The sequence below is a fragment of the Lactuca saligna genome, chromosome 9 (assembly GCF_052625555.1).
Source record: "Lactuca saligna cultivar CGN05327 chromosome 9, ASM5262555v1, whole genome shotgun sequence".
In the NCBI taxonomy this organism is placed as follows: domain Eukaryota; kingdom Viridiplantae; phylum Streptophyta; class Magnoliopsida; order Asterales; family Asteraceae; genus Lactuca; species Lactuca saligna.
The window spans coordinates 78257560-78401738 of NC_136425.1; positions in this window are offsets into that span (position 1 = coordinate 78257560).

The following is a 144179-nucleotide window of genomic DNA, read 5'->3' on the forward strand; positions in this document are numbered from 1 at the left end:
AACAAGCATCTCGCAGCTGGAATCTTTGCTTCCATGAGAGAGTAAAAGAGTTTGGTTTCTCTAGAAGTGAAGATGAGTTTTGTGTGTATATCAAGGCTAGTGGGAGTATAGTAACTTTTCTGGTGTTATATGTCGATGACATATTACTCATTGGTAACGACGTTCCAACCTTGAATGAAGTTAAGTCTTGGCTTGGAAAGTGTTTTGCAATGAAAGACCTAGGAGAAGCTGCCTATATTCTTGGGATTAGAATATTGAGAGATAGAAAGAAGAGACTAATTGGACTTAGTCAGAGCACATACTTGGATAAGGTACTAAAGAGGTTTAGTATGGAAAATTCCAAGAAGGGAGAGCTACCTATCCAGAGCAATACCAAATTGAGTAAGACTCAATGCCCGGGTACAGATGAGGAAATAGATGACATGAGTTGTGTACCTTATGCTTCCGTTGTTGGATCGATCATGTACGCTATGACATGTACTCGTCCTGATGTGGCATTTGCTTTGAGCATGGTCAGTTGCTATCAAGGAAACCCATGTAGAGCTCATTGGATAGCCGTGAAGAATATACTCAAGTATTTGCGAAGAACAAAGGACTGGGTCCTTGTACTTGGCGGCAATGATACTTTGAGAGTAGATGGTTACAGTGATGCCAGCTTTCAGACGGATAGAGATAACTTCCGTTCTCAGTCAGGCTGGGTATTCTTATTAAATGGAGGAGCAGTTACTTGGAAGAGTTCCATGCAAGATACGGTGGCTGATTCTACATGTGAATCAGAGTACATAGCAGCAAGTGAAGCGTCGAAAGAAGCAGCTTGGTTGAGGAACTTCATCGGGGATCTCGGAGTTGTACCAACCATCCAGGAGCCTATGGAATTGTTCTGCGATAATGAAGGAGCGGTTGCCTTGACAAAGGAACCGAGAGATCATGGTAAAACCAGACATATCGACAGAAAGTACCATTTCATCAGACATAGAGTAGAAGAATGCCATCTTATAGTGAAGAGGGTGTCATCTGAAGATAACCCAGCAGATCCCCTCACAAAGGGTCTGAGTAGGGCTAAGCATATTCAGCATGCTCGGAGCATAGGACTGAAAGATGATATTAGTTTTAGTAGTTAGATTAGTTTTGTTCTGAAACTTGTAACAAAGTAAATGTAATTGACTTTTGGTGATTAAATAATAAAGTATTAGTTATAAGTTTGGGTTCTACCTTTTGTCAATTGTTTATTATTGTGTTTCATTTTTGCATGTTTTACTTCCCGAATAATAAGATTATTCAAACTCCACAGTCGCTCGTACTTTTGGAAGTAAGTAGTGAATCAAGACTGTCATGAACTGGATTGTAGATTGTCTAAGGATAGACATGGCAATAGATTTTGCTGCAACGTTCATGAGTACTCAGAAATTGAGATTTGAGTATTGGATAAACCCTCGCTCAGAGTATTACTTCATGGAATTCATCACGAGTAATACTGAGACGATAATATCTTATAATCTTGAAACAGAGATATATGAATTGTAATTTGCAAGTCGGTTATGCATTGGTAATACGAAAACGCATCAGTAACTTGGTGTTATAAAACATATTATCATGTATGATTTGATGAGTAAAAGATACAAGCATATGAGTCAATGTTTATTCGTTCCTTTTTCCTTAATGGGGAAAAGCGATATCTGTGGGCCCCTCGATGATTTGGTGTTGACTTATGTGTTGGGCCCAACCAGGACTAAATTGATGTGTTCAATTAGAAGCCCTACATCATCACTAATCAGGAATCGGGAAACATAGATTCTGGACAAAGAGGTTGATTGCATTCCATGTCTTTTGTCTAGGGATATCTAGCGGAACGAAGGATTATATGATCACTTATCTTAGGACACGTAACTGACTGGGTCAGAGTTCGGCAGCAGCTTTTTGGAAGCTACAATTTGCTGGTCAAATTTAGAAGGCATACTAGCAATTATAGTTATAGACTTATCCAAGTGGGCGACTGTTGGATTAGATGTCTAAGCCCATAACTATAATTGGTATGTACTTGAATTGATAGCAGCACAGTCCTTTTGGGTTGCCCTCAAACCTAGCAACCGGACAAGGAAATTATGAAAGGAGAGATATTAATTTATTATAAGATTAATAAATTAATATAAATGAGTTTATTAATATGTTAAAAGATTAATATATTAATAAGAAATCATTTGGTTTAATTAGTTGTTAGCCAGAAATTAATTAGAATTAATTTCGGGGTTAAAAGAATTAATTATAAGGTGCAGGGACTAGTTTGCAATTATCTAATAGTTGAGTGGAAGGCTCTAGAAACCCCTTGGATAAGGGTGGACGAAATCTTTAGGGGAAACCCTAATAATTTCGTCCATAGGGGCTTGGATAAGGCCCTTGGGTTTGCTTAGGCCCTAAGCAAAGGATAACTAGGGTTTCCACTAAACCCTAGATCCCTCAGCTATATAAGGAGCCTCCTGGTTCATGTTTTGGTCACTCTTTTCTTTTGAAGAAACCCTAAGGGCCGAAATTTTGTATACTCACTCTTCCCTCTCTCTCTAATTTCCTTCTTGCTAGTTTGGGTGTGATTCCATTAGAGGCATTACACTTGTGGTGCTAAGCTTCCAAGAAGATCAAGATCAAGATCAAGGGAATCATCAATTGTTTACTGTAACAATTGAAAGGTATGTAATTACTAAACCCAGTTTGTATATTTCGATTATAGCCTCTCTCCTCTAGGGTTCTTGTTTTGCAATTCAAAGTTGTATGTTCAATAGATAAAACAAAGATCCAAAGTAGGTTGCATGTGAACTTAGGAATTGTTTTCTAGTTTATTTGTTTTACCTAAAACCCATCAGAAATAATATAAAACCTTTGTTTTATTATCTGATGTGTTAAGTTGTTGTATGGTTTTCTTGTATGGTGACTTGGAAAAACTGCGGGACAATACTTGGGACGAGTATGAGTAGGTGTGAATGGTAGTAGAGGCTTATACTACCGGAAGCACAGGACTCACACTTGGATCAGGGAAAGTCACAAGGTTACCAAGAAGCTAGTAATTGATTTCGTTTTATTCAAGTGTGTTGTTACCATTGTTTCGGTAATGACTAAGAAGATTGCTGATATTCTGACCCTAGTGGTCATATCCCATTGAGTCCGACTACGATGAATAGGTTACATGGCTTAGAGAACCAAGTTCGATGTAGCATCCGACTTAAACCAAATGGTTGAAATCAAAGCGATCAATAGAAGTATCGCACTCGTTGTTAAAGAAGTTGGTAGCTAGAAATGCCAAATGTTAAAGTGTGATTATATCACATTAGAACATGAAGGAAGGCATAGCTTGTTTAACTCTAAGAGACCTAAGTCTAAGTGTTGCAACATACGATGATAGGTCATTAGAATATGACACATCGATCCATAGTAGTAATAAAAGAAATCATCTCAAGTTCGTATCCAGTAAGGATTGAGATTGTGACTTCAAGGTCATAATTGGGAATCTAGCCTGTGGTAGAGAGCAGGTGCACGATCGAATACTCTTACAGTCAATGAGATTAAGAGATAGACTTGAAGGAATGTAGAAGTTATAATTCTTACCTAGGATGAAGAGATGACGCATGGAGTCATTATATGACCCTGTTTCGTTGATGATTCCGGGACATAATCATCCTAAGGGGGAGACAATTTTAACGCCCGCAAATCCGGGCTAGTTAAATTAGAGGTAATAGGGGTCAAAAAACGACTTTTCGACAAAAGATTATTTAGAATAAACAATCTTAACCAAGTTGTATTATATGTCACGAGGTTTCCGTACATATAAAGTACACCAAAATCCGAGTTATAACGAAGAAGTTATGACCCGTTGAAGTTTCGCGACGGTACCGGCACGATACGGGAAGCGTAAATAGTGAATTTACGATAGAGCGAGATTTATCCTTAGTGATCTAAATGAAAGGCGTAGAATATGTTAAACTAAGAACATCGATAAAAAGAACGCTCAAATCTGACTTCGTATGAAGAAGTTATGATTTTTCGAAGTTTCGGAATAGCGATGTACAACCCGAAATTCGAATATTGGATCGAGTGATTTTTAGCTAACACGACCTAAACAAGAATCGAGGATCTCGTTGATAGTAGCGTAATGAGAAAAAGATGGGAGAAAACGGATGTCTGATGAAGAAGTTATGAGGATTTAACGGACCAATTGTGTCCCGGCCCGTTAATAATATAAAATTTAAAATCTAGCCAAAATTAGCCGACGGAGTCTAAACGAAAGTTGTAGAGTACGTTCCCCCCTTCGCGTGGATATAAAGAACATCGAAAAAGGAGGTCATACGCGAAAGTTACGAATTTTTAAAGATGAGCATGCAAGTTGCGACATCTGATGCGAGATAGATGACGTGGCCTCATCGCAGCCGTCCATCGTCGATCAACAGAGCGCCCTTCGGATCTCGCCATGTCGCCTCGCTTTGCCTTACGCCCCGCGTCGGAGTTCAGTACGCCCAGCATACCCTTCGGTCTAATCCCTTCCGAGTGCGAGACAGCTGGAATCGATGTGGCAGCCTTATCCGAAGAACGTCCAGCGTAGCCAAGGACTACGCCCAACGTAATCCGAGGCCTCGCTGGGTATAAAAAGGGGCGAGGGTCTCCGGGTTTTTCACACTTTTTCACCCCATTTCCTTTCTCTCTGTAAAATGCTTTCTCTCTCTAGGGTTTTGAACCCTCCCTAAAGTCTAGGTGAACCCCTAGCACCCTAAGGAAGCCCCGAGGCTCCCGGAGTCCCGAGAAAAAGGAGTTTTTCGGTTTCGAAACGCTGCTCCAGTTAAGTTCCGGTTTTCGATAAAATTCGCTGTAAGTATGCTACGCTTACGTAATTTTTAATATAGCTTTCAAATAATTATAGAAATGTTATTAGGTCCTTAAAATAATTATTTGGGCTATTATTATGAGTTGTATTGAGCGTTATTAACGCTTAATAATGGTCAGGCTAATTAATTTGTCGCGGTTATCATTAGACTAAACCCTAGTGGTATTGGTACTAGGTTTTATCGAAGAAATATCGTTTTGAGAGTATCGAAGCGCTGTCCGAGTGCTGAGTCATCACCTACTCAGGTGAGTGCATAGTCCCTTTCATGAACATGATTTTAATACAAGTATTGATTGAAGTATTAATTATATGTTTATGTGCGAGTTAATTGATGTTGTTTGAAATTTTTGTTTAAGAACATACCTGATTGTATTTGATAATTTAGGATAAAGAGTAGACCTAAATTAAATATGAGGAATATTGGGTAGTATATTCTGACGAGTACAAGTGAGTTAAACTCAGAGAATAGAAGTTAGTATATGTCACTTATCCGGGAGTATGGATTAGACATAGTCATTGTCCCTAGTCCGAGAATATGGATTAGGCATAATCATTCGTCATTAATCCGAGAGTATGGATTAGTCATTGTCCCTAGTCCGAGAGTATGGATTAGGCATAATCATTCATCATTAATCCGAGAGTATGGATTAGTCATTGTCCCTAGTCCGAGAGTATGGATTAGGCATAATCATTCATCATTAATCCGAGAGTATGGATTAGTCATTTGTCCCTAGTCCGAGAGTATGGATTTGGTAAATTCGTTCATTTCTGATCCGGGAGTATGGAGTAGGTAAAACGACTAATCTTAGGTCTGAGAGTATGGATAGCCTCGTTGCGAGGATCGACGGGGTGGTTGTTTATATATATGGTGAAATTGTATATTTTGTGGGTTTTAAACTATATTAATGGTATAACATTGTGGGATTGAAATCCCTATGTACTCACCAGGTTTTCCAACCTGACCCACTCAGTTTATTTACATCACAGGTGGCGATATGAAGTGACATTACACTGAGAGATTTAAAGAGATGTAGATCACTAGTGTAAATAATTGTAAGTTCTGTTTAAGCTTATGTTTCTTTATTAACGATGACATCCCAAATGTTTTAAGATGAATAAAAATACGTTTCTTCGAAAAAATTTTAATAATGTATTTATCGTGTTTTTCTGGGAACAAATTCCGCAACCTTTTTATAAAATGAAGTACTCTGATTTTTATAAAGCATAAACAAAATCGGTCTTTTCTGGCCGTGATTTTGCGGATGTCACAAATCAACCAGAGGATTTTGCCAATGTGAAGCATCCAAATAGAGTGTGTAAGCTTAAGAAATCCATTTAGGATTAAAACAAGCGTTTCGTAGATGGAATCTTTGTTTTGACGAGAAGGTCAAAGAGTTTGGTATTCTGCGAAGCGAAGATTAGTCATGTGTGTATGTCAAGGCCAGTGGGAGTATAATGAGCTTCCTCGTATTGTATGTTGATGACATAACACTCATAGTAAACAACGTCCCAACCTTGCAGGAGGTCAAGTCCTAGCTTGGGAAGTGTTTCGCTATGAAGACCTCGGAGAGGCTGCATATATTCTGGGAATAAGGATAGTAAGAGACTGATAGGACTCAGTCAAGATACATACTAGGATAAGGTACTAAAGCGTTTTAATATGGAAAATTCCAAGAAAGGGGAGTTGCCAATCCAAAGCAATACCAAGTTGAGTAAGACTCAAAGTCCGAGTATAGAGGCAGAGATAACTGATATGAGCTGAGTACCTTACGCTCCCGCAGTTGGCTCGATCATGTATGCTTTGACTAGACTCTCCCTGATGAGGCCTTTTCTTTGAGCATGGTGAGCAAATATCAGGGAAACCCTAGTAGAGCTCATTGGACTGCAGTTAAGAATATTCTTAAGTACCTTCAGAGGACCAAGGAATGGTTTCTAGTCCTCGGTGCGAGTGATGAATTAAGGGTACGAGGGTACAGTGACGCTAGTTTCCAGACGGATCAGGATGATTACCGTTTGCAGTTAGGCTAGCTCTTTACCCTTAACGGTGGAGCAATGACTTGGAAGAGTTCCAAGAAGGAGACTATGGCTGATTCAACGTGTGAATCAGAGTACATTGCAGCAAGTGAAGCGTCAAAAGAGGCAATATGGTTGAAGAAATTCATTGGTGTCCTTGGAGTTGTGCCATCCATAAAGGAGCCCATGGAGATTTTTTGTGATAATGAAGGAGTGGTTTCCTTAACCAAGGAACCAAGGGATCACAGTAGATCCAGGGATATCGACATAAAATACCATTTTGTTAGACATCGGGTAGAAGAGGGACGCCTCATAGTGAAGAGGGTATCGTTAGAAGATAACCCAACAGATCCCCTTACAAAGGGACTGAGCTGGGTTAAGCACTTGCAGCATGCTAGGAGCATTAGGCTGAAGGACGATATGAATTTTGATTAGATAGATAGGAAACATGTAATAGATAATTTGTACTTGATATTTGATATAAATAAAGGTGTTTTATTTAAGAGTAAAGTTACTATCTTGTGTTGGTTATTTATCTATTGTTTCAGTTTTGCATGTTTTGACTTCCTGGATAATAAGATTATTCAAACGATCCACAGTCGTTCATATGTTAGAAGTAGATATGAAAGAAGACTGTCATGAATCTATTTATAGATTGTCTAAAAGGTTTTAGACATAGCAATAGTTTGTTACAAAGTTCATGAGTGCTTATGAATTCTGATTTGAGCATTGGAATAAACCTGTGTTTGCAGGTATCACTTCATGGAATTTTACCTCGGGTGATCGTAAAGCGATAATATCTTATAGTCTTAAAACATAGAGATGTGGTTATTGTTTGTTGGTTGGTTGTGCATTGATTATATGTAAACGCATTAGTAACTTGATGTTATAAAACACATTATTGTGCATTATTTAATTAGTAAATAGTAAATGCATATGAGTCAAAGTTAATATGTTCCTTTTATTCTAAGAGAATAAAGGTGATGTCTTGGCCACTCGATGATTTGGTTTGACTTATGTGTCGGGCCCGGTCAGAACAAAGTTAGTGTGTTCAACTAAGTTCTATATCAAACGAATTAGAGATCAAGAAACAAATGTAAGCATGATATCTAGAACAGACGATTATACAATCCCTTATCTGAAGGACACGTTACTGATCAGAGTTGACGGCGGCGTATAAGAGCTACGATTGCTAATCGGATTCTGAAGTCATATGTGAGATATAGTTACTAGACTTATCCAAGTGGGAGACTATTGGATTAGTGTCTAGGCCCATAACTATATTTGGTATGTACTTGACCCGACTGTGCATGGTCCTTTTAGGTTGCTTTCACGAAAGCAACTTGACACGGTTATTTAGGAGAGAGAGAAGATATTATGATTTATTAATATATTATAAGAATAATATATTAAAGGCGAAATCATATTATTTGATTAATATTAGTCATAAATTAGTTTGGTGACTAAAAGAGATTAATTGAATAAAGGGGCTTAAACTGTCAAATGTGTGATAGTTGAGTTTTGGGCTGGGAAGCCGAATGGACTAAGGGGGAACGAAATTATGATGAGGATCCATCATATTTTCATCTAACGCCCTATTCCAGAAGGTTCCATGGGTTGCTTGGTGACTAAGCTATCCATTAGGGTTTATACTAAAACCCTAGCAGCCTACAGTATAAATATAGGCCCTTGCTTGCAATTTTCAGTTACCCTTGACTCCAAGAGAAACCCTAGGTCGATTTTAGGATCCTCCCTCCTCTCTCATAATAGACTTCTGGATTGTTTGGTGTTTGTGAACCATTAGAGGAGTTACAATTGTGACTCTAAGCTCAAGACCAAGAAGTTTCAAAGTATTTCAAGCCAATTGAAAGAGGTAATCACTTAGATCTGTTCTTATAGTATTAATTTGGAATTATGCATGCTAGATCTAGGGTTACAAGTCTTGGATGAATTACATGTAAAATAAAGACTCCTAGATCCAAGCTTTAGGGTTTTTCATGAGCACATAGGATGTTCTTTTGCATTAAAACCATCAATATTTGCATGAAAGACCATGGGGAGCCCATGGCACTTGGATTAAGACCATGTGGGGGAGCCCGTGGCTTTTCAGGTAAAGACCTTGGGAGAGCCCATGAAACTTGGATGTAAGAACATGTAGGGGAGCCCATGGCTATCCAATAGGGAAAGACCATGGGGGAGGCCATGACACTTAGGTGTAAGACCATGTGGGGGAGCCCGTGGCATCCTTATACATGGATATGTGGTAGAGATAGCTTTTATAGCTAATGTTATGTGGTAGAGATAGATGGTATAGCTAATATGATATGTGGTATGTGGTAGAGATAGCTTTTACAGCTAATATGATATGTGGTATGTGGTAGAGATAGCTTTTATAGCTAACATGATATGTGGTATGTGGTAGAGATAGCTTGTATAGCTAATATGATATGTGTTATGTGGTAGAGATAGATTTTATAGCTAATATGATATGTGGATTGTGTGTGGGATATGCTTTGGGGAACTCACTAAGCTTTGTGCTTACATTTTTGTTTGTTGTTTTAGTTATCATCAGTTTGGAAAGGAAGGGCCCGGATTGATCGCAGTGCACACACCTGTGAATTCCACAATGAGTGATTTTGGGATAAACTCTTATAAATGTTTCACTTAATGATGATTTGAAATGTTTGAAATAAATGGTATCAATGTTTTAGCTATATTAAAAATGAAATTTTTACCCTTGATTTTCGGCTCGTTACAATATGAAGAGGACTCGATACCATAACATGTTGAGACCAAATATCAGGAAGTTTGTTAGCTACTCGGTGTGCCCGATACTTGATGACATGATAGCCAGGAATGCGAGTGGGAGACTGATATGGATCATATAGGGAAGGCGAAGGCAGAGTATGGGCCGATGAGTGGGGTTTCTGTGAAGAAACCCAAGGGATTCGATGCGAGGTCGAAGGGCCATTAGAGCCGGAGCCGCTGTCGGAAATACGACAAGCCACATGAGGGAGCTTGTAGGTCGGGGAGCTCAGGCTACTATAAGTATGGCAAGACCGAGCACTTTAGCAAGCATTGTACTACCCCCACTCCTACCATTCAAACATCTGATGTAATTTTATTTCATTGCAATCAGAGGAGCCACCAAAAGGCCCTTTTCCAGAGTCTAGCATCGGGAGCACCAGTGGTGGTGCCAGCTCAAGTAACCCTTTGCATCACAGATGGCTATCAGGGTAAGACGGATGCTCCAGTGGTCAGGAGTCGAGCCTTTCAGCTAACTGCCAAGGACGCGCGGCCTGCACCAGATGTGTTGATGGGTACGTTTCTTTCCTTTAAATCTTATTTTATTCTGTTAATGTTGGTACTTATATTTTATATATCTTGTTTTAGGATCGTTCCTCGTCAATAATATTCCTGTTTTGGTGTTATTTGATTTGGGGGCCACCCGATCTTTCGTATCTCTTACGCTCAACAAGAAGTTTGATGAGTCTCCAAGCATGATAGAATACCCACTAGAGGTTAAGATTGCAGATGAGAGGTCCATCCAGGCATCAAGGGTTCATCGAGATTGTGTTTTGAGGATGTACAAGGAGTGCTACTCTATTGACTTGGTTCCCATTCCTCTGCGTGGGAACAAAGTCATTATATGGATGGACTGGTAGAGCACCAATAGGGTAGTGGTTGATTGTGAGCACCAGGTTCTACGGGTGTGGAGCCCAAGTGGGGGAGAGTTATTGGTACAAGGGGAGGGGCTCAGTACAACCCCATATTAAGTTCAGCTGCTATTGTCAGGCGCTATCTCCACCAGGGTTGCTCGGGGTCTGTCGCTTATGTTTTGGATACTCGAGAGCCGGAGAGGGAAACAGATAATGTAGTTCCCGTTGTTCGTGAGTACCCGGACATGTTTCCAAAGGATTACCCGGAGTGCCTCTTGAGAGGCAGGTGGAGTTCCAGATCGATCTGGTTCGTGGTGCAGCCCCTATAGCCAAGGCAACATATCAACTGGCGCCACCAGAGATGCAGGAGTTGTCTACATAACTACAGGAGCTGCTAGACAAAAGATTTATTAGGCCAAGTAGTTTACCCTGGGGTGCACCGATCTAGTTTGTGAATAACAAGGGTGGGTTGACCAGATGTGAATTGACTATTGGGAGTTGAACAAGCTAACGGTGAAGAACCGTTATCCACTCCCAAGGATCGACGATTTGTTTGATCAGCTTCAGGGGGCATCTTGGTTCTCCAAAATTGATCTATGCTCAAGATACCACTAGATGAGGGTCACATGAGGGTCATGGAGGACGATGTGCAGAAGAAATCCTTTTGAAATCGACATGGACATTACGATTTCGTGGTGATGCCTTTTGAACTCACCAATGCCCTTGTCGCATTCATGGGTCTCATGAACCGCATATACAGACCGATGTTGGATCGGTCGGTGATAGTAATTATTAATGAGTTACTGGTCTATTTCAAGAACCAAGAGCAGCATGAGGAGCATTTTTGAGAATGTTGGGTATCCTTAGGAGGGAGAGGTTGTACGCGAAGTTCTCCAAGTGCGAGTTCTGGTTGCATGAGGTGCAGTTCCTGGGGCAACTTGTCAATCAAGACGGTATTCTGGTCGATCTGGAAAAAGTGGAGTCCGTAATGAGATGGGAGGTCCTAAAGTCTCCATCTGAGATTCAGAGCTTCCTTAGACTAGCTGGATATTATCATAGATTTATCCAGGACTTCTCCAAGATAGTAGTACCCTTACTCGATTGACAACGAAGACTGCCATTTTCCTTTGGGGACCTGAGCAGCAGGCATCATTTAAGACTTTGAGGCAGAGTTTATGTGAGGCACCGATTTTGACTCTACCTGAGGGTGGCAAGGATTCCGTATTCTATTGTGACTCACTGAAACCGTCCCTGCTGGCCTTTCGTCCGATGCTCAAAAGTCATGGGTCTCTTCCCGGAACCATCTACTATACACACCTGGCACGACCCTCTCTCTTCCCAAGGCGCTCCAAACCAATCTCACATCTACAAACTCTTGGAAGTCATATTCTTCAGGGTCTGACACCCTGTCACACTCACTAGCTCAGTTGCCAATGGCTAAGCTGCAACAACTGGAACGTCTTCTGTCCCTAAACCGGGTCACAAACTCCTCTTCGAAGCTTCTCAGATTCTCCCAGACTCTCACTGATTCGAGTATGCATCCTGTGCTTTCAGTAGTATGGGTCCAATACTATATTCCATGCCTATCTATACTTTCCTCAGCAATCCTCCCGAATCATCCAAGTCAATTCCTCAAACTGGTACACCCAAGTCTCACTGAACCTCACTACTAACACACTAAAACATATCCTAGGATTTACTAGGTTCCCGAACTTACTCGGTCCTCAGCTGCTGAAAGGTTCCATTAATGCAAACTAGCTTCCTCATGAATATAGACACATGCAACAAAGATCATATAATCCTTCGAGTAAGAGGCCCATACCTAAAATGGTTGGACTTAGACAAGATCTGCACAATAGGGTCAAGCCCATCACTCTGAGATTATCCCGCCTGTGTCCCATGTGACTTAGCATATTCACTTAGTAGCCAGCTCATATCAAACAGAGTCCCACAAAGCACAAAGCAAACAACATTCAAATAATGGAAAATCTAACCATCATAATCCAATCAAACTGTTCTATCCTCTAATCAAGAATCTATAGATGCAGTTCAAAGGCTCATACAATCAGGCATAACCTAAATAGGCTATCCTATCACTGACTAATCAGTACTAGCAAGCAAGTCTACAAGTACATACAATAGGCATATAAGGAATCCTCCTAGATCCTCATCCCTAATCTAGCATGCGGTCTTATAATCAGATCATAACATAACATATAATAACATGTATGGGTGTCTTAGGGAAAATTCACTTGAGCTTGGCTAATTGCATGCATCACACACATTTTTCTTTTCAAAGTTCTTTTCTATTTTCAAACTTCATTTTATAAACTGATTTTACTTTTGAAAAATTTTCATACCAAGCCCTTAGTTTGAGTCCAGACACACCTAAAAGTATATCCAAATCCCTTACACCAAGGCTCTGATACCAACTTGTAACATCCCAATATTTATGGCTGAAAATTTCATTTTTCATTAAGTTATTATAAAACCATAAGTAATAACACATCCATAATAACGTCTCATGTCCAAAAACCATAGTAGAAATAATCAAAACATGTTATCATAAAACAATATCATAGTGTAATCCTCAATATCTCATGTGCGGAAATATAGTGTGATGCGTTGCGATCGAGCCGACTCCTTTCCTTTGAAAACGAAGTACCTGAAACCAAAACTGAAAACCATAAGAACAAAGCTTAGTGAGTTCCCCCATCATACCAAAAACCATACATAACACATACTGCCAGGCATATCTGGGTGTCGGCCTCCCCTTCGGTCTATATCAACCGAATATCTACCTAGCGTATCTGGGTGCTGGCCTCCCCTTCATTCTATTTCAACCGGATAACTGGCTAGCATATCTGGGTGCTGGCCTCCCTTTCAGTCTATTTCAACCGGACAACTGCCTAGCATATTTGGGTATTGGCCTCCCCTTCGGTACGTTTAAATCGAACAATGTGGACTATTTCACCCCTACCACTACCACATAATAAAATAACATAAACATATTGCTAGGCATGCATGGGTTCAGACGAACCCTTCAATATCTTTCAACTAGTATCTGGGGACTATTTCACCCCTAATACTACTAACATGTATCACATAGCATCCTAGCATACAAACATAACATACAAGAGAATACGAGATAATTATCACAAAGAATATTATCTAACAAACAACTCCTACTAGTGGGCCAACATTGTGGCCTTAGACCCACTTCTTCTGGAAGGTAACTCACCTCACACTACTGAAGTCCCGTAGGCCCAACCTAACTGCTAGATGATAGGTTCCTGAACTCTCAACATCAAAATCACACCTAATTAATAATTAGGTTCCAATACATAACCATAACTCCATGCTTCGGGTAAAAGACTGCTCTACCCCAATCTTAGCTTGATCCAAGACCAAGGCCTAATCCAAAGGCCCAACAGTCAACTATGAGTCAAAGCCCAACATATAGCTCAATTTTCCAAATTGGGGCTAAACCTTTACATGGTCTCACTCTAAGGCCCAACCATTTAGTCCAGTCCAACATTCGACATTCTAATGGCCCAATATTATATAATCATTAAGGCCCAAACTATGGCCCATCTACATCCCAATTTTCCAAATTGGGACCAAACCCTCACATGGGCCTTACCTTAAGCCCATCAATATATTCTAGTGCATAAGATTATTCATTGATGGCCCATTAATAATCCAATTACCAAAGCCCAATGGAAAGGCACAACTAAAGGCCCAAGTGAAATTAAGGTGTTCACATAAAATAATGATTAGGGTTAAGTTTTGCTACTTAACCCATTAAGGACTTATTCCATTAAGTCTAATATTGACTTAGGTTGATTGCAATGATTATTAATTAATATATTGAGTTTAGTGAATAAATCAAGTGCGGGTCCTGATTAAATTCCCAAAATTTGGGTTTCACATAAAATGACAATTAAGGTTAAGTGTTTCCCACTTAACCTATTAAAGACTTAATCCATTAAGTCCATGGCACTTCTAAATAAATCATATGGTGAGATTGGGATTTATACACAATTCCCATTCCAATGGCCCAAATGTGGGTCCCGATAAGTCTAAGCCCCTAAATCCAAAATTAGGGTTTTCTAAACCCTAATTAGGGTTTCCAATCCCATCTTAGCCCAATAGGCCCAATAGCAAGGTCTTTTAATCATTTAGGGTTCATTAGGCCCAATAGTCACCTGTTTGGGCTTTTAGGTCATTTAGGGCTTCATTGGGCCCATTAGGGTTTCATTGGGCCCATTAGGGTTTTAGTCCATTTGTCCAAACATCCAAACTAATCAAACACAAGAAGCACAGGAGGCAGCTGGTGGTGGCAACATGGCGGCTGGTGGCGGCAGGAGGCGGCAGCCACCACCCTATGATGTTGGTTAAGAGTTTCCTTTTCATTATGCTAGCCTCTATTGCAATTTTATAATGAAATAATCCAAATTAAGCACACACACTAAAAATAATCACACACACCACCACCACCCTTGTGGTGGCTGGTGGTGGTAGTTGGCAACAAGGACGCTGGCAGCTAACGACTCAAACTAATGGCGCCGATGTCGGCTGGGAATGGCAGCAACACCTGCCCCGATATCGGACTTCAATACCCTCAGCTCCTCCGGTACCAACTTGAGGTGGCGCAAAACCGGCGATAGCGGTAGCAGCAGGTTTGTGATGGCGGCTTCAGTGGTCGACGGTCTCAGTGGTGGTGGTGCGGCGCCAAAAGGTGAAATAGGAATATGGTCGTCGGTGGTGGGAGGCATAAAGATGGAGGTGACGGCTGGGTTATAAGTTAGGGTTAGGGTTCCTTAGGTTTATATACCCGCCTCCATGAAACTGATTGCCATAATGACACTTATGGCCCCTCCATTCAGAATTATTTTCTAAACAAAGCCCATATTTACACCTTTAAACCCATCTTCTGAAATCCTTACAAATAAGGTCTGGAATTTACAAACCATCCCCTAAGCTTCCAAAATCTCTTTAATTGAGTCCAAATAATTGACTAATTAGTCCCTGCCTTCATAAATATTTATGAAACTAACCCAAAACTTACATTTTAACCCCCGACTTCTAAAAATCTTTACAAAATAAATTCCGGATAATCCAATTTATAACATTTGGCTCCTAGAACCAACATCTCACTGAACATTATGAAATTTAGGGCTACAACTATTTCATAAATTTTATCTATTTATCTAATAAATAAACAAGGTGTTACAGATTAGACTGTGGTCGCGCTATGAGAGAAGATCACTTATTAGTGGAACAAGCAATGAGACTACGATAGGGATATGAAAACTAGGAGCTTATTCCAAAAAGAGAGAGAAAGAGAGAGAGTGAGAGAGAGAAAGAGAGAGAGAGAGAGAGAGAGAGAGAGAGAGAGAGAGAGTTACAAGTCACACTAGTAGAGCCAGGTTAGGCTTTGATCGGTTGTGAGTAGCAATATGTGAGGGATCTAACCTAAGTGGGAGAGAACCAACCATTAATACAAAAGTGTGAAAGGAAACTCGACTTCAGTATTGACATCAAGATCCAGCAGAGGTGCAACATAGGAAGCCAAGAGAGAGTTATTAGCTTTGATATTAGTTATATAAATAATAGAATGGGTGTTCTGGTTGGAAAGTAAGAAAACAAAACCAAATATCGTGAGGGAAATTGAAACCTTTACCTATACCTATGAGTAAAATGGAAGATCTTATCTTGAATATTATCATAAAATGTCCCAGGATTGTAAGTGGGAAGTAATTGTAACACCTACAAATTTGGGCTAGATGTTTAAATTATAATAATAATAATTACACATTTTATCGAACAAAATAAAATCCATATACAGGAAAATTATTCTCCGTACTAGTTACGAGTTATATAAATACTTATTTATTGTATACATTTTATGTGGACAAATATTATAATATATGATATTTGTAGAAAACTTTTATAATCAATGAACGATAAAATAACACATATAACTAAAAAAATTATTTTTGATAAATAATCTATATGAGAGTTGTAGTAATCATGATGACGTTCGCATGAGTATAAAGAATACTGAAATTTGACTACGTATTAGAAAGTTATGATTTTTCGAAGTGTCGCATTCAACCCGATACATTAATGTGTGTCATAAAAAGTGAAATAGAGAGCGGTTGCTTTTTACCCAAAGTAATGAAAAGAAGTATCAGAGGGATCATAAATACGAATCCATCGGTATAAAGAACGACGATAATGAAGTTCGTATAAAGAAGTTATGATTTATAAAAGGATATTTACGAGTAAAATAAAGTATAAATTATATATATATATATATATATATATATATATATATATATATATATATATATATATATGAAAGACTATATTATTGTGGTTTGGGCTAGGCATTCTTCCTGTATAGATCTTGGTAGGGTGGTAGTGCATGTAGTGTAGTGGTGTTTTGGCTTAGACATTGTGTGTTTGTGTGTGTGTGTGTGTGCAGCCACACACGTGTGTACGGCCGCACATGTATGTACGGCTGCACTCATGTGTGCTAGTGTGGGTAGTATTTAAAGGGGCTGTCAGTGTGGCATATGTACTAATGAACAATGACGTATGTGTGTGTACTTTCAAGGTGTACCTGAAATTTATGAGCAATAGATGTGTGCATGCTTGATGCTATTTCTCTTCTACTCCTTCTACACTCTAATTTTATTGTTATTACTTCACTGATTACTGATTTGGATCTATAGCTTGGGGACTAACAATTGGTATAAGAGCTAATTTGGTATCAATTGAAGTATTTTAGAGTGTGAGGTAGTAAAATTTTACTGTTTTTGAAGTACATTTGATCAAGGAACGACTATTTGTTAGTGTTTTCAATAGTTTGAAATAAAAATTCCATCAAAAAATATGAGATTTTTGCATGTGCGGTTGATTCATTGAAGGTGTGTGGTTGAGAAACTTTGAAGGAGTGCAGTTGAGTGTGTGCGGTTAAGTTTGTTGTTGTGTGTGCGGTTAAGCTTGCTGTTGTGTGTGCAGTTAAGCTTGTTGTTGTGTGTGCGGTTACGTTTGCTGCTGTGTGTGCGGTTACGTTTGTTGTTGTGTGTGCGGTTAAGTGTGAAGCTGCTTATACGATTGTGTGTGTGGTTAAGTCTGTTCCTTTGTGTGCAGTTGGAAGTGAAGTTACGTGTACGGTTTAAGTGTACGGGTATAATTTGTAATTGTGTGTGCGGTAGTAGTGTGTGGTTTCAATCATCTAAGTTGTTTAAATTTTTAAACATGGAATCTCAAAGCATGATAGTACATCAAGAACTTGACTCCATCATGGGAACAACTTCTTGGATTCCCCGATTCTTGAATGCTGAAGGCTTTCCAGAATGGAAATACCGAATCGAAAAGTATACTAAAATGAAAGATTTCAAGATTTGGCGCAACATACTTAGAGGACCAATTCGAATTGCTACTGTAGTGGATGAATTCATTGTCGACAAACAAATTGAAAACTATACGGATGAGGCTTTCAAAAGGGTTGAAGAACATGACAAAGCCCTTACTACGCTTACAATGGCATTATCTCCAGAAATTGCTTAGGGTTTCCATGAGTATACATCTACGAAGGCACTTTGGGAAGCTTTAATCGAAGTATATGAGGGTAATGAGGATATGAAGCAGAGTCGTCAGGACATGCTTCGACAAAAGTTCAACATGTTCAACTATGTCCTGGGCGAAACTCTTGAGAATCAGCTCCATAGGTTCATTACTCTCACTGTAGAAATGAGTATTGCAGGTGTTTCAGTAACAAGATCAGAAATCAACAAGAAATTGTTAAACTCTCTTCCAAAATCCTAGGACATGAATGTCTCAGTGATTAAGAAAACAGAAGACTTGAACAGGCTGAGTCTAGCAGAAACTATGGCTATCATCAAGGCTTGTAATCTTGATGACAAGCAGAGGGAGATTAATCATGTTAATTCTTATTCCACTACAAATCTAGGGATCTAAACCACAAACAATAATGCTTTTTCAAGCTTCATAGTTGCACAAGCTCCTCAAGTTACCCCAACTACACATGTTTCACAAGTTCAACCCTTCATGACTCATCAATCAATTCAACCTACATCCTATGTTCCCCTTTCCATGCAACAAGCTCAAGTCTCTCAACCTCAGATCATACCTCAACAAGTTAATCTCAATGCTGGATCATCTAATGTTGTACCTTCTCAGTCACATGCTTTCAGCTTTCAGATGTCAAACGTGAAAGAAAAGGAAGAAAATATGGCTCTTGCAGCAGGTTTGGTAAACCGCTACGATGCTTTTATGACTGGAGAACTCTCTCCACAACTTTCGTTTGCCAATCTTGATCATATTCATCTTGAAGATATAAAGGAGATGGATATAACCTGGCACATAGCCATGGCTGTGTTCAGGGCAAAGCAGTTCTCTAAGAAAACTGGTAAAAAGAACTGAAGTGTGAATTCTAACAAAAAGGTTGGGTTTAACAAAGGAAACCTTTGCTGCCACGATTGCCATGAGCCAGGGCATTTTTCTAGGGAGTGTCCAAAGCCTGACAAAAGCGAAAATGCCGACCGAAAAGTGGTGCCAGTTACCTTTGTACACAGCAACAACAAAGGATCCTCATCTACCAACCAACCTGCGAATCTGGAGATGGTGGCTCAATCCTTTGATTGGGAAGATCAAATTCAAGCCCTGAATATCTCAGGACCTGAAAATACCTTTCTGGCCCAAATTGAGGATTGCAAGGAGAAAGAGACGGAGGCAGATCCCGAAGAAGAAATGATGAATCTCCAGTTTGCCTTTATAGTGCAGACTACTTCTGAGCCATCCAAGCCCGAGGTAAGTGAATCTGGTTGCTCTCTATCTTGTGTTAAAAATATTAAATATTTGCGATAATCAATAGAAATAATAAAGAGAGAGAACGAGGACTTAAAATATGAGGGATACACACATAGGAAAAATGAAAAGCCCTTAAAAACTCAACTAGAAAATAAAACAAAAGATTTTAGGAAATTGCAAGAGGATTACAGCAACAAATGTGAGAACTATGACCATCTCAAACGAAAATTTGAAGTTGTGTCCGCTGAACTTGACTCATTGAAAACACATTTTAAAAATGTTGAATTTAATTTTAAAAAATATGATGGATCAAGTGAAAAAATTGTAAAAATGATTGAGCAACAAATGCACTGGAGAGATATCACTCATGGAAATCAGATAAAAGTTGGATTAGGATTTGAGAGTGTCCCCCTCCCTTCAATCATAATTACACTGCTATTCCTCTGTCTGAAGAAGAAATTGACAGAGAATCTTACATGATATATGGAAAGACAGCTTCTGAGCAAGTAATACAGTCAAATGATAAAGTTTTGAATACTAACGTTTCAAATTTGAGTGCAGATAAGTCAATAGCTTAGGGGGAGCAGAGAGATGAAAATTTTGATATTCTTGAGTCTAGTAATGATGATGTGTCAAAATTTGGTGTCAGTTTGTGTAATAAGTCCACATTAAATTCGAAATTAGACAACTTTGTGCCTGGTGTTATTGTTTACTTTGATGATAAGACTGCAACTGATAATGATGTATCTGCTAATGCTTCTATGTCTGATTCAAATGTTTCTACTCCTTCCACATCAGCTTCAAAATCCTGTGATGGTTCTTGCAAATGTGAAAGTGTTAGAAATAACAATAAAAGGAAGAAATCTATCAACAGCAGTGCCAAAATCATTGATAATAAACAAATCTCTTTTAACTGTGGCACTGCTGGACACATTGCAAGAAAATTTTTGAACCAGATGTTTGTATCTCACACATTAAAAAGAGGAGAGAATGAATTTCGGGGACGATCTTTATCTAGAAAATCCTCCGGAACACGTTCTCGAAATGGTGACTTGAACACAAATCCAAACAAGAAAAAGGTCAATTTTTAAAAGAATAAACAGGTTTTCCATAAATTAAACGATAGTTTGCCAAAATCAACTCAAACTAAGCCTAAGTCGATTTCATCAAAAAGTAGGACCGGATCTTCAAACTCTTCGAGTAGAAAATCCACCGGCTCGAAGCAAACTAATAAATTTTCAAAACCTAACTTTTAGTGGATACCAAAACTGAACTCAGATCAGTTACCATTTACCTCTAAATCTCATGAAAAGAAAAAATCAAATGAGAAATCTGTGAAAGTGAAGGGTCAACCCAGGACTGTGATGACCTGGGTTCCCAAAATCTAAATAATTCCGCTCATCGTGTAGGGACAGTTGCGGAGGAATATCGTCAGACCTTGGTAAGTCGATAGTGGCTGCTCCCGACACATGACTGGAGATATATCCCAATTGCACAACATTCATACATTTAATGGGGCGTATGTCTCTTTTGCGGGTGGCGAAGGCGAAAAGATAACTCAAAAGGGAACAGTTTTAAATGGAGTGCTAAATTTTGAGAATGTTAAGTATGCTCCTGATTTAAAACATAGGTTGTTGAGCGTGTCCCACATCTACGACAAGGGCTATTCAACTCATTTCACATATAAATAATATATGATCTTAAAGCCAGGCGTTGTCATTCCGGAAGAGTGGATTCTTGTAAAATCTAAGCGGGATGGGAATGCCTACATCATAGACATGAACATCAATATCCCCGACAAAGTCACTTGCCTATTCTCCGAAGTCTCATAACAAAATGTGATGTTGTGGCGTCGACGTCTTGGTCATGCTAATGCAAAGAACCTGAATCGGCTTGCAAAGAACGAATTGGTCCGAGGTCTACCTGTCAGAGATTTCATTACATTTGAAAAATGTGTTCCCTGTGCTAAAGGAAAACATCATCGGAAACCACACCTTACAAAGAACATCAACTCCATTAGTCAAGTGCTTGAGCTATTACATTTGGATTTACTTGATCCGGTTAACGTTCTCAGCATCAATCGCAATTCATACTGCGTCGTTGTGACAGACGACTACTCTCGGTTCACTTGGGATTTCTTTCTGTCCAACAATGCTGGGATTGCTGACCTCATCAAAAGGTTCATTGTGATGATCGAGAATCAAACCAACAACCGAGTGAAGGTGCTACATACTGATAATCGAACAGAGTTCAAGAATGCTATTCTTGACCATTTTTGCGTTGAGAAAGGGATTGTGCATCAATTCAGTTTTGTTCGCACACCACAACAAAATGGTTCTACTGAACGCAGGAATCGAACTCTTAAAGACGCCGCAAAGATGATGCTTTGTGACTCCAAACTTCCTATGATATTTTGGGCGGAGGCGATTAACACGGCGTGCTACGTTCAGAATCGCGTGATGATCAACAAAGCCAAAATGAAGACATCGTACGAAATTCTATATAGACACAAGCCATCTGTCAGCCATTTCCGAGTGTTTGGATGCCCTTGCACCCTTCTCCACTTGGAATCCAACCCTAAATTCAATGCAAAAGCTGATGATTTTTATTTTGTTGGATATGCTGCTCGAACTGCATACAAGGTTTATAATAAGAAGACAAAACAGATTGTGGAGTCTTTCGATGTTCGTTGGCTTGAAGATAATGAGACAGACGCTAGAGTGGGTCCAAATTGGCTATTTGATTACACATCTCTTTTTAAATCCTTCAATGTGTCGTCGGATAATCAACTAGGGTCTATGTCTAGTTCGAAGATCATTATTGAAGATGAAGAGGAAGAAGTTGTCTACAGACCACCACTGGTTTCTTCTGATCCTCCAATGATGCCCTCTGTTCACATTGATTCTTCAGAGTCCTCTCCTCAACAACCTTCTCCTGATGCTGTTACTACTCCTCTAACTCCGGTGGAAAGAGAGTCCATGAATCAAGAGACTTCCACTGTAACTTCAAATCTGATGGAACTTGTCTTTCTGAATGAATTGCTGAAGAGTTTATAGCAGATATGAAAAACGAACCTAGTTCATACACCATGGATCATACAACAAATGATGGATCAGTCAACATCCACAATCTTCCAGTATGTATCAATAACATCAGCTACGAGATCCTTGCACGCATTCAGCGCGACCATCCAATAGAGAACGTCATTGGCCAGCTGGGCGATGGTGTTCAAACGCGAAGTCAAAGTGGAGAAGATGAATACATGTCTCTACTCTTGCTTCATCTCTTAGATAGAGCCCAAAAATGTCGAAATGGCTCTGAATGAGCCCAATTGGGTTGATGCCATGCATGATGAACTCAATCAGTTCGAGAAGCTCGGGGTTTGGAAGTTGGTGGAGTCGCCAAAAGGAAAGAAATCTCTTGATACCAAATGGGTATTTCGGAACAAGCAATACGATTCAGGTGTTATTGTGCGTAACAAGGCGAGATTAGTGGTTCGCGGGTTTCGCCAAATTAAGGGTCTTGATTATACGGAGGTTTATGCTCCGGTGGCGCGCTTGGAAGCTATTCGTATCTTCCTTGCATGTTCTTCCTATATGAACTTTGCTGTATACCAAATGGACGTCAAGATGGATTTCTTATACAGCAAGGTCAACGAGAAGATTTATGTTGACCAACCACCCGGTTTCATTAACTCAAAGCTTCCCAACCATGTCTACAAGTTAGAAAATGCTTTGTATGGGCTGCATCAAGCTCCTAGAGCTTGGTATGCTACCCTAACTCAGCATTTGCTCAAACACGGCTATTCCTGAGGCACTATTGATAAAACCTTTTTTATCAAACATGTCGGTCTGGATCAAATTCTTGTTCAAATCTATGTGGACGACATTATATTCAGGTCGACAAGCCAACAACTTTGCAAAGAGTTCGAAGACGTGATGAAGAAGCGGTTCCAAATGAGTTCGCTTGCGGAAATGACCACGTTTTTGGGGCTTCAGGTCCAATAATCTTCAACCGGAATCCTTATTCACCAAGAAAAGTATGTGGATGATGTGCTGGAGAAGTTCGGGTTCCGAGATGCGAAACCTGCTCTTACACCCATGGCGGAGAGACCTTTACTGGCTCATGATCTTGAAGGTGAATCCGTAGATCAGACGTAGTATCGATCAATGATCGGATCACTCATGTATCTGACTGCTAGTCACCCATATGTAATGTTTGTGGTCTGTCAATGCACTCGCTACCAGGCTAATCCTAAACTTTCTCATCTCATTGCTGTTAAACAGATTTTTCGGTACCTGAAAGGTTGCCCAAAACTAGGTCTTTGGTATCCGAAAAATATAGAATTTGGCATTTATGCTTTTGCAGACAGCAACTATGGAGGGTGCGAGGTTGATAAAAAATCGACTTCAGGAGGATGCCAATTTCTGGGAGATAGATTGGTCTCATGGCTCTGCAAGAAGCAACATACCGTCTCAACCTCAACAGCAGAAGTGAAGTACGCCGTTGCATCTACCTGTTGTTCTAAAGTGATATGGATCCAACATCAACTGTTGGACTATGGTTTGAATTTTCAAGAAACCCCTATATTCTTTGATAATGAGGTTGCGATCCAAATTGTCAAAAATCTGGACCAGCACTAAAAAACCAAGCACATCGACATCAAAATTCATTTCATCAGAGAATGCTATGAGCGCTTGCTCATTCGGCTAGAACATGTCCGCTTTGATAATAATGTAGCGGATCTGTTCACCAAGCCATTTAACAAAGCTCGATTCGATGTGCTGGTTAATTTTCTGAAAATGATTCGCTTTGAGGATTAATTTTTTTTGTTGTTTAGTTTAGTTTAAATTTGCGCATATTTTTTTCTCTCTATTCTATGCACAAATTTAGGGGGAGAAAAATCCAAAAACATTAAAAAGAATTAAAAATCCAAAAACATTCAAAAATCACAAATACAAAAACATTAGAAAAAAAATCAAAATATTTGTGTTCGATAATATGTTTTGGGAGGTGATATCGACAAGTGATAACGGGCAATCTGAGTCTGTGTAAAGTACCAAAGCTGAATTGTCTAGGCTCTATGTTCGATGCGCTAGTAGGCATGAAGGACTTAAATGGACTTGACTAGGGAAAGATGAACTTAAGAAATCAAATGACTTAACAAATCTTGACCTAGATAGATCCGTTTAGCCTGACAATACGATGCTTGGATAGTTTGAGCAGGGAGATATACATGAGAATCCACCAGTCACACTAAAGAACCCGTATCTAGCACTGTAGTTTTACTTCTCCTCGATGTACGGATTCTGTCCTTAATTCCGGTATTGATGGAGCGACTGGGGAATTCCGATAAAGTAGGTCTGTAGAAAATTATTTTCTTTCTTTCTTACTGTTAGTCATATGTTGCCTCCTTTACGTGATTGGAAGAGATCCGACCTAGACTACAACATATGCAAATCTATTTCTCTGTATATTATATCTATGAAAATCTTCTTATTTGTTAGCCATATGTTGTCTCCTTTGTGTGATTAACAATCCGACCTGGTACACAGCATATGCAACCTTCTACTTCTCAATTCCTCTAAAAACTATAATTAATAATAATCTGAATCTATCTTTTCTATGAATAATAGTCTGTTCACCTAAAGTAAGGAGTATCTCAGAAGTTCTTGATTATTGGGGTACATCAGGAAGTGGGAAACATGTTCTAGTACATCTAAAATTGAACAATTATTGATTGTCTGTAGATCTCGCTGCTCAATTTAGGTGGACAACAATATTCTTGGTCATCGTCAAATGAATGGTCCTTAGGAAATTTTATCTAAGAACTTAGGATCAACTAGTCTTGTCACTTATAGCGTGTCCAAAATTTGTCACAATTCTTCATGTTTAAGTGGACCACAATACCCACGATCGACCATATCTATTCATGAAGGGGAAGGAACTGACAAATGGATTACGATTGTCCAACAACTTTGAGCCCACATCACAAAAGGATAAATAATTTAGAGGATTAAAATTAGAATTATTTTTTATTATTATTAGAATTTTCATTTTATTTTATTTTTATTTTTATCTTATTTTATTTTATTTTATGTTAAAATTTTTAGGAATAATAAATTTTAAATTTTTTAATCCTCAAAATGATTTATTTTTTGAAAAGGTTTGAGTATTGGGCTTGAATTTTGAATATTAAAAGAAAAAGAGGGGAAAGCCCATTTAAAAGGAGAGTATATATATGTGTGTGCAGTTCTTTTGTTGCCACTGTTTACCATTTTGAAATTGTTCAACCGGACACGGCTTCTTTCTCTCTAAAAATCGTCAATATGCATTGTTCTTCTTGAAATTGAAGCTTCATATCGGTAATAATTGCAAAAACGACTCCCATAATACATCTTTAATGCAAAATCGATCAAAAACTGGTGTTTAATCGAGGATTTTGTTTTTCGACTGTGTGTGCGACCGCACACGCTGTGTGCGGTTGGACCGTGTGTGGCTACACAAACTGGTGTGTGGCTAGTGACATGTGCGGCTCCACACACTTCTTGTGTAATGAATCTCGTGCGCGGCTGCACACATCCACGTGTGCGGTTGCATGATTTCTCATGTGAGGCTGCACACTTCATTGTGTGTGACCAATCATGAACAATTAAAATAAGTATGGTACGTTAAAATTATTTTTACCTTAATATGTGCATGTGTTTCGTTTCAGATTAAGAATGGGAGTTCTAGAATTCGCAAAAGTTCACAACTCAGCTATCTTTCTTGAAAATCCTCTAGCAGCTCACAATGATCTAAAATTCATTGTTGAAGGACTGAAGAAATGTTGTCTGGTTCATCCATTAACAACCAGCCCGACAATTTATCAGAATATGATCAAAGATTTCTGGAGAAGTGCAGTCGTGAAGAAATATGACAAAAAAGAAAAGTACCTTGAAGCCACTATACAAGGAAAGAAGATTCAAGTTTCAGAAATTATTATTCGAGAATCACTTCAAATTGATGACAGACTAGAATATTCAATGGAAATTGATGTGCATCAAACTCAAAATGTTCTAGACCACATGGGGTATGAGGGAACATTTCCTCCTACCATCAAGAAACTGCTTCCTCCCTGCTGGAAATATTTAGCTCATGTATTTGTGAGCTGTATTTCTAGTAGGAGATCTGGTCCGAACGAAATCTCTCTAGTAAACACAGGAGCCATCACAACTTTGGCTTCGGGATTTGAGTTTAATTTTTCAAGTTTATCCTGCACGAAGTGGTTCTGAATATTGAGGGAAACAAGAGAGACAAAATTTTGATGTACCTAAGATTTCTTCAGATTATTTTCAATGCCATGCATCCTAAGTTTCGAAGAGGAAATGAAACACTAGATCTTAAATCTGTCGGTCCAAGTGCATTTGGTTTAATGAAGCAGAAAAGAGGAGGTAAGTTTGTTTTTGAAGGGAAATTTCCCTTAATAAAATTTGGAATTTTTGCTGAAGATAGTAATTAGTTAGACTCGGAAGATCAATCTATTCCTACAGAGACTAAAGACGTTGTGATTTCAACTTCTAAGACGGAAATTGAAGGGGTTCATGTTTCTCCTATAGTTGTAGTGGTTGAGGATCATGATCAGCTACATCATGTGGAAGTTGAAACACAATCTATCCATGAAGAAGATGATGAAGATCTTAATGATGATGTGGAGTTTTTGAAAGAGATAGATTTTACCGGGATCAATGATGATATCCCTACAAACATTGAACTCGATCTTGACGATGACGAGTTTGGTCCATTTCCGGGGTTTGACAGTGACTGTTTTAGAAAGGTCAATGAAGATGCTTCTTCAGCAATCAAGACTGGGGAAGACAGTAATGTTCTCAAGATTTTGCTCTCCTCTTCCAAGCCTTTGGAGATTTCTTCAGGTCAAAGAGATGTGAATTCAAAGATTCTTCCCCGTGTTTCAACTGTCTCTACTTCTGCTCCGCTTGTTGTTGAATCATCTCAGCCCCAAACCTCCCAGTCTTCCTTGGAAAGAAGTCAATCAAATACGAGTTTGGAGGTGCCCATTGTCATCCATGCACCTCAGAATATTCTCCTAATAGAACCTCACTGGATGAAGCCTCAATCAGATTGGCTAAGCACCTTGCTCAACACAGTCCAACCTCTTCCTCTCGTGGCAAAGGTATATCTTTCAGAGAAGGACATTCAGGTGATGACAAGTCTACTATGTTAGAACTTTGAGAAGAGATTGTTGTTCTCAGGAAAGAACTTATTGAAAAGAACATTCAACTAGAGCAACTCGCTTCTCACGTAGAAGAGCTTAAAGAAAGGGATGAAGAGAAGTCAAAACAGATTAAGGATCTGTAGAAGAATCTTGGCTCTGTGACTGCTTTCTACTTTAATTTGAAGAACGTTCTGTATGATGCTTTCAGGGATAAAGTTAATGCGTTATTTCAGCATCCGCACAGAATTGAGGATCCTCCCATAGCCCCCACACAATCTACTTCTGTCAACCTTCCAGTTGATCCACATCCTCCTAGAACAACTACAGTTGTCAATAGATTTGAGAAAGAACCCGAAGGCAGCAGAGCCCGCATCACAATCAAACAGGGAAAGAGGACTATTATGGCTAACAAAAGAGAAGGGTTACTCTTCATGAAAAATTCAAACGAGAATCACAAAGCCAAAGACCCTATGCTAATAGTGACTGATCTCAAAAAGAGAAAATTTGGTGATGAGTTCGGAGATAGATCTGGAATTCGAATGTGGGCCTTTGATCCCGAGTCAGGCATGTGGGTTTTGAAAAGGAATTCAGGAATTCCTGAGTACTACAAGAGCACACATGATTTTAACTCGTGGACCCAAGTGGATGTTGTTGAACCTTTGAGAGCCTTATTCCATAATCCCTCTGAAGATCCCAGCACGACAAACTTCAAAAGATTTCTTGATAGACAGGTCAAAGAAAACTTTCCAAAAATGAAGACTACAAGAGCTTTATATAGAAAAGATAAAGATATTCTAGATCCTGAATCAGGCGAGCCTATGAAGATTATTCTTTGGCTTGCGACTAAACAGTAGAAGGAAATTCCTATTCCTCAACACTTCTGTGAGGGATACCTTGATAATATGGAATTCTGGGCTAACGATGATGAAACTGCCACTACTGCAAAAAATTCAAGGATAGAGAACAAGTCTTGAGGCTGATAAGTGCTAAAGAACTTCTAAGGTTCGGGGAACGGGATATCCGCACTCTTTCTCGTCACCAGATTATATGTAGAAGGGATTTCATGGAGGCGGCTTCAAAAGAGTTCACTGGAATGGTCATCACCATCATAAATGGAAGACTGTGGATGGGTTCCTTGGGAAAGTCCGATTTGAAGCTGTTTGAAAAGCCAACAGATTAAAAATCAAGTCTATGCTAGCCTCAAACCAAGGGGGAGATTGAAAGACTATATTATTGTGGTTTGGGCTAGGCATTCTTCCTGTATAGATCTTGGTAGGGTGGTAGTGCATGTAGTATAGTGGTGTTTTGGCTTAGACTTTGTATATGTGCAGCCACACACGTGTGTGCGGCTGTACACAATGTATGCAGCCACACATGTGTGTACAGCTACACTCATGTGTGCTGGTGTGGGTAGTATTTAAAGGGGCTGTCAGTGTGTCAGATGTACTAATGGACAGTGACGTATGTGTGTGTACTTTCAAGGTGTACCTAACATTTATGAGCAATAGATGTGTGCATGCTTGATGTTATTTCTCTTCTACTCCTTCTACACTCTATTTTCATTGTTATTACTTCACTGATTACTGATTTGGATCTATAGTTTGGGGACTGACAATATATATATATATATATATATATATATATATATATATATATATATGTGTGTGTGTGTGTGTGTGTGTGTGTCTATATATATACATATATATACACACACACACACATACACATAAGTGCTCCTCGTGTTGCACCTTTGTCTTAGAGAAGACCAAAATATCACTATAAACACGATTACATAATTGAGCATGGCTCTACACACTTATTTCATGAAATCCATGAACACGACATGTGCATTACTAAGCCCAAATTGCATCACTATGAACATATAATGGACATACCTCGTCCGAAAGGCCATCTTGTTCACATCCTTCTCTCTGGCCCTCATCTGATGACAACCCAAACGAAGATCAATCATGGACAACCATGATACTCCATATAACTATTCAAAGATGTTGTTGATCCTTGGCAACAAAAAATTGTTCCTTGCCGTCAGATTAATAAGCTCTCTATAATCAATGCACATCATGTAGAAACCATCTTTCTTCTTGATGAAAAATTTGTCGCTTACATGGTGAACTACTCCTTAGAATGTACTCATTGTACAACAAATCTTAATGTTGTGTGGAAAAATACTATATTTTTGATGGTTCAAGATGATATGGTGCCTTGGCTATCAAAGTCTCACTAGGGATCAAAATAGTCATGAACTCAACCTACCTCTCTATAGGAACACCCTACAAACTTATTGAAACATATTGGGGAACTAATGAACTACAATCACCTCAACAAGGAATTCATCTTTTCATCCCGAGTGTCGACTACATATGCTATGAATCCCATGCAACCACGCCGCAAATATTTCGAAGCCCTCACGACGAATAAGAAAGTCATAATACCTCTATCACCATCTGCATGGATAGATAGCTCTCCCTCACTTGGAGTTTGAACTACCACATGTTGTCTGCCACAATTAATGATAATTTCTAACATCCCAATCTTTAACCCCAAATTTTCAATTTTAAAACATACATAGATTAACTCCAAAATCTCTTTTTCATTAAAAGGTCACAATCCTACATTCATTAAACATAAAATATAGTGTACTAGAAGTCTAAAACATACTTATTTCTTCGATGTGAGTATAGTCATGTTGGAGCTTTCCTACGATCAGAGAAAGAACTTGAAAAACATTTAATCCACAATTGTAATCCAAGGCTTATTGAGTTCCTAAAAATACCACATACCACAATATACATACAATGAACACCACAAATAGCCTTTAGCACAACCTGGTCCGTCCCCTTAGCCTTCAACATAAAGCTGGTCTGAACCTTTGACTTTCATCATAAAGATGGTATGCCCGAGTATGTTGGCATTCATCACAACATTGGATCTCCCTCAACTCACAAGATGATATGTCGACAAATATAACCGAAAAACAAACAAACAGTTCAATAAAACAGGCAACTGCTTAGCTAGTCTACTTCTTAACAACACTATACAACATTAAAACATCGTGACTTACACATGATACATACTGTAATATATAGTATAATGAGAAAACTCACTTGATCACTCTTTAAGGAGCTAAGTAGGTTGTTTGAAAAGGACTCAACAAGAACATAACATCCTATAATATATTATTTTGGTTACTGACGATTTGAGAATAATAGCTAAATATTTAGTTCCTTCACTAATCCAAAAAATATACTTTCATGGCTATAAAATAAGGATCAACCAGTCAAGACAATCAGGAGATAGGATCATTTCAGCATATAGCTTTTCTGAATTCCAAAAACCATGTGAACGTATCTATCATAGATTCCTCTCCTGTAAGCAGACCAATCAGTACCTTTAACTGGAATCTGTGATGTATCTCGCACTATAGGATTATCTCAACGACTATGAATATTATAGATAAGAATAAGTGTAGGTTACTTGATTTTTCAAAATATGAACATTCGCGAGTAAAAACATTGACTCCTACTTCCTTTTATAGTGTGCAAAATCTGAGGCCGCACCACGCCAATTAGAGGGTTGCGCCCCATCTGTCCGTTGGATCTTCCTCTTTCATCCATACAAGCTTAAAAATGTGGATTTAGGTGCATTTCATGCACCATTTCGTGACACATAAGTGACCGCACCATGGTGATTTTAATAAATTCTTCAAAACGTATAAAACCATAACTACTTCATATTAACTCTTTTTTCAATGTTCTTTATAACCACGTATTCGTATCGATGTCTACTGTGACTTTTATGTTAAGCACTTTGGATAAAGATTAATATATTTTCACTTTAATTTTTATAAACAAATACTTATATTTATGAACTATTATAAGTGAAAATGGACGTTACAACTCTCCCCTAATTATAAGAATTTCGTCTTTAAAATCTAACTAAATAACTCTATGTAGTTGCTTCTCATTTTTTTCTAGTTCCTAGGTCCATTCTAACCACTTATGATGCTGCCATTGCACTTTTACCAACCTAACCACCTTGTTTCGTAAGGTCTTTGTCTCATTATGTAAGACCACAACTAGTCTCTATATATAATTCAGGTGTTATGCACTTTCGTAATACTAAGAAATGTGCGTACAACTGCGTTCTTATCTAATCCTTTCTAATTTTTTTTTCTAGTTCCCAGGTCCATTCTAATCCTTTAAAGGTATAACCGTGCAGTCATCTGCTATGCACTTTCTTAACTGAGAAATCTGGAAAGTGTTATGGATCTAACTAAGCTCCTTCATCAGATCCAAACAGTAGGAAACCTTACCTACCTGAGAAATAAACTGAAAAGGATCCCATACATCTGGGGCCTAACTTGCCCCCCCCCCCCCCATCCAGAACATTATGACATTCTTCCAAGGTGATACCTTTAGCAGTACAAAGTCTACAACCAAAAATGGATGATCGGACCGATGTCGCTCTACAAAACTCTTCTTCCGCCTCCGATCGGTCTACACTCTCCCATGCACCCGCTAAATAAGTTCAATAACTTTGATCACAACATAATTGCTTCCCATAATGACCTCTACCCAACAAATTAGCGTCCAACATTTCATCCCATAAAGCATCTCAAAAGGAGGCCTACCAATGCTGGCACGAGAACTATTGTCGTAGGAGAACTATGACCATGGTAGATATAAATCTGTTGGGATTTATAGATTGCGTCTTTTGGGCTCGTCTACTTATATTGTTTTGTATTACGGTTTGGGCCTGTCCAACCGTGTGTCTTTTATGTTTTGTATATAAGCTTATGCTTGCATGCATATTAGGTTAAGGTTTTAGAGATCTGAGAATACAATTTTTCCAGACGTCTAAAGGTTTCTTTGATCATTCTTGTAACCTTCCAATCCTCTACAGTTGATGTTCTTAATCGAGCTCTTCTGAGGATTTTGTTTTAATCATTCGACACGTTAGATTCAATCTTGTTCTGTTATTTTACTGTGTTTGTATCGTCGTTATTTACTTACTTGTTCAAGATCTAATCGATCTTCACAGATTAAAAGAATCTTTAATCTCATCAATTGGTATCAGAGCAGGAGGCTGTGTAATTGATACACATCTTTTCTGTGAAAAAGATTTTCATTAGGGTTTTTCCGCAATCATTAACATTTATTGAGCCGTCATCTCTTTATTGACGTATCTTGATAATTATTATTTTGCCCTAATCTGCTTTATTACAAGTCTGATCTTTGAACAGGTTTTTCGTTCATAATGGACGCAACACAATCAAACGTCATTAATATTTCCAACAGCATTGGTTCGACGACAAAGATTCCGATCTTATATACCCACGATTATGAAGTATGGGCACATCATTTCGAAGACTATGTTATTGGATCGGAGGAAAATGGGTATTTGATTTGGGAAGCCATCACAAACGGACCGTTTTCTCATTCTGCAACGTCCAGAATCATTAAAACTCAAAAAGAATACAATGATCTGCTCAAGGACGTGAAAGATATTGCACAAGATGAAAAGGATAAGTTCCAATGCAATATCAAAGCACTAAGATTGATCCGGTTCGCCCTTCAGTCCGATACATTCAGATTGGTTAGCTCGTGCACGACGGCGAAGGATGTTTGGGACAGACTTCGCGAACTGTACTCTACAGACGAAGATCTTGAACATTCAATTCAAACTCTGCTTCTATCTGAGTTTGGAGAATTCAGACAAGGGGCTGAAGAATCTGTGACCCAGACGTTCGATCGCTTCAATCATCTTCTAAGCAAGATGATCAAACATGATATCGAAAGGAAGCTCATCGAACAGAAGGTTACATTCCTGAATGGTCTAAGGTCTGAATGGAGAGCAGTAGTTTCCACGGTTAAAGCCCATGTGCAATTTAAATCATACTCTTTGGCGAAACTGGTGGGAATTCTCAAGTCTCAAGAGAAAAACGTGGTGCAAGAGAAGAATGTCGTTTCCGGTCTCGGTTCATTGGCTCTCTTGTCAAAAAGTAAAGCCGTTATGGAGGATGAAGACCTCAGCCTGGAAGAACATGATCTCACATCAGAAGATTATGCTTTGATGGTATCCAATCCCAAAAGGTTCATAAAGAAGAAATTTCCCAGCAACAAAAACCAAAACTGGCAGGGGAGTTATAGCTCTGAAAAGGTGGTTAATGAACCGAAAGCTGAGGAGCACAAGAAGGAACAGAAGGTTGACGGAGACTCTGGGGTGAGCTGTTTCTACTGTGGTGGGAAAAATCATTATGCTAAGGACTGTGTCCTCAAGAAAATGGCTAAAAAAGATGATGGGAACGATGAGGAAGCTGTGTTGCAGAAAAGATTGGATGAGTTGAGAAAGAAGAAGTCTGCTGCTAACCCTCCTAGTAATGCTCTTATTGTGCAGGGTTCTGTTCCAGGTGATGAGTTCGGTAGCACGGAAGTTTGGTCTACCGACTCAGAAGACGAGGAAGTGAGGCAGCCTACTCATGGAAAGGCGTTCATGTCTAAGGAAGAAGGCAGTGGTGGTAAATGCCTTATGGTTTCTAACGTATCTCAATTGAGGGGATACAACACCGATGGAGGCAATGATGGACAGAATGCAAAGGAGGACATGTGCTTCACAGCCAAACCACTCAGCCAACAGTTCAATGAGCTTGATGAACTGATAAAGAAGGTACAATCTGTTTTCATTTCATGTAAAGTACCATCATCCTCTTATGAGAAAGAACTAAAAAATGTCAATACAAGAATATCTCATCTAGATAGTAGCTTAACTCAAACTCGGGTCACAAATTCTAACCTAACTGATCAATTGAGTAGGGCAGCGTCGAAGAGTGAGGAGCGGAGAATGTGGATAGAGTTAAAGGAATCGGAATTAGTCAAAGTTAAAGATGAAAACATTTATTTGCAAAGAGACAATTTGAAATTGTTAAAACAACGAAATGTTTTTTGTTTAATTGCTAAACGTCTGTATTCTAATATTACTCAGCTTCACTTGGATTGTGAAATAGGCCAAAGGATTCACCGCATGATCTTGCCCTTCCTAGAATTTAAGGAAGATGAAATCGATGCCGAAGCCTATAATTGTGAAAGTGTGATATCGTCTGATGACATTCATCCCACCTACATGTATGGACTGGACAAAATTGAGTCCTTCATTAAATCCAAAGACCACAAGCTCATGCTTAAAAATCTTTTGGATGAAAATGACAGACTTAAACTGAGGACCGAAACCATGCAAAAATTTGACTCTTTAAACGCCAACGTAAGCTCAGAAAACAAAATTGATGTTGAAAATGCATCTGAGCTTAACGAGGACGACAATATGAGTGAAATTTCTGTAGAGGACACGGTAGACTGCTCAGAATTTATTAAAACCGAGCCAGAAAATCACAAGAATCTAATTTCTGAAAATTCTGTAGAATTCGCTCGGTTGTCCCATCATAAGTCCCCGAAATTAGTTGAGAAAGTTGTTGTGTATCAAAAGGTCAGGACTACTCCAAATCAAGTATACAAGGTAACAGGAGTTACCGAACATCAAACAGTTGAACTTACAGCCATTGTAAACAAAGACAATGCTGATGGCTGTGATGAGTACTTCTGGGAAGCTCCTATTGATAATGCAGACGAAACCATTGGTTTATCTGAAAGAACTTCATGGAAGAGCAAAGGAAGATACATACCCGAACCGTTGAACAAGCCTAATAACTTCAATGAGTCAAGCACCAGTGATACACAAGATACTCCTCAGAAGAATGTTCACTCACCAAAAGAAGATATTCCTCCGGCTTCTTCAGCTCAAAGTAAAACCACTGCAGTTCAAAAGGAACCAACCAAGGTGTCAACAAAAACGAAAGCAAATGTTCATCATCAACCTTCTCAGATGAGGAATAGGAAGATAGAAAGGAACAATAGATACAGGAAAAACCTTTCTGAAAGGAAACAATTCTGGCGTTCCCAGAATGCATACTTCACTTATCAAGACAAGAATCTAAAGTATGAAAACATTCCTGCAGGAAAGCCTGAAAGTCACAAAAACCGAAAGCCAAGGTTCGGTTCACAAGAAGATATCAACCGAAGGCAGAAGTTCGGTTCTGAAAAAGATATCAACCAGAACCAAAGGTTCGGTTCCAAAGGCAGCTCCAACCGAACGCAAAGGTTCGGTTCTGAAGACAAAAGAAAACAAAACTCTAAGGTTGTTTCCTCCAATAATAAAAAACAAAAGGGTCACCTAGAGTCTCCTTTCAAGTCTATTTCCTCTCATTCTTCTAATTCTTCCTCACCCTCAGTTTCATCTCGATCTCGTTCTAAATCTGATTCTTTTTGTTCTCAAAAATCTCCTTCATCAACTGAGCAAAAGTGGAAGCAGAAGGTCAATAAATCCACATCAGAGACCGAATCTAACTCTAGTAATCTTAACAAAATAAAAGTTTACACCATTAAAAGGAAAGATAAAACAACTCTCGTAAAAAGAACTTATCTTGTTGATATCTCTCTCATTGCTCCTGTTTCAATGCAAAGCTCACGTGGACCCAAGAAACTTTGGGTTCCTAAATCTGTCTAAATTTTGCAGGTTATAAGTGACGAGTAGTTCGACGAAGAATGGTACATTGATAGTGGCTGCTCGCGTCACATGATAGGGAGGAAAGAGGAGCTTAGGGAATACAGATCTCTTGCAGATGGTGGCAACGTCAAGTTTGGAAATAATTCATTCGGCACCATAAAGGGATACGGGATGATAACCAATGGAGACTTCTCTATAAGGAAGGTGGCTTATGTGGAAGGTCTCCAACACAACCTCATTAGTGTATCTCAGCTTGTTGGAGGTACAGGTTTCAAAGTTTCATTCGATGATGAAGGTTCCGAAATCATAGAGAAAAAGTCAAATAAAGTGATTCTCAAGTCAGAACGAAAGGGTGAAATGTTTCCCTGAAACATAAAACCCATCAAAGGAAACCCAGCTATATGCCTGTTGTCAAAAGCGCAATCCGATGAAAGCTGGTTGTGGCACCGAAGATTATCTCATCTTAACTTTAAAGATATCAACCGTCTTGTTACAGGAGGTCATGTAAGGGGCCTTCCACTACTCAAGTTCGACAGGGATCATCTGTGTGCTGCATGCGAAATGGGAAAGCAGAGTCGTCAAAGTCATCCATCTATAATCAACACAAAAGTTGTTGAACCACTAGAATTAATTCATATTGATTTGTGTGGTCCTTCATCTATCGAAAGCATCGGTGGTAGCAAGTATATTCTTGTTATCATTGATGACTTTTCACGATTTACATGGGTATTCTTTCTAAAGCTCAAATCTGAAGCGACTCAAAAGCTGAAAGTGTTTATTAAGCAAATTGAAGTACAGCTCAAGAAGGTTGTTCGCAACATCAGAAGCGACAATGGTCTCGAATTCAAGAACAGGGAGTTTGAAGAGTTTCTTGCAGAAAAGGGAATCAGTCATAATTTCTCAGCTCCTTACACACCACAACAGAACGGAATAGTCGAAAGACGAAACCGATCCTTGTGTGAAGCTGCCCGAACTATGCTAAGTTTCGCTTCTTTACCTCTTTATTTTTGGGCTGATGCTATTTCTGCTACTTGTTTTACACAGAACAGGTCATATCTCAACAAAAGGTTCGCTCTCACCCCATATGAGATATTGAACAACAGGAAGCCAAATGTGAAATTTTTCCATGTGTTCGGCTCAAGATGTTTCATCTTCAACTCTAAAGAACACCGCAACAAGTTTGATGTCAAAGCTGACGAAGGAATATTTCTGGGTTACTCGCTCACATCCAAGGCATACAGGGTCCTAAATAAACGTTCAAGAAAAATTGAAGAGACGTATTATGTGACCTTTGACGACAACTATGTCAAGAAGCTGCAGGCTAAAGAAAACATCACTGGGGAAATCTTTCCTCTAAATGGCATGGTTACAGTCTCGGTTGCTAATTTATTCGAGACATTTCTGGAGCTCTTTGACGAACCGGAGAATGCTTCACTTTCTGAAGTAGGTGCAGCAGATAACAAGGTTGATCACATGGAGCAGATTGTCGAAGATGCTGCAAGGAGAATGTATGAAGAAGTATCAATCTCTAACGACTCTCCTTCCAACGAAGCTCAAATCGAGGGGGAGCCAAGTGCTCAAGTCGAGGGGGAGCCAAACGCTCAAGTCCAGGGGGAGCCAAATTCCGCAACTTCAACCGAAGAGGTCTCAACATCAGGAAGTTCAGGCCCACTAGAATCACACGAACCTCATATCTTCCAAAGTACACCAACTGAGGTGGAACATGATGATGTGACACTCGGTTATGACAGCCAATCTGAGCTAGACGAAATAATCAATGCTGAATTAGACCCAACCTTTTATCCAAATTACCCTCCTCTTATCAAATGGACCAGAGATCATCCTGTCTCTCAAGTAGTTGGGGATGTATCTAAAAAGGTTCTGACCCGATCACAACTGAAGGCAAAACAAACTTCCTTATTTTCAAAGGTAGAGTTTTGCATGTTCAATTCATTCGTATCAAAAGTTGAACCAAAGACAGTTAACACTGCTCTCGATCATTCTGATTGGGTTCAAGCAATGCAAGACGAGTTGAACGAATTTGAAAGGAACAAAGTCTGGCGCCTAATTCCAACTCCTCCAGAAGCTTCGGTTGTTGGTCTCAAATGGGTTTTTAGGAACAAAATGGACAAGGAAGGTAATGTTATACAGAACAAGGCCCGTCTGGTGGTAAAGGGATATTGTTAGGAGGAAGGGATAGACTATGAAGAGACTTTCGCTCCAGTAGCTCGGCTAGAATCTGTTAGAATATTTTTGGCTTATGCTGCCCACAAGAACTTTGAAGTTTTCCAAATGGACGTCAAGTGTGCATTTCTCAATGGAGAACTTGAAGAAACGGTGTACGTGGAGCAACCTCCTGGGTTCGTGAACGAAAAGCATCCAAATCATTGCTATATTCTGGATAAAGCTGTGTACGGCCTTAAACAAGCTCCGAGAGCCTGGTATGAAACGCTTACAAAATTTTTAAAGATGTCTAAATTCAAACAAGGTTCGGTTGACCCAACCTTCTTTCGCAAAAAGGAAGGTAACCACCTTATGATAGTTCAAATTTATGTCGATGACATCATCTTTGGCTCCACGAATCCAAGCTTAACGGCTGAATTCAGAAAGCTGATGGAGACTAAGTTTGAAATGAGCTCAATGGGTCCAATTAACTTTTTCCTTGGTTTAAACATAAGACAGGGACCCGAAGGCATCTTTATTAATCAGGAAGCTTACACGAAGACTCTCCTAGCAAAGTTCGGTATGATGGGAGACTCGAAAGTTAAAGTCCCAATGGCATTCGGCACTAAGCTTACCCCATCTCTAGACAAACCAGCTGTCGATATCACGCTCTATCGTCAAATGATTGGATCGTTAATGTATCTAACTGCTAGCAGACCTGATATCATGTTTTCTTTGTGTTATTGTGCTCGATTTCAGGCAAATCCTCGTGAACCTTACATGCTTGCAGTGAAGAACATCTTACGATATCTCAAGCGAACCACCTCCTTAGGTCTATGGTATCCATCCAACTCAGGCTTCTTCGTTCAAGCCTATTCTGATGCTGACCTTGGAGGATGTGGACTAGACCGAAAAAGCACAACTGGTGGATGTCAATTTCTTGATGGGAAGTTAGTCAGCTGGCAATCCAAGAAACAGACATGCGTGTCACTGTCTACTGCCGAAGCGGAATATATTGCAGCTGCATCCTGCACATCACAAGTGATTTGGATCCAAAGCCAACTTCGAGACTACGGACTCAATATGAAGAAGATCCCACTATATTGTGACTCTGAAAGTGCAATTAGGATCTGTCATAACCCAGTGCAGCACTCCAAAACCAAGCACATAGCACTAAGGTATCACTTCATCAAAGATCACGTGGAAGATGGAAACGTCGAAGTTCACTTCGTAAGAACCACTGATCAACTGGCTGACGTCTTTACAAAAGCTCTTCCTGAAACATCATTCAATAAAATATTGCAAGGACTTGGTATGATGGAATCTGAATCAGTACCTCACGCTACCTCTCAAACATAAACATAACAACCGAACGTTAGGGTTCGTTTCAACTATCTAACCAACTCATTTCTTCAAAGATAGTTTCTCAATGTTGTGTATTGTATGTACAATTCTGTTTTTACTAGTTTGATTAAAAAAAAATCTCTCTTAACTGAAACCACCCAAAGGTTCAGGTTCGGTTTTTCAAAATTTTCTAGAACCAAAACCAACCGAAGGTCCGGGTTCGGTTTTTCAAAATTTTGTAGAACCGAAACCAACCGAAGGTTCGGGTTCGGTTTTTCAAAATTTTCTAGAACCAAAACCAACCGAAGGTCCGGGTTCGGTTTTTCAAAATTTTGTAGAACCGAAACCAACCGAAGGTTCGGGTTCGGTTTTTCAAAATTTTCCAGAACCGAAACCAACCAAAGGTTCGGGTTCGGTTTTCCAAAATTTTGTAGAACCGAAACCAACCGAAGGTTCGGGTTCGGTTTTTCAAAACTTTTCTCAACCGAAACCAACCGAAGGTTCGGGTTCGGTTTACCTCAAAAATTCCAAATTTTTTTTTATTATTCGTTTATGTGGATACATTTTATGAACTTCCTTCATGTCCCTAGAAGCATGCTGCTGTATGTGTCTCAAGCCTCATAAGATTTTGAATAAAGGCCTTCATGACCTGGTATACACAAACCTTGTCTTCCCAATAAGGCCACTTCATTTATTCTAATCGTGAGCTACCTCACTCTTTTCTCATATGAGTTAAGAACTTCCTGCTTGGTCCTTCTTCTCGCAGTCGAGGTACTTTTGTTATCTTACACCATCTCTTATTTCTTCTCCACTTCACTCATTCCATCATGGTAACCCTTGAGACTCTCAGCACTTACCACTGAGGTTTATGGTTGCACAACATCTGTGTTTATGATCTTAGTTTTGTGACACTACGAACTAAGTGAAACCCAAAATTCAACACCTAACGGATTGACGGTGAACAATTATATTGTTCAAGCTTTTACTAAAGAATTGATGAAAGTACCATATTAAAATCTCCAGTTTTATGTGATTCCTATGAAAATGTTATTAACCCATAACTTTTCTTCCCCTGGGATCTTGTCCTTATCTTTCTTTCTGAGATTTTATTTTTTTTAAACCAGTCATTTTTAGCCTAATTAAAAGAAGCCTTTCAACATTTCTCTATAAATGGTTGATCGTAATATTAACGGACATTCCTTTTAAAATCCTAAGTTTTTCTTTGTCTTGTGGCATTTAATGCGCGTGGTTAAACAGTAACGGCTTGTCCCTATGAAACGGCGCTTATTGGGCGGCGTGGTCCTAGGAATCTGACACTCTCTCTCCTACGTGATCATCGCCCGTCCCAACTGTCATCCATACGAGATTTGAAACGATCTTTCTCTCTCTTCCCACCCACTATAAATAGCCCGTTATACCTCCTTTTACCTCTTTACCACTCTCAAAATTTCCAAAACACAAACTCTCCCATACAGTTTCCTGTTCATCATCTTCTTCTCACTTGCATCCATGGCTGACTCCTCTTCAGTTCATGCTACATCCCAAATCCTTCCCATTCGCCCACAGCAATGCTTGGTAATTGATCTTAACCCAAAGGCATATGATCCTTACATGTCGCCGGTCATAGAGTGCTTAAAATATTCACAACTCGAACCAGCACTATCCAGAATCGCATCGGTGCCAATGACGGCCCTATCGCAGGTCTACGCGACTGCATATTACGACAGGGCTGTCGACCGAGTATTTTTCGAGATTGGAGACCACAAAACCTCCGTTTCTCGCCCTCGTTTCTGCTCTCTGCTCGGATTTGCTTCTGACTCATCCAGGGTCCATCCGGAGTCCATACAAATTGGTCATATGTATAACATGTTTTACAACATGGGATACACGGAGGTTCTTACATCCGTTGCCAGATTCAAAAAGTCTTGCTTACCGCCTCAATGGAACGGTTTATTTACAGTCCTGTTCAAGGGACTGTCGGAGAGAAGTTCAGGTTCCGACGGTGCCAGTCGTCTGTTCCTTACCATTCTGTATGGAGTTTATAATGGGATCAACCTGGATTACGGGTTTGTTCTATGGCAACAACTTATTCAGAGCCTCTCATCTTCATCCAGACACTCTGAAGTTTCATTGGCCCGATTCTGGATTCTGATCACTAAATGGGCCATGGACAGATTCGACGTTCCCACTGCTGAAGGTGCATCGATGACTTCCATTGGTACTTTCCACACCAAGAAGATCATCATCTCAGATGCCTCCAAATTCTCCTTTATTGGCTCTATTCCGGAGTCCATGTATGGTAATGTACCTTCGGATAGCAGGTTGATTCGAAAGCTCAAGGAGCTAACACCTTCTGGTCCAAGGGATCTGACCCCGGACATGCTCAGATCTATCCATGATGCAGATAAACCACTGAGCAAAGGTAAAAAGGCGTACAAAGGAAAGCAAGCAACAAAACCTTCAAAGGGGCCTTCTCCTAAGAAGAGGAAACAGACAAAAGCTGCACCTTCCCCCCCACCAAAGAAGAGGAAGACTCAACCAAAGCGAAAGCTTATTATACCCTCATCTTCGAGTGACTCTGAGGGTGAGAGTTCGGATTCTGACGACTCTCAAGGGGATGCATCTCCTCCACGAGGCAATACACCACCTCGATCCCCTACCCCAGAGATTGAAATACCCAATTCCCCAATTCCTTCTCCTCCACAAATCTTCACCACTACCACTGAATCACCCCATGTAGCCGAACCTCCTCAACCCAAAACCCACACAACCGAAACTACCCATACACAACCACCAACCGAAACTACCCATACAGAACCACCAACCGAAACTACACCTTTACCCACTCAACCTTCTCCTACTAAACCCTCCACACCCCCAACCTCTCCACCCTCTTCATCTCATGACAATGCCTCTGAGGGTGAAAACCCTTATCTCGGGGGAGACAACATGATCTTTGATTTGGTCTACTATAGTCTGTTTCAAGTTCAGAGTGACGAGGAGGATGATGCACCAGTCACTAAGAAACATCTCAAACAGCTCAACGAGAAGATTGATCTCCTTCTCGCCTCCTCGTCCAACCAACAATCAATCCTGTCTGAAGCTGCACTTCAGAAGATTGTTGATGCCTTCACCAGGGCTCAACATGATTCAGCAGCCTCAGTAACTGCTGCTATTCAGGCATCTACCCGAGCTTGTGAGGTAGCGACCGAAAGAGTCGATAAACTATTTTCTGATGCCTCCGTTCTACTGCAGTCCATGCAAGAAAGTGCAGCTGCTACAAAGGCATCTTTGGAACCGATTGTCCAACAATTGGTCTCCTTTGTCTCATCGGAGTTGCCTTCGTTCGCCAATCTACGTAAAAACATAAGTGACGACAACTCGGCTTTTACAGCCTCCATTGATGCTCGTCTCGTCAAGCTACAAGAAGATCTGACATCCGAGCGTTCTTTAATGGACGATCTGGCTTTAAAAACAACTACACTTGAGGTCAAGACTACTCAACTCTCTCAATCTCAACAAGAGCTAGAAGATCTTCGCTCTGAACGGGAGGTGGTTAAGACGTGTGTTTCGGATGTCCACGTTGTCATCTCAAACATCCTGGAAGCACACGATCCAATTTTAAACTTTTCGGTGAGGCGATCCCTTGCTGAAAAGCTCTCTCCAGCCATCGATCTACTTAACAAAGTCGAAGGCCTCCCAAGTTTTGTGTCCATTCCGAAACAAGGGGGAGATGAGAAGACAAGTTCAAAACCACCTCCTTCCTCCAAAGCTACTCACACAACTGAACCATCTTCAACTCATCAAATTTTAAGTTCGGGTGTGAAGAACAAAGGTAAAAATATAGCTGAGGACGTAGATGAAGAAGGTGACAAGGAGACTATTGCCGACATTTTGAAACGAAAGAACAGTCGCAAGGTTGGTGATGATGCCAGTCGTGAGGCGCGTGAGGCTGCCGAAGCCGAACGCAAGCAAAAAGAAGCCCACGATCTCCTTGAGAGCCGAAAGACTCTCTTCCCTGCCTGGACCAGGGAACGCTTAATTAAAGAGGCCATCGAAACACCCAGCATCTTATGGCTCGAGCCGGTCATATCGTTCGACTGCAGCAACACTGTCGATTCGCAGTTCAATATGCCGCTGACTCGAAAGGCGTTTATCTTTCACATCTTCTCTAATATCTTTGAGGTCCCTCACCCGAACGCTGAGCTTGACAGGGAGCTCATTGACTTTTATCTGACGGCTGCTCGTCCTCAATTCCTTACATGGAGCGCTCAGAAGATTGTCAACGTTCGGGTGCTAAAACCTTACACTGAGGGACGTTTTATAAACGTTCGGTTCAAACTGATTCGAGGATCTGCAAAATCTGTTCATCTCATCTCTCTGGCAGATCTACCGAATCTAAATCCTCATGATTGGATCGTCCTGTATAATATCCTTTTGACCAATGAAGCTGAATATGGTCCCATTCTAGACCATGTCAAAAGGATGTTAATCTGCTACATCATGGAGGTTGCCCTTATGGATCAGGAGGTCGCCACAGTCTTCAAAAAGAAACCCAAAATTGCTCCTGTGGGATCAGCTAGTGATCTCAATCAAATGCAGCTGGGCAAGATTGACCCAAGACGTAACACAGTTATGTTCACTAGAGCGGAAGGACAGAAATGTCTCTTCGCTTTAGCTGATAAACATCTTTACACCACAACCTGCCTGGAGCATGTGCTATTTATTGTTAAACGGTGTAAAGAGAACTCGGCCGATGATGTTAAGTATTTTGAAGATATGATTAACTGGTACATCCGGTTTAGACAGACCATTCTTTCCATCACCAAGTGTCTGTTTAGTACTGTGAAGAAGGTACCAGTTTCGGCTGCTGGCCCAAGTAATAAATAAAGATCTCGCTCCAAAATGACGCAAAGGGGGAGATTGTTGGGATTTATAGATTGCGTCTTTTGGGCTCGTCTACTTATATTGTTTTGTATTACGGTTTGGGCCTGTCCAACCGTGAGTCTTTTATGTTTTGTATATAAGCTTATGCTTGCATGCATATTAGGTTAAGGTTTTAGAGATCTGAGAATACAATTTTTCCAGACGTCTAAAGGTTTCTTTGATCATTCTTGTAACCTTCCAATCTTCTACAGTTGATGTTCTTAATCGAGCTCTTCTGAGGATTTTGTTTTAATCATTCGACACGTTAGATTCAATCTTGTTCTGTTATTTTACTGTGTTTGTATCGTCGTTATTTACTTACTTGTTCAAGATCTAATCGATCTTCACAGATTAAAAGAATCTTTAATCTCATCAAAATCCTAAATCCCATCAAATTCAAGTACACATGTCCCACAACACATCCTCAAGATTTTGTATCATCCTTTCATTATGTCCATCTTTGGTCTAAGGTTGATAAGCGGTGCTAAACTGCAATCATGTGTCCAGCTCTTCATGGAACCTTTTCCAAAACTTGGAAGTAAACTGGACATTTCTGTTGGAAACTACTAAGACCGGTTCACTATGCTGAGAAACCACTTCTCTAACTTAAATATCTACAAGCTTTTTTTCTTAGGTGTGTTGGGTTTTTATTCAAACTTTGTTTCATAAACACAAACATAGCAACAAAAGACTTTGATTTTGAAAAAAAAAAAAAAAAAACTAGTTTTATTCCCACCCAACGATCATTTTGCAATACTTGGAAAGTAAAAAAAAAAACCATATAAACAAAATTGTTACAACCTTTAAAGACTTTGATTCCCATGGAAGATGGCAAGTTGATGAAGTGTGACATGAAACTTCAAGGTAGAAGTTCTCTAGAGATATCCACCAACAATAAATCAACTTGATAAGATGTTAGTCTTCTTCTTGTAATAATATAATCTCTTAAGCTCTTAAGAGAAAGAAAATAGTTTGCCTTAAAAGAGAGTATTTTATGTTCTTAACACTTTCGGACACAAAAACTAGAGAGAATATGGAGATGAGAATCCACAAATTTCGTTGTTTTGGCTTGTAAAAGAAAGGAGAAAACTAGTTCTTTTAAGCCCTTACTTTAAGCCTTTATCCCATGGGTCTTAGCACTTTAAGATTCATGCTTTATCAAATCAACTAGCCATTCTTTCTAATAGCATGGTGTGTTGAATAAACTAATCAAAGTCAAGTCTTGTTTCTTCTTTATGGTCTTCTTGAATATTTTCTAAAAAGAAGAAACTAGTTTTTATATAAAAACTCTTCTAATTTGTATACCGTATTAAACATATAAATCCATATAAGAGAAAAAAACTCTTTTGGTCCAAAAAGATGTACATGACATAATAAACCATACCTTATTATATATTATGGTATATTTTGATACTCAACATTGAAAAATAATATTTCCATGAAATAAGTAATTTACAATTAATTACAACGTATATACTTATTTATCAAGAATCAAATTCTTATAAATAATATATTTTGATCAAGTTGTTGTTAGTGTGACCCTTTAGGATCATATATTATCTAAAAAATATCATTCTGTAATGCCTCTTGGGCATACCGATCTTTCAATCTCATACTTGCACAAGACTCATCATTGATTGATATAGACAGTGGTGAACATCTAGCAACATTTCACTACCCCCAGTAATATATGACTGTCACAACTAGGAATTCTAATGCTTTTGTAAACATTAACAATGACAACATTTGCGACTAAAACATGAAAGTATGCATGATGTTTATTCAATAACACCAAAGTTCCATCAATCACCCTATGTAAACACTTCTAATAGTCAACAAAAGATTGGAAACCCTAAAAATCCTGGTTTAAATCCATTGAGGACTAGGATTTCCTTATTGGGCCTAATAAACCAATAAGCTTCCAATTTGACTACTTTGGGCTTAGAACCCTTAAATGGGCCCTAATTGGACCAACTTTCATGAAAATTAACATTTTGGGCCATAATGGGCCTATAATGGATTAGTTTACCTTTAATAGGCCTTGTTGGGCCATAACAAATCTAATTAGCCCTAATAGGTTATAAATCCATTCTTTTATACAAAAATTAGGACGTGAACTACCCTAAAGGCCCAATGGGCCGAAAATTTTTCTATGGACTTCACAATTACGAGCAATACCAAGAATGGGCCCAAGATGATTCCTTTCCTCTTTCTTTAGCCCATTTCAACCCAACACCATTTAACAAAAAAATGAAATCCAAAGGGGGGGGGGTTGACTTTGGAGGTGCCACCTCCATATTATCCCCCATGCAATAAGGTAACTATCTCATATACCCATTCAATGTCACCTTACCTCTCTCTCCCTTCTCTTATTCTTCTTCTCACCAAGAACTAAACACACACACATTCATCTTTCCAAATCCTCTCCAAACACTCTCAAAGATCATTCTCTACTTCTTCCAAGATCTTGAAATTTTGCTAGAGCTCTAAGGATCTTCATCAAGTATTTGCAATCTTTGGTAAGTTATTGTGCAACTCCAATACTTTTTATTCAAGTATAGTCTAGGAGTCTCTCTTTAAACCACTCTTATTCGTGATTAAAGCTTCTAAAGATCATCTTGGATTCAAAACTCTCTTCAAGAAGTGATCAAGGCGGAAAACCTCCATCTTTTTTCACAAAAACCAAAACAACAAACCCACGGTGAGTTCATACCCCTTGTTTTCGGTTTTTACTTGTTTTGTGGGTGAATACAAGTACTATGTGTTGATCTATGTATGTATACTTTTTATATATGATTTCTTTGGTTTATGTTGTGAAAATATGATATTATGTGCTAAATCTTGAAATCTATGGCTAAAGTGTGAAGGATACATAATAAACAACTCACATCAAAGATCTAATGGTCTTAGGCTCAATAAGTGAAAACAAAGTCAAAATCCTTCTATGTGTCATTTTTGTCAAAAATAACAAAGATTTGGGTAAAATATGATCTTTTCAGTTCTTTGTGGATAAAATGGTATTATTCCCATAAAATCTTACTTTGATGAAAATAACATTTTTCTAGGGGTCAAAAACATAAAATTTACCTTATTGGGCTTAATTTGGGCCTCACGGCTTTTGGGTCCAAATTGCAAAAAAAAAAATTATTTTTAGGGCTGGAATTGCAAATTTATCAAAGTATGAGTTAAAAACAAAAACAAATAAATTTCAGGGGCTGAAAATGTCTTTATTTCCAAATAGGACTAAAAATTCAAAGTTTTGGATTTTGGGCTAAAATGGTAAAAACTGCGTAAAATTGGACTACAAGTGTAAATATTTTTAAATAAAGGGCTAAAATTGTCCAAAACTTCACTTTGGGTTGAAACACTATTTAAATAAGTGTTTGGACAGAAAATGTCAAAAAAAATGATCTAAGGACCTAAAATGTCAGTTTTCATTAAAAAGGGCTAAAATTGTCATTTTTATTAGAAAATGGGCTAAATTTGTTAAACAATTCTTTTTGGGTCAATTATGTTAATATTAAAATAATTGGGTCAAAAATACAAAATTTTATAACTTATGGATTTAAAAAGAAAAATATATATTTTTATAAATCTAAATATCTTTATAAAACAATTGACAAAAATTGTGTCGTTACGATTGAATATTTCGTGTAAAACAAACCTTGCCACATTAATACTATACAAAATAAGTAAACAACATAGTGGTTGGGATTAAGTATTTTCTATTCATGCTTGTTGGGCCTTCATGACCCATTAACATGATTATTCGACCCAACATAAATAGTACATGTTTATTGGGCTTCCAGTGACCCAATTACATGCATAAGGGACCCTCAATGGCTTTAAATGCTATTGGGCCTTAGTGGCGATTTGCATTGCTAGTATGGTCCAAATCAATCATATGCTTGATAGACTATCATATCCGTCTCATACTCGACAACCTAAATTAACATACATGATTAATGGGCCACAGTTGTCCTTTCTCATGTTGTCGGGCTTTACTCATACTCATGTAAACAATAGACGGATTTTGATCAATGCTATTCAAATTCATAGGGTAATAATTGGGATTAGTGAGAATTATCAGTTGGCACCAACGAGTGCCGATCGTAGCATGTAGTTATAACCAGAGTTTCCTGGAGGGAGAGCGAGAGTTTGCGTATAGATCTTTACGAGGGTGACTCCCCCACACCTGAGCTGTTCGCTATAGTTAGACTCGGCCATTCTAGGGTGACAAAATCTTAATTCATGATCGACATTCGATATAATGCCAAGACAGGCGAATTAGTCATTATTATGCATTGTTGTAACGACTCACATAGATATCCATTATCATCTAAGTAATCATGGGAAATCATATCCATACTCTGCGACGATACAATAATACAAAACTATCATACTATTTATATCAGAAAACATCGGGTTTTCCGAGGGAACAATAATATTCGCTTTTACTTACAATAACTATAATACAAGAAACTATTATGAAAGGCATTTCACATTTACATGTTTTGAAATCATTAACAAGTATACTTATGGATCTTCACACCTTTTTCGTAAACAATCTTTATTACATAAAATATCGGATTTTCTGGGTTTTACAAACAATACAAAACGTTTATACATTAAACCTACTTATGAACTCACCAACATTATATATGTTGACCATTTTCAAAATAACTTGTGTTCTCGGGTAACCGTTAGAATGAAGAATTATCAAGCGTATGTCTGAATGTCTTTTGTGTGAGGTCATTCGATAAACAAAATATGTTTGGGATTATGTAATGTAAACAATGTACTTGATGTGAACAATGACGGTTCTAATTTATTAATACATGGTGATATTTATGTTATGTCTCATGTATATTCATTGTGATGATATTTCAATTTAAGTTACACGAACCCCCAGTCGTTTCCATCATCTGGTTTGGGGGTGTGACAGGTTGGTATCAAAGCAATGTTTATACTAAACTAGCATATCTAACCATACATGATATGAAACTATAAACACAATGGGACTAAATAACTCTAAACAAAAAAAAATTCACACTTATTTGTGTATATTAGGATAATAACCTAACAATACTTAATAAAAGCTTCTGGAGGAAATTCAACACTATGATTAAACCTGGACAGTCATGTAGTTTTATTATGGATAAATATAGCCTGATCAACTATATTTATTTAGAATATGACCAACATGTGTTCGGGAGTAGTCGTAGGGGGCAATGAATCCAAAACCCTACCCCACTCTCCAATAACTCTAAGTAATCCAAACATAAATAATTAAAAAATGTGATAAGAATAATCAAAACATGACTTGTTCCCGCGCCCCCATGCAGTCACCATTGATGACGATCCGCAAGTGGTACACTTCTACCAAGCGCTAGTGGTTCAGGGAGTGCTTGAGGAGGATACTGAGGGGTGGGAGGGGTAAGGGGTAGTCCATGATGTTGGACTCGACGAGTACACCGACACCAACTATGAGTTTGAGGGAGCTGACAAAGACATGGAGTAAGATAGGAACATGAATGAAGCCCCTTTCGAACCACTTGCCGACGAGGCACAAAAGGACCACCCTGCTCCACCAGCGGATCCCGTTGATGAAGATATTTCTTTGGAGGCGGAGGTCGCCACACTTCGACACTAGCTGTTCGCTATGGAGGCACGAGTTATACAGGCTAAGCAGGAAAGGGATGAGGTCATCAGAGAGATGACCGAGATAGCTCCGTTGTTGGCAAACATTTTGGGATATGATTTCGCTACCATCTTTACACACTTTTCAGTATGACCATGATTAGTAGAAAATCTTATTAGTATTAGGATTCTCTTAGGCACACTATACTATGTACGCTCGAATCTATGTTTAAGTGATTACACTACTCATAGAGTCGTTATGTTGTCGAACTTTGTACCCTTATGTATGCCCTTTTGAGAAAATTTTCATGTATCAAAGGCGGATATTATCAGTGGAAAATATTATGTGTTTTATCGTGATGTTGTTACCTGTTATGTGCTTATATTCTTATTACTTGGTGTGAACTTATGGAACCACTTAGATGCAAAATCGATTCATGGAATCCCCAACTTAAATACAATATGCATTCACCATCTTTCTGTTTCGTAACAACAAGATGACGAAAAGACCAAACCACGGAAACAACCAACCCCCGACACCACCGGAAATCAGCTCAGTTGCATTTGACGCGGCACTATCTGCTGCAGTCACAAGAGCTGGCGAAGTTTCACAATGGAAACAATGCTGGAGGCAGCGGACAGGGAGTCGGAAGTTCAAACAACGGAATAAACTAGGGGCCTATCATGTCATGCTCCTAAAAAGATTTCACCAAGGCTAAACCGTGAATCTTTAATGGCATAGGGGGAGTAATAACCCTGAAAGGATGGATGGAAAAGGTGGAATCGGTGTTCGAGAAATGCGGATGTCCTGAAGAATTCAAAGTGAAGTTTCCAGCATGTACATTTGTTGATGAAGCTCTCACCTGGTGGAATGGGCATGTGGAGGCTATGACTCTTCCCATGGCTAATGCAATGCCATGGGTGGAATTGAAAGAAATGATGATGGCTGAGTACTGCCCGCGCGGAGAAATTCATAAAATGGAGCAAGATTTATGGAACCTCACAATTCGAAAATCTGACATCGATGCCTACATATGAAGGTTTAGTGAACTGTCTTCGTTGTGCCCTGGCATGATTACCTCGGAAGCAAAGAATATCTAACGATTCATTTAGGGATTAACCTCCCCAGTTCAAGGAAACGTGCTAGCCGTAAATCCTGAAACATTTGACAGTGCTAAAAGGTTGGCCAAGAAGTTGCACGACCACATAAACAAAAGGGCGAAAAAGCAAGGGAAACTGAAAGCAAGAAGTAAAGTGATAACAAGAAGGGAAGGAATAACAAAAAGAAGGGACGACAAGGCTCAGAGTTGTCAAATAAACAGCAAACAATGACAGTTCATGCTGCAACCACCCAAGTCCCCGCCACACCACATGCTCCAGCCTTATTTACCCCAAGTACCCCTAAATAGTATTCCGGAAATCTCCCAAAGTGCAACAAGTGCAATCTCCATCTCAATGGTGAATGCAGGGAGATGCATTGTATCAGTTGCAACCGAAAGGGTCACATGGAAAAATATTTTAGGACCTATCCTCCCCAGAACCAGCAACAGGGAAACAACAATAACAACCGCAATAACAACAACAACAACAACAACAACAACAACACCAAAAACAATGGCAACAACACTAGGGCTAGCCATACCTATTATGGATGTGGAAGGACTAGGCATTTACGTCGAAACTGCCCCAATAAAAACAACCAAGGGAATGGAGGAGCAGGGAGAGTGCTAACCATGGGTCAACGAGAAGTGGTTCATGATCGCGTTGTTGTCACTGGTATGTTTCTCCTTAACAACACATATGCATGCATCATGTTTGATACCGGGGCAGAGCGGAGTTTTGTGAGTAATAAATTCAAGCATTTGCTAGAGCAACAACCCCAGAATCTTCATGAACCCTTTCTGGTGGAAATGGCTAATGGAAAAATAGAATCAACTAGGGAAATCTACGTAGGATGTACCCTAACCTTAAATCACCACAGATTTCAAATAAACATGATGCATGTAACTATTAGCAGTTTTGATGTGATTATCGGCATGGACTGGTTGAGCCCCCATCATGCCGAAATTATGTGTTGCGAGAAGGCCGTTCGCCTTCATCTCCCTAACCATGAAACCCTAATCATATACGGAGACAAACCCGGTACGAACCTTCAACTTTTCTCATGTACTAAGGTACAGAAGTGTGAACAAAAGACAGACTTTGCGTTTCTGTCTCATATCATGGATAAATCCAAGGAAAAGGTCAATCTTCAAAACATCCCAGTGGCTTGTGATTTCTCTGACATCTTTCCTGAAGATCTTCTGGGGATACCTCCAGACAGACAAGTCGAGTTCCGAATTGACCTTTTGCTAGGAGCTACACCCATTGCTAAATCGTCCTATAGGTTGGCTGCTGCGGAAATGCAAGAATTGTCAAGCCAAATCAGAGAACTCTTGAACAAATGATTCATCCGACCCAGCTTCTTGTTGGATTAGTGTCTAAGTCCATAACTATTTTGGTATGCACTTGACTCGGTGGTGCATGGTCATTTTGGGTTGCCTTCACCAAAGCAACTTGATAGGATGAATTATGGAGAGAAATGATTAGATATGATTTATTAATATATTATGAGAATAATATATTAAAGGAGAAATCATATTGTTTAATTAATATTAGTCAAGAATTAATAAGAATTAAGTTTGTGGCTAAAAGAGATTAATTAAAAGGGACTGGAATTGTAATTATAAGATAATTGCAATTGGGCTATGGATTACCTTATCATATAAGGTTGGACGAATTCTATGGGGAAACCCATTAGAAATCATCCAAGGCTTGTTAAGGAAGGAGTCCATGGGTTGCTTAGGGCTTAAGCATCCAAATTAGGGTTTCCTTGTTAGATAACCCTAATAGCCACTCTATTTAAAGAACCCTTATGCCTCAAAAGCATGGTGAACTAATTGGTTAGGGTTTCCACACATTTTGGGCAGCCTCCTTCTCTTCTCCTCTTCATCCTCTTGCTCTTGGTGTTTGTGAACCATTAGAGGAGTGACATTTGTGACTCTAAGCTTTCTAAAGTCAATACAAGAAAGATTTGAGATTGTTATTGCTACATAACAATCAAGGTATGATCTAAACCCTAATTCATATGTTATATTGATTATTATACACTAGATCTAGGGTTTATAGTCTTGGATGAATTGCATGTACAATAGAGAAACCTAGATCCAAGCATTAGGATTTGCATGAGCACATAGGATGTTCTTATGGCTAAAACCCATCAGTGGTATTAGAGACTAGATTGGATTCTATTGTATTGATGCATATTTGATCGAAATTATTTACTTAAAATCGTTTTTTGGCCTCTGCTCGACCTGACTCGGCGAGTCAGTGGATGAACTCGGCGAGTCCAAGGGTCAGACAGAGAGAATATCGGGATTTCTTACTGTTTTGTTGAAGGATTAATACCAAAAACGTATTTTTATCATAAAATCCGATTTTTATTATATTTGGGTGATTATCCTTCATAAAACAAAAGATAATTTCAAATATTTTGAATAATACTTTCCTTATATGATAAATATGGATTATTTAATTTATTTGGTAATTATCTTATGAGATTAGGTCAAATATAGATAATGATGAAATTAATTGTTTAATTTATATTATTTGTTATTTGATCATTGTGTTATGAAAAGTTTCAATGTTCCTCCTTTAGGTTTTATAGTTTAAATTTGAACTTAATAGTTTTGTTTTGAAATTTAAATAGTTAAAACCCTAATGGTTTGAATAGTTTCAAAAACTTGCACTCAAGTTTTGGAATTTAAATTTTGATTAAAAAGTTTGATTTTGAAATATTTAAATTCTAAACCCTAATGTTTTGAAATGTTTCAAAACTTGCCCTCAAGTTTTGGAATTTAAAAGTTTAATTTAGAAATGTTAACTTCTAAAACCCTAGTATTGTTTTGAAAAGTTCAAATCACAACCTTATGGTTTTATTAATTAATTAATGTGTATAATTAAAACAGATTTAATAAATCCATAAGTTTTGGTTTACAAGTTAATTGAATTAAAAGTATAATTGTTAAATTTTACCACATAGTATTTTAAAAGTGTAAAATACACCCTATACTATATATATAACATTAAAAGTCTAACATTATATATATATATATATATATATATATATATATATATATATATATATATATATATATATATATGAGTAAAAGTCAGTCTTACCGTTAGTAGGCCTCATTTACGAAGCTGGTCTATAAGGGGTGTTTAAGGAAATTTCCTATAAAATGGAGATTGAATGGGTATCCACTCTTACCCACCGCACTCTTGACTAGTGGAGGGTCGATAGCTGAATAGGTAGGATAGGACAGAACCTTCCATTATAAGTATAATGAAGTACAAAAGTAACTAAATATTTTACAAATTCCCAATCTTAGTTACTTTAGGCAAAAGTGAATTGATGCAATTTCATGAAATTACACTTTTTACCCTTGCAAAGACGTTAGTGGAGCGTGTATGGTTTACCAGAACACTAAATGGTTCTAAGAAAATGTGGCAAAGGGTGACTCAATGTTTTTCATAGTTCGGTGGAGCATGTGTGGTTTACCTGCACATCGAATAGGTGACCGTAACATGTGAGGGCACCATGTAAGTTTGCATGGTTATTCACACCCGCTTTGTGATACTCGGCATCCCAGTCACAAACTAGAGGGGCATGTCGAGATTTAAACATGCCATTGAAATGTTCAATGAATCTCAAAGGATCTAGGATTTTTCATAGATTTAGAACTTAAATTTCCTTTTTTGTTTCATGGTGGAAATTGGTAAATCGTCATTTACCTACCTTCAAATATTCTGCAACTAGATTACAACATCCCTTTTCTAGGTTACAGCGTATTGTGTTGGGTCCTAGCCTTAATATCTCATTTGGGTGATTTATTAAGGACTCAATCGATCAACTAACTTGAATATGTTTTCTCCCGTTTTGTAGATGTCAAAGTACGACAACTATGGTCTTCCCAAATCTCGTGGAAAAAGCATTCAACATGAAGATGATATTCCACGATTTGATCGAGGAACAAGAGATCATGCTTCACTTCCTCCTCCTCCTCCCGTTGTTCTCCCTAACCCACAAGATCGAATAACTGAAAGGTTCAATGTCAATAAAGCCCTATTGGCAATGAAACATGAAGATGGTAAACCCGTGTGTGCCCACGTTCTAGGAATGAAATCACACATCGATAGGTTGATAATGTTGGGTGCATCATTCCCTGATGAGTTGGCTATAGGCTGGGTTCTACAGTCACTCCCTGAATCATGTAATGAGTTCAAAAGAAAGTATTATATGATGGATCATGACGCAAACCTCATTGACCTAACTTACATTCTCATTGCTGCTGAATCAGAAATGGTTTGGCAAAGCAATGGAGCATATTTGTTAGGAGAGTCAACCAACCATGCTTCCGAGGACGTTCTAGGAGAACCGATCTGCGTTTGCTGCCAAGAGAAAGGGCATTGGATACAAGTCTGCCCTAAGAGCCTGAAGAGTCTAGAAGATGGGAGAGTGAAAGAGTATGCTTGTGCTTCAGGTAAAATCCACTATCTAACTCCATTAAGTTCGTATTCATTGATACATAATGTGATAAGATTCCATTTGAATGTTTGCAGGATCAGTGAAAAGAAAGGAAGCCTGATGGAATAGCAAGATGAGTCTAATCACGAAGAGATGGATCTCGATCACATGGATTCGAAGATTAGAGCTTAGAAAGTTATGATAGAGTAGTTAGGAATATTTGATTACATAGTTTTTCAGTTGATTTTGCATTGTAAGGACAAATGTTTTCCACTGCTTTTATAAATAAGATAAATTTTTTTTGACGTATTTATTTATTTATTTCCTTGCAATAAAATTGTTATGAAAAATTGATGTTTGCATATTTCTACGACGAATGGATGTGATTCTTAATTATAATAATTGTGGAAATGTCGAGAATTTACCAAATAGGTAGAGTTTCTCATCGCCCAAGTTTCAGTTGGACAGAAATTTGGAATCACGCAACTTGGTTGCATGATGAATGAGAAATTTCATATTTGGAAATTAGACTAATTCGTTGACAAAGTGTCAAGTAAAGGACTAGGAGATCGAATACACAAGGTTATGTGTTGATCAAGTCCACCACAAGAGTAACAAGGATATTCGTCATGATTTACTAAAGGTTTAGTAAATATGATTATACTTATAAGATTAAGTGTAATTCTGAATTGATTGGAAAACATTTAAATCAATAGCAGAACGAATAAGAAGAATCAAGTTGGCAGAAAGATAAAAGTTTATATATTCTAAAGAAGGGAGAGTACCTTTTATTATGCTTTATGATAAGTCTTAATGATTAAGAACCATATCTCAATTGATCCTCTAAGTAAGTCTTAGTACAATTGTATGTCTAAGAAGAGGAATCAAGAATTGAAGAAATGGTTAAATCAAGAAATCAATCATACTTCGTTCCAAAACAAGTCTTAAAGTTAAAATTGTGACATTGAGTGACAAGCCTTAAGAAGGTTTATAACACTCATCAAATGTAGAATATGGAAAAAGGTTTTTCTCATTCTTGCACATTTGAAATTGGAACGTTGTGATGTCTTGGATAAGACAAAGATCAACTAGGACCAATTTTGTGAAGTGTTTTGTCTTGATAAAAACTACACTAACTCTTGAATATTTGTTTGTCAAGAAATGTTTTATTGACAAGAGAATCTTATATGTTACGGAGTCAGTGGGAGTCTTAATGGTCTTGAAAGGTTTCAAGAACAAATCAGTAATAAATCTTATCGATCATCACTAGCACACGAATTGAGGTTTACAACCTATCGTGTTGACCTACTTGGAACTCACCTTTTATGTGTTTGCATATTTCCAATTGAGTTAATTATGCATGTGAGTTCTATGAGTTCTCATTTGAACACATAAAAGGCAAGGACCTTGGTCAATGAAAAGTACATTGATAAGAAAGGGTGAGCTGTTGAACTACTTGGAAGACATGGTGGGCACTCGTGCTACCATAAGGCAAGAAATCAAGATTAAGAGTTCGGTCCATATGAGTTTGGATTTGTCGTAAACTTTGTTTTTTGACAAATTCACGTGGATAGGAACACATACACCATTAAAATCTAAGTGTCATAAGATTCCCTCTTTCATGAAAATGACTGTGAGTAAATGCTTTCACTAAGAGAGATTTTAAGAAGATAGTGATTGTGAAAATTGGATTCTCGAATTCGATTATGGTTATGGTATCCCTTTCCATGATTCGAATTGTGAGATTTGGCAATTAGTCTAAATTGTTTAGAGACACATATGAGCTATCTAAGGCAAAGGTGTATAAGATTAGATAAAGGATTATCAAAGCATTAGGTATTAGAAATATGAACTTAAGAAACTCAATAGGTATTGTTTTTCCAGAAGTTAAGTTGTTTTCTGAATACATGTCAAAGCTAGTGGGAGCATAAGTGTTATGCTATTATAATCATCATGATAGCGGGAGCATAAATGTTATGATTGTATGATTATTAAGGAAAGAATTGCAAGTTAGAAATATTAATTATAGAAAACAAGAGTCATACTTTGCAAAGTTGTAAAAGTTGAATAGTTGTTTTGCTATAATTAAGGGAGAGAATATTATGCTTCATTTCAAATTTAAAGGATTAGGTTGTGGAATGCTAATATTTTTTGGTCAAAGATACATAGTGTGTTCTTAAATTTCGATTATGATTACAGGATTCCTCTTCATTGTTCGAATTGTAAGAACGAGACACATAAAATATTATGGCAGAAGATTGATAAAGTATCATATCTTTATGTAAGACATTATGCATCGTGTCCTATACACTTCGGATATAGGATTGATTGCTAGTGCTATAATGTTTGACCATTCTAAAAATTTTCAAATGTCTAGCACATTAAGAGGGAAAAGGACAAGAATCAGTTTTGACTAAGATAGTTAGACAACTATCAAAGGACGATCCAAAGCTTGCTAAGTATTGGTCGCTTGTGAGTAGTTGGAAGTATGATATTGGATGGAGCATATCGACATTATTATGAATAGATAAGATTATATTAGGAATAAGTTGTCATATGGTAAGTATGGAAAGGTTTCCATATTGGGAGTTGGATATTGAGAATCTATGTCTAGATTAGAAACTTTATGCAAAAAGGATGTTCAAAGAAGTGTACTTTGAGTGAGGGACATCACATCTATAGAATTGTCTTGTAACAATCTCCGATAAAGGACATTGTAATTCATTGGCAATAGTCATTGTGACATTAGTGCAGTGACATTACAAAAGGATCATTGCATAAAATGTTAGAATCTAGCATATTCTATAAGTGGCAAGAATTTGATATTCTTACACTTGTGATAAGGATTGGAGTTGTGAAATGAGTAAGATTGGAAATGTGTTCATTTGATCTATTTCACAAAGTAAGGACTATATGTAAACATTGTGTGCATGCTAAGAGCATGGGACAAGTATAGTTATAGTTCAAGTAAGAAGTTGATTACTCGAAACGACAAATAATGAGTAATCGATATGGTGATAAATAAAAGGTGTTTTATTTATACTCAGAGGTTGAGGCCATATGGGATTAGTATTATCCTTGTGTTTCACCTTGCATGTTTTGACTTCCTGAATAATTTAATTGGTTAAGAACAGTCAAATTATTCAAATGGGCCACAGTCGTTCATATGTTGGAAGTAGATATGAAAGAAGACTATCGTGAATTGGTGTGTGGATTGTCTAAAGAGAATTAGACATAAGCAAATGTTTGCTGCAACGTTCATGAGTGCTTATGAATATGATTTTGAGCATTGGATTAAACCCACGCGCACTTGGATCACTTCATGGATTTATCACGAGTGATTAGTGAGACGATAATATCTTATATTCTTGAAACCGAGATGTGTGAGTTGTATCTTGCGAGTTGGTTGCACATTGATAATATGTAAACGCACCAGTAACTCGGTGTTATAAAACATATTGTTGTGTGTGATTTGGTGAGTAAGTGAAAGCGAGCATTGAGTCAAAGTTTATCCATTCCTTTTATCCAAAGTAGGATGAAAGCGATATCTGTGGGCCCCTTGATGATTTAGTGATGGCACCTAAGCGCTTGGCCAAGCCGGGACTAAATTGATGTGTTCAATTGTAGTCTGTTGTCAGTCGTCATAAATCTGAATTCGGGAAACAACACATAGATAGAGTGAATGATTTAGATCCATGTCTCAGTCTATACGATAATATCTAGAATTGAGGAATATATGATTCCTTATCTAAAGGACAAGTGTATCTGATAAGATCATAGTTGACAGTGGCTTTAGAAAGCTACGATTGCAGATCAGGATCTAAAGTCATGCGCGGAATAGTTATTAGACTTATCCAAGTGGGAGACTGTTGGATTAGTGTCTAAGTCCATAACTATTTTGGTATGTACTTGACCCGATGGTGCATGGTCCTTTTGGGTTGCCTTCACCAAAGCAAGTTGATAAGATGAATTATGGAGAGAAAGGATTAAATATGATTTATTAATATATTATGCGAATAATATATTAAAGGAGAAATCATATTGTTTAATTAATATTGGTCAAGAATTAATAAGAATTAAGTTTGTGGCTAAAAGAGATTAATTAAAAGTGACTGGAATTGTAATTATAAGATAATTGCAATTGGGCTATGGATTTCCTTATTATATAAGGTTGGACGAATTCTATGGGGAAACCCATTAGAAATCGTCCAAGGCTTGTTAAGGAAAGAGTCCATTGGTTGCTTAGGGCTTAAGCATCCAAATTAGGGTTTCCTTGTTAGATAACCCTAATAGCCTCTCTATTTAAAGAACCCTTATGGCTCAAAAACGTGGTGAACTAATTGGTTAGGGTTTCCACACGTTTTGGGCAGCCTCCTTTTCTTCTCCTCTTCATCCTCTTGCTCTTGGTGTTTGTGAACCATTAGAGGAGTGACATTTGTGACTCTAAGCTTTCTAAAGTCAATACAAGAAGGATTTGAGATTGTTATTGCTACATAACAATCAAGGTATGATCTAAACCCTAATTCATATGTTATATTGATTATTATACACTAAATCTAGGGTTTATAGTCTTGGATGAATTGCATGTACAATAGAGAAACCTAGATCCAAGCATTAGGGTTTGCATGAGCACATAGGATGTTCTTATGGCTAAAACCCACCACTTCTCACCTTGGGGAGCCCCAGTCCCTTTTGTTAAGAAGAAGGATGGATCCTTTAGGATGTACATCGATTATAAAGAGGTAAATAAGCTCACTATCAAGAATCGCTACCCACTTCCACGAATCGACGATCTATTTGAGCAGCTTCAAGGAGCAAATTACGTCTCTAAGATAGATCTACGATCCGGCTACCATCAACTCAAGGTCCAGGAAGACGATATTCCCAAGACCGATTTCCGAACTCGCTATGGATATTATGAATTTGTTTTAATGCCTTTCGGTCGGATGAATTCCCCTGCTGCATTTATGGACTTGATGAATCGAGTTTGCCGACCATTCCTCGACAACTTTGTCATCGTTTTCATCGATGATATCCTGGTCTATTCTCGAAGCAAAGAGGAACATGGTCGACATCTCCAAAAAATCTTGGAAACCCTACGGACTGAAAAGTTGTACACAAAATTCTCTAAGTGTGAGTTCTGGCTTCGTAGCGTAAACTTTTTAGGCCATGTTGTCAGCCAAGAAGGGATACATGTGTACCCTTCTAAGATCAAAGCCATTGAAGGATGGGTAGTCCCAATGACACCCACATAAATTCGTTAATTTCTAGTTCTCGCAGGCTACTACAGAAGATTCATTCAGAACATTTCCAGAACAACCAAGCCGCTTACCATGATTACATAAAAGGGCATCCCATTTGAATGGATAGAAAAGTAGGATATTGCCTTCCGAATCTGAAACGAGCCCTCTGTAGTGCATCGATACTATCATTACTAGAGGGAACTGAGGACTTTGTAGTTTACTACGATGATTCGAATCATGGTTTAGGCTGTGTACTCATGCAACATGGGAAGGTGATAACTTATGCATCCCAACAACTAAAGACTCATGAGGTGAATTATACCACCCATGATCTCGAATTGGGAGTTGTGGTCTATGCTTTGAAGATTTGGAGGCATTACCTTTATGGTACAAAGTGCACCATTTTCACTAACCACAAGAGCCTCTAACACATTTTAAATCAAAAGGACTTAAACATGAGGAAGCGAAGATGGGTTGAGCTGCTAAAAGATTATGAGTGTGAAATCAAGTACCACCCAGGCAAGGCTAGCGTGGTAGCTGATGCCTTGAGTCAGAAAGAATACTCAAATCATCGTGTGAAGACTCTTTCGATAACCATTCAATCACATTTGTTCTCGCAAATCAAAGAAGCCCAGTTTGATGCCATGAAGATATAAAATAGAACAAGCGAAGCATTACAGGGAATGGAAAAGAACTTCGAGGTCAAGGAGGATGAAACATATTATTTCATGAACTGAAATTGGGTCCCTAAACTTAGGGGATTCAGAGAGGTAGTCATGAATAAGGCCCATAAGACACGATACTCCATCCATCCGGGTTCAGATAAAATGTACATGGATATCAAGCAATATTATTGGTGGCCTAACATGAAGGCAGAAATTGCCATGTACGTTAGCAAGTGCCTCACTTGCGCTAAAGTGAAGATAGATATCAAAAGCCCGCGGGACTATTACAAAAGATGACAATACTTGAATGGAACTGGTAATGGATTACCATGGACTTTGTGACAAAATTACCCAAGACAACTGATGGATTTGATGCCATATGGATAATAGTCGATAGGCTGACGAAATCCGCCCATTTCCTGCCAATAAAGGAGACATACAAGATGGAGCGATTTATGAGAATCTACGTCAAAGAGATTGTGAGATTCCATGGAGTACCAATATCTATCATCTCATAGCGAGATCATAGATTTACTTCACACTTTTGGAAATCACTTCCGAAAGCTATGGGAACACAACTCGACATGGGCACTGCTTACCACCCACAAACGGATGGTCAAAGTGAGTGAACAATACAAACACTTGAAGATATGATTCGAGCATGTGTGATAGACTTTGGAAGGTCGTGGGATATCCATTTTCCTTTAATTGAGTTTTCATACAACAATAGTTATCACCTAAGCATCAAAGTTGCTCCTTTTGAAGCATTATATGGGCGTAAATGTAGATCATCATTGTGTTGGATTGAGGTAGGTGACACTCAGCTAGAAAGAGGACAGACACGAAACAATGCATTAACAGGGCTAGAAATCATATGTGAGATGAAAGAGAAGATAGTTAAAATTAGAGCTTGACTTCAAGCATCACGAGACTGATAGAAGACTATGCTGATAAAAGGCAAAATCCCTTGGAATTTCAAGTCAGGGATCGGTGTTGTTAAAGGTCTCTCCCTGGAAAGGGGTGATTCGTTTCGGGAGACGGGGAAAACTAGGCCCACGATATATTAGGCCATTCGAGATTCTTGCCCGAATCGGTCTAGTGGCCTATAGGCTGCAGCTACCTGTTGAGCTCATCAGTGTACACCCTAAGTTCCATGTTTCCAATTTGAAGAAGTGCTTATCCGACGAAACTCTTGTCATCCCATTGGAAGAAATCGAACTCAACGAGAATCTCTTGTTCATCGAGGAACAAGTTGAAATCATGGACAGGCAAGTGAAGCGTACAAAGCAAAGTCGCATTCCGAATGTGAAAGTTCGGTGGAACGCAAATCGTTGACCAGAATTCACATGGGAACACGAAGACCAGATGAAGCAAAAGTATCATCACCTATTCTTGCATTCTCAAATCTAGCTTCAAAAAGAATTTCGGGATGAAATTCCCTCTAACGGGGGATGATGTCACAACTAGGAATTCTAATGCTTTTGTAAACATTAACGATGATAACATTCACGACTAAAACTTGAAAGTATGCATGATGTTTATTCAATAACACCAAAGTTCCATCAATCACCCTATGCAAACACTTCTAATAGTCAACAAAAGATTGGAAACCCTAAAAATCCTGGTTTAAATCCATTGAGGACTAGGATTTCCTTATTGGGCCTAATGGACCAATAAGCTTCCAATCTGACTACTTTGGGCTTAGAACCATTAAATGGGCCTTAGTTGGATCCACTTTCATGAAACTTAACATTTTGGGTCATAATGGGCCTAAAATGGATTATTTTACCTTTAATAGGCCTTGTTGGGCCATAACAAATCTAATTAGCCCTAATGGGTTATAAATCCATTCTTTTATACAAAAATTGGGCCGTGAACTACCCTAAAGTTCCAATGGGCCAAAAAAATATCTATGGACTTCACAATTAAGAGCAAGACCTAGAATGGGCCCAAGATGATTCCTTTCCTCTTTCTTTAGCCCATTTCGGCCCAACACCATTTTAAAAAAATGAAATGGAAAGGAGGGGGTTGACTTTTGAGGTGTCACCTCCATATTATCCCCCATGCAACAAGGTAACTATCTCATATACCCAATGATATGGCACCTCACCTCCCTCTCTCCCTCTTCTTCTTTTTCTTCTTCTCGACTGAGAACCAAACACACACACACATACATCCTTCCAAATCCTCTCCAAACACTCTCAAAGATCATTCTCTTCTTCTTCCAAGATCTCGAAATTTTGCTAGAGTTCTAAGGATCTTCATCAATTATTTGCAATCTTTGGTAAGTTATTGTGTAACTCCAATACTTTTGATTCAAGTATAGTCTAGGAATCTCTCTTTAAACCACTCTCATTCGTGATTAAAGCTTCTAAAGATCATCTTGGATTCAAAACTCTCTTCAAGAAGTGATCAAGGCCGAAACCTCCATCTTTTCTTCACAAAAACCAAAACAACAAACCCAAGGTGAGTTCATACCCCTTGTTTTCGGTTTTTACTTGTTATTGGGGGAGAATACAAGTACTATGTGTTGATCTATGTGTGTATGCTTGTTATATATAATTTCTCTGGTTTATGTTGTGAAAATATGATATTATTTGCTAAATCTTGAAATCTATGGCTAAAGTGTGAAGGATACATGAACAAATAACATAATAAACAACTCACTTTAAAGTCAAAATCCTTATAATTTTCATTTTTGCCAAAAATAACAAAGGTCTGGGTAAAATATGATATCTTTGGTTCTCTAAGGATAAAATGGTATTATTCCCATAAAAATCTTACTTTTATGAAAATAATACTTTTCTAGGGGTCAAAAGCATAAAATTTAGCTTATTGGGCTTAATTTGGGCCTCACAGTTTTTGGGCCCAAATTGCAAAAAAAAAAAAAAAAAAAAAAAAAAAAGATTTTGGAGGGCTGAAATTGCAAATTATCAAAGTATGAGTTAAAAAAATAAATAAATAAATTTCAGGGGCTGAAAATGTCTTTATTTCCAAATAGGATTAAAAATGCAAAGTTTTGGATTTTGGGCTAAAATGGTAAAAACTACGAAATATTGGACTGCAAGTGTAAATCTTTTTAAATAAAGGGCTCGAATTGTCCAAAACTTCCTTTTGGGTAGAAAACACTATTTAAATAAGTGTTTGGGCCGAAAATGTCAAGAAAAATAATCTAAGGACCTAAAATGTCATTTTTCATTAAAAAGGGCTAAAATTGTCCTTTTTATAAGAAAAGGGATTGAATTGGTAAAACAATTATTATTGGGTCAATTATGTTAATATTAAAATAACTGGGTCAAAAATACAAAATTTTATAACTTATTGATTTAAAAAGAAAAATATATATTTTTATAAATCTAAATATCGTTATAAAACAATTGACAAAAATTGTGTCGTTACGATTGAACATTTCGTGTAAAACATCGGGTTTTCCGGGGGAACAACATTATTTACTTTTACTTACAGCAACTATAATACAAGAAACTATTATGAAAGGCATTTCACATTTACATGTTTTGAAATCATTCACAAGTATACTTATGGATCTTCACACCTTTTTCGTAAACAATCTCTGTTATAGAAAATATCGGATTTTCTTGGTTTTACAAACAACAAAAAACATTTACATATCAAACCTACTTATGAACTCACCAACATTATATATGTTGACTGTTTTCAAAATAAATTGTGTTCTAAGGTAACCGTTAGAATGAAGAATTATCAAGCGTATGTCTGAATGTCTTTTGTGTGATGTCATTCTATAAACAAAATATGTTTGGGATTATGTAATGTAAACAATGTACTTGATGTGAACAATGATGGTTATAATTTATTAATGGATGGTGATGGTTATGTTATGTCTCATTTATATTCATTGTGATCATATTTTTGTGGGATAATGTGTCTAAGTCTATAACTATATATGGTATGTACTTGACCCGACCCGGCATGGTCCATTTGGGTTGCATGGCATCATGCATTTGGATAAACCAAATGAGAGAAATAACACTTGTGGTTTATTAATATATTATAAGTTCTAATATATTAATAGTATTATTTAATTAGTATTGATCAAAGAGATCAAAAGATAACTAATTAAATATATGGGTTGATTATGTAAATCATTCATAACTTATATAGTGGGCTAAAAGGCTCTATGGATTATCAAGTTGGGTAAAACCCATAAGATGCTTCATGGATGCTCCATGGGAGTTACAAACCCATGGGTCATGGAAATGAAGAGTCATGTCACATTAGCATTTACATGTGACACACTATATAAAGAACATGTCATCTACCAAAATCGGCTATACAATTGGTTACTAGAGGGCTAGGCCGATTTGTCTAAGTGTTATACATTCTCAAAGTTATTCTAAAGCATTTGGTGTTGTGTGAAGCATTTGAGGCATCACACTTAGGGTTCTAGGCTCACAAGGTTTTCAAGGAATCAAATCAACTACAAGGTATGTAATTCTAGCCATCTTTTAGATTAAAAGTTCCCCATGTATGCTAGATAGGATTCTGAACCTTGGAAATCACATTTCCATGTATTTTAGACAAACATAGATCCAAGGTTTTCTATGGTTGCATGTACACTTATGGGTGTTAAAATGCTCAAAACCCATATGTGGTATCCGCGCCTAGGCTTGTTTGTTAAATACTTGATGCAAACTTGTTTTTCAAAAGCCAAAAATGGTCCAGACCAGAAAACTTGACAAGTTTTGGCCAAAAACTCGTCGAGTTTATGTGTTATCGCATGAACTCGACAAGTTCCTTGATGAACTCAACGAGTTTGTCATCCAATGAACAGTTTTGGAGCTTTGCTACTCGAAATGGACTAGAAACATTACCCTAAACTGTTTTGGTGTTATAAAACTTACTTTAGATGGTGTAATGGTTGTTCTAATCCAATTACAATGGCTAATATCAAAATTACATGATTATATGTTCTTGGAAATTTTGATATGACTATTCATATTCTTATAAGTTCATGATAGATTATATGAATTACTTGTTTAATATTTACTTCATGATCATTATGTGTTTTAATGGAGTCCATAACTTGTCCTCAAGTTATGGATAACCAAAAGTCATTTTGTATTAATTCCATTAGAAGAACACATAAGTTACAAAAATGAAGAGTCTTCATTTTAATAACTCATAAGTTATGAATTGAAAGGTTTTTTGTAAAGTTTCAAAACTTGCCCTCAAGTTTTGGAACATGTAAAGTCATCTAATAAACTTTAGTTCCAATCCTTAGAATTTTAAAAGTTAAAATTCAACCCTTATACTTTATCATACTATAAGTTTAATAATATATATATATATATATATATATATATATATATATATATATATATATATATATATGTATAAGATCAAGTCGTTTTACCGTTAGTAGGCCTCATTCACGAAGCCAGTCTATAAGGGGGTATAAGGTTGTTGCCTATAAAATGGGATCTTAATGGGTGTCCACTCTCACCCACCGCTTCCTTGACAGGTGGAGGGTTGTTAGCCGAACATGAAGGACAATGACTTAAAATTTTCATTAAAAGTATAAGGATTATTATAAAGTAACTAAATGTTTTTATAAATTCTCAATCTTAGTTACTTTAGGAAAATGTGAATAAGGTGCTAACCCATGAAATAATACTTTGCACTTCGATTAAGTCGTTAGTGGAGCGTGTGTGGTTAACCGGCACACTAACTTCGACTTAACAAGGTAGGAAAAGGGCTACTTAAGGTTTTTCATAGGTCGGTGAAGCGCTTGTGGTTTACCGGCACCTCGATTAAGTGAAAAACATTAAGGGTACCAAGTAATTTGCATGGTTACTTCACACCTTGTTTTGTGATCCTCGGTATCCCAGTCACAAAACATGAAGGACACACTCAAGATTAAAAAATTCCATTGAAAAGTTCAATGAATCTCAAAAGAATCTAGGAGTTTCTAAAACCAAATAAAACCTAGTAACCATATTTCGTTTTCACGGTGGAAATTGGGGAATTGTCATTCACCTACCTTTGAAATATGTTATAGCTTGGATTACAACATCCCTCTTCTAAGTTATAATATATTGTGATGATCCTAGCCTTAATATTACATTTGGGTGTTTTATTAAGGACTATCTCTATATCTAAACTAAACTTGTTATCTTCTTTTCAGATGTCTTCCAACAATGTGGCTTCTGGCTCAAACCCTACCGGCTCTTTCTCTCTCATGAACCTCTGTGGGAGAGTCATCTTTGATGGATCCAACTTTACAGATTGGATCAGAAACATCAGGATGGTCACTCGGTATGAGAATAAAGAATATGTTCTTGACAAGGAGGTTAAGGTACCCGAGCAAACTGCTACTCCTGAGGAGCTTGTTGAATATGAGGCACATGAAAGAGACGCTACCAAAGTGGCATGCATCATGATTGCTATTATGACAGCCGAACTCCAAAAGTCCTATGAGGACTACTTTCCTTTTGAGATGCACCAGGATTTATGGACCACTACCATCAGAGTGCTCATCAAGAGCGATATGAAATCATATCCTCCATGATAACAAACCGAATGAAGGATGGTGAACCCATCATGGGCCACATGATGAAAATGCAAAGGTGTGTGGACCGTTTAATGAAGTTGAATGTGAACTTCCCCGAGGAGTTAGCAATAGATGTCATTTTTCACTCCTTACTATCATGTTACGATCAACTCCACATGACATATCACATTAACAAGGAAGAAGTCACCCTCAACAAACTTCAAGGACTCTTGAAGATCGTCGAAAGTGATCTTAAAGGTAAGTTGGTTGTTACCACTCCTACTCCTACTCCAAACTCCGCACCTGTCCTGGCAATCGGGAAAAGGTAGAGGGAAGAAGAAGAAGAACCCTTCGAAGGGTACCAAGGGTAAGACCCTTGATGGATCCTCTTCAAGTAGAACCAAGAAAGGTTTCGTCACTCCTTCTTCTGATCCCAAGGAGGCTGAATGCTTCTATTGCCATGAAAAGGCGCACTGGAAGCGAAACTGCCCAAAGTAACAGCAAGATTTGAGGGATGGGAAAGTAAAACCCAACCATGTAGGTATTTACACTATAGTATCTAATAACTCACCATATTCTAGCTCTTAGATCCTTGATACCAACTATGGTATTCATATTTGTTCTAATTTGCAGGGACTAAGAAGAAGTGAGAATGTGGAGCATGGAAAGATAAACGTGATCATGGGGAATATGAAAGCTTCACCTGTCACCAAGATTGGAGTTTATACTTTGTTGCTAAGTAGTGGGTTTACTTTAGATTTGAATAAATATTGTTATTCACTTGAAATGGCAAGAAATATCATTTCCTTTCATGCTTTGTACAATCAAGGTTTTACCTTTTCTTTTGATAATGAAGTTGGTGGAATAAATGCTTTTTTTAATAATATGTTTTATGTTAAAGCATTACCTTGTGATGGTGTGTATGAAGTTGTGTCTGTTGTAGATAACTTAGGAAATAATGTGTTGTGTATTGATTTTACTAATGATAATAACTTGGATAAAGCATCATTATGGCATTGTCGTCTTGGACATGTAAGCAAGAAACGCATAGGCCAACTCCAAGAGGATGGAGTCTTGGAGTCATTTGACCTAAAGTCAGACGATAGTTGTGAATCATGCTTACTTGGAAAAATAACAAAGTCACCCTTCACAGGTTCTTGTGCTAGGGGTGAAGGTTTGTTGGATCTAGTACACACGGATGTGTGTAGACCCTTCAAAATTGCCACAAGATATGTTAATTGTTAGTATGTGACTTTTACGGATGATTATAGTAGATATGGATATATCTACTTAATCAAGCATAAGTTAGAGACTTTTGAAAGGTTTAAAGAGATTAAACAGGAAGTCGAGAATCAATTGGGCAGGAACATTAAGAGGATTCGATCCGATCATGGTGCTGAGTATCTTAGTACAGAGTTCCTTGACTATCTTAGGGAATGTGGGGTTGCCTCAAAATTGACACCTCCCAGGACCCCACAGTTGAATGGTGTAGCTAAGAGGCGTAATCGAACCTTATTGGACATGGTTCTTTCCATGATGAGTCGAGCTTTTCTACCAATCTCATTTTGGGGGTATGCCTTAGAGACTTCCACCCACATGCTTAATCTGGTCCCTACAAAGAAGGTTGCCAAAACATCTCATGAGGTGTGGACTGGAAAAGTTCCAAATCTAGCCCACATCAAGATTTGGGATTGTGAAGCTTTCGTGAGACACGAGACTCACGATAAGCTCGAACCTCGACGTGAGAGGTGTATTTTCATCGGCTACCACAAAAAACCTTTGGTTACCTCTTCTACAGACCTAGTGAGAATGTGGTATTTGTAGCAAGGATGCTTGTCTTGCGAGAGAGAGAGAGAGAGAGAGAGAGAGAGAGAGAGTTCATAAGCCAAGGAAACAGTGGGAGGAAAATTGACCTTGATGAAATTCAAGAGTCAAGTGGTGAAGGAACTTCAAACCCAAGCACTCAACCTGAGGAGGAAACTTCTGTTGATCCAATTGAAAAGTCTTAACCTCTGAGGCGTTCCACAAGGGTTAGGAAGGCACCTGAGCTTTATTATGGTATCCATATTACTATGGAAGGTGAGACACTTATCAGTTATGAGACATTGGTAAGTCTGGATGAACCTAACAGTTACGCGGAAGCCATGGCAGGCCTCGAGTCTGCCAAATGGAAAGAGGCTATTGACAACGAGTTACAGTCCATGTATGACAACCAGATTTGGGACTTGGTTGACAATGTACCAGGTTGTAAGACAATTGGGTGCAAATGGATATTCAAGAAGAAGACTGACATGGATGGTAATATACACACATACAAGGTGCGACTGGTTGCAAAGGGCTTTTCTCAAACTCCAGGAGTTGATTATGATGAGACCTTTTTACCAGTAGCCAAGATTAAGTCTATTAGGGTATTGTTGGCCATTGCTGCATTTCATGACTATGAAATATGGAAAATGGATGTCAAAACCGCTTTCCTTAATGGAAAGTTGGTTGAGGAAGTTTACATGAATCAGCCAGAGGGTTTTGTTAGCACAGAGTACCCTAATAAAGTGTGTAAGCTTGAGATATCCATCTATGGATTGAAATAAGCACCTTGCAGATGGAATCTTTGCTTCGATGAGAAATTCAAAGTGTTTGGCTTTTCGAGGAGTGAAGATGAATCTTGTGTATATGTCAAGTCTAGTGGGAGTATAGTCATCTTTTTGGTATTGTATGTGGATGACATACTACTCATAGGAAATGACATCCCAACCTTGTAGGAAGTGAAGTCCTGGCTTGGGAAGTGTTTCGCTATAAAGGACCTTGGAGAAGCTGCCTATATCCTAGGGATAAGGATTTTGAGAGGCTGGAGTAAAAGACTAATTGGACTTAGTCAGAGTACATACTTGGATAAGGTGCTAAAGAGGTTCAGCATGCAAGATCCAAGTAAGCAGAGTCACCCATTTAGAATAACGTCAGATTCAGTAAGACTCGGAGCTCGAGTACCAAGGCTGAGATAGTAGAAATGAGTCGAGTACCTTATGCTTCTTATGTAGGATCGATCACGTATGCTATGACTAGTACTCATCCTGATGTGGCCTTTGCATTGAGCATGGTCAGCAGATATCAGGGGAACCCTGGTAAGGCTCACTGGACTGCGGATGAGAATATCCTCGAGTACCTACGGAAGACTAAGGACTGGGTCCTTACCCTCGGTGGGATTTATGACTTGAGAGTTGTAGTGTATAGTGATGCTAGCTTCCAGACTGATAGGGATAATTTCCGCTCCCAGTCGGGCTGGGTCTTTGCCTTAAACGAATGAGAAATTACTTGGAAAAGTTCCAAGCAGGAGACAGTGGCTGATTCAACATGCGAATCAAAGTATATAGCGGCAAGCGAGGCAGCAAAGGAGGCAATATGGCTGAAGAACTTCATTGGAGATCTTGGAATTGTACTAACTATTAAAGAGCCTATGGAAATCTTCTATGATAGTGAAAGTGCATTTTCCTTAGCGAAGGAACCACAGGATCATGGGAGATCCAGACACAATGATAGAAAATACCATTTCATCAAACATCTAATAGAAGAAGGACTCCTCATGGCAAAGAGGGTATCATCGGATGAGAACCAGGCAGATCCCCTCACGAAGGGATTGGGTAGGGTTAAGCATCTCCAGCATGCAAGGAACATAGGGCTGAAGGATGATATTAGTTTTAGTAGTTAAATAACTTAGAAATTTGTAAAGTGTAATTGACATTTGATGATGAATAAAAGTTGTGTTTATTTATGAGTAAAGTGTTGCTATCTTTTGTCAATCGTTTACTATTATTTCTTTTGCATGTTTTGACTTCCATAATATTTATGTTGTGTTTTACATATTATTCAAATTATCCACAATCGGGCATATGTCAGAAGTAGATATGAATTAAGATTGTCATGAGTTGGTTGTAGAGGTCTAACATGTTGGCATTGGCCTCAACACTCATCAGTTTTCATAAGTTCTGAGTATTGGATTCAACCCATGCTCACTGGTATCACTTCATGGTATTTATCTTTAGTGACCGCGAGATGTTAATATCATATAAGTCTTCAAACCTAGAGATATGTATTGTTGCCTATGATTTGCTTATGCATTGATCGTACGAAACTGAATTGGTAACTCAATGTTATAAAACATACCTTTGTGTGTAATTTAACAAGTAGTAGAACAAGCATATGAGTCAAAGTTTATCGGTTACTTCTTGGATTATAAGCAATATATGGGCCCCTCGATGATTTTGTTTTGACCTATGTACCAGGCCCGGTAAGAACTAAATTGATGTGTTCAATTAAGTTCTATGTCAAACAAATTGGAAATCGGGAAACAAATTGCTGGAAAATAAGTAAGACATTGTTCCATGTATTTGTCCGACTGATATCTACAACAAAGGCTTATATGATTACTTATCTTAAATGGCATGTCATCATCTTCTTAGTTCTGAGAGACCTTGAAAAGAGCTACGATTGCTGGTTGGTTCCTAAAGCCATACTTGCAGTTATAGTTATTAGACTTATCTAAGTGGGAGACTGTTGGATAAGAAGTCTACGTCCATTACTATATATGGTATGTACTTGACCCGACCCGGCATGGTCCATTTGGGTTGCATGGCATCATGCATTTGGATAAACTAAATGAGAGAAATAACACTTGTGGTTTATTAATATATTATAAGTTCTAATATATTAATAGTATTATTTAATTAGTATTGATCAAAGAGATAAAAAGATAACTAATTAAATATATGGGTTCATTATGTAAATCATTCATAACTTATATAGTGGGCTAAAAGACTCTATGGATTATCAAGTTGAATAAAACCCATAAGATGCTTCATGGATGCTCCATGGGAGTTACAAACCCATGGGTCATGAAAATGAAGAGTCATGTCACATTAGCGTTTACATGGTGTAACCCTAGATTTGACACACTATATAAAGAACATGTCATCTACCAAAATCGGCTATACAAGTGGTTACTAGAGGGCTAGGCCGATTTGTCTAAGTGTTATACATTCTCAAAGTTATTCCAAAGCATTTGGTGTTGTGTGAAGCATTTGAGGCATCACACTTAGGGTTCTAGGCTCACAAGGTTTTCAAGGAATCAAATCAACTACAAGGTATGTAATTCTAGCCATCTTTTAGATTAAAAGTTCCCCATGTATGCTAGATAGGATTATGAACCATGGAAATCACATTTTGCATGTATTTTAGACAAACATAGATCCAAGGTTTTCTAGGGTTGCATGTATACTTAGGGGTGTTAGAATGCTCAAAACCCATCAATTTCAATTTAAGTCACACGAACCATCGGACGTTTCCACCGTTTGGTTCGGGGTTGTGAAAATGTCTTAGTGTTATTCTATCAACATCCAATTCCCAAAAGCTTAAAGTTTTAAGTGATGTATAAGGTAAGTTTATCAGTTATCCCTTTGTCACAGGTATCCTATAGAACATGAGTCTTGGGTTGCAATCAATCTCGTTTGTAGTTAAACTTTGGGTAAAGCGCATTAGATGTCTAACTATTAACACATGAGTGGAACAAATCCCATCTTGACTACATAAGCCTCTTTTATAGTTCACACCATATTTGAAAATGGCTTTTATAACTGCCCAGTTAAGTATCAGAATTTGATTATATCAAAGCACAACAATCCCTACACTTAAGTCCCACTATGTATCGTAGGTGTTAAGGATACAAAGATAGTATCTTTAATCAAGTATCACCCATAACTAGGATATGTGAGTTGATCTTGATGCAAGGATCTTCAATACTAGTTCTCTGACAAGTACTTATGAAACTTGGTTACAACCAGTTGCCTAGTTTTATCCAGTGAGAGTCAAGTAGTCCAATTCGTATTAGTCTTACTTCATAATTTCTCCCACAATTATAACCAACTATAAAATTTTAGAATAATAAGATTATTCATGGATTAAACATGTTAATATAGAACACAACAAGTATAGATGTGATGATCGTATCCCAATATATCAAAACAGTATATACTAGTTGTTTTCTTAATGTTTTAATATCCAAATACTAAATTCAAACCAAAATCCGATTTCTAGAATACTGAAGTACCATAGATAAAGTGTGGTCACTCATACTTAGTTTAAAAAGAAAGAGGTCATTCATAGGTCTGACTAAATTTAATTTGATTAAGTATACTCTTGAAGTCACAAAGATTTCTATGTGATCCTTGATTGACAGAAATCAACCTAGTTTTTCAATGAACTCATTCATCCAATCATATATGATTTTAGCTTCTAAAGTAGTAGTGTATTCTTATTTAATAGATTATGCTATTATGTTTTTCTTGGACCTCATTCCCATAAAAATTACTCTTCATGTCATAATGAAGTCATAATCCTATTATAATTCATTATTATACACATCCTTTTTGAAGTCAGCATTTATATAGCTTTTTACATAAAGATCTTCTTCTAAAATGAGTATTTCATGTACATTCTATTAGTTCTTATTAAGTACACTTAGAATGTGCTTATATTCATCCAGTGAGTTAACCATGTATTCAATTTGTATCTTATGATGTGCATACTATGATATAAGTGATGGATTCATTTTCCAAGAAAATAGTATATAAACCATTTCATCTAGCTCAAACCTATGTGTTAGGTCCTTTAGAGACAACCCCAAAATGGTGTCATGTGACAATGACAATAATCCTCCCAAGGAATTTTGTATCTTGACTTCTTTAAAGATATTATTAATTCATGAAAAAGAATTTATAACTTTTAACCTTCATCTCTATATACCTCTATAGATTTTACATTCTAAGAATATATATTGTCATTCCTAAGTCTTTCATTTTAGAAATACTTTCTGAGTCAAGGTGAAAATAACCTTGCATAGTCTGAACATAATTTCTCATGATTAGGTAGGTCTCATTCATAAAAGATTAGGAATATCACTATGCTCCCACTAGTTCATAGTAAAAATAAACATCATCTTTATTTTGATGTTTGCTTATATCTACAAGTGGATCTTAAGCATTACATATTTTGTTAGGATAACATGGATTAAGAAAACCTCTAGGCTAAGTTATATAGATGTCTTCTAGAAGATATCTATTAAGAAAGACGGTCTTTTTTGAAATCTATTTGCTACATCTCATATTTAAGAATATGACGTTATAGCAAATAATATCCTTGTTGATCTAATTGTAGCTGCTTGTGAAAAGGTTTGATCATAGTCAATGTCATGAGTATGGTCAGGACCATAGTCAATGATAAGATTATGATAAAATCCCTTTATAACAATCCTTGCTAAATCTATATGATATCCATGTATATATTCTTTCTAAAAGAATCTCTTACTCCTTATAGCCTTGCTATAGACAGGAAGATTAATCAAGCCCATACTTGATTATTATACATGAATTACATCTTAATGTTCATGACTCTAGTTCATTTATCAAATTCAAGATTTGATCTAGCATCTTGGTAGTTGATGGACTTGCCAAAAACCATCAAGAGGAACTCATAAATGAGAGATTCCACATTTCTCAAGTCAATGATGATTTCTTCCATTAATCCGACCAATTTGTTTTTGTGAATAGCTATTATTCAAGTTCAATAATTACTTATCGAAGATAGTGCCAACAATTGCTACATCATGCTATGGTTATTGAGATTATTCAAGTTCCATGTGCCTCCCACTTTCCTAGTCATTAGAAGCTTGCTTTCTACTAAATCAACATTCAGAAGAATAGGATAACTTATTCTTGGTAAGTTTGTATAATACAAATTCCTTTTATGAATATTCTATAAATATGTAATTTGTTGATTTTTGTATTCAAGATACAATTATTATTGATTAAGGTATAATACCAAGAGCAAAATGGAAGATAATTTCTACATATTAGAAAGTAAAATTCATCCGATAAGGTCTAATTCATCCTTTATTACCACTTAAAGCTTTAGATGGTGTTACTGAATTGTATCTCAACTTTATATTCAGAAGCATCAACCAAGATTTCACAATTATACATTACCATGTAAAATATAATTATAACTACTATAGTTGTCAATGAAGTTGATTGGTATCTTGCATTAAATCTTAAACATTCATTAGAAAGGAAGTCATACATCACAATGTATAGCCCCTTGATAATTATTTTCTCTACAAAGTAGTGAAAATATGATTAAGAATGCTTTATATATAAATAAAATTCACATATGTCAAATAAACTACATTATTTGCCTTCAAATATCCCATTCTTGAAGTTGGATGCATTTCATTTATATAATAAAGATAATATGTCATAGATAAGTTTTATTTAAAACAAGTTTACGTCAAAAATGCTTGCACATCGAACATAATTTTATTTATTTCTTGATATTTAGTTTACAATTCTATTAAGATATCTAGTCTCATAAATAGAATTTAATATTTTTGGAATATAAGTATTATCGTTATGAAAAATGATTAAGTAAATAATCCAACATTTAAATAAAATAACTACGATATATATATATATATATATATATATATATATATATATATATATATATATATATATATATATATATATATAGACATGCCAAATTTAAAACATACGTTGTTCCAAAACAAACATTGTTTTTATTACGATTAATTTATGTTCTAAGCATAAATAATAAGCTAAACTCCAAGAGTATAGTTCCAACTTGTTTGTGCTCAGCTGGTTACTCTTCTATAAATATGTGTAAACAAGTTACAAATAATAGATTAACATTTATGTACCAAGTACTTGAGTGTTAAATGAAAAGTATTAGTTCTATCTAGTAGATATCTGTAACGATCCAAAATTCACGACTAAAAAATTCTTCTAAAAAGATTACTAAAATCATATTTAATAAAACCGCATCATAAGTCATAACATAATTTCTGAGTATTAATTCAAAACATAATCTGATTATCAGAGTAAACTTTCCCAGGCTAACTGACTATGGTGTGTGCCCTGCAACCTCTCTGAGCTACTCTTTTGAAAACTGAGTACCTGAAACCAAAAAAATAAATCGTAAGCACGAAGCTTAGTGAGCTCCCCCAAACTACCACATATCATCCAATAACATATAAAGCACATACTGGGCCTTATCCACTGCATCGGACCGAAGTTCGGACGAATTGGGGCCTTACCTCCTACATCGGACCAAAGTCTGGAAACTGACTGGGGCCTTGTCTCCTGCATCGAACCGAAGTCCGAAGTAACTGGGGCCATGCCCCCGGCATCGGACCGAAGTACAGAAACTGACTGGGACCTTGTCCCCTGCATCGGACCGAAGTTCGGACTAACTGAAACCTTTCCCCTACATCGGACCGAAATCCAGAAACTATTTGGGAACTTGTCCCCTGCATCGGACTGAAGCCCGAACTAACTGAACATAACATAAACATATCAACTAGCATGAACACATATACTGCATACTGCATCAGGTCATAGCCCAGAACACATAACACATAAATCCTGTCTGAGCCATGAAGGCATCAAAGATTCTAACTACTGCATCAGACCGAAGTCCGGAAACTACTACTAGCTAAACAGGCCCGCATTGTGGCCTTAGACCCGTTCCTACTGGAAGGAAACTCACCTGCACTGAAGAAGTTCTTGCTGATACCCTTCTGACTGCTATCAGGAAACACTCAACGAGTTGATCTATATGAAAAAGAGTGAAGGTAGCGACTCATTACCTTTAAATGCTCTGAAAATCCCACAAACTCTGGATCTACTGCCACTCCTTGAATCCCCAATGGTTCCCTTCTACCTTCGTCCTTCAAATCACCCAAAATGGCAAGAAAGCTTGAATGTGCAACAATGGAGGCTTAGGGTTTCGTATTCTGGATAAGAGAGGATACAAGGAACCCTAAGGGAGAGAATGAGATGCTTCAGTAGTGCACAAAGTCCCGGATTTAGGGTTCCCCTCTTCAGACCGGACTCGCCGAGTCCTCTTTGCCGACTCACCAAGTCGTTCACTTAATCGATCCCCTGGATCCTGCTCCGACTCATCGAATTCCTCCCAGGACTCGACGAGTTGACCCTTTCACTTAGGGTTTCTTTCCTTTCTTGGCCTTTCTGATTTTGAGTGTTATAATACCTTAAGTACTAGTGTCTTCCAGACTTCCTTTTTCAGATAAGAGGAGCAGTTCCTCTTCCAGTGTCTAGTTTCTCCACAAAAGAAACAAGATCCATCTATGTGGGACTTCTTATATTTATTGGTCTTAAATATGTTCCATCCATAAAACATGGGCTTCTTAGATCACACAAAGTGACTCTTTTCAGCCTTACATTAATATATTGTTCGAACAAGTTTAAAACAAATATCATTGTTTTTATTGGAATATTGTTTAACATGTTATATAAGCATATATATATATATATATATATATATATATATATATATATATATATATATATATATATATATATATATACATATATATATATATATATATATATATATATATATAAATTATCCTAGACTTCCTGGAAGTCAGGAATAAGTATTCCTAGTGTGATGTTAGAAGCATCTTGAGCATTATAGTGATGCCTTTAGTGGGTATCATGTTTAAGTCTATTACTCAAAGCAAGTTGTTTAGGACTAGGACCTTTAAGTGTTTACAATTTCACATCTCTCACGGGATTGTCTCTCAAGACATGAACCCATTCATTGAAGTTGTATCTATTGAATGTTATTGTTTCATTAAGTCATTGAAGAAAATGACAATTCAAGGTAATGAGAGTGGATTATATATCTACAAAATTCATTTAGTATTTTTCATATTTAATCTTTAATAATTAATACCCTTTTAGTTTCCAAAAACATAAATTGTCAAAGTCTAGGATCCAAGTTTCAAAACAAATAAATGGTTAGGCATTCTTTATCCATTCATTTGAATCCAACTCGGTAGATATCGATTATACATTATATTCTACTATATAATTCCTAGGTTTATGAGATCACTAACAAAAAAATTTAATATGACATGTTTGATCCCATTTATGCCTCAAAACTCTCTTTCTTAGGTATCCTTTATCACAAAATATTTACAATCAAGTCGTCGAATTTTAAAAACTTGTTTAATCGGCCTATCAATTTGTTTTAGAAATTGCGAAAACACCTTGACCATCAAAAGATAACACGAAGTGGTTTGGTATCTTTTATCTCACTAGTTTATATAAGAGATATGCGAGTATTCTACAAAATGGATTGCTTATATTTGAGGTTTGTAAAGGGTCTTTAATGTTTTTATAATTCTAGTTTAAAAACATATTATATCATGGTTATTGATACATCCAATAAGACATGGTATACTTTAAAAAATCTTATTTTATGTAAAATCACATTTCAAAAATGTTATTTTTTTATAAAATCTGGTTTTATAAAAATAGTCACGGTCAAATTTTAATAGCTAGTATTAGATCCGAAGTTTGATCGCTTTAGAACATTTGTAAATCTTTTAATAAAACTTCATTTTATAAAATAAGGTTTCGATTTTGATAAGTTTACAAATCTCTATTTTAAACTTTTATAATTTTAATCCTGAAACTTTATCGGTTACTAGTTTTAATGATAAAGCTTGTTTTATTTTTAAAACTATTTTACCATGTTATGTTAAAAACATATATGTATGAACCAAGGCATAAAAAAGTGACATTTTGTAAGCCGTCACAAAAATATTAAGTTCATTCCTAAAGGGACATAAGGGACCTTGCTTCCACTTGCGTCAACACCTTGTAGCAAGTTTATAAAAATAATTTTATAAAGTTTGAGAAAGTTTAATAAAATCAAGTTTATAAACTTTTCATCTTCAAAATGGCTACCATCTTCATTCTTGTTACATTTTAATAAAAATAAACTATTTGTAAAACTAATTTATTACTTACGAAAAATAACAAATGAAAATTATCTATTTAATTATATACCATATGAATAAATAAATAATTATAACCACTTAAATAAATCAATACATGAAATAACACAAAGGTCCATGGCTAGATCATACACATTATACACATTTATACACTCAAAATTACATAAAACAACTCTTTGTTTTCCTAAGACAACTTTTATGACTAATAAGATGCATGAAACGTTTACTCATAAAATAACAAATATAAACATTTTAAAGTTGTCATAGAAAATATGTATGGATTTTTCTTGCAAACAAAAAACCATCCATGTTTTCCAAAAACAAAGATTTCATCTACTTAACAAATAATATAATTAATCTTGCAAAAATTGCTCTGATACCAATTGTTGGGTTTCTATTCAAAAGTTCTATCGTAATCAAAAACATAGAAATAAAAGACTTTAATTTGGAATAAAATAAAACTAGTTTTATACCCACAAAAGATCATTTTGCAAGATTTGGAAAGAAAAAAAAAACATAGAAAGAAAAGTGTTAAAACCTTTGAAGACTTTGATTCTCATTGTAGATTGGAGTTGATGAAGTGTGGCATGAATCTTTAAGGGTGAACTTCTCTAGAGATATCCACCAATAATAAATCAACTTGATAAGATGCTAGTCTTCTTCTTGTAATAAAAGAATCTCTTAAGCTCTTAACATAAGGAAAATATATTTTTTAACATCATAAATTTTCAAACCAAAATTTTCAATTTAAAAGCACTTTTATCTCATTTTCAAAATTCACAAAAGTGTCATAAATATCAATTCATCAAAACACATCTCCAAAACTGTATATATCACAAAATCCAGGATCCTCTCCAAATAAATCTAACTCTGGTGTGTGTACAATCAAGCCGACGCCTTCCTGTGATCCTGAGAAGTACTTGAAACACATAACACATAAACCAACAAGCACAAAGCTTAGTGAGTTCCCTAAAATACCACACATATCACATTAGCCACTCGAGGCTAAGTCAATACAACCCTCCGGTCCCCCAACTCGGGTGGACCCTCTAGTCCTAACTCAAAAAGCTCATAACAATAGTGCTCAACATAAATCACAAAGACATAATGCAGAATATCACAATACACAGGTAAGCACATAATACATCACAGTCACACAAGATAGAACTTAAGGTAAGTATAGTGAGAAGACTCACCTTGCAAAAAATCCAGTAATCTCGAACTCAAACGACCGGTATAGCCTCCGCTTAACACATACGGCAATTATCCCTAATTAGTCACGACTCTCAAGAAGCTAAACTAACCCTTCTACAAACTCACAGAAGGGTAAAAGACCATTTTACCCCTCAATGGCCTTAATAGTCCGCAAATTAACCAAACCTTAAAAGTCAAGCAACAAGTCAATGACAGAGTGTACGTTGCGCATACCAGCTCTCTATGTTAGGCATACTCTGTTGTTATGCATGCATCGGGGATGATTGACCCCTATGTTGCGCGTACTGGAATTATGCCCAACGTAGGTCCCAGTTTCACTCTTTCTACTAATTTGGTCTTAATCAGTTAAGACCTTGGCTCATATCACAGATCGGGACTCCCTAATAGCTCTTACTCCATAAATTCAGTGACTTTAAGCCTTTGCATAGCTGATATGGTCACAAACACACAAAGTGTGACATCCCCAAAATCTCGGCCAGAAAAGACCGATTTTTATTTATGCTTTTAAAATAGATTCAGAGTAAATCCTTTTGATTTGAAAGAGTTGCGAAATTTGTTCCCAAAAACAAAACATGATAAAACAATGTTTACCAAAGCATTTCATAAAAGAAATGTATTTTTCATTATATAATCAAAACTCGGGGTGTCATGTTCCGATATAGACCAACAAGCATAAACGATAACATTACAAGTCATTCAACAAATATATACATATACAGACTTGTAAACAAAACAACTTGATGGTTCATCCATCTTACGCCCTTGCGCCACTTCCTGTAATACCAATAAAACTAAGTGCGTCAGGCTTGGGAGCCTGGTGAGCATATAGGGTTTTCAACACACAATAAATAATTAAAATTAATTATTATCAACCAACAACAACCCAGTTACCCATTCCCGTTATTCTCACTTTACGTCCCTAAAATAACTAGCACAAGGGACCTAATCTAAGAATATTTTCATCGGGGTGACAACACATGCTGCGGGGTTTCCTCAGCAATATAAGTCAAATAAGGCAACCATGAGGGGGATGGAATACAGCGAATGAACACCCAAGTTCATTAACACCTACAGGTTATGAGCCTGCTAACGTTCCACAGGACTATCTAGAAAAGTCTGTGGTCGTCATCTAAATTCCGCTAGATGACTGGATCAAAACAACAACGAGGCCTCTCATCTGTTTATTGCACACCAACTATCTACCCATGTTCTACCCAACATATTAGTAGATAAAAACATACATTTTTATACATATTTTCAAAACCTGTATAGCATGCTTGATCAATACATTTTCCATATAACAGATGAGGCACACACACATAACACGTATTTCATATAGAAATAATCATATCTATAAGATAGAAGAAAGTGAATATACATTCACACACATAACAACAAAATATACACATAACACGTATCTCGTATAAAATACTTCATAGTTATACGTTATGAGAAAGTAACAACGTATAAACGACAATAAACTTAATACACTCAAACCATACTTGTATTATTATTGCGTTTATGAAAGGTAGTATACACTCACTTGATCAGAAGATGATCGGACAGCACTACGGCTTGCAGAAGTAGTAATCCTTCGCATATCTGGAAGATCTCTACGAAAATCGAACTTCTCGCGGGCAGAGCTTCGGCTCGGAAACCGCACTTCTCGGGATCTTCGGGATCTTGGGACTCTCTTCGGGACTCGGGAATATTACCGGGGCTTCGGGGTATTTCTGGCACGCAAAACGATGCAAAACGGGAGAGAGAAGAGAAGAAATGAACAAAACTTTCGGCTGCCCTCGCAAGCCTTTTATAGGAGGCTGGAAGCCTCTCGTACGCGGGGCGTACAAGCTCCGAAATGCGTCACTGCATGCGTCATCCGAAGTGTCGACACTTTGGCTATACGCGGGGCGTACTCACTTACGCGGCGCGTAAGTCGGATCAGACCTGTGACTCGCCTTTGGATAATGCTTCCGAATTTTGATTTAAAAATAAATACAAATTAATTAATAAACTTCAGAAATTCATATCTTCTTCATACGAACTCCGTTTTCGACGTTCTTTATATCCACGGAAAGGTGAGACTACGCTCTACAACTTTCGTTTAGACTCCGTTGGCTAATTTTGAATTTATTTTTATTATTTATTTTTAATAGGCCGGGACAGAAAAGTTCGTTATAAATTCATAACTTCTTCATTTGACGTCCGTTCTCGCCGAACTTTTTATCGCTTTGATAGTAACAACGAGATCTTCGATTCTCGTTTAGATCACTAAGGCTAAATATCGCTTTAACGTAAATTTCACTTTTTACGTTATTCAGCGTTGCCGGTTCTGTCGCGAAACTTCGACAGGTCATAACTTCCTCGTTATAACTCGGATTTCGGCATTCTTTATATCTTCGGAAACCTTGTTTCAACTACTACAACATTATCTAAAGATATCAAGTTTATTTTACACTTCAATTTTGACGCTTACTTTTATTCTTAATTAATCAAACCACATAATTAAGCAATTAAGCACAACTCACATAATACTCGAATAATACAATCTTATTATTTCAAAACGGGTTATAAAGGTTAACCTAGACCATTACATTGCTAAAAATGGCAAGCCCAGAAACACAGGCGTTACAATTCTCTCCACCTTAGAATGATTCCGTCCCCGGAATCACACATCAACAAACAAATGTGGATAGCGACTCCTCATGTCACTCTCCGTCTCCCAGGTGAGATTCGGCCCATTCGTGTGTTTCCATCGGATAAGCACTAACTCGACCATCTTGTGTCGCAACTTCTTAGTCTTTCGGTCAACGATTGCCTCTGGTTCTTCAATCAACCTTTTGTTCTCATCAATTCTCAATTCGGAAATTGGAATTATATTGGGAACTTCTCCCGTGAACTTCCTCAAATAACACACATTAAAAGTGTTGTGAATTCCATTCAGTTCTTCGGGTAATTCGAGCTTGTAAGCTTGGTTCCCAATCCTCTGAAGAACTTTAAACGGTCCAATAAACCTTGGACTCAACTTTCCCCTTTTACCAAATCTTATAAGTCCCTTCCACGGAGAGACTTTAAGCAAAACCGAATCTCCAACCTCAAAAGTCATCGGTCGTCGCTTCTTGTCAGCATAGCTCTTTTGACGATCCTGAGCTGCTAACATTCTTTCCCTAATTATTTTCAACTTTTCAGCAGTTTGATGAACCATCTCCGGTCCCATAAACTGCTTTTCCCCAGCCTCAAGCCAACAAGACGGCGTACGACACTTTTGTCCATACAAAGCTTGGTAAGGTGCCATCTTAATGCTCGAGTGAAAACTATTGTTATAGGAAAATTCTACCAACTGTAAATGTTCATCCCAATTACCTAGGAATTCCAAGGTACATGCTCTCAGCATATCTTCAAGTGTTTGTATCGTTCTTTCACTCTGACCATCAGTCTGCGGATGGTAAGCTGTACTTAAACATAACTTGGTACCCATTTCCTCTTGTAGACTTTTCCAAAACCTTGAGGTGAAACGACTATCACGATCTGACACAATTGTTAGCGGAACACCGTGAAGTCTCACAATTTCCTTCAAATAAGAATTTGCAAGCTTTTCCATAGACCATTTCTCCCTGGCTGCTATGAAATGCGCACTCTTAGTGAATCGATCAACGACCACCCAAATCATGTCGTGACCGTTCTTTGTTCTGGGTAGTTTAGTGACAAAATCCATAGCAATGTCTTCCCACTTACCCATAGGCACATGTAAAGGTTCTAAACTCCCATACGGTTTCTGATGTTGTGTCTTGACTCTCGCACAAGTCACACACTCGGCCACATACTTTGCAACATCAAGCTTCATCGTCGGCCACCAGTAGTAGGGTTTCAGGTCCCTATACATTTTAGTGCTACCGGGATGAATCGAATACATGGTCTTGTGAGCTTCTTCCATCAGAAGATCTCTAATTCCTCCTGACTTAGGTACCCAAATACGATCTTGGAACACCTTCAGTCCATGACTATTTACACCGAACACCAACGTTTTGCCCAAACGTTCCTCCTTTCGGTCATTCTTTTCAGAAGCTTCCTCTTGAGCTTTCTTTATACTTTCCACAATGGTCGAGACAACTTCAATTCTCAACGCTCTTGGCCTTTTCCTTTCAAGATTGACTTTCCGACTGAGAGCATCAGCAACAACATTAGCTTTACCGGGATGGTAAAGTATCTCACAGTCGTAGTCCTTGAGTAATTCTAGCCAGCGTCGTTGCCTCATATTCAATTCCTTCTGATTAAAGAGATATTGGAGACTCTTATGATCAGTGAAAAGTTTGCACTTAGTGCCATAGAGGTAATGCCTCCATATCTTCAGAGCGAAAACTACCGCTGCCAACTCCAAATCATGAGTCGGGTAATTCTTTTCATGCTCCTTCAGCTGTCGAGACGCATATGCTATCACCTTTTCTCTTTGGGTCAAAACACAACCCAATCCAACCCCAGACGCATCGCTATAAACGGCGAAGTCTTCGACTCCATCGGGTAGAGAAAGTATCGGTGCCTCGCATAGCTTCTTCTTTAGCTTCTCGAATGCTTCTTTATGGTTCTCACACCAAGCATAAGTAGCTCCTTTGTGGGTCAAAGCTGTCAACAGACTAGCGATCGAAGAAAAGCCTTGGATAAACCTTCGGTAATATCCGGCTAATCCTAAAAAGCTTCGGATCTCCGTGGGACTTTTCGGTTGTTCCCACTTCATTACAGCTTCAATCTTTGCTGGACCAACCATTATCCCTTCTTGGTTGACCACGTGACCCAAGAATTGGACTTCACGAATCCAAAAATCACATTTGGAGAACTTAGCATACAGCTTCTCCTTCTTCAAGACTTCTAACACTTCTCGCAAGTGTCTGCCATGCTCCTCCTGGCTTTTTGAGTAAATCAGAATGTCGTCGATGAACACTATCACAGATTTATCAAGGAACGGATTACAAACCCTATTCATTAAATCCATGAATGCTGCCGGAGCATTGGTTAGTCCAAACGACATAACCAAGAACTCATAGTGTCCATATCTAGTTCTGAACGCAGTCTTCTCTATATCTTGCTCTCTTACTTTCAACTGATGATATCCTGACCTTAGATCGATCTTCGAGAAATAGCTCGAACCTTGAAATTGATCAAATAGGTCATCAATCCTTGGCAACGGATATCTATTCTTTATTGTTGCCTTGTTCAGCTCTCTGTAATCAATGCACATTCTCATACTTCCATCTTTTTTCTTCATGAATAACACCGGAGCTCCCCAGGGCGATGAACTAGGTCTAATGAAACCTTTGTCCAACAATTCCTGAAGTTGCATCATTAGCTCCTTCATCTCCGTCGGTGCTAATCGATAAGGTGCTTTTGCTATTGGCGTGGTTCCTGGTAACAAGTCTATTCTGAACTCTACTTGTCTATCAGGTGGTAATCCAGGAAGATCTTCGGGAAATACTTCCGGATAATCACACACCACAGGAATACTCTGCATCACCTTCTTTTCCTTCTTAGCATCAATCACGAATGCTAAATATGATGTACATCCCTTGGTCAAACACTTTCTGGCTTTCATTAGGGAAATGATTCCAGAATTCACTCGGCGTTTGTCCCCATACACCATAAACGATTCTTTCCCAGGCGGGTTTACTTTAACTATCTTCTTCTTGCATAAAATTTCGGCATCATTGGCGTTGAGCCAATCCATTCCCAACACGATGTCGAAACCGTTAAGTTCGATAGGCAATAATTCCTCGCATAACTTATTCCCATTCAAGTCGATTAGGATGTTTCTCATACGATGGCTAACAGGTACAAACTTGCCACTAGCAACTTCGACTAATAAAGCATTATCTAGTCTTTCAACAGGCAAAGCTAGTTTTCTACCAAATTCATGCGATATAAAGGAGTAGTTGGCTCCAGAATCAAATAAAATTTGGGTAGGCAAATTGTTAACGAGAAAGGTACCTGAAGCGACATCAGCTTAATCCTTAGCAGCTTCCAGTGTCATCTGGAATGCTCTCGCCTTCGGCTTTGGTGGAATGTTGGGCTTAGCTGCCTCCTTCTTCTTCGGACAGTCTTTTAAAATGTGCCCCTCTTCATTACAACCAAAACACATCCTTTTGTTGTTCGGACATTCATTGGCAAAATGTCCAACCTTTCCACACTTGTAGCAGGTCACATCCTCGCTACATTTCCCAAAGTGCTTTTTCTTACACTTTTCACACCACTTTGCTTCCCCTCCTTTTCCCCCACTAAACCTTTTCGAATCAGATTTTGAAAATTTGTTTTTCTTACCGGAACCAGATGCTCCCTCAAACTTCCTCTTCTCACCAACCTCAACCTTGTTGGTGGTTCTCCCCTTGATCATGTTCTCAATAGACTTGGCAGCCCAGATAGCTGCCTCTAGAGTAAGTTCCTGGTGCACTGGCACCTCGTACTCCCATGGAAGTCCCTTCGCATACCGGTCCACCTTCGTCAGCTCGTCTGGAACGATACGCAAGGCAAACTCCATTTTATCAGTGAAGTTGTTGGTGTATTCATCAACTGACATACTGCCCTTAGTCAATGTCAGGAACTTGTTCTCCAACTCCAACAGATTTTGAGCCGAGCAGAACTTGCGCTTAAACTGCACCAAGAACTCTGCCCATGACAATTGCAGTGGCTCATTAGGGCTCAAAGTCTTCCCTAGAGTATTCCACCAACGAACGGCTCCACCTCGGAATTGTCGCACGGCATAGATAGTTTGCAACTTACCTCTGCAGCCACACGTCATGAAGGCTAGCTCCATTTCGGAGATCCAATCCATAACCCCAAACGGATCCTCCTTTCCATCGAAGGTCGATGGTTTGCAAGTTAGAAAGTCCTTGTACTTGCATCCTATTCCATCATTCCTTCCATCACGGTTGTCTTGTCTAACTATCGGTGGGTTGGCTTGACCAACAGATCCACTAAAGTTTCCACCTTCCGAGTGCCCTTCATTTAATTCAGGCTCTTCCACACGAATCGACAGTTCTTCACGATTTTGTTGAAGCAACCGTCTAGTTTCATCCATCTGACGATCTAACATCGTCTGAATCATCAATTGCACACCGGCCATTGTTATCGGCTCAGGTGCTACTGCTACAACAGGTCTTTGTTCAATTACTGGTGGTTGATTCCTGTTTTCATCAGCATTTCCAACTCCACTTCTTGTTCTCACCATTTTTGATCTACACACCGTATAAGGTGAAATTAGATCCTTATTCACGATAGATATTCAAATCATTCTTATCACTCCGAAACGTTTACATGCTAGTTCTAATATCGTAGACGTACGCTTAGAATCCTACACACATAAAGTTTCTAGATCCGGTCGGCAACAGACCATAGATCCGAACAAATAATATCATATATGGCAACATACAACATTTAGCACATAAAGCATTTTAGGCAACATTCCTAAAATAAACTAGTGCTCGTGTCTAAAACATAACAGACACACATCTCAAAATTCCACTTAGCATTCTAAGTTTAAGTCTAGAAATCCTAAAAATTCCTAGTTCGCTTAAACTAATGCTCTGATACCAACTGTGACATCCCCAAAATCTCGGCCAGAAAAGACTGATTTTCATTTATGCTTTTAAAATAGATTCAGAGTAAATCCTTTTGATTTGAAAGAGTTGCGGAATTTGTTCCCAAAAACAAAACATGATAAAACAATGTTTACCAAAGCATTTCATAAAAGAAATGTATTTTTCATTATATAATCAAAACTCGGGGTGTCATGTTCCGATATAGACCAACAAGCATAAACGATAACATTACAAGTCATTCAACAAATATATACATATACAGACTTGTAAACAAAACAACTTGATGGTTCATTCATCTTACGCCCTTGCGCCACTTCCTGTAATACCAATAAAACTGAGTGGGTCAGGCTTGGGAGCCTGGTGAGCATATAGGGTTTTCAACCCACAATAAATAATTAAAATTAATTATTATCAACCAACAATAACCCAGTTACCCATTCCCGTTATTCTCACTTTACGTCCCTAAAATAACTAGCACAAGGGACCTAATCTAAGAATATTTTCATCGGGGTGACAACACATGCTGCGGGGTTTCCTCAGCAATATAAGTCAAATAAGGCAACCATGAGGGGGATGGAATACAGCGAATGAACACCCAAGTTCATTAACACCTACAGGTTATGAGCCTGCTAACGTTCCACAGGACTATCTAGAAAAGTCTGTGGTCGTCATCTAAATTCCGCTAGATGACTGGATCAAAACAACAACGAGGCCTCTCATCTGTTTATTGCACACCAACTATCTACCCATGTTCTACCCAACATATTAGTAGATAAAAACATACATTTTTATACATATTTTCAAAACCTGTATAGCATGCTTGATCAATACATTTTCCATATAACAGATGGGGCACACACACATAACACGTATTTCATATAGAAATAATCATATCTGTAAGATAGAAGAAAGTGAATATACATTCACACACATAACAACAAAATATACACATAACACGTATCTCGTATAAAATACTTCATAGTTATACGTTATGAGAAAGTAACAACGCAGTCACACGTATAAACGACAATAAACTTAATACACTCAAACCATACTTGTATTATTATTGCGTTTATGAAAGGTAGTATACACTCACTTGATCAGAAGATGATCGGACAACACTACGGCTTGCAGAAGTAGTAATCCTCCGCAGATCTGGAAGATCTCTACGAAAATCGAACTTCTCGCGGGCAGAGCTTCGGCTTGGAAACCGCACTTCTCGGGATCTTCGGGATCTCGGGACTCGCTTCGGGACTCGGGAATATTACCGGGGCTTCGGGGTATTTCTGGCACGCAAAACGATGCAAAACGGGAGAGAGAAGAGAAGAAATGAACAAAACTTTCGGCTGCCCTCGCAAGCCTTTTATAGGAGGCTGGAAGCCTCTCGTACGCGGGGCGTACAGGCTCCGAAATGCGTCACTGTATGCGTCATCCGAAGTGTCGACACTTTGGCTGTACGCGGGGCATACTCACTTACGCGGCGCGTAAGTCGGATCAGACCTGTGACTCGCCTTCGGATAATGCTTCCGAATTTTGATTTAAAAATAAATACATATTAATTAATAAACTTCAGAAATTCATATCTTCTTCATACGAACTCCGTTTTCGACGTTCTTTATATCCATGGAAAAGTGAGACTACGCTCTACAACTTTCGTTTAGACTCCGTCAGCTAATTTTGATTTTATTTTTATTATTTATTTTTAATAGGCCGGGACAGAAAAGTTTGTTATAAATTCATAACTTCTTCGTTTGACGTCCGTTCTCGCCTAACTTTTTATCGCTTTGATACTAACAACGAGATCTTCGATTCTCGTTTAGATCACTAAGGCTAAATATTGCTTTAACGTAAATTTCACTTTTTACGTTATTCAGCGTTGCCGGTTCTGTCGCGAAACTTCGACAGGTCATAACTTCCTCGTTATAACTCGGATTTCGGCATTCTTTATATCTTCGGAAACCTTGTTTCAACTACTACAACATTATCTAAAGATATCAAGTTTATTTTAAACTTAAATTTTGACGCTTATTTTTATTCTTAATTAATCAAACCACATAATTAAGTAATTAAGCACAAATCACATAATACTCGAATAATACAATCTTATTATTTCAAAATGGGTTATAAAGGTTAACCTAGACCATTACATTGCTAAAAATGGCAAGCCCAGAAACACAGGCGTTACACAAAGCATCCACTCTCTTATCTCAAAAAGATCATATCTCATGCATGGCTTAATTCTAACATCCAAGACTGGATTTGTATGACACTTCACCACTAAATATACTGAAAGGGGTTGATCATAGTTTCTGGAGCATAAGACAAAACTCTAAAATACTCTACCATGATGAATAAAACGAAAGAGTGAGAAAGATTTAAGCTTTATACCTCTATATGAAGCCCCCAACACAGCTATGCTTAGATCCAAGGGCCTAGACTCTAACTCCTTCTTTGCCAAAGCTTCTTCTTCACTCCAAGAACACACAAAAACACTTAAAGGCTCTCAAATGCACTTAGAAGCTCTATGGATGAAGGTTTAGGGTTTAAGAGGTTTTTTGTCTAGGAATGGTGGCCATGAATGAGGCCATCATAACCTTTATATAGGGACACACCCTAAATTAGGGTTTTCACTTTAGGCCTAGTACAACCAACATACCCTCTGGTATGCCCAGCATACTAGGTGGCTTCCTCGTCAAAAATTTCACGGTTGTTGCTTGTAAAAGAAGGGAGAAAATTAGTTCTTTTAAGTCCTTACTTCAATCCTTTATCCCATTGGTCTTAGCACTTTAAGACCCATGTTTTATCAAATCAACTAGTCATGCTATCTAAGAGCATGTGTGTTGAATAAATTAATCCAAAGCAATTCGTCTTTTTTCTTTATGATCTCCTTGATATTTTTATAAAAAAAAAAAAAAAAAAAAAATAGAAGCTAGTTTTTATATAAGAACTCTTATAAATTTTATAAATTATAAAACATATAAATTCGTATAAAACAAATTACCATTTTTGTCCAAAAAGATATGCATTACATAACAAATCATTTCTTATGATGCATTATGATATATTTTGATACTTAGCATTGAAAATTAATATTTCCATGAAATAAATAATTCACTGTTAATTACAAGATAGATAGTTTTATTTATCAAGAATCAAAATCTTATAAATAATAAATTTACATCAAATTTTTGTTAGTGTGAACTTTTAGGATCATATATTATCTAACAATATCATTTTGTGATGACTGTTGGGCATATAGATCTTTCAAGGTGGTCTCTTGAATAGGCACAAAATGGCACTCTTAGTTAGACTGTCGATAATCACCCGTATAGTATCTAAAATATGAGGATTCTTTGGCAGATGGGTGATTAAATCCATTGTAATCACCTCATCCATTAGTATCTGTCAAGCCCTACCTGAATACCAAACCCAAAATCTATCATGCAAGGTCGACAACCCACGACTATCTATATCAAAAGTCAAAAATTTCCCCACAATCCTCTCGCTCTTATGGTTATCCTCCTTGACTACCTCAATTTAGGCCTTCTTGATCATCTCTAATATGGGAGTAATCACAGTCATCCTCAAACACAATTTTTTAATCAGCTCATGAGTTGTCTTCTAACTTAATGCATCAACAACCATGTTGTCGTTGCCTAGATGACAAAGGAATTTATAGTTTTAGTCTTTCACCACATCCAACCATTTACGTTGCCTCATATTCTAATTCGACTGATCCATCAAGTACCTTAAGCTTTTGTGATTCGTGTAAATTGTACATCGAACTCAATATAAATAGTGTCTCTAAATTTTGAGTGCAAATATTACTGCTCCCGACTCCAAATCATGTGTTAGATAGTTAGCCTTGTGAGGCTTCAATTGTCGTGAGGCATAATTGACTACTTGTCCTCGTTGCATAAGAATGAATCCAAATCCCATGATTGATGCATCACTATAAATTACGATATCATTAACACCTTCGGGAAGAGTCAATATAAGAGCCTCATATAACTTCCTCTTTAGAGTCTCGGATATTTTTTGTTACTCAGGATCCCAATGAAAAAGAACACCCTTCTTTTTCAAACAGGTCAATGGTACTGCAATCATGAAAAATTCACAAATAAATCTCCTATAATATCCTACCAATCCTAGAAAAGTTCGAATCTCAGAGGGAGTGTTCGGGACCTACCACTGCATCACCGACTTGATCTTCGTTGGGTGGATCAGTATACCATTCTAATTAACGATGTAACACCCTGATTCTCAGGTATGGGTTTAAATGAAATTTATTTGGTTTTGAGACCTACTCGACGAGTGTGTTGCCCTACTCGTCGAGTAGCAACGAGGTGGTATCGCGTATTTAGTGGCCTGCTCGCCGAGTCCATAAAGGGACTCGACGAGTAGCATCTGGCAGATGAAACCCTAAATCCCGGGGTTTTGCACACTATTTCAAGAAACATAAGCCCGCTTTAGCCTCTTTTTGCAGTCCATTGAGAAACCCCAATTTGTGTGGTGTTCATCATTGTTTGTCTTGAGCTTTAGAAAGGACTTTTTTTGGGAAGGAAGAGCTTGGAGGACAAGAGATTAGGAGCAAGGAGCTGTGCGAAATCAAGAATCTGCCTCAGATACATCAATTGGAGGTATCAAGTCATTACCTTTACTTTATTCATCTTCTACACCTCTTTTGTTTGATATCTAGGGTTTTTATGGTTTGGTTGAGATGATAATGTGGGATATGAGCTAGATTTGAAGTTGTAACTTCAGATCTGGACCCTTCTTAGGTTCTAGAATCATAAAGACCCGAATATGGTCATGTATGAAGCCTCTTTGAAGTATGAAACCCCATTGTGAACTTGGATTTGACATTTGGAGCGTTTGTAGCTATGCATGCACGTAAAGTTTGCAACTTTACGTAAAAAGCATGCCTTAGAAGCTTAGATCTGTAATTTGGAGTCACTGCATGGCTTAAAAGAGTCTGTATGGCTTAAGGATTGAAGGAATTCGACGAGTCGTAAGGTTGACTCGGCAGGCCTCATGAAGATGAGCCTGGACCCGAGAAGTTGGATGAACAACTCGGCGAGTCCGATGAAGATTTCTGTAGACTCAACGAGTTGGATGAACAACTCGGTGAGTCGGATGAGTTTTCCCCAATTTATGTATGTGTATGTAACCGTCAAGTTGCAAGAAGGAAAACTCGACGAGTGGCCTTAAAGTTCGATCGTAAACCAAAGGAACTCGACGAGTCACTTCGTGACTCGGCAAGTGAACAAGTATTTCAAGGAACTCAGCGAGTAGTCGAGGGTAGTTCAGCGAGTTAAGGTCAACATGGACTATTGACCTTGACTGAAGACTTTGATCTTTGACCAGGGTTTGATTAGTTGACTGTTGGGGTACCCTGAAAGGTTGGGAATTTGTGGGTATAATAATATTATGGTAATAGGTGGTGGAGCTTTTGACAACTCCCGCATCTCTGGTGGTACAAGACTATATGGTGCCTTGGCTATCGGTGTTGCACCAAGGGTTAGGTCAATCCTAAACTCAACATGTCTCTTTGAAGGCACACCCGTCAATTCCTTGGTGAAAACATTAGGGAACTCACAAACTATTGGTACTTCTGTAATGGACTCCCTATTATTTGCTCAAGTGTTAACAACATATGCCAAAAATACCATGCAACCATGTTGAAAATACTTCATGGCCTTCGCGGCAGCACAGAAAGTCGTACTACTTCTGTAACTGTCACTGAGATGGTAAGATCTCTCCCACTTAGGGTTTGAACTCGCACTAACATTCTTTTACAATCAATCAAGGCTCAGAAATGGGTCAGCCAATCCATGCCCACCAGTATGTTCATTTCACACATAGGAATAGGAATGATATATATATTGAGAACTTCGTGTAATAAATCTTTAGGGTACAACCATAGTAAACACTCGATGCTCTAACTTTCTAGTCATCATCTAGCTTGACCTCGAGAGGGTGGCCCAAATCTCCTATGGAGACATTGAAATTGTTTCTAAACGCAAGTGACATGAAGGAATGGGTAGCCCCTGCATCAAACAACACTAAAACCTCCCTCTTAAGGACCTCTGGTACCTCCCTCGGACACTCATCATATTGATCCATTGTCTTAGAAAAGATCTGTCCTAATGTTTCCCAATTCACTACACTCAACTACTGTTTGGTGTCCTATCTTACACCTACGTGCTCAAGGAGCTCAACACTAAATTTCCTAGACTCTCCTTCTAGGATTCCCTCCATCCATGCTCTAGTACCCCTAAAAGTCTCTTCTCACATCGATAGTTTGCTTGTGTATGCAATTCGTACGTAATATAGGATTGGATACATGGTCGAATAAATGATTCTGCCCTAAGCCCACAACAAAACATTGAATGGGAAGTAAGGCTATAGAATCCTAGTTATGTACAACTCTAAAGCATATACTTAGCAACCATATAACATTAGCACATGTTTCAATTAGCACCTAATAACCATTTCCTAAGGCTACAAGGCAACCTAGTTATCAGAAAATTCTAAGATACCCTTCCTAAAGGAATACTTAGCGTACATATTAGCATGCATTTCTAATAGTTCACATATCAAAAGATTAGTTTGTAAAAATTCTCATATCCTTATTTTGAGTTTGGAATCACACGAGTGTTCATCCAAATCCCTCAAACCAGGGCTCCGACGTGAACTTGTAACATCCCTATTTTTAACCAAAATTTTCATTTTTAAAACATATACAAATTAACTCCAAAATCTATTTTTCATTAAAAGATCATAGTCCTACATTCATTAAAAATAACAGAGAGTTTAGCAGAAGTCTACAACATAATTATTTCTTCGATGCGAGTACAACACGCTAGAGTCTTCCCACGATTAGAAGAACCACCTGAAAAACATTTCATACACAATTGTAAGCCATGACTTAATGAGTTCCCTAAAATACCACATACGACAATATAAATACAATGCAGACAATGGCCTTCAACACAAAGTTGGTCTGCTAACTTGGCCTTCATCATAAAGCTGCTCCACCCCTTTAGCCTTAAGCATAAAGTTGTTTCGTCCATTTGTCCTTCAACATAAAGTGGGTTTGCATGTTCATTTTGGCCTTCAGCACAATGCTGGACTACTCTCAACTCACAACACGATATGTCAACAACTATAACCGACAAACAAACAAACTATTCAACACAACATGTAAATGAATAAGCTAATGGACTTGCCTAACAACACTTTACAACATAAAAACATCCTAACATATAGAGGATGCATAATGTAATATCTAGTATAGTGAGAAAACTCACTTGATCACTCTCGAAGCATCTAAATATGTTGGCTTGCAGACGTCTCAACCAGCACGTAACAACCTATAGTATACTATTCTGGTTATTGAATATTTTATCATAAAAACTAAATAGTTAGGTCCTTCACTAATCCCAAAAGTATAGTTTCATGGCTATCAATTAAGGATCAACCAGTCAAGATAATCGGGAGGCAGGACCATTTCGGCCAATAGTTTTTTTGAAATCCAAAAACTATGCTAGTGTGTCTATCATTGGAACCTCTCCTGTAAGTAGACCAATCAGTACCTTTAACTGCAATTGGTGACTAATCTAGCACTATAGGTTCATAGCAACTTACACGATTTAATGAAATATGAACAGTCGCAAGAAAAAATTTGACTCTTACTTCCTTAGATATCCTTCTGAAACCTCCACATCTTCGTTATCCAAATTATAGAATGGGAGGTTGAATCATGTGGGACTGAAATGCTCGAGGGGTGGGAGAGAGAGAGAGAGAGAGAGAGAGAGAGAGAGAGACTCTTTGAATGAGAATGAAGCAAAAAATGAGGTTGGGTGACCCTCACTTTATAGTGTGCAAAATCCGAGGTCACACTGTGCGCCACTTGTCCATCAGATTTTCCTCTCTCGTGTACGCAAGCATGAACTTGTGGAGTCAGGTAAATTTAATGAACCATGTCATAGTGATTTTTATAAATTTGCCAAAAATTATAAAGATCATAACTTCTTCATATGAACTCCGTTTTCTACGTTCTTTATATCTACACATTTGTGTCGATGTCTACTATAACTTTAATGTTGAACCTTTGGGTAAAAAGCAATATATTTTCACTGCATTTTTATAAATAAAGACTTATATTTATTAAATACTATAAGTGAAAGCTGGTGTTACATAATCACTACACTAATATTGCTCATAGGAATAGGAATGAGGTCTATTGGAAACCTCACCTTGATGATCTCTATTACACAATCACGGAAAACCCTTAAAGTTGAAACTGTATATTCATCGACTACCTCAAACACTATCAGGTGGTCCAGTGCTCTAAGAGCAACATCAAAGCTTCTATTGAAGGCAAGTAAAATAAAGGAACGAATCGCCCTAGAGTAAAATTATACTAACACGGACATAGAATTGATAAGGAACATACCTAATCACATACACAACAATAAGTAAAAAAAGGAAAAAGCAACATAAATTATAACTGAATACATACCAATAACAATATTTGGCGCTGCTATAGCCTCCTCTGTTGTGAACTAGTAGTACCGACCCATGGCCTTCGGGGCCTTAGCTCTCCTATTGCGACCATTAGTAATCCTCAATGTTGCAGGCGTTAGAGTGTGCATTGTACATGATGCGAGTAAAGGAAAATTGTCATTAAAGGGGGCCACCTGATTGTAATTGCAGCACAACCACAAAACATGCCAGCATCCCTACTATAGTGTCCCTCCTTACCATGTTTGTGGAATCCAGTTCCCTAACACAATCCATCATACATCTTCCTATACTTGTCATTCATGTGTCCCTTCTTCCCCCCCCCCCCACCCCCCCCCCCACCCAATGCATGAATCTGCAGCCTTGAATTTCTTGGCTGCTACCGATGCGTCTGAACCCCAGTCTGCTTCCTCTTCTTCTAAGACTCCAACTTCAACTCCTGTTTCTAGGCTACCTCTACGATCTCTTCAAGTATCTGGCATCTGGTGACACCAGCATACTTTCAAATATTGGTCATCAACATGTCAGAGTATTGCAACACCTTTAACTTATTTTTCGTTGCATATTGAGGGTAGGACAATGCATTTCTCTACATTTGCTAGTGATTTCAACCACCAACTTCATGGTTAGCTCGAGAGTTGTATACTCTCGAGCCATCTGATGCACCTCAATCAGAGGTACATTCTCTATGCAAAATTTAGTTATGAAATCCCCTCATGACATAGTCTAAATAACAGTCAACCCAAGGGCGTAAACCATCTGGCCCCATTAAGCTCTAGTTCCATACAGTAATAGGTTCACTCAAACCTAAAATTTTCATCCTCTAGGAAAAAGCTAGTAAGGAAGGCTCTTTCTACATAAGTGATCCAACGCATGCGAAATATTGGCTCCTCCCTCCCCAAAATCGAGGAGACCGACAAGTAGAGAAGTCACTGTATCTTACATCTCGGGTTCTCAATTAACCGAATCTAGTAGTGGTTTGAGCAGGCACATATAACACATCGAACATGACTTTCAACTCATCCTTGATCCTCTCAAACATATTGGGCATATCCTCCAGTATGAATCTATAAACCTCATATACAACAAAATCATGTTGGTCTATATCATGTAGACCTGGTCTTCCTTGGTTGTTTGTTCCCATAATCAAAGCCGACCCACCAGCCCCCTAACGAGTCATCATCATGCTGTAGGAAATAAATGGGAACAAGTTATAATGAATTCATAGTTCTAACCCACACTATTACTCAACTATAAGATCCATAGAAGCCTTATGACCCCTCTTGATCCAAGTGTGTATCCTTTGCTTCTGAGAGTACAGGCTGGTACTATCTTCCACACCTATCCGTACTAGTCCCAATAATTGCCCAAAAGTTCCAAGTCATCCCAAATGACCCCCACTAGGTGTCCCAACATACATGTATGTGCCTACACGAGCACATACTACTAACCTTTTTATACATACTATAGGATTCCCCCTTTATTTCTCTTGTGCCACTAGAAGTTCCTACTAATGTCGACAATCTACTCATAAATGCAAGTCACACCTAATCAAGGATTAGATAGATGGCTGAATAAGTGATTCTACCTTAAGCCCACAACCAAAAAAAGAACAAGAAGTAAGGATAAATCAAGAATTCTAGGTCTATTTAATACTAATCATGTATAACTCTAAAGAACTTACTTAACAACTAGTTAACATTAGCATGAACTTCAAATAGTACATAATAAGAAAATTCTAAGGCAACAAGGAATCTTAAAAATTAGGCAATTGTAACATGTTATTCTTCAAAAGATCGTTAACCTACATATTAGCATGCATTTCTAATCGTTCACATATCAACAAATATAGCAAGTATTTATATACTGAGAATCACTTTCGTTTCTAAGTTGTACCTAAATATACTCATTGTATCTTTCCTCCATTTTATTAAAAATTGTTTCAAAAAGGTTTATAAAATCTTTCAAACCCTAGTTTGAGTTTGGACTCACATAAATGTTCTTCCAAATCCCTCAAACCAAAGCTCTAATACCAACTTGCAACATCTCAAAATTTAAAACTAAAACATAGGGCTAAGACACAACAGAACTAGTAAGGAGCTTTATAACTTAAAGTGGTCCAAAATGTGATGAAGTAGCCAAGATGGACTTATTTCTCCTTTAAGCTACACAACAAAGACACTAGAGCTCAAGAACATATGAAATGGATGCTAGGGTTTCTAGGGACATTTGTGAAGAATGTGGGATACCAAATGAGGCAACCCTAGGGTTTAGTACCTTTAAATAGGGACCCCGAGATTTTTATGGTTTCTCTGACAGCTAGGGAACGTCGCGCCATCAATTAGGAAACTGCACAGCCGACATGCACCCATGCCCAACGTGCCCTCTACGAGGCGTGTCGCGCTTCAGCTAAACACCACCCTCCAAAATGCAAAATAAAATACTAAACAATTAAAATATATACCGGGAATTGGGTGTTATAAAATTGATTACTTCTTGGAAAATAGTTGTATGGATATTGACATTGTGATTTGAAATTGTTATATTACTTACAACACTAGATTATCTAATATGTGTTTTATTGTTGCCATGTATTCCATGATCTTGCACAAAGCCATAGATGGAGAGATGCCAGTAATAAGATGGACATGGATTAGACGTATCGTTTGACTTGACTTGTTCTTGTTACTTTTAGAATGGTTGTGATATGTTTGCTCACCCATTGTGTATGTTTTGGACACAAAATTTATGGTTTTTTTTATAACCAAGCTTTTGTAATATGATGTGATATTTTTGAAAGATTTCAAAGACTTTAAAATGTATAAAAAAAAATGGATGTTGTAGCTTCAACAGTTGATTGACTTCGGTGGAGACAATCACTTCACGGTCTTAACATTGAGAACCATTATCGACAGTAATTCTCTTCGGGATGGTACTATTGCAACGAGGTGGAATAAGCATCTCCCACAGAAGATGAATATATTTTATTGACTTTGTGGTCTCAGTAGCTTGCCTACTCGTCTAAAGTTTGATACAAAATGAATAATGTTCCTTTGATGGTATGTGGTGTGTGTAATTCGGAAACGAAAGATCTCACACATCTTATTATTATGTGTGAATTCGCCAAAGATGAGTGAGCATTTGTTACTAAATGGTGTGATATTTTTGTTCTTGTTTTCAACACGGTGGAAGAGGTGGTGCAACATATCGCAGTTAATTTTTCAATTAATGACCAAGTAGCTAGCTTTGGAATCGAGTACTATGACTAAACGGTAGATTCTGTGGAATTTTAGAAATACCATCTTATTTTGTGGGAGTTATGTTATTCGTTTGAGTGACTATTTTTGTAATCGGTTTTTGTTTCGGAATATGAAAAATAGCATTAGTTGGAAAGCTTGATTCTTAAACCCTATTATTTCGATTCCTTTATAGTGTTTTGCTAGCATTTTCCTAATATTATATTAATAAAAATTCGGTCTTTAAAAAAAGGTTCTAATATATCTTGGAGAGTCGTTAGTTCTTTAAAATAAACATGACAAATAATGAGCTTGAAGGTCGAGATAATCACTCAATTTGTGGACCCCCCAATAGTGCTTTCGATGGAACAGTCTAGGGAGATAAGCTTTAAAGTCAAGAAATCAATTTTCAACTTATCATAAAAACTCATACTCATCATGGTTTTGTATACGATCAACCTCTAGACTCCACACAAATTAAGCATCGTCTATTTATTCGCATACCCCATTCTCACCAAAATCATTGTCAGAGCACCAGAACCAACCTATATAGCAAGATTTTTCTTTTAATAATAATGATTATTTAAGAAACAATGAAAATAATTATATAAAAAACCTAAAACTTTTACCTCCAGCTTGTGGGTGATGTCATTTGCACCAACGATGATATCATTGACGCTCATGTTCTTCGATGTATGATGAAGTAGCTCATGTCCAAGATTCTTATAAAAAAAATGATATGAAACATCCTCAACTTTCATCCCAATATTTTGTCAAATTACCTTTTAGAAAGGATGTGCAAGGTAAAAGTTTTAATTTGCATGTTGTCTGTGTGACACAGACATAAGTGATCGAGAATCTCTTCTTCAAAAATAACAAACAATATCTTAAAGTCCATACAGGTCTTCTGGACACTATACCTTTAATAATAAGTATCCATGAGCTCACACGAGGCATCAACTAGCAATGCACACTAAAAGTCAAATGGGTCAACAAAAAAGATTTTTAAATAAAAAACTAAAAAAGATTTTAAATATGAAAAATACATAAAATGTAAAGGACCTATACTTGCTAATTAATCTTAAAAGTTGCAAAGAAACGGTTACACGATTTTAATAAAATATAAATAACGAAAAAATCACTAGAATCGTTTTGGTCATTTGTTACACTTTTGAATCTTTTAACCTTTTATCTTATAATTATAAGAAAAGACTCTTGAAATAAAACTTTGTTCGGCAATACTGAACTTATATCTTTTAGCTACAACAATAAGTTTAAATTTCAAATTTACTTCAAATAACCACTAACAAAAAGTTATCTTTTTTTTTTTTCAAAAATTATAAATGGACTTAGTTACCTTTAAAAAAATTAATGAGTTGTTTTATACAAGTCATTTTTATTTAATTTAGATGTTTTAAAAGTTTTTAATTATTTTTGTCAAATATTTATATACAGATAAAAGTTACAGTTTTCATCTATCAACTATCAATTACTATCTGCTGACTACCAGCTTCCAGCTTTCAGTAACTCCCCCGAACATGCACTTTAGTAAACACTTTCAAATATCAACCACATCCGATATAAAATTAATCAGTTAAATATGGCTACTAAAATAACAGTTAAAAGTAAATAAATTGTAGAATTTCATATATACCATAAATAAAAGGTTATATATATATATATATATATATAAAAGAATAAAAAATTTGGTAGGAAGGTAAGAAATTTTGTATATACATATTGTTTTAGAAAACATGCAAATTGAATCATTAGATAATTTAAAAGTAAGATAATTCACAATACAAAAATTCCTAAAAGAACACCATTATTCATTTTTAAGTAAATCAAAAACAATTCGCTTTTATGATAATTTTAAGACAAAACTGCAAATTTGATCCTTGTGGTTTGCAAAAAAAATTTAGATGGGGCCCAAAAAGTTTTCAGCTTGCATAGAATTTCCAAAATTAAGGTTTTTCTGGGTTTTTTATCCAAAAAATTTTGAAATTACCGATTTACCCTTTTAATGTCACTTTTGTATTTTCTTTTCTTATTTAATTTAATAATTTATGAAATAAAAAAATAAAAAATAATAAAAAATAAAAAAAAAGATAGACACCCACTCCACCCCTACTGGTAACCTCTCTCTCTCTCTCTCTCTCTCTCTACAAAACCCATCTTTATCATTCTTATTTTTGGAAAAATTGAATATCACTATTACCATCTGAACAATATGAAGATCTGGGAACCAGATGAAGATGAAGAAATCAGGGGAAAGATGATGATGAAGATCTTGTGTTCATCTCATAGCTAATACACTAATCCAGAATTCAGAAGATAGAAATTGATTTACTTCCTTCAAACAAGAACAAACACATACACTCAAGAAATCGACAACCCTTTCAAATTCTCTCAAAATTTCAACTGTTTCTTCGATCTCTCTTCCAATAGGCTCAAAAATTTCATCTAGAAGAGCAATAGATGATAAAAAAAAAATGTTATAAGCACCCATCTTGGGTTTACTTTGTGATTGAACAACAGGAGGGAACTCACACACATTGTATGTCTATATATATATATATATATATATATATATATATATATATATATATATATATATATATATATATGTGTGTGTGTGTGTGTGTGTATGTGTGTGTGTGTGATAAAGATAACAAAAAGAAGAATAATGGGATTAAGAAAGGGCTAACACCACTCTCGCATCACTGCTCCTCAATTGCTAACCAAATCGATTTCCTAAAATTGATCTTTGTTTGGATCGATCATCAGGAGGTTGAGCAAAGGGGATAAGTCATTCCAAGATCTGGGTTTATTCCACTATTGTAAGAACTCATACAGAGGGTCAATGATGGTTTCGTTGGAGTTGTTGACGGAGAAATCATGGAGATTGGGTTTCTATTTATGGCCTTAGGAGTTGTGAAGGATGCAGTCGAATGTAACCTGATCTGTGGGTAATTCTGAAATGTCGATTGGGTAGTTGAGGATGACAATTTACGTATGACGGTGGTTGTCAAGAAGATGAGATTAAGAAGAAGATCTGAGAATTTTATTGGGAGAAAAAGTCGTATGTGTGTGTGTGCGTGATAGAGAGAGAGAGGAGATGGGGTGTTATTTTTTATTTTTTAAAATAAAAAAGTATTAAAATACATACAAAAAATACATAAAATAAATTAAAAGGGCAATTAAGTCATTTAAGGTGTTCCAAGGACCAAAACCATAGAAACGTTTTGATTTTGGACCTTCCATGCAAGTCGAAACCTTTTTGGACCCTATCCAAAGTTTTTTACAAACCACAAGGACCAAATTTGCAGTTTTGTCCAATTTTAACGAATATCAACAAAATCATCATAAAAAAGAATCATTGATATTTTTTTTTCATGATTTTTTTGTGAATTATGTTATTTTTGATTCATCTACTGATTCATTTGTTTTGTTCTCCAACAAAACATGCTGGAAAAAACTTCTCAGCTTTCTACCAAAAAATATTTTGTTACCGAGTCTATATATATATATATATATATATATATATATATATATATATATATATATATATATATATATATATATGAGAAAAATGAATATACCTTATAGTTGCAAATGAAAGTTATATAAGAGAAAGATAATGGTGAAATTCCTAAAAAGCTTGAAAGTAAATCAAGTTATGGACCATTACAATGCATATAAAATACAAATGACGGAGTATGTTGCGGTTGGGGTAACTAAGCTTATATATTGTTGTAATGTATATTTATTTTCCCATATATATATATATATATATATATATATATATATATATATATATATATATATATATATATATATATATATATATATATATATATATATATATATATATATATGAGAAAAATGAATATACCTTATAGTTGCAACTGAAAGTTATGTAAGAGAAAGATAATGTGAAATTCCTAAAAAGCTTGAAAGTAAATCAAGTTATGGACCATTACAATGCATATAAAATACAAATGACGGAGTATGTTGTGGTTGGGGTAACTAAGCTTATATATTGTTGTAATGTATATTTATTTTCCCACATATATATATATATATATATATATATATATATATATATATATATATATATATATATATATATATATATATCAATGCCTTTGTGGTGTTTTTTCTGATAGAGGTTTCCACCAATATTTTATATGCTTGGTTGATCTAATTGCTTTTGCTTTTATCATAATCATTTGTAAAAAGTGTTTCTAGTAAACAAGCAAAAGAAAGATTGGAAAATTATCTTATCAATTAAATCCGATTTATTTTGGTTTAATTACTTCAAAAAAATTCACTGAGTTTTGAAACCTCAAAAGACCATGTGATTTTTTAATCACCTTGTTTAACTCGAGTTAATCTTCACATGCCAAGTAATTAAACTGCAACCATAGTAAAATGTAGAGATCAATATCCCATTTTCCAAAAATTTAACACAAAATGGAAGACGCTACATGGCAAGCAATAAGAGAGTGATCAATACTTTCATTATGGGAACCACAAACGGGACATAATAACGAATCAACATATATCCCTTCTTCATATAAGTTAACTTAAGTACCTATAAAGGCTACAAAGAATATTGTTCAAGTTGTATATTACAAACAATGTGTGTCCTTTTATTGGCTGATTACAACAAGGTAATAAAGTAATTACAAGAGGTATAAATGGTAAAGATATTGTGTGATCCATAACTTGATACACTTTCCTTCTTGTGATGATTGTATGGACCCGATGGTAGTGGTGTCCCTTATATGCCCCCGAAAGATGGAGGAACCATCAGAGACTCCAATCTTGGTACAGTTACGAGAGAATGGAGATTTTGCTAAAGGCTTGGTGAGTGTGGTATACTAGATTGGCATAGAGATATGTAGCACATGTGTTATCAAAAATCAAGGTTAGGGTTCATGTAGTAGGAATTCCTAGTTTTTTTTAAGTAAGCTCTTAATACATATAAGCTCAGCATGTGCATTAGCTAATGCTTTGTATTCAACTTGAGTTGAAGAGAAAGAGATCGAATTTTGATGAGTGGATTTCCACGATAGAATGTTGGTGCCAAGGTGGAGTATATAGGCTATAATTTACCGACTGACATCATTGACCCTGCCCCAATCAGCATCATAAAAAGTCTGAGAGAATGAGAGATGAGTTACACTTGAGAAAAGATCATGATGAATGGACCCTTTTGAAGTATTGAAGTACCCACTTCAAGGCTTGCTAGTGAGTTTTTCTAGGAGCATGCATAAATTGAGAGAGTTTGTTGATGTCATATCATATATATCAGGACGGGTGAAGGAAAGGTATTGGAGAGATCCAATGAGCTTATGATAGGATGTCACTTCAATTAATGGAAATTTATCATTTAGAGTCAAGGGTTTAGTAGCACTAAGAGGAGTCAGGACCTCCTTAGCACTATCCATCTTAAATTGATGAAAAATGTATTGGATGTAACGATGTTATGATAGGAAGACACCGACAGGGGTAGGAATAATTGTAACACCTAGAAAGTTGTGAAGCATCCCTAGATCTTTGACAGAAAACATGTTGCTTAAGGCCTGAATGAAATAGTCAAGGAATTTTGGATCACTGATAGTGAGAACAATATCATCAACATAAACCATAAAGTAGCAGGTAGTGGTGTGATGTTGATAAATGTAGAGAGAAGCATCCAAACTGAAGAAGGAAGGTAGTAAGTTCTATGTACCAAGTGTGTAGAGCTTTTTTTAGTCCATAAAGAGATTTTTTGAGTTTACTGATGTGTTTAGGAAATTATGGCTCAACGAATCCAAGTGGTTGGGTCATGAACACATCCTCATGAAGTGTTACATGAAGAAAGGAATTGTTGACATCGAGTTTTCGTAACTGCCAGTTTTTAGAGAGCGTAATGGAGAGAATGGTTCGAATGGTGAAAAGGTTGGTAACATGACTAAAGGTATTAAAAATAGTCTCTTCAATATTATTGAAGAGAACACTTAGCAACAAGATGGACTTTGTATTTCTCAATGGAACCATCTGGATTGTGTTTAAGATGAAATACCCATTTACAGCCAATCAGTGTATGAGATTGAGGAGGTATAAGTTCTTAGTTTTGATTATGAATTAGGGCATTGAATTTGGAGCCCGTACAATTGTGTTATTTAGGATCTTTGAGAACTTTGGTTGGAGTTGAAGGTTTAAGAGTTGTCGACAGTGGGTGAAGAGTGGTGGTGTTAAAAATTAAGGGTTTTTAGTATTCTAACACTCCTAAAGTGCACATGCAACCCTAGAAACCTTGGATCTATGTTTGACTAAGATACATGCAAATTTAATTTTTCAAGGTTCTTCAACTATCTAACATAGCAATTGTACTTGAATCATAATGCTAGTAAGAAAACACATAATGTTGTTTGTTGCTTGGATTCCTTTATAACCTTGTGAACCTAGCACCTCAAGTGTGATGCCTCAAATATCTCACACAATACCACAACACTTGGAATGACCTTGAGAGAAGTTCACTAAATCTCAAAATTGGCTAGCCCTCTTTACTTGCTTGTAATAGTGTCAATTTTGCTAGATAAGTGGTCTTTATATAGTTGTGACACAAGTAGGGTTACACCATGTAAACCCTAATTGTCATGGCTTTCCATATTCCGTGATCCATGGTTTTTTTAATCTCCATGGATTATCCATGGAGCACCTTATGGGTTTTAATCCAATCCATACAAACCATGGATCATTAGCCCACTATACAATAATAAATGATTTACACAATCAACCCCATATATTTAATTAGTCTATTTTTGATCACTTAATTAATTCTTTGATCAATACTAATTAAATAATATTATTAATATATTAGAACTTATAATATATTAATAAACCTTAAGTGTCCTTTCTCTTATTTTAGTCTATCCAAGTGTTGCAATGCTATGCAACCCAAATAGACCATGCTAATCGGGTCAAGTACATTCCAGAAATAGTTATGAACTTAGACACCTAATCCAACAAAAAAGTTTGGATTGAAATATTTTGAGTTTGGTTTTTGGGTTTATTGAGGACATGGATTGAATGGATGGGGATATATGGGTGTCGGATTGGTAGGAGTGTTGGATGAAGGTGTTGGTGGAGTATTGGTAGAAGTGTTAGCCGATGGTGAAGATGGTTGGGTGAGGGTGGATAGGAAGGAATATGTGGTTGAGGAATGGTTATGTTTTGAGGATCAAGAGAATAGTTTTTGTTTTGATTTACAAATGAGGTAGTGGGAATAGTGGGTGTGGTAGTATGGTTTGCCTATGTAAAGGAATGAGAGGAGTGTGTAGATAGTGTTGGGGGTGTGTACTCATAGATAGGTAAGATTTAGTTGTATGTAAGATGGAAGGAGATATGGAGTTTTACATTGTGAAGGAGGGAGAGACCAATCTCGACAATATGATGATGACGTCTTTCGGCTACACCGTTTTGTTCCAATGTATGTAGAGGAGTGGTGAAGTGGTATATCCCATGTTGTTAAAGATATGTAATGATTCTAAAAAATTATCCTCCATTATCTGAGAAATGTGAGACAAGAAGGGTGTGAAAAATATTTTTACACTAATGTTTTGAATTGGAAAATAGCATAGAGACATTCGATTTTTGGTTCATTTAATATAACCAAGTATATTTTGAATAAAATTCAACAAATATCACATAATATTTATAACCGTCGTTAGAGGGTTGGACTGGACCCCAAACATCGGAGTATACAAGTTCCAATGACTTAGTTACTTGTAAAGAATTTTCACCAAAAGCCAATTTTTTACTTTTCTTAATAGAACACGCATCACAGTGAAACGAAGTATTTGACATTTTATTATGAGAAATGCCTAATTTACTAAATAGGTACTTAAGAATTTTGATAGAGGGATGTCCAAATGTGTGATACCAGTAGAGAATAGACCCAGTGGAAGCAATAGTGGATTTGATTTGAAACAAATACGAAGGGAATTTATAGTTGCATAGTAAACATCGTTAACGTTCATTCCCCACATGAGATGCACCCCCGTTCTTAAATCCTTAACCAAAATATGATGGGGGAGGGGGGAATTCAACCGAAACATTGTTAGATTTACAGAGTTTTGCAACCGAGATAAGATTGTTTTGTGATTGAGGAACAATAAGAATATTGTGTAAGTTTAAGGATCGATAATGAATTGGGAAAGAGATATGACTAGTATGAGAGATAGGTAGATGTGTACCATTTCCAAGAACAATTTCTTCTGGCCCTCTAAAGTCTGATAAATGGTTTAATGAAGACCATTCAAAAGCTACATGGTGAGATGTGTCACTGTCAAATATCCAAGGTGGATTTGTCAGAAGAGGGAGCAACCATGGAGTGATTGAAGTTTATAGTTTATTGTGAGCTCTAGAAAACAGTGATGTTGTTTTCTAGTAGGAACCTAACTATTTTCTTCAATCTTTAGTGTTATGACCTGGAATATTGCAAAATTGAAAAAAAAAAAAAAAAAAAAAAAAAAAAAAAAAAAAAAAAAAAAAAAACTGACGATTATCAAGAAAATTAGTATTGAATGAAGGACCATTGTTTGTGGGTCCATTATTGAGTGACCCAAATTTTGTGAGCCCATGGTTGTTTCTTGAATCATAGTCGGTGCATCCAATGGTGCAAGGTCTGAACTTCTAAGTATAGTTAACAGTGATGATGGTGGATACTAAAGGATTGTCATTGAGAGAGCACTCATAATCGATCAATTTGGAAAAAAGATCATAAAAGATAAGTGAAGTATCTATGACTTTTAGGGCAGAACTGATGTTCTTAGAATTGTCCCCTAACTCAGTTAGGATGTGAATAGTTAGATCTTCTTCTGCAACCGATGCTTATGCTAGGGATAATTCATCAGCATTTGCCTTCATCTGATGGACAAATTCAGCCATCAATTTAGAGACTTTGGGGTTTTGTGTCGGTTTTGATTTGAGATATTTGATGTGAGATCTAGAAAAACTAGCATAAATATCAGTAAGGCATTTGAAACCTTCATGTGCGGTCTCTACGGATGAGACGATAGGATGTGCGGCGTCAGAACAACTACCTAGAAAAACACCTAGGATAATTTGCTCTTAGCGATACCATGTCTGGTAGAGAGGATTAGGCTTGTTATCGATGATTTTAGGTGGTATTACGGTTTATTTTTTGACGTATTTGTCAAGATCAAGATCAACAAGTGTAGAAGTTGTCGGATTAAGGCGTCTAAGCCCATCACTAAATTGGTATAACTTGCAATTATAAGCAAAAGCCTTTTTGGGTTGCCCTAACAGCTACTAACTGAATAGGATAAGATTTGGAGAGAGAGGATGACTTATTAATATATTATATGATTAATATATTAATTTGAAAGAGTCATAATTAATTAAGAATTAATCAGGATTTAATTTTGAGTTAATTAGAATTAATTAAAGGTGCAAGGACTTGACTGTGATTATTCAATAGTTGAACAAAAAAGAATTCTAGAACCTTCCACCAGGGTGGATGGTTTTGGTGATACCAAAAAGGCATTTGGAATATTCCTTCTAAGATAAGGAAACTAGATAACCACCCATAATTAAATAATATTATTTTATTTAGGATTAGGATTTCTTCAATTAACTTTTCAAGTATAAAAAAGGACCACTTGGGTTCCTTTATTTTTTCCCTAAGTGAGGATTTTGGCAGCGAAATACGTTGGGCGTATGTATGCGTACGCTTAGCGTACAGATGCGTTTGTTTCTTAAGCAAGATCCACCTAGTACGTTGGGCGTTACAGGGTGTACACTGGCCGTACTAGGCACAGAAGGAATCCCAAATTAAGTGAAGTTTCCCTATAAAAAGAAAGAGATGGTCTCATTTCCGACCACATTCCTCAGTTATTAAACCCTCTCAAACCCTAATATCTGTTCTTGAAGCTTATGGTGGCCATGATGAGCTTGTTTGTGTTCTTGTGGGCTTTTGAGAGTTAAGAAGGAGCATGAAAGGGAGTGAAGTTGAAGAACAGGTTGTGGCTCTGATCTTTCTTGGGGCTAGAGCACCATTTGAAGGTATAAAGCTCCAAGCTTTCCCTCTCTTTTTGTTCTGTGCATATTAGGGTCCATTTTAGTGTTTTTGGTCGCAAGCTTGAGGCATTATGAGTTTATGCACTCCGGAGCTTAGTAACCTATCCTTTTAAGTGTTTCTAGTGGTGGAGAACCATAAAAATAAGGCCTTGATCGTGTGAATCTACCCATGCATGAGTTATGAGCATTATGGGTTAAGAAAGTAAGAGTTTTTATGTGTTGTGAACTTATCAGCCATGCAAAGGCTTAAAGTTGTTAACTTTATCAAGTAAGAGATGTTACGAAGTCCAGATCCAAGAGTTGACCTAAGGTCTTAACGGGTTATGACCCAGAAAATGGATTAAACAAGTCTGAAGGTATGCGCCGTGTAATTCCAGTACGCCCCGCGTACTAGGTTGAGGTCCCCTAGTACGCTGGGCGTTACAGGGTGTACCCTGGCCATACTAGGCACAGAAGGAATCCCAAATTAAGTGAAGTTTCCCTATAAAAAGAAAGAGATGGTCTCATTTCCGACCACCTTCCTCAGTTATTAAACCCTCTCAAACCCTAATATCCGTTATTGAAGCTTGTAGTGGCCATGATGAGCTTGTGTGTGTTCTTGTGGGCTTTTGAGAGTTAAGAATGAGCATGGAAGGGAGTGAAGTTGAAGAACAAGCTGTGGATCTGAGCTTTCTTAGGGCTAAAGCACCATTTGAAGGTATAAAGCTCCAAGTTTTCCCTCTCTTTTTGTTCTATGCATATTAGGGTCCATTTTAGGGTTTTTGGTCCCAAGCTTGAGGCATTATGAGTTGATGCACTCCAGAGCTTAATAACTTATCCTTTTAAGTGTTTCTAGTGGCAGAGAACCATAAAAAAAGGCCTTGATCGTGTTAATCTACCCATGCATGAGTTATGAGCATTATGGGTTAAGAAAGTAAGAGTTTTTATGTGTTGTGACCTTATCAGCCATGCAAAGGCTTAAGGTTATTGACTTTATGGAGTAAGAGATGTTAGGAAGTCTAGATCCAAGAGTTGACCTAAGTTCTTAACGGGTTAAGACCCAGAAAATGGATTAAATGAGTCTAAAGGTACGCTCGGCGTAATTCCAGTACGCCCCGCGTACTAGGTTGAGGTCCCCGATTAGTTTCTTGTGCGTTTGGGTATGCTGAGCGTACCAGGGGGTACGCCCCGCGTAACTTCTTCTAGGGATTTTTGGGCTAATCATTGTGTTGGGCCTTGAGTGTTAGGCCGCGAGTTTGGACCTCATGTAAATAGAGTCTTGGACTAGAGAAGTGTATGTATGTGCTTTGGGCCTTTGGTTTCGACTTGCCTTTTTGGTTGGGAATTGGGTCGTGTGAGGTAACATTTATTATTGGGCTTTGGTGGGCCCAATGGGCTTAGGGCATTAATAGGTTGTTAGGTGGTCTATCTTTAGACCCAATAAGTGAGAGGTTGGACTTAGCTCCTAATTGAGATTTATTGTAGGTTTGGCACAGAGTTAGAGTCTGGTGCGTAGCAGCAGTGATTATAGGAGTTGTTCTTCATCCGAGGTGAGTCTTCTCACTATATTTTACCTAGAGTGGTAATTAGAGTTATGTGATAGATTATTTGGTATGTTATTTATATGATGTGATACACTGCATTATTTCTATGTGATTTATGCTATGTATGTTTAAGAGTTACAGAGTTAGGACCGGAAGGTCCACAAAGTTAGGACCAGAGGGTCCACAGAGTTATGCGACTGGAGGGTCCCACTGAGACACATTGACCAGATGGTCAAACAGAGTTATAGCCTCGAGTGGCTAATATGTGTCGAATGTGGTATTTTGGGGAACTCACTAAGCTTTGTGCTTACCGTGTTATGTGTTATGTGTTTCAGGTTTTCTTCTCAAGATCGCGAGACGACACCGGCTTGATTGTACACACCAGAGAAAGAGTTAGGAGGATCCTGGATTACCATTTTGTTAAACATGGAGCTATGTTTTGTTATTTTAATAGATGACGTTTTGTGAAATATGTATTAAGAATTATACGTTTTCAAAAGAAAATTTATTTTGAAATTTACAGTGTTACAAGTTGGTATTAGAGCCTTGGTTTGAGGGATTCGGATGTGCCTTCGGGTATATCTGGACTCAAACTGAGGAAATGAAAAAAATTTCAAAATAAATGATTTTTCTAAAATGAGCAAGAGTTTCTAAGAGAATGCGGGAAGGAGCAGTGTGTACAATCAGCTAGAGCCCAAATGGTGATTTCCTAAAATACCATTGCTTTTGTGTTATGGACTATGTTATGAGATATTATGCATGCTAGAGATAGGCTACATATTTCATATTTTAGGACTAGAGTGGCCTGATTTGTGATACCTTATCCTAGGAGTTGTTGTCATCTGTGATGCACTTTCGAGTATGTGTTAAGTAATAGTATCCAGCAGGAATCCTATGTAGAGAGGGATTTGGGTAGAGGAGTAATCTAGGAGAGATACCTAGATGAGCAATTATGAAGCCTACCGAGAGAGTAGCTAGATACCCGTGGGGGTAGAGTTGCAGAGTTCGGTGATATCATTTTAGTATGAGTAGAGCTAGGGAGTTATCATCTAGAGTGGATTATATGTGTTTATTCAACGCCCGAATGCTGCTTGCTTCGTGCTTTGTGGAACTTCCGATGATGGGAGTCAGCTACCAAGTGAGTGTGATGATATTCAGGAGGTAGATGACTTGCACCATAGGGAGTTTCTCAGCAGCTGATGGTGGAGAAGTGTGAGAACCTAGGAAGAGCCTAGGAAGTGGCCTCGGTCAGATGAGTACGCTAGCATAGTAGAGCTTTTCGCTGGGAAGCGAGTACGCGTATAGGGATTGGTGATTGAGAAGGTTGAGCAGCTACTCAGGGAATCTAGGATGGTCCGTGTAGAGAGTATGGGTAGATGTGTCAAGTAGTATGGACCCGTACTACTAAAAGCAGAGGACCCATACTTGATACAGGGAGTATTCCAAACATTTTGAGTAGCAGAACAAGAGGTGATTTGATGGTTCGAGTACCATGATCAGTAGCAGATCGAGAGGTGATGTCATGGTTCGAGTACCATGATCATTAGCAGATCGAGAGGTGATGTCATGGTTCGAGTACCATGATCAGTAACAGATCGAGATCTGATGTCATGGTTTGAGTACCATGATCAGTAGCAGATCGAGAGGTGATGTCATGGTTTGGGTACCATGATCAGCAGCAGAGCGAGAGGTAATGTCATGGTTCGACTACCATGCTTTGTAGCGGATAGTGTTTGTGCTTTTTCCAATTATCCTTTCGTGTTTGGGTTAATCTATGATCGGATGAGATAGAATATGGGCCAGAAGGCCAGGATGAACGAGTTTTAGTGGAGCATCCCTTGATAGGGAAATCGAGTTAGCTCCGAGGGATTGTTGGTGATATGCCAATAGAGTCGCAATACTCAGAGATGAGTAGGGTCGGTGCGTTATGAAAGAATACAATCTAAGTTGGGTAACCAGCCAATAGTAGAGATGTCACCTTCTATGACCCGAGTGGTGCTACTTCTGTTTCCAGAGGGATACATGATAAGGTGTTGAGATTTTGGTTTCTGAGTTGGGGGTGAGCCTTGTGGGATCGCACTAATGGTGATCTTCAATCAGAGTATCTGGCAGTAGGTCTATCGCGAGGGAATGATATAGCTTGAGCAGGTTGTCACTGGGGACTGAGATGGTCAAGGACCAAGATACACCCTATTAGAGTATAGTAGTGCATGTGTTAGCTGCAGCGTTGGACGATCAACAGGAGTATATCAGGGTGGTGACTCTTATTGTCTTTGATGTGTATAGAGAGTGGAAATATGGTTTCTGCTCTTATGATAAGGGACGTATCGGAGCATTGGACGAGGAGTCGAGGATGAGGAGTATGATAGTTCATTATTTCCAGATTAGGAGTCAGGGTTAATACTAGACATTTGGGAGGTCAGGTGAGGGTATGATGTGAGATTCTGAATGACTAGAGGCGGTCATAATGGTAAGTTATGAGGATTTCCTATGAGATTTGGGTATTTAGAGTTGTTTGATCTCTGTCGAGGAGATCATCGAGCGTTGCGTAGCACCTTGCGGGATTGGGTGCAATGTTGCTGGTGGTGACAGTTTGAGGGATATAGTGTTGGTGCACTAATTGGTCATGGTTCAAACCCTAAGTGGGGGAGGACCGGGTATTTGGTTGAGAGGATCAGAGATCTGTTCGAGATCGGTTAAAGATCTGGATATAGAGACATGTGATGTGGATTCATGTGATCAGGGTTATTGGTGTTTGAAGTGAGGTACAGAGCGAGAAAATGCATGAGGAATATGTTAGCTAAAGGCTAAATGGCTCCACGACAAGTGGTCGTTGGTCGGAGACCTTGTGGTGGATAAGAATTCTTTGAGGTTATAATGATGAAATCAAGGTGGTTGGCTCGTAGGGTAGTTCATTGGTTGAGGAATGATGGTTCAATGTTGGGCTGCTATGCAGTTTGGGAAGGGCAGGAGTTGATTAGTTAACCAATTTCAGAGTCATTATGAGTATTCTGGCATGGGTATGAGAAAAATAGGAAGAAGTTTTAGATTGCCATCAATATGTTCTGGGTCGTTGACGATCCCTCCATATTTCAAAGTGAGAATTTGAAATATTCCAAATTTTGGGTTGTATATCAGGAAGATCAGTGGTTGAGGGGAGACATCATGAGGTTCTAGGGTGGTGTATTGAGGTATCCGAATTTATTGTCTTCGATTTCGGATAATTTTTTGTTCGCGAGTTGATACGGCAAGTGGATTATCTAAGACAATGGATTTGCAGCAAGGAAAGGTGTTTTGTTATGACGATTTTCGTCAAGTTATCGTGGTGCATAATCCGGGTAGGTGCGTGCACCTATCTATGGATGGTTCGCAGAGCATGAGTAATGATCGCAGCGTGACATCGATCTGAGGATGAGATTGTGAAGTGGTAAGAGTTAGTGGTGTGAGACTTTGAAGAGCTACAGTTCAATGAGTTAGTGAAAAGGGGTGTGGTGATACTACGGGGAGTTGTAGTATCCACCAGATAGCGAGAAGGTGTGGCAATACTGTGGGAAGCCATGATATTCGCCAAATAGAGAGGGTGTTGTGGTACTATGAGGAGCCGTAGTACCCATTGGTCTGAGATAGGGTGTTGTGATTCTACGGGGAGCCGTAGTACTCACTAGTTAGAGAGAGGATGTTGTGATGCTACGGGGAGTCGTAGTACTCACTAGTCAGAGAGAGAATGCTGTGATGCTACCAGAGCCGTAGTACTCACTAGTCAGAGAGAGGGTGTTGTGATGTTACGGGGAGCCGTAGTACTCATTAGTCATAGGGAGGGTGTTGTGATGCTACGGGGAGCCGTGGTACTCACTAGTCAGGGAGGAGGGTGTCATGATGCTAAGGAGAGCCGTAGTGCGCACTAGTTAGCGAGAGGTTGTTACGATGAAGCACTCTTGATCAGAGCATGACACATAAGAGTCTTAGCCCTAATTTATGAGTTTGTGGGAGCCTGGTGGTCAGACCAGGGGCGAGACCGAGGTCTCCTTAATGATCGGGAATCATTATATTCTGAGTAAGGTGTGGACCTTGCAATCCGGGGGAATTGGACAAGTGAAGTATGCATGGGTTGCAGGTCACGAGCCATGATTTGAATGGGTCATTGGAACGAGTGGTTCCAACTGCGGGTCGGACCAAACTCTCGAGTTGAGTTGAGTCTTGGTGGTGTGTTGGATAAACAAGATGAGATTCTAGAATCGGAGGTAGGATCCATGTGAAGGGTATTGTTTTCATCTGATGTCTTAGATTTGAGTAGGTTAGGGCCTTGGTTCAGGAGGTGCAGCGGGATGCACGAAACTATTGAGCAGTAATCGACAGAGTTCATGGGTGATCCGATCTTCAAGAGAGTTGTAGTGTTCGCTTGAGGGAAAGTGAACTGCGTGACTTGTGCATCACTAAGAGTTGAGACAGTTATTATAAGATGGGAATCGGTAAAACCTTTTTGGGTAATGGGATGGGTGAGCTTGAGGTTCATCTATTGGGTTTATAGGGGTCAGAGAATATTCAAAGGCGAGCATGATCATTTCCTTGTGTCCGAGATTGGAATTTTGGGTTCATCCTCTCAAATGGATCCTGATGATTGCCCTTGTAGTGGGTCCTAGAGGGAGAGGGAGATTATGACCCTTCCATCCTTTTGAGTTGCGGTTTGGATTGATCAGGGAATCAGGGTTTGTAGGGTGTTCTTAGAGTCTGTTAGTCGGTGGGCAATTAACATGATAATGTTCGAGGATGGTCTAGAAAGGAATTAGACTGCAAGAGTTTTCAAGTTCAGAAGATTCGGATTGAGTACCATATCGGTAGTTGGGTCTGCCCTTTCGGGTCATGAATTCTTGGTGGGATAAAGTATCTTTGGAAGTGATTGTCGTTTGGTTTAGGGACCTTCGGTGGTGCTTCTCGGCTAGTAGGGTTTCATCTACGTGGGCTTACAGAGTGATTTTGAGGGTGAAATCTATTTCAAGTGGGAAACAATTGTAACATCCGGTTTTGGATTATCCATGATTAAGGTTCATGGGCTACGATTCGGGGGCTAAGAGGTCTCGGGTTGAGGCGAGTTGCTAGAAACGTAGGGCATCTCATTACCTTTCTGTAGGTATGAGGATTTTTGGAATTCGAGTGATTTCAAAGATGTTATCAAAGTTTGAGAGAGTTGGCAAGATAAGTACCTAAGTGAGGATTTTGGCAGCGAAGTACGTTGGGCGTACGTATGCGTACGCTTAGCGTACAGATGCGCGTGTTTCTTAAGCAAGAACCACCTAGTACTTTGGGCATACCAGGGGGTACGCTGGGCGTACTAGGCATAGAAGGAAACCCTAATTAAGTGAAGTGTCCCTATAAAAAGAAAGAGATGGTCTCATTTCTGGCCACCTTCCTCAGTTATTAAACCCTCTCAAACCCTAATATCCATTCTTGAAGCTTGTGGTGGCCATGATGAGGTTGTTTGTGTTCTTGTGGGCTTTTGAGAGTTAAGAAGGAGCATGGAATGGAGTGAAGTTGAAGAACAAGCTGTGGATCTGATATTTCTTGGGGCTACAACACCATTTGAAGGTATAAAGCTCCAAGCTTTCCCTCTCTTCTTGTTATGTGCATATTACGGTCCATTTTAGGGTTTTTGGTCCCAAGCTTGCGGCTTTATGAGTTGATGCACTCTAGAGCTTAATAACCTGTCCTTTTAAGTGTTTCTAGTGGTGGAGAACCATAAAATTAAGGCCTTGATCGTGTGAATCTACCCATGCATGAGTTATGAGAATTTTGGGTTAAGAAAGTAAGAGTTTTTATGTGTTGTGACCTTATCAGCCATGCAAAGGCTTAAAGTTGATAACTTTATGGAGTAAGAGATGTTAGGAAGTCCAGATCCAAGAGTTTACCTAAGTTCTTAACGGGTTAAGACCTAGAAAATGGATTAAACGAGTATGAAGGTACGTGCCGTGTAATTCCAGTACGCCCTGCGTACTAGGTTGAGGTCCCCGATCAGTTTCTTGAGTGTTTGGGTACGCTGAGCGTACCAGGGGGTACGCCCCGCATAACTTCTTCTAGGGTTTTTTGGGCTAATAATTGTGTTGGGCCTTGAGTGTTGGGCCGCGAGTTCGATCCTCATGTAATAGAGTCTTGGACTAGAGAAGTGTATGTATGTGCTTTGGGCTTTTGGTTTGGACTTGTCTTTTTGGTTGGGAATTGGGCCGTGTGAGGTAACATTTATTATTGGGCTTTGGTGGGCCCAATGGGCTTAGGGCATTAATAGGTTGTTAGGTAGTCTATCTTTAGACCCAATAAGTGAGAGGTTGGACTTAGCTCCTAATTGAGATTTATTGTGGGTTTGGCACAGAGTTAGAGTCTGGTGCGTAGCAGCAGTGATTATAGGAGTTGTTCTTCATCTGAGGTGAGTCTTCTCACTATATTTTACCTAGACTGGTAATTAGAGTTATGTGACAGATTATTTTGTATGTTAGTTATATGATGTGATACACTGCATTATTTCTATGGGATTTATGCTATGTATGTTTAAGAGTTTACATAGTTAGGACCAGAAGGTCCACAGAGTTAGGACCAGAGGGTCCACAGAGTTATGCGACTGGAGGGTCCCGCTGAGACACATTGACCAGAGGGTCAAACAAAGTTATAGCCTCGAGTGGCTAATATGTGTCGAATGTGGTATTTTGGGAAACTCACTAAGCTTCGTGCTTACCATGTTATGTGTTATATGTTATGTGTTATGTGTTTCAGATTTTCTTTTTAGGATCGCGGGACGACACCGGCTTGATTATACACACTAGAGAAAGAGTTAGGAGGATCCTGGATTACCATTTTGATAAACATGGAGCTATGTTTTGTGATTTTAATAGATGATGTTTTGTGAAATATGTATTAAGAATTATACATTTTCAAAAGAAAAATTGTTTTGAAATTTACGGTGTTACATTCATGATTTTTTGCCTAATTTCTTTTATGAGATTGTTATTTGGTATTTATCTACTTTGATATCTACTAAAATCCGATTTTCCTGATTTGGATGATTAAATAAAATCCTTAAATATTTGGAGATAATATTTGACTAGATAATGATTAATTATGAGTTTAATTAATATTATCCATATGGATCTAATACTTAATTTAATTAGATGTTTGATTTAAAGATAAATATTAAATCCATAAATGGTTTAAATGATTTATTAGTTAATTAGTTAAATAATTAATTTTAAATGTTTATTTAAATAATCAATTAATCTAGATAATTAATTTTAAACCTTGTATTTTGAACGTTTTAAAATAAACCCATATATATATACATATATATATATATATATATATATATATATATATATATATATATATGTGTGTGTGTGTGTGTGTGAGTGTGTGTGTGTGTGTGAGTGTGTGAGTGTGTGTGTGTATATATATATATATATATATATATATATATATATATATATATATATATCATATAAATTTAGTGTAACCACAACAACCTCAAATGAAACTTGAAAGCTTGGAGAGAATAGAGAGAGTTTATACAACTTATGAAAGAGTTGATAACTTCTTTATTACAAAGATGTGATATTTATATTACAAATTTTACTATACATATATAGTTGTTTAATGATGAACGAAGAATGTTGGCATTATGTTGTCATTCACCATTTACTTCTAACACTCCCCTTAAACGGCGTCATTTCAAATCACAGTTCAACTTTAAAGTACTAACTCATTAAAAACTTTGCTAAAGAAAACAAATGAGAAAAAACTTTAGCGAATTGAAAAAGAGTCGCATTCCAATATTTTGAAAAAGAGTCGCATAGCTGAATCCCCCTCATTTAGATGTCCATTAACCATCATATGTTGTGTACATGTCGCATTCCAATATTTTGTAAATGTTTTCCAAAGATGGTAGTTGGAAGCACCTTTGTGAAAAGATCTGCTGAATTGTCGCTTGACTGAACATATTTTATTTCAACTTTAATGTTGTTTATAAGTTCTTGAATCTATTCAAAAAACTTTGGAGATATAAGTTTGTTCATGTCACTTTTGATGTATCTTTCTTTCATTTGAGTGACACATGCTGAGTTATCTTTAGAAATTAAAGTTGGACCTATATCCTTTTCAAGTCCACATGAAGTTAAAAAGAGTTGCGTCATCGATCTTAACTATATACATTCTCGACTAGCTTCACTTAGTGCAATTACTTCAGAATGATTTGAGGATGTGCCAACGAGTGTTTGCATTTGAGAGCACTAGCAAATTGTAGTACTTACATTTAAAAATATGTATCCAATCTGAGATCTAGCATTATAAGGGTAAGAAAAATAACATGCATCTGCAAAACCAATCATACCTTGTATTGAATTGTTAGGATAAAGTAATCCTAAATAAGTTGTTCCACGAATGTATTGAAAGATATGCTTGATTCCAGTCGAATGTCTTTCTTCGGGGATGAGTTGAACATTGCTAACAAGTTTACAGCAAAAGAAATGCCAGGTCTAGTACAATTGGTAAGATACATGAGAACTCCAATCACATTAAGATATGGTACTTTTGGAACAAGGACTTCCTCCATTTCTTCACAAGGACAAAATGGATCTTTTCCAATATTTAATGATCTAACAACCATTGGAGTGCTTAAAGGATCAGCATTGTCCATATTGAAACATTTCAATATTCTTTTTTTTAATTTATTTGATGCATAAGTATTCCATTAGACATATGTTCAATCTGAAAACCAAGGTAATATTTGGTTTTTCCAAGGTCTTTCATTTCAAATTCTTTCTTCAAAATTAGAATCACTTCAAGGATTTCTTTATTCATCCCAATAATGTTTAAATCATCAACCTAGACAGCTATGATCAAATATCTGAATGTTGTTTTCTTAATAAATGTGCATGGACTAATAGTATTATTTTTATAATCTTTTACTTGTCAAATAATCGCTTAAACGTGCATACCACAGATACCTATATTGATTTAACCGGTACAAAGATCTTTGTACTTTTATAGAATACATTTCTTTTGGTTTTCCACATAATGCTTCAGGAATTTTAAATCATTCAGGAATTTTCATATAGATAGCACTATCAAGTGATCCGTACAAGTAGGCTGTAACAACATCCATAAGATGCATCTCTAAATTTTAAAAGACTACTAAACTGATTAAATATCTGAAAGTGATTGCATCCATGACAAGAGAATATTTTTCCTCATAGTCAATTCCCGGTCATTGAGAAAAACCTTGAGCGACAAGTCTGGCTTTGTATCTAACAATTTCATTTTTTTCATTTCTTTTTCTTATAAAAAGCCATCTGTGCCCCAAAGGCTTTACATCTCCAGGTGTGAGAATAATAGGTCCAAAAACCTTTCTTTTATTGAGAGAGGTTAATTTCTATTGCATGGCTTCTTTCCATTTACACCAATCATGCCTATTTTGACATTCAATAACAGATTGCGGTTCTGGATCCTCATTAATAATATCACATGCAACAAAATAAGAAAATATTATGGGTTCTAATTCATTTTTGCTCATTATTATTTTTATATGGCAATAAATAATTTGAATCTCATTATCATTTATTTCCTCTTTCGGGGAGGTTATGATATTAGGTGTTTCTTTAGGAACACTTTTCTTATGATCAAACATATTTTCTGGTTTTTATTCTTTTTTCGAGGATTTGTATATGGTCTTCCATGCTTCAGGTGTGTTTCAGACTCTTGAGTAACTTTATCATCAAATTGTTTATCTGGAATTTCAATTTGAGCTAGAGTGTTGACAGTTGGTATATATGATTTAGTTTCCATTTTTGTATCAGTAAATACATCAGGAAATTGATATGCCATTTCGTGGAAATGCCTTATCTTTTAAACTTCCAATTACCATTACTTTGTGCGAGGTTCAATATATGATAAGGAATGTTCATGCCATGAAACGTCCTTTTCTTGGTTTTTCTTTTCTCCTCATAATGGTGGGAAATTTGTCTCGTCCAACTGGTAATCAACTAGTCTTGTTGTTAAAACATCACCTGTTAGAGGTTCAAGATATCTTATAATAGAGACTGACTCATATCCAACATATATTCCCATACTTCTTTGAGGATCCATTTTTATGCGTTATGGTGGTATAATAGGGACATATACTGCACATCCAAAAATTCTAAGATGGTAAATATTTGGCTCTTGACTAAAAGAAAGTTGTAATGGAGAATATGTATGATATGAACTTGGTCTTATACGAATTAATGAGGCAGCATGTAAAATTACATGTCTCCTTATGGTGACTGGAAGTTTTATTCTCATTCATAATGCCCTAAATTTCAACCCAAAAATTTCAATTAAAACATTAAGTGTTTATTCAAATAATAACTACAAGATCTTACAACATTTATCAGAGTATCATTTAAAAGTTATCATGTGCACAAGTTCCCCACTAATGCAATACAATCGATTCATATCCCTCCTTTAATATAAGAAAACTTGAAACATGTAAATCACAAATCGTAAGCACAAAGGTTAGTGGGTTCCCCAAAATACCACACACAACACAACACAAATAAACAACAATTGGTAATCAGCAACCTTGGAGACTACCCGAAGTCTTAGTGGGCATACAACATGCCCGGTAGGTTATCGGCAACTCTGGAAACTACCCGTAGTGTCAGTGGACAAACAGTACACTCAGTTGGTTATCAGCAACCCTAAAGACTATCCGAAGTCTCAGTACACAGTAACACATATCATACTAACAACAGTGAGGCTCAGCCGGTTAACATATATATATATATATATATATATATATATATATATATATATATATATATATATATATATATATGTATATAGATAAATAAATATGTGACTGTCATGTATGTAAAGTTACGTATAGAACCTATCAAAACCACAAACTTTTAGTTAAAATTTGATTTAAAACATTTTTTTAATTTGATTGTATTATAGTTTTCTTAATTTACATCCAATATCTTTATAGTAACATTGTTAATTTGGTTAAATTTAAATAAAAAATCATATCTTTGACGTCTGGTATAAGAATTTCCATTGTCTTATGTTTTTTTTTCTTTTTAATAAATACTGATATTTTTTATTTAATATACATCAAATGTCAATATTTTTTAACAATAACATTGCTCATGTGATTTAGCACAGATATTAATAAAATGATTAAGATATAACCTCACAGTCGAACTAAGAGTACTAGTTGGAAGGTAAATTTCTTTAAGATATAAATTGAGAAAACAGCAGAGAATTCATAAACCGTAGGAAAATGGGAAACATATTAGTATATACTATCAATTCTCAAACCTTAGCTACAGTTAACTTTTTCCTCCTTCATCTTTTGACACGGAAGTTGTATTGTATTTCTGATTGTGTGCACTGAACTTTTTTCCCCTTTCATATTTTCACACGGAAGTTCACAAACCACCATAAGGTTTTCCATTCTTATCTTCGCTTCTTATCTGTTTTGATTGTTGTGCTTCCACCCTTCATCATTGGAGATTCTTCTCTTCCATTTCTTGTCGACTTTTGACCATTCTTTCCCACCTCTGCCATCGCTTATACTTATGTTGGTACAATAAATCTCTTCCAACATCTTCTAAATTGACTACGCTCCCAGGAAAATCCTATATTTTCCTAAACTGTTTGTGAAGTGTTATCGAATCTGAAAGTAACGTACAAGTGTCTACCATACTTAAAGTGTGTGTGTGTGTGAAGTTTCCTGAAAGTTTAGTTACCTTTAAGTGTACATTAGTTTTAAGACATATATAAAACTAATAAATAAGTATAAAGTTTTCATAATCTTGATTGCGAGTTCCATAACCATACTACAGACTAGATATGACTCGAGACGTGGCCAATATCTTCTATGACTTTTGTCACCCTTGAACCTTTCGGTTCGGCTGTAGCTAGCAGCCAGGTGCGGGATAGTCAGTCCCGTATAGATCTATACTCAAGTCACGCTTTCCCCTTTCCGAAGATTCTGGTTACGGGAGCGGTCCTCCACTTTCGTGTCTAGGAAGTGTTGCAAAGGACATGTCTCCAATCTTAAGATTCATGAATTTAAAACTGAAATTATCAATACGGAAATCCTGTTCTATTGGTGCTTTACTCTCGTGTCTAGGGGGAGTACTAACTAGGACCTGAGTAAGTTCCAATGATACATGTCCCTCACACTCGTGTCTAGGGGGTGTTTTATTAAGGACAATACAAAAGTTCTATTTATCATCCTCCACTCGCGTATCTTTGTGGAGTGTTAATGAGGACAAGACAATATATTAAGTTTCCTGTTCAACGTTTAAAGGTTATGTTCTTAACTATTATAATGAGGAAATCCATTTGTGAAAATATAAATACGACAATTTATAATGTATTTCACAAATAACATGATAATGTGATCTGCGAGTTCAAACGGTTATCTTCTATGATTTGTCAGTGTTAAAAACATATGTAATATGAAACACAACACATATAAAATAATTTTTGATTACAAGTATTGCTTGTACTTTGCTTGTATTCCCCCCTGAAAACAGTAAAAAACACTGAAAAAGGGTAGGGGTATGAACTCACCGGATGAGAGATGTGTCGACTGGGATGCTAAACGTCGGATCAAGGCTTAAAAACATGCGAGGTTCCTATGTAATGTTAAATGATATGCAAATGTATCTAATTAGACTTTAAAACACTAATAAGATACGATTATACACTCCAAGATGCGAAAACACTTCAAAATAAGTGTTTGGAGTGACCCGGGTGACTTTTCTGGACATGCATGGCTAGGATATGGAGTTTACTCTTCAAGAGTAAACTCTTAGGAGAGTTCACGGCCCTATACACCACATCCCCATGATTTTACGGCCGTAAACTCATGGTGGGGTTTTCTTATGTGCTAAATGGTCTTAAATCAAATGAGGGGTGTTGCTAGGTTTGGTTCTAGGGCATTATCAAGGAATTAATTTAATCATATGGACCAATTGATGAGTTTACGATAGTAAACTAAGTGTTTACGGCCGTAAACTCTCACCCACATCATTCTTAAGTGTTTTGAAGGTCAATGATTAATCATAATTGATTCTACTCAATTTTACAAGCCAAAGGGTGAGTTTAGGGCATCCTACAACCCAATTATAAGAGTTTACGGCCCAGGAACCCATTCTTGGGGGGGGGGTGTTACGGCCGTGAACTCCTGATGGAGTTGTTTTAATCAATTTTAAGGTCCCTAACTTGTTTGTGGTTCCTTCTAGACTTTATTCCAGGGCTTATGAGGTGTGTAAGTTGCATTTTAACACCCAAAAAGGAGTTTACTCCCCATCAAATGGTGTTTATGGCCCAAGCTTTTTCTTGGGCAGTAAACTCATATTTACTCCCCAAATGTTGAGTTTAAGGTGTCGTAAGTCCAATCCAATAAGTCCTTAAGCCATATGTAAGCTTCAATCGTGATTTGGAAGGGTTTTGAGGCTCAAAAACACCACTTATACGTGTTCACGGCCCATGAGTGTTCCAAGGCCATAAACACATGTTTGATGTCCTCAATTATGATTTGAACTCGAAATTGAAGGCTAAGGATGATGTACAAGAAGGTAAGATGGTTACCTTGGTGTTTTGAAGCTTGAAATGGATGATTTTTGGACTTAAATATTTGATTAAGGAGAGAGGTTAGAGAGAGAGAGTGAAAAGGCTCATGAGTATTAATTCACTTTAAATATGGTTTGAATTTGATACACGGTGGAATTCTACCCGATACTGATGTTAACCGAGGCTTTTGGTCGCACCCGATTAAGTTGTTGTCACCCGATATGGTCGAAACTAAATTTTTTGTAATTACTAGTTTGGGATGTTTTCACATGTTTCCAACATGTTTGGATACTTACAAGGTCAAATAAAAGTCTTAACTTAATTGACCTAATCCAAAAACGAAATTGGGACAATTCGCTTAAGACGTGTTTTACGGACGGAAAGGTTGCGGCGATGGAATAACTTCGGGTTGTCACATTATCCCCCCGTTAGAGGGAATTTCGTCCCGAAATTCAAAGATTATGATACAAGTTATGGAAAAAGATGCGGATGTTTCTACTGTACCAGGTCTTCGCGCTCCCAAGTGAATTCAGGTTCTCGCTTGGACTTCCAGCGAACCTTCACTAACGGGATGTGGCTTTGCTTTGTACGTTTGATCTCTCGGTCTGTGGTCTCGATTTGTTCAAGAGTGATTACTAAGGTTTCATTAGACAGGCACTTCTAAAGATTTGGGACATGGAAGACAGGATGGATGTTTCTAAGTTCTGAAGGTACTCGGAGTTTGAAGGCTACGGGTTTGATCCTAATGAGGATCTCGAAGGGTCCAATTTACCATGAGTTAAGTTTTCCTTGCTTTCCCAAGGTGTATCATGTCTTTCCAGGGTGAGACCATTAACAGGACACGATCTCCAACCTGGAATTCTAGAGGTTTCCATTGTACATTAGCGTAATTCTTCTAATGATCTAGTGAAGTTTTCAATTGTTCTCGGGTCTGGATGATCTTCTCGACGGTTTCGCGGATGATTTTAGAACTAGTGTGGGTACTACTAGGGAATCAACTCTTGGCTAGCTGTGTGTCTTCTACCTTGACCTAACACAAAGGAATCTGCCTAAGTCTTGAGGTAAACCTGCTATCTTAACCAAAGATAATGGATGCAGGTATACTATGCAGTCTAACTACTTCTAATGCAGTCTGACTACTTCAAAGGATCGACCATTTCCAAATGGTATCGTAATCACTCCGGAAAACTGGGTAACCTGATGATAAATCCATGTTGGTCATCTTTTATTTCCATTTGGGTATCTCGGGCTGCTGGAGTAATCCCGAGGGTTTCTAACTAGGCTTCTCAGGTCTAAGCGAGTAAACGGGTCTAGATGGTCATTAACACTATCTTAGTCTTGCTATCTAAGCTTTCCTTTCGGCTAAGGGCACCTCATGTTCATGTCTTTATGATCGAAGCTATGCTGTAGTCTCTTAAGATCAGTGAAATTTGCGTACTTGGTTCCATTGAGATCATGTCTCTCATCCTTCAATGTAGAGACTGCTTCTCCAATTTCCAAGTCATGAGTTGTATAGTTAACTTCGTGTGCCTCTTGTTTGTCTCAAAGCGTGAATGACAACTTTTCCTTCTTGCCTAAGCACATGATCTAAACTCTTATTGGACGTACTGCAAAGGACAATGAAGTCCTTTGTTTCTTCCGGCAGGGACAAGTGAGGTGTGATGTATACGTCTTACATCAATACATGGAATAATGTATCTCACTTTTTACTCCAACATAAAGGGTACACCTTTCTGTGTCGGAGTGGTTAAGGGTTTGGTGATTCTGGAAGAATTTTCTGAATAGGTCTGCAATAATAGCCGGCGAAACCCAAGAATTGACAGGTTTTCTATGGGTGTCTTCGGTGCCAACCAATTCTCTATTGCTTCGACCTTATGAGGATCCACGTGTATGTCTTCATTGCTCACTACATGGCCAAGGGAAAATGGTTTGACCGAAGGGTATCAATACGAACTCTTAGTGATCATATCGAATCCTGAATACTGTCTTGGAAACATTATCCTTGCGAACTTGTAGCTGATGATGTCTCGACCTAAGGTCTATCTTCGAGGAGTAGCTAGCTCATAAATTCTATCGAAGAAGTCATCTACTCGGGAAAGAGAATATTGGTTTTGATGGTCAACTCATTAAGCCGACGGGATAACTCCTGCATTTCTGCTGGGGAAAAAATGATATGGAGATTTGGCTGCGAAGGTAGTTCCAGGGATTAAGTCGATACGAGACTCGACTTGATGTTCGGAAGGAAATTCTCGGGAGCTCTTTGGGAAGATATCAAGAATATTACAGTTTTCGGGGACTAACTAGAGGTCTTTAACTTATTGTTTCTCGCTGATTGCATGGATTAGGAATATCTTATACTCCTTTTTGCAAAAGTTTTCGAGCTTTGATACTGGGAATGATGCGAAGATTTGGGCTAAGATTGACACCATATATCATGAGGGTCCGGTCAGAGGGAAAGATTGAGACGAATAGATTTTTCATAACAAAGTGTATCAGTATGATCAGGACTCAACTAATACATGCCAAAGATAACATCAAAGCTCTTTATTGAAACTGACATCAGGTTAGTGAGGAAAGAATGATTACTTGAGGTAAGGATACAGTTTAGAGATAAGTCGTTAGTGCACTCATTCTCACTGGTAACCATACTGACGGTAAATGTTTTGGTTATTAGATGAGGGCTATGTTTACGAAGATATTTGAAGATATTTGTATCCCCCCCTGAAAACAGTTAAAAACATTGAAAAGGGGTAGGGGTATGAACTCACCGGACGAGAAATGTGTTGACTGGGATGCTAAACATCAGATCAAGGCTTGAAAATGTGTGAGGTTCCTATGTAATGTTAAATGATACGCAAATGTATCTAATTATACTTTAAAACACTAATCAAATACGATTATACACTCCAAGATGCGAAAACACTTCAAAATAAGTGTTTGGAGTGACCCGGGTGACTTTTCTGGACATGCATGGCTAGGATATGGAGTTTACTCTTCAAGAGTAAACTCTTAGGAGAGTTCACGGCCCTATACACTACATCCCCATGATTTTACGGCCGTAAACTCATGGTGGGGTTTTCTTATGTGCTAAATGGCCTTAAATCAAATTAGGGGTGTTGCTAGGTTTGGTTCTAGGGCATTATCAAGGAATTAATTTAACCATATGGACCAATTAATGAGTTTACGATAGTAAACTAAGTGTTTACGGCCATAAACTCTCACCCACATCATTCTTAAGTGTTTTGAAGGTCAATGATTAATCATAATTGATTCTACTCAATTTTACAAGCCAAAGGGTGAGTTTAGGGCATCCTACAACCCAATTATAAGAGTTTACGGCCCAGGAACCCATTCTTGGGGGGGGGGTGTTACGGCCGTGAACTCCTGATGGAGTTGTTTTAATCAATTTTAAGGTCCCTAACTTGTTTTTGGTTCCTTCTAGACTTTATTCCAGGGCTTCTGAGGTGTGTAAGTTGCATTTTAACACCCAAAAAGGAGTTTACTCCCCATCAATTGGTGTTTATGGCCCAAGCTTGTTCCTGGGTAGTAAACTCATGTTTACTCCCCAAATGTTGATTTTAAGGTGTCCCAAGTCCAATCCAATAAGTCCTTAAGCCATATCTAAGCTTCAATCTTGATTTGGAAGGGTTTTGAGGCTCAAAAACACCACTTATATGTGTTCACGGCCCAAGAGTGTTCCAGGGCCATAAACACATGTTTAAGGTCCTAAATTATGATTTGAACTCGAAATTGAAGGCTAAGGATGATGTACAAGAAGCTAAGATGGTTACCTTGGTGTTTTGAAGCTTGAAATGGATGATTTTTGGACTTGAATCTTTGATTAAGGAGAGAGGTTAGAGAGAGAGAGAGAGAGAGTGAAAAGGTTTCAAATGAGTCTTAATTCACTTTAAATATGGTTTGAATTTGATACACGGTGGAATTCTACCCAATACTGATGTTAACCGAGGCTTTTGGTCGTACCCGATTAAGTTGTCGTCACCCGATATGGTCGAAACTAAAATTTTTCTAAATACTAGTTTGGGATATTTTCACATGTTTCCATCATTTTTGGATACTTACAAGGTCAAATAAAAGTCTTAACTTAATTGACCTAATCCAAAAACGAAATCAGGACAATTCGCTTAAGACGTGTTTTACAGACGTAAAAGGTTGTGGCGATGGAATAACTTCAGGTTGTCACAAAGAAATTCATTTTGGTTTTGGGTAATTTCAAATATTCCAATGGATTATCAAATATATGTTATCTTTGACTTTATGTTGGGCAATAGTGTGACTTTACCATAATGCCATTTATTATAAGTGGGTTATTTGTCATCCAAATTGCAACATTTGACTTACATGTAAGCTAAGGACATGGTTTGGTTATTTGTCAGTGTATCTACACATCATTCAACAAAGACACAATAGGGAAATCTCATGAAGACAATTCACTAGAATCGTTTTTGTATTATTGGTGTAAAAGGGAATGCAGATAATATTAACACAAAAAATTTACATAAATTAATTGTTTTGAATATTATTAGTAAGACTAGATGTAAGTTTTTATAAATACATTACAGATTGAATGACAAGATGTGGGGTGATGGAAACTCACTTGGACCTAAAGTGGTCCACAATTATCTCACTAGGGTCATGTACAATCGTCGCAACAAGTTTGACCATTTATGGAATTCCCTTATAATCGGTGGAGTAAAAAGGGTCACAAATATCTAGGATCGGTAAACTTTTTACCACATTTTTATTTTAATTTTTTTATAGAATCTTTACCGATTTAAATCCATAAAAGTATTTTTTTTATTTATTTATTATTTATATGTTGTTAGGTGAGCATGATCGGTGTACATTTTGAGGAAGATTATGTGGCAACTCAATTTGGGAATCACTTTGATGAGAATTGTAATCGAGATTTAGAAAGCAATCATGATCTAGATGAGTGAGTAATGAGTGATATGAACACCAAATGTAAATATTAATCAGCAAGTTTGTATTGAACAGAGAATTCAAATACAATACTGATTACAAAATAAGCAGAAAGACTCTTATCTCTACTTCTATCCTCAGCCCCTATTTATAGGAAACATGAGTGTACAAAAATACTAAGTCTTGACATTAAGCTTCAACAAAAAATGACTTAGTAAATAAAACATGAGAAATAGAATAGACAAAGCTTCGACTTTTACAACAAAATGACTCAACATCCCCACCCCCCCTTTGTAAACAATCGAAGTCACTCAATTAGTGAGAACTTGAGCAACTGAGTGCATTGTCCTTCGAATTTCTGAGTAGCAAGTGATTATCTTCTTCAGTTCCTTCTCGTCTCCATCATTGTTCTTGGTGCAGTTATTCATACGAACAATAAAGTTCGTATATTGCGAAGTTGTATATCTTTCGATCTCAGCAACTTGAAACAAGAATCTCTTTGCCTCTCCCTTTGTGTCTTTCCCTGCGAATACCATGCCAAATGGTTTGAGACAAATTTCACCATCAACATATTTCATCAATTCCTGTTGTGGATTCGTAGGTTCCATAGAAACATTAACCTTTCTTCCAAGACCTAAAGCAAGCTCTTCATCAGTTAAGGCCAAGCAATCATAGTAATTATCTATGAATATCTTGAGTTGCCCTAAACCAAGTCTGAACACATCTAAATCATTTTCCTTCAGTTGGTTTTCTTCCATATCCTTCAAAATTAGGGCCACTTGGATGAGATCATTGAGATTCATCAAAGGAAAGTCAGCAATTGAGAAATCAAATGGTTTGTTGTCTGCTCGAACTACAAAGTAACGAAAGTTCTGAAGCAGATTCTCGAACATTACGTCTTTCTTGATAGCTCTCACTCTTTTTATCTTTACTAAGTACCAAACTTCATCTTGATTTTTCCCAAGCACAGCATGAAATCGAATTTTCAAGTATGTGTACTCATCAGGATCTTTGAATCTTTCACTGACCGTGCACTGTGCAGTGATAAACATCATTTCATTCATTAGGAAGTCTAGTTAGCACATGTCTGAGTTTGAAGTGGCATAGCTTTTCCTTGGCTTTTTCTCAAATGCATACATGTGGTTCCCCAATACTCTGGATTCAATTGATTCGAACGAATATAACTTCGTAGGATCTCCTTTGTTCATTATTGGTGGGTGATTTTCTCTTAGCCTCAATATGCTTTGAATATGTCTCTGTTTCTCTATCTCAGCATCAATTTCATCTTTCTTCTTCTCCTTCGACTTTTCATGAGCAATACCTTTTCCTTTCCCAATATTTGAAGTATCAGGCTTCGCACTTGAACTTCCTTCATCTGCTGAACCAATTTTAATTCCTTTAGTAATTACTTTTGTAATTGGTTTTGATGTTACAACTGTTGAAGGAATTAAGCTGGTATTCAAAGGTAATGTCGTTTTCAGTTGAGTTAAATACACTTTCCCAACAACTTTTGCATCCTCCCCTTTACTTCCTTTTACATCTCCCCCTTGCACCCTTGTGAAAGCAAGTGGGGCATTCTTCGGCAAAAGCAAAGTAAAATTTGTTATGGGAGCCAAAGCCTTCTGAATTGCCTGCTCCAACGAAGTCACTTTCAGTGTTAGAAATTCAGGAGTTAAAATTATCTGAGAAGTAGGCTTCGACACAATGGCATTTAGTTCAGCTAACAACTCAATGAGCTTAGCGAACTGCTCCTTGTCATCTTTGCTCATGGCTTCGATAGTTGGCGTAGTTGATTGTTAGTCTTTAACAATCTTTGTGACTGCATCAGCCACAATATCAACACGTTGTTGCACTATCAAATTTTGCGAAGTAAGTTGTTGAAGCTCTTTTGCAATCTCTTGCTTCAATTCTTCGACTTTCAAGTTTACATCCTCCCTTACTCTCTTGACATCTTGGACAAAAAGAACATGATGTTCTTTTGTAACATTTTTCAGTTCTTGTAAGGCACCATCAAAGTTTTTCCCTTGAGCTTTAATCCGAAGCTCATTGTTTTGATCATTACCATCTATCTTCTCAAGCAGTCTTCTTTCAACTGCTTTTATCATCGCATCAACCTCCATACCAGAAAGCAAATGCTTCGCACCAGAGTCAAGTTGTGACTGAAGGATGGTATTTAACTTGCGATTCTGGATTTTGAATTGTTTACCCGACATAAGCATGTCGTCAGGTATCTCCTCCTCCTCCTCTTAATCAAAGTGAAGTTCTTCAAATGTTCCTCCGAAACCACCTCTTTCTGTTTCATCATTGGAATGAGCTTGAGAAGTTATTGGTTGAGGATCCTCAGGGGATTGAGATGAGAATAGAGTCGTGAAAGGATGTTTCAAAACATGATCAAATATGGGTGAAGTTGTAACACATGGGTTTGAAATGGGAAATAGGGTAACGAAGTATGTAGGCTTTCAGATGAGATAGGTAACGAAGTGGACAAAATAATAGGTAATGATGTTTCAACACTCGTGATAGGTGCCCCCGTATCAGATACATTGACAATGATATTAGAAGTAGGTACCTCCTCATTAAATGATTCAGTAGAGACTACTTCGAGTGGAAATGTGGTTGTGGTAGAAACATGCGAAGTAATATTTGAAGATATAAGTGAAGTTGTTACCATTGTTGAAGTCAAAACAATCGGAGTTTTAGGAACAACTTCATCTTCTAAAGAGACATCGTGAACAACAAGCTTCCTTTTCTTATATAATGGGCTCGCCTTTTCTTGGACATTAGAGAAGTAGGTGCAAGAATTTCTCTGATAACAATTCCCTTACTACTCAATTGTGTTTTGAGAATGGTTGGAGAATCATCAGATGAAGTCTGCTTGTGAGACATTTTGCGAAGCTTCTTTAAAACTCCTGATTTTGGAGGTATAATCTCCTTCGCAGGCTTGTCAGATCCAACCACCTTCTGAATATCTTCCCCTACTGAAGACTTAGGTAATTCAGTCTTTGTTTGCTCCTCATTCTTTGACTTCTTTGCTTGCTTGGAAGACTCACCTTCAACATTTAACAAAACTCCAGTTTGAACATCTCGATTGATAGTCTTCATATATCTGATGAGAACTTTATGAGAAGAATGCACTTTGCGAAGCATTGTATCAAGAATTCTCGCAATTTTCGTAAAGATATTTTCATCATCCTCCACTACCATAGGGCATTGATACTTGGTAAATTCTGCAACCTGTGCACCTTTAGGAACTTGAATGCCTAGTTTTTCATAAACCTTTTGAAGAATCAAGCTCTAATAACGAGCACACGAAATCCCCTTTTCAACAGTCGTATTTTCAAGGCTCTTAGTAAATTCCTTCCATAATTGAGTCCCATAATCGACACTTAGATCGTAGTATAACCCCATGACCATAGCATAGACTTCCATCCTGCCTCTGTCAAGACCTACACTTCATCCTGTTAAACACCTGAGGAAAATTCCAAAGAGAAAATTCCACATACATGGCAAGCTTGACATTCTGAAATCACTGATTTTGTTCAATGGTGGTTGATGCCCCAACTCATTGAACGTATGAACAATCTATGCATTGTGAGGTTTGAAGAATGGTGTTTAGTTAGGAATCTCCAAGAAGCTAATGAACGTCGACTTTGTCAATCGAATCCTTTTATCATCCACCAAGTTCAAAATGATGATGTCTGTTGCTTTGTTGTATGAAGTTGTGGAAGCCGCCATTGATAACCAGGTCATCGGAACAGAAAAATAGTTAAACATCACTGTGGCTAAAGGTGACCATTTCAGAGCAACAATTAACATCTTCAACTCCTCTGGATACGTCGACACAGCAGCGTCAACCTGATAATTTGTACTTTGGATTCTCATCAAAGGTTGTGAGACAATTTCTTCAGTGTAACTTGAGATAAGAATTCTAGGGTTTTTGTTCGTCTGAGAGTAATGAATCGCGTAAAGTTTGTAGTGAAAAATTCCCTTTTTGTATACTGCCCCAAAATTGAACCGTTCAAGAGTTATAGACTAGGTTACGTGTTCCTGAAAACTCGTAATTACGCGTCGTTGTAATGATCATCCCTATTAAATGACTTGAAACTAGGGCCAACGGTTACTTTAAACCCTTCGCAATCTCAGCTGTCAAAAAATGAACCCTTCATTTTTGAGGTTAGGCTCTTTCGTTTATGGGATGTTAAACGAAGTCATATGCCAGACTTGTGAAATGGTCAGCCTAAGTTGGTAGTATTTATAACCTCAAGGATTTCGTGAGTGCATGTGATTCAAACGAATGAGATAAGAAGAAATTTCAAGAAAAATTTGGGATTCTGTGATGTCAAATTTTATTGAAACGAAACAGTGAAACCCTGGGAAAAGGTTACTTCATTAATTACCAAGAGAGGTAAGCAACTGCTTTCATGTGTTCCCGTGATATACAATCGACTACTTGTAGAGAAATATCGAAGAGCTTCTTTTATAGGCTTAATTTGGCGGTTATGCGAATTTCGTTACATATCAACCTAAACATAAGGTGAGTAATTGTAACCGAAATAACTTGTTTGATCGTTTTGATTAGGGACAAGATTGCTTTGGATTATTTTGAAAAGTGACAATGGATTCAGATATATATTCACATGGAAATCATATTCATAAAAAAATTAAGTGTTGGATCCTGTTGGGAAACAAACATCATGGGCTTCGAACATTTGATCAGGACCACTCATACGAATGAATATGATTTGGAGTATATGAAATACCATGTGCAGAAACAAATGTTTCGTATAATTCTGGAACATGGTTCCCCGTCAGTTCCTTAGTGTGTGAAGATTTTGGGTTTTACTTACTTCACAGACTCATGAAATAAGATCATTAAAACAGATTGATGACATGTCTAAATCACGATTGGTTTGATCAAGTGACCTCAAGGACATGTGTCTTCGTGTGTGCATCGTGTTAAGAAAGTTTGTGATGAAAAAGATTGGTTGTAAGATCGAATGTACCTCTGTTATTTTTGGACCAAACAGAATACTCTTAACTCATGTGAGAAGAGTAAGGTAGCTCGTTGGACTTATGCGAATGTATCCCTAATTAGGAAGAAAGTTTCGTATGAAAATTTCATTAAGGCTTTCGTTTGATACACATAGAGTCATTTGAGGCTTAGGTCGACATGCATCAACATGCTTCTAAGGACACCCTAACTAGTATATAGTTCAAATAAATGATACCTTCCCATAGAAAACTAAGCATGTCCTCTTCGAATTTTTCTCCCACTAGTGCTGAAAAACACAAATCTAAAAGAACAAAATTAAAAGAACAAAAATATTTTTGTGTTTTTATTTATTTTTATTTTTTTCAAACAAAAATTTTTTTTTTTAAAAATTAAGAAAATAATACAAACTTAAGAAAATCTTTTTGGAATTTTATATTTTTAGAAAATGAAAGACAAAGCAAAAGAAAATATTTTTGTTGTTTTTGTATTTTTCGAAAAGATTCAAACAAATGAAAATATTTTTGGTTTTTCATGTTTTCTCAATGTTTTAAAGAAAATAAGTAAAATGAACTCATGTTACCCAAAATGTGAATGCAAAACATAGCGAAGCCTCTTAACGCACAGTAACTTCTGAATGATTCCGACTCAGATCTGCTGAATGAACATTTCTTTACTTGACAAACTTCTTTCATCCTTGAGTGATATTATTTGGCACTGAATTCGCATCGAGCATTCCTAAACCTGCTAAAATTCTCACAAAAGATTTTTCATCAAGAGCTTTAGTAAAAATATCAGCAAGTTGTTCAGTGGTCTTAACAAAATATACTTTGATATTCCCTTCCTCTACATGATCTTTGATAAAGTGATATCGAAGAGCAATATGTTTTGTCTTTGAGTGTTGTACAGGATTGTGAAAAATGCGAATCGCACTTTGAGAATCATAGTACAAGGGAATCTTTTTCATATTTATTGCATAATCACGAAGTTGACTTTGGATCCAAAGAATTTGAGATGTACAGGCAGCAGCCGAAATATATTCATCTTCAGTAGTGGAGATAGCAACACAAGTTTGCTTCTTCGATTGCCAACTCACCAGCTTCCCATCCAAAAGTTAACATCCACCACTCGTACTTTTTCGATCCAAAGTACATCCCCTAAGAGCAGCATCCGAAAAAGCTTGAATGAAAAATCCTGAATTCGAAGGATACCAAAGTCCTAATGAAATTGTCCCCTTAAGATAGCGAAAAATGTTTTTCACTGCAGTTAATTGGGGCTCTCTGGGATTTGCTTGATACCTGGCACAATTACAAACTGAATACATAATATCAGACCTACTTGCAGTTAAGTACAATAAAGACCCTATCATGGTTCGATAAAGTGTTAGATCAACAGTAGGAGCATCTAACAAAGGAGTTAGTCTTGTTCCCACTGCCATTGGCACTCTAAGCTTTGTAATGTTCGTCATTCCAAACTTCTCGAGCGGATTCTTCGTGTATTTTTCTTGATTGATAAAAATTTCATCCTTATTTTTTCTTATATTCAAACCAATAAAATTATTTATTTTTCCCATCATGCTCATGTCGAATTGACTTTTCATAAGATTTTCGAATTCAATAGACAATTCAGGGTCAGTTGAGCCAAAAATAATATCGTCAACATAGATTTGAACAAGCATTAGATGATTACCCACTTTCTTTCGAAATAGTGTGAGATCAACTGATCCTTGCTTAAAATTTGACTTTTCAAGAAATTGGTAAGAGTTGCATACCATGCTCTTGGTGCTTGTTTTAACCTATAAACTGCTTTGTCTAGAATGTAGACATGATCAGGATGTTCCTCACTTACGAAGCCCGGTGGTTGTTCGACATAGACCGTTTCTTCGAGCTCTCCATTCAAGAATGCACACTTAACGTCCATTTGATAAACATCAAAATTTGTGTGAGCTGCATAGGCTAAAAATATGTGAACGGCCTCGAGTCTTGCGACAGGGGCAAAGGTTTCTTCATAGTCAATTTCTTCTTGTTGCGAATATCCTTTTACTACAAGCCTAGCCTTGTTTCGAATGATATTGCCATCTTTGTCGGTTTTATTTTTTGAAAATCAATTTTAACCCGACAATCGAAACATCAGAAGGTTTAGGAATAAGTCTCCAAACCTTGTTTTTGTCTTTGTCGGTTTTATTTTTGAGCTCTTGTCAACACACCGTCTTGAGGATTCCCTATGACCTGTACTTTGGGATGACTTTTTGTCCATTTTCCATTGGTGGATATGCCGGATTGAAGTCTAATGGTGCATCCTCAAACACCTATTTGTTTTCAGTTTCAGCAACTGAAATATTGTCATCAAATTCATACTCCCCCTCAACTGAACCTTCAAGCTCCCCCTCGACTTGATTATTATCTTGATGCTCCCCCTCAACATGTTGATCAAGTTCCCCTTCAACTAGATTATTATCTTGATGCTTCACCTCAACATGTTGATCTACATGTCTTTTCTCCCCCTCAAAAGTATACCCACCTTGAACACTGATTTCATCAATCATATGCTCCCCCTCCATACGAACTTCAGGCATGCTTTCGCTACTATTTGATTCAGATGTACGAGTAGAGTCATCATTGTGTTTTGAGGATTCTGGTGTTTGATTATCAACAGCATGAATTTCAGCATCAGTCGCCCTATCATAAATACCAAATATTAATTCGTAATCAAAATCAATAGTATTTTCATTTTCGACTTGATTATTTGAATCAGCTATTATTGGTTTCTATTCAAATGTGTGATCTAGTTATTTAAGAAAATAGTCATCAAAGGTTAAGTTGAAAGTCTCTTCAAATTTTTGTGTTCACTTGTTTCACACTCTGTATGCAACAAAATTATGCGAATATCCTAAGAATATGCCTTCATCTGCCTTCGCATCGAACTTGGAAAGATTATCTTTTAAGTTCATTATAAAACACCTGCAACCAAAAACATGTAAAAATTTTACATTAGGTATTCGATTGTTAAGTATTTCATATGGAGTAATATTGAATCTTCGATGAATGAATGAACGATTCTGAGTAAAACACGCAGTTGACACAGCTTCAGCCCAAAGATACTAAGGTAAGTTTGCATATGTCAGCATAGTCCTAGCCGCTTCGCATAGAGACCTATTCCTCCTTTCGACCACACCATTTTGTTGTGGTGTATATGGTGATGAAAAATTAATCGAAATTCCCTTAGCTGTGAGAAATGAATCCAGCTTTTGATTTTTAAAATCAGAACCATTATCGCTTTTGATCTTGCGAACACTCTTTTTAAGACTCATCTCAACCTTCTTGATAAAGTCGATCATTGTTTGAGCAACCTCAGATTTTAACCCGAGAAAAAATACCCATGTAAATCGAGAAAAATCATCAACAACAACTAAAATGTACCGCTTTTTGTTGAGTGTCTCAACAGTCGATGGTCCACATAAGTCGATATGAAGAAGTTCCAACGGTTCTACGATATTCAAATCTATAATGATTGTATGTCCTTTTCTGTGTTGTTTTCCTTGTTCTCAAGTTGCACATAAAGTATCATTATCAAATTTAAGTACTGGAAAACCTCGAACCAAATCTTCAGTGACAAGTTTGTTAATATTGCGAAAGTTCAAGTGAGATAATTTGCGATGCCATAGCTAGCTAACATCATTAGAAGCCTTCGACAAGAGACACATTGTTGGTTTGCCCACAATCGGTTTGATGTCGAGTGTGAACATGTCTCCATATCTTTTTGACTTCATAAGCACTTCATTTGTATTCACTTTCGATATGATGCTGCCTTCTTCGTTAAACACCACCTGATTTCCAGTACCCACAACAAGTTGCGAAACACTAATCAAGTTATGTTGAAGGCCTTCGACATAAGCAACTCGATTTACTGTGAATTGCCCATTCGTGACTTTTCCATAGCCTTTCACTTGAAACTTATGATTGTTGCCGAATTTGACTACTCCAGCATTTTCCAAACATCTATAATCTTGCAAGTTCTCCTTTCTTCCAATCATGTGACGAGAGCAACCACTGTCAATATACCATTTCGAATCGTATTGCTCATCACACATCACTTGCATTTAATGAAAAAATTTAGGAACCTAAGACTTTTTGGGTCCTTCATTAGTATCATTAAACAGATTCTTAGAATTTAAAACCCAGGTTTTTACTTTTTCCTTTACACTTTGAATTAAATCAACATTATCAGATCTAGATATTGAAACAAAGTTGTTCGATAGTTTTGGGGTTTCCTTGATTTTCACCTCAGCCTTCGCAACCTGCTTAGCTTCCACAACTGGTTTCCATTTTTGTACTGGAACATTCGAACCATGAGAAGAAGAACTATCAGCAAAAGATTCATTCACATATATTTTGAATGCAGTCTTGATTTGTTGTTGTGAAAATTTGCCAGTTTGAAATTGTTTTCTTTTTCCTTCCAGCCAATTGTTGATCGAATTTACATTAGATTTTCCTTTTGTGTAAGAAACATTGGTTGCTTTTGTGATCGAATGATTTGGAAAATTTGGTTGTTTAGGTGAAAATTTTGTTTTTGTTTGGGTTTTGACATTCAAAATTGTTGAATTATTCGTTGATTTTCCAACATTTTGAAACTTACGATCATCCACAAAGTTATGCGAAGTCTCATATTTTCTAATGTTATCATATTTTCGAATATATCCAACCTTTGTATTTAACGAATCCTGTGTTTTAACATCATTATGCTCTTCGTTAGACACTATTTGCCAAAAAATTGTCTTTCGTGCTTTTCATTTCGAAACATTGTTGTCACTTGAAAATTTTCCAACCATCTTTTTAAATTCGTGAGAATTCAATTTCACTTCTGATTTTGTTTTACCATCTTTTTGAAATACTTTCTTTTCTTTTTCATGTTTAACCACCCATTTTTGTGGTGGTTTTTGATGTTAAAAAACATAAGAATTTTGACTTAAATTGTTTTCTACCGTGTTTTGATTTGCAAAAAATCCTTTGGTAGTTGACCGTTTGTTATCATTTTCAACCATTTTCTTAAATTCAAGCTTGATTATATCAACATTTCCAGTTGTGACGAAGACTTGGTTTGGAAAAACCATTTTATCAGTGCATGTAAAATTCGGATAGACAACTGTGTTGGTTTCCAAGTAGTGTGCACCTTTGTCATTATGGACTTCGTTGAATTCACAACAACACGTTTAGGTGATGTTTCAGTTGAAACATTCTTCTCTTTCTTACATTCACATGAAGTTTTCACTTTCTCTTCGTCATCATTAGTGTCATCTGTGTGGCTACTTCGAACTTCCACATCATCAAAGTCAAAAAGTTGCGAAGTTGAGGGTTTGTCAATGTCAACCTTCACTATCGAATCAACTAAAATATCTTTACCTTTGACCTTAGACGTTATATTAATTACAGACAGTTTAGAACAATCAATCTCTTCTTCCTCTTCGATTTCACTAATTTCACTCACATTATCTGAATTATCATCGACATCAGTGTAATTGAGTTGAGAATCAAGAGTCGAAGTCTCAGTTTTCTTTAAAATCTTAATTTGTTCATTCTTTGTTAAACTATCATTTACAATATCTACCAATTCATCAACATTCAGAAATTCATCAATTTTGACAATACCATATGCAAATCTATCATCAGGTATTTTGTCAAACTAAGCAATAGTATCTTCACAATCATACGATATAACATCAACTTTTTCTCGTTCATAAGCAAGAAAAAGGTAGTAATTTTATATGTTGTTCTTTGCTTATTTCTGATGAATGATGTAAAGCAGTTAACTTCGCATATAGTCTCTTAGCAGAATTATAGTAGATGTTTCGTTGAGCTAACAACAATCTAACATCTCTATCTAGACTATCCCTATCAGAATTGACATTTTTCATCTGTAGTTCAAGATAATCTACCCTGCTTCATTTTATGTTTAACTGTATTCATGTCTCAGGTAGTTGTGTTTTTAGATTTTGAGCCTCAGTACTAGCAGACACAATAACAACATCAAAATAAGCAACAGTATCATCGAAAGCAGTTATTTCAGCATCATAAGCAATTAGAGGAATATTAAAAGATTCAAGAATAGCACATACCTTGGTGGTCATAGGAGGCTTACCAGTGGATTTGGACACGAAACAATGTCTAGAGATTTCTTCTTCTTCTTTTCTATTCTTCTCAAAACTAGCGAACATCGCACCGTGTGTAGGGTGCCTCATTTCTTCATCATCTGAACCCGAAGACCAGATTGGTAGGTTCCACTTGCATCTTCATCTCTCTCTCCCTTAGCAACCAAGGATAGCCCTTTTGCTTTTGCACGAACTTCCTCAAGCTTTTCAGCATAGTAAGCTTCGTCTTTGACTTTGGATTTCTTTTCATCCTTCTTCCTTAACATGCAGTTAGCTGCAAAGTGGTTAGCTCCATTATAGTAATGACAATTGACTCCTAAGTCACCTTTCAGCTTTTTCTCTGCCTTTGATTCCTTCACATTTTCATCCACCTTTTCATACTTCTCATACTTATTCTTCTCCTCACCTCCATCCTTTACTCCAGCTTTCACAAAACCACTCTTCTCATCTCCTTGCATACCCTTTGGTTTGAATGGCTTCTTAAAAAATTTCTTTACTCTGTTGTTTGAGTAAAATGCAACCGCCTCATCATCAGAATTCATCAGGAACCCCTCATCATCCGAGCCTTCCTTTTCAACATATTCAACTTCATTCATTTTCGACACCAATGCCAGTGGTCCACCCAAACTTTGTTTCGACTCTTCTAGCATTTCAGCCACTTCATTTTCGTGTGTCTTCAGCTGATTGTATAGATCATTCAGCTTCGAAGTATCGAAGCTCTGCTGATTCTTTATCATCATGCTCACACTTCGCCATTCTTTGCGAAGCCCCGTGATGAATGTAAGATTGAATTCCATGAGAGACTTTGTGATTCCATATCTGTTGCATCGATAAATAAGTTCATTCAGACGATCATAGTAATTTTCAATCGTCTCAATATCCTTCTGTTTGAACTCCTTAAGCTCAACAAGACATTGTTTAACATAATTGATCTTTGTCTTTTCACTACCATGGTATTTTTCTTTCAATGTGATCCAGATGTCTTTTGCTGTTTTACAACCATGAATGTAGTTGTAAACCACAGGTGGCAATGCACCTCTCAACTCTCACATACATCTATTCTCATTCTTTTTCATATGATCACCTTGATTACTAACTTGATTTGAAGTTCCAGAGGCTCCTAATGTTTGAACATTCGCAGGAGGTAGAACTGGTCCATTGATACAGTTCCAGATCTCCTCATCAATCCCATTCAGATAATCTTCCATTCTGTCAGCCCATTGATCATAATATTTCGGAATCAACATCGGAATTTTAGTAGATGAACCAAGCAAATGTGAGTATGAGGTCATAGTGTTTATGTTAAAGTTCGCCATTGTTGAACACGGGGATTTTGATGAAAAACTTGATGAATTTGTAAATTGATCAAATGAATTAACCACAAATTGCTAATCGATTACTCGACTAAATAATTCAGATGAAGAATCGATTCAAATATGAAGATCAAGAGAGATTTTCAGAACCAAAAGCGCGGAAATATTTTGAATAAACTCGTAACTCAAAATGCAAATGATTCTAGAATGAAAATTAGATCAATGCAGTTTGAATCCTGCTCTGAAACCAATTGATGAGAATTGTAATCGAGATTTAGAAAGCAATCATGATCTAGATGAATGAGTAATGAATGATATGAACACCAAATGTAAATATTAATCAGCAAGTTTGTATTGAACAGAGAATTCGAATACAATACTAATTGCAAAATAAGCAGAAAGACTCTTATCTCTACTTCTATCCTCAGACCCTATTTATAGGAAACATGAATGTACAAAAAATACTAAGTCTAGACATTAGGCTTCAACATAAAATGACTTAGTAAATAAAACATGCGAAATAGAATAGACAAAGCTTCGACTTTTACAACAAAATGACTCAACACACTTGCCACGCCCAATACTTCCTCAAGAATGGAGGGGGGATTTCACTTTTGAGGAGGGTGTCAAAACAAGCTTCAGGTCAGTTTTTCATTTAGTTATTTTGTTTTTTAATGAAACTTTCTAAACAGAAACTTTGGTAATGATAGATTATTGTGTTGCTGATAAAACAACGGTTAGCGAAGATCACGGATGAAGGTATGGCCATCTCCCATCCCTACGCTTCTAAAGTTTTCTAGAATTTTGTTACTTTTAAGAATACTAAAGTTGAAGCTAAGGATTTGGTTGAAAGAATTTAATTT